Source organism: Mytilus californianus, unplaced genomic scaffold (assembly GCF_021869535.1).
Source record: "Mytilus californianus isolate M0D057914Y unplaced genomic scaffold, xbMytCali1.0.p SCAF_14, whole genome shotgun sequence".
NCBI classification, from domain to species: domain Eukaryota; kingdom Metazoa; phylum Mollusca; class Bivalvia; order Mytilida; family Mytilidae; genus Mytilus; species Mytilus californianus.
The window spans coordinates 24,507,599-24,651,777 of record NW_026262626.1 but is presented as its reverse complement, the minus strand read 5'-3'; the positions used below and the strand labels follow the sequence as shown (position 1 = coordinate 24,651,777).

General features: G+C 31.3%; 1 protein-coding gene and 1 long non-coding RNA gene across 2 annotated transcripts; both read right to left on the bottom strand.

The window, feature by feature from the left end:
* Window positions 1-29,431: 29,431 nt before the first annotated feature.
* LOC127724629 (uncharacterized) lies at window positions 29,432-33,337 on the bottom strand. The gene is made up of 2 exons (XR_007992617.1): window positions 33,099-33,337; window positions 29,432-29,599 (listed from the first exon to the last, which is right to left on the bottom strand). It is a non-coding gene; the product is annotated as an uncharacterized LOC127724629 (long non-coding RNA).
* A 27,755-nt stretch (window positions 33,338-61,092) lies between these two features.
* Window positions 61,093-95,242, bottom strand: LOC127724609 (thrombospondin-1-like). Its single transcript, XM_052231631.1, has 12 exons — window positions 95,178-95,242; window positions 85,302-85,370; window positions 81,131-81,202; window positions 80,459-80,530; window positions 77,017-77,088; window positions 76,346-76,417; window positions 69,895-69,966; window positions 69,469-69,620; window positions 68,400-68,567; window positions 64,126-64,293; window positions 62,273-62,302; window positions 61,093-61,505 (listed from the first exon to the last, which is right to left on the bottom strand). The coding sequence occupies exons 8-12, from the start codon at window positions 69,584-69,586 to the stop codon at window positions 61,423-61,425; spliced, it is 567 nt and encodes a 188-aa protein (XP_052087591.1). The 5' UTR covers window positions 69,587-69,620; window positions 69,895-69,966; window positions 76,346-76,417; window positions 77,017-77,088; window positions 80,459-80,530; window positions 81,131-81,202; window positions 85,302-85,370; window positions 95,178-95,242; the 3' UTR covers window positions 61,093-61,422.
* Between the last annotated feature and the right edge of the window lie 48,937 nt (window positions 95,243-144,179).

The window sequence follows — 144,179 nt, the reverse complement described above, 5'->3', positions numbered from 1 at the left end:
TAGGGTAGAACTGATAGTTATAGTTATAGAGTTGAACTGTGCAAAACTGTGTAAGGGTAGAATTAACCAAAACGTTTCTAAATTATAAAACAAAATGTAGAACTGGCCGACTATGTTACAACAGTCTGTTCTAATGAACAAAGACAAAGAACTGTCCAAAACTGTTACAATGTTCTGTTCTACCAAACAAAAACACAGAACTGCACAAAACTGTTAGAAGTAAAACTATCAGGATTTGTCCTTGGGTTGAACTGTTAAAATCGATTCTGGGTTAGAACAGTTCTAAATGACGTTAATAGGAGCAGATCTCTGATCATGATTAAGAACCGGAGCAATTATCTGGATTTTCTTTTTAATTCATATTTTAGAAAAAAAGAGTTACATCATTGTAGCTATATAGACAAGAATAGACTTCATGACAAAAATCTCTATTTTGTGGATCTTGTATTACTGTACTTTTAGTCTGTTTAGTTTCTCTCTATCTTCTTAATTTTTTTTCAGAAGACAAAAGTGGGTAAAAAAATCCTCATTTGAGGGCAATCACTCCTATGAAGAGTGACAGTCTACTAACTATATTGGTAAAATTTGTCTAGTTGTGTTTATTTATCTATTATAATTTGAATCATATAAGGCATAATGGGAAAAGAAATGTTTCTCTCTAAATATCATAATTTTCATTATAATAGGCAAAAATGAAAAAAATGGTAGAATTTGTCATTTATGGGCAATAACTCCTTGAAGAATTTGTCTAACAGTTTTGAAGTATAAGGATAACTGGTAGAGCTCGTTATTCTGAACATTATTGCTCCTTTCAGATATTCTAAAACGGATAAAAAAATATCAGACAAAACTTGCAGTTTACACTATGTTCTATTTTTAGCCATGTCAGCCATGTTGAGTTGTAGGCGGTGGTAGGCGTTGTCATCGGAAATTTTGTTTTAACTAAATACCCTAATGATGATTGTGGTCAAGTTTGGTTAAATTTGTCTCGGTAGTTTATGAGGAGAAGATTTTTGTAAAAATTTACATTAAATTGTTCAAGATTTACTATAAAGGGCAATAGCTCCTTAAGGGATCTCTATCTATAATACTATTCAAGATAATAACCAAAAACTGCAAAACTGCCTGAAAATTACTAGTTCAGGGGCAGCAACCCAACAACGAGTTATCTGATTCGTCTGAAAATTTCAGGGCAGATAGATCAAAACCTGATGAACATATTTACCCCTTTTTCAGATTAACTCTTAATGCTTTAGTTTCAGAGATATAAGCCAAAAACTGCATTGTACCCCTATGTTCTATTTTTAGCCATGGCGCCAATGTTGATTGGCAGACGGGATCGTTGGACACATTTTTCAAACTAGATACTCCAATAAGGATTGGCCAAGTTTGGTTAAATTTGGCCCAGTAGTTTCAGAGGAGAAAATTTTTGTAAAGGTAAACGGGCGACGATGATGGACGACGACGGACGACGATGACGGACGACGACGGCCGAAGTGATGAGAAAAGCTCATTTTGCCCATAGAGCCAGGTGAGCTAAAAGGAATATCGTGGTTTACGTAAATTCGTGGACCGCTGTTTCAAAAATAAAAATTAAATGTAAGGTCCATATACTTAAATTGGTCGATGTCTGTTTCAACAATAACAACAAAAAAAAAAAAAACAAAACAAAACACAAAATTCATGGAAATTGTTTTGAATTGTCAAAAATCTCGCTTGGTAATTCTAGGTTAAAGTGTTAATGAAAAACTTCTATCATAAGCGTGGACATAGGCAACTAATCATTTGTTTGTTTACTAATTTTTAATTTCTTGTATAAGGCATTCAAAGCCCTATGATGACCGAATATATATATAAGCTATTATATAAAAATGGAAAATAGTAAGAAACGCGCTGCTTACGATATTTGCAGCCCAAGCCGGAACCCAAATCATAAAACAGTGTTACTATTTCATGTATTTATTCAGGTCCCGGCTTGTTAAAAAATGGTATACGTCAGTAAACAAGTAAAAGGCACTATTTATTCTAAATTGTCAGGCATATTCTTTCACTCTTGTAAATTATATTTCGAAAGCAATATCTTTTTGTTCCAGAGTAAACAAAATACAGCCTGAAACGACATTTGATTTGTTTTTTATTTGAAACATAATTTATTTTATTAAATCTCCCTTTAAAAGTTTTTTATGAAACAACATTTTGTCCAGAATTAGGCATACAAAAATGCTTCAACGGCAATATATTTGAATTTTATTTGAAGAGCAATGTGTGTCCTACTTGTATTACCTTATTTAACGTTCATCAATATATTTTGAAAGTAAAAGGTGTAAAAATATTACCTACGGACATTACTGATCAATTGTTTTTTTTTCTATTTACAGTTTCTAATTATCTTTTTCGTTTTTGCTCAAAACACAAAAAGGGTAAAAAAAATTGTCGTTTAAGTGTATTCAAACCTATTTATTATAATTGTGGAAACAATTAACTCATTTGTAGATCTGAGTTTCTTAATCATTTTTTTGCTATAAAAGTGTACATCTGTATGTTATAGTTTTCAAACAATCGTGAAAATAGGAAAAACATTTTTTTTTTAAATAACTAATATAACATGTATAAGGAGTCAGTCGACTGCCGTTTTTGAACATTTGAATTATTTGTAGATCTTGTCTTGCTTGGTTTAATTTGATACTGTTGCATAGTAGAAGATTTTTATAACGACGGACGACGGACGACGTACGCCACGTGATGAGATAAGCTCACTTAGCCTTGTGGTAAAAATACTAATAATATATTCTCTTGGAAATGACAATTTTACAGATGTGTTTATTACAATATATATAGAGATATACATGTAGGATTTGTTTTATGGTCGAACAAGATTTAGGGTAGAATCATATAAACTGTGTAAGGGAAGAACTGTAAAAAAAAATTCTAAAGTAGAACCACGTCTGTCAGAAATTGCTATAACGATGTCAGGAGAACTGGTAGACACACTGTTTAAGAACAGTGCCAATATTTGAGTAGGATCTTTTCACGTTTATCCACCATAAACTAAATTATTAATCATATAAATCATTGTTTACGACATCTCTTTGTATATAGTAATGAGAATGGGAATTTGTTTTATGGTAATTTTCATACTCATATACATTTTTTAATAATAGTAGTATAGTTCATATTTCAAAATGATGTTATTAAATACGTACAGTAAGAATGTCAACACATCTCTTTTGGACTCAGGCAAACTAATCAAAGACAATCCCCATCCACATAAGCATGTCCTGCCAATTTGAAATACATTTATGTTATAGTACAAATTGGAATTCAGTAGGATTCTCCATGTATATAGATTGAAATTCGCAAATCTACTAGTTTAAGGTGGTACCCAACACCTTGACTAATACTAATTTGGCTCGTTTAATTTTCATAAAAATTTGACAAAATGTTTACTTTGACCCTTTGACAAAAATATAAAAATTTCAAATAATTTGAACCAACCACTTTATCAGAAAAATTTCACTGGTTATATAGCAGTTTGACAAACACTAATTTTGATCATTGAGAAGCGTAATATTTCCTTAACAAAACAACGTGATTAAAACGTTTAGCTGATTTTTACAGAGTTATCTCCCTGTAGTGTTAGGTACCACCTTAAATAAGATTTTGAAGTTTTTGTCTCATTGAAATTCCGTACAAATAAAAATTCGTACAAAATCTTGTAGCATTGAGAAAGTCAAGAAAGAATACATAATATAGATATTTTGATAATAAAACACAAGTATAATCAAAACTAGTTTGAATTAAAACAAAAAGAGTCCGTGCCAATTTCCCCAGAATTTATTTCACAGCAGTGGAGTATGCTAATTAAACTTCGTTCACTATTTACTCAAATGCACAAAAAACATGTACTAGTGTAGACGTTAGATTTTAACAGCACTTTGGTGTATTTAAAATAATCTGTGTAGAATATAAACTAGTATAAATCAGAATTCTAATTTCTTGTAACACTTATTTAAATTCAAATTTGCACCTGAAGGATCCTTTAGCTTACTACATTTTAATTTTTATGAAAACATATATGAATAAACGCATCATATTTATAACAGGCTCACCGTTTTGTACGCCAGACGCTAGTTTCATCACAACGTTCTTACATATATGTCTTGTTAATATATATTTTTATCAAAGATTGTTCATTGAATTTAAACATGGAAGTCCAAACATAGACTATGATTGGAAATTTTGTCCCCTTTTTTGGCAAAATGGAAAAGGTGTGTGTATTAATTATTTAAAAAAAAAACCAACATACGTATATTTGGACCAACAAGAATAACATATGTATGTCCCAGCTATTCAACTTACTAAACCGGTTGAAATTAACTTATCAAGTGAGATTTGGAATTCATATATGCCAAAAAGAATCTTGCCTGGTCAACAATAATACATTGTTCAAAGTTTAGAAATTATTTGTAACAACATAACCACTAATTTCAACAGTAAAACGAAATGAAAAAAAAAACCATTGTCCGATAAAAGACATAAGTGTCCGATTTTTCATATGCTTCAGAATTTTAGTCTGACCGTGACATTTGATAAATATTGACATTGTTGCATGGTTGATCTTGCGTGTTACACGTACACATACTTATGTCATTAAAGTTTATATAACACTCGTAAACAGCAATACACGAAAGTAGTCCTGCAGTGGGCAGAGCTTTAAAGCGATAACTGTATAGTATACAAATACAGACTAGCGATATCTGTTGAGCTGTTAATCTATGCTACGATATCCAATTGCAGGATAAATTTATTCTTAATAATGCGAAACATTAAAAATTCGCGACAAATAAAATCATGTTTATTGTATGTGTGCTAAATAACAACAAAAAAGCAGTTTCAGGTCTGTAATTTGACACCAACATAATTTTTCATACACATTGATGTATTATGATAACATACAACAAATGTGATAAATTATCATTGTGAATGGTTGATTTTTCAAAACTAGAATTTCAGACAATTTTCAGTAATAGGAATAATACCAGTAATTCATAGCCCCATTGCTTTACATATTAAATTCCGCAACTCCAAGTATGTATAGCTGTATTGCCTTAAGTTCAAATAAAGTCATTGCAAGTCTTTATCTTTTTTTTTGATTTTTTGCTTACTAGAGCGCACTGGTTCCCAGAAACTAAGTAGTACGAACCCATGTACTTCTGATCTTGGCAACTGGGCAAATATGGCCTCCTATCTTAAATTCATATATATTTTTTAAATATTGAAAATAAAATTTCAACGATCCCATGTCCTGTGATAAACTGTTTTTACGTGTTTAACCCAAATTACACAGAAGTTAACATATTGAGGAAGTTGCAGCTATGCATAAGAGCTCTTTGGTTTAAAATATGTACTACTTTCTTGTATTTTCTTTCTGGGTGTGCAGAATTATTGGTTCTATAAATTTACCCATATAGATCAATATGCGAATTCATTTCAAGAAGGCGGTAATGGTAGCATATTCCCTCATTTATCTGCTGATATTGTAAACTTCATGTACAAAACTAGTGCACAATAGAAATAAGAAGCTGAGGTATGAGTGCCAATGAGACAACTCTCCATCCAAGTCACAATGTGTAAAAAGTAAACAGTTCTAATGTTTGTTTTTTAATATTGGCTCTTTGTTCTTTATTATGATCAAGGGCCTCACATTGAGGTAGATTAGATAAATTTTTACATCTTTTTGCGCAGAAATTGTAGGGGTAAACAATAGATTGTGACAACAGTATATTAACGATTTTCAGATCAAAATGATAAACAAAACTATTCAAATTGCATGAACCCCAAAGGAGCGTGACTGTGTGCGTCGACAAAGCAAAGCTTCTATGCTTGGACTATCTGCATCACAAAGCCACGCTCAGCCAACATGTCATAATTGCAAAAACAACACAATTGGTAAAACAATTTACTAAAGAATGTTTATGACATACAGTATAAAAAACATATATGTACACTACTTACTCCAGGATATTATTTGTCAAAAATAAGGACTAGACACACATGTATATCTAGTGAATAATAACGCATCAAAATGCATACAGATTTAAAACTATATGATTTTTTTTAATCGTACACGTAACCCGATGTGTGCGGTGTACATGCTGTAGAAGAATGAAGAAAAATTGTCAAGAGTAACAATTTCTCTTTATTTACTACATTGGCAAAAGGAGGGTAAGGACAAAATAAAACAAAATATGAGGATATAAATAAGTTAATTGAATGTGAATTAAGGGTCATGCTATTTGTAAACAGATATTTGATACCTCGGCCAGAAGTTGGTTATAATTAGGTTGTTTAAATTTGTCGAACATTTATTAAATAATGAGTTTCACATAAAAAATAACATATTTGTACCGCAAAAAGACGACTTGACAATAATTGGGATCCATCAGTTACAATTATGTTAAACATACATCATAAAATATAGCACAACTGACTTAACATTCAATTTATAAAAATGTTAATCAATCCATTTATTTTTCTTAATGTAAGTTATAATGCTTTCATAGTTTATTTCAAAACAAAAGTTTTTCTATTGTCAAACAGTTAAGATTACTAACCAAAATACTTCGAGATCAAGGAGGTTGTCTGCTCTGGTTATATTTTCATAATCTTCCCCGCAACTGAATTCTGTTTCGTTTACTGAAATTGAACATATTCCAAACCGCTCACATGTAAGATTATTAGACCGTACAAGTAGCAACACCTCAAAAACTAATAATATAGTGAGATGGTTCATAGTTTTATCAGCATGTCTGCAAATAAAATATAGGTATTCACATAATCATTGTATGTGGTTATTCTAGAATGTCGAATACCTTCGTTTATATATTTGAAGGAACTCTGAAAGATCATGAGAAAAGTTTCTGCTTTATAGAGTTATGAGGAAGAACGACTAAAATAGATACCGGATTGATTTTACTATTACCAACATAAATGTGTTTAATCGATATAATGTATCGGTGTCCTGACTCACAAGCCACATGCTTTTATGGATTTTAAGACAACATGTCGCCTTTGAGTTTTAAATGTTATACTGACACGATTTAGTCAGTAAAAAGCATATCATTGTTAATAAAGTTCTTCAACCAGTTTCGGTGTATATTAATCTTGTGAATAAAACAGTGTCAAAATATATGAATAACATTTGTCAGTCCTCCGATACATTTCTAGGAATATGATTGGTTAAAAGTGACCTCATGGAGACCCTGTATATTTCAATTGGGATAAGTAGGTTGTGATTTATTTTAATACATGGTTAGTAGTGGTATTACATTCTTATAAAAACAACACGGCGTTGAGGTGTTTCAACCGGACGACAGATGAAAAAATAGATGATAAATAATTAAAATAGATTCATAAAGCACATTAGAAGCTAACTTATAGTTATTATTGGCATCTCGTTTTGTAAATATCAATTGAGTAGGTTCTTTATATTAAAGACGTGATCACTTTGGTAATTATATATAAGCCACTAGTCTAAATAAAGGCAACAGTAGTATACCGCTATTCAATAGTAAAAAAAAAAACGCATACAAAATAATACGATATATACTAGGTCACTAGCAAACTGTCTTACTTACAAGATTACACAGAAAACAGAAAACATTTATTTATTTTCGTTTTTGTAAAAACAAAAACAATACGATTTAAATTTATTAGAACAAACAAAATTGCCATACACTTCTTTTTCTATATTCATTATATTATGGATTCAAAAGTAATTTTCCCATTATTATTCGAAAGACGTAACTATATCGTAGTATATTCTTTACACAATGCAAAACTAGAATTATTTACAATCTTTTAATATATTGGTAGTTTACCACCTAACATTTCTCTGTACATGCTGTATAAGGAAAAACTGATTTCCTACACTATGAGTTGTTTTCTTATGAACTATTTTCCTACTTTATTCAAAAAACAAAATAACTTATCTCAAACTGATATGGTACATATAAAAACAAGAAGATGTGGTATGATTTCCTCCAGTAAACATGATATGAAAACAAGGTATCAATTGTCGAAATTAATATCATAATGGAAAATGTCAACCACCAAAATATTACAGATGCTTTCACCTATACATTAAAACTCAGAAATTTCTCGGAAAAAAAATCTATTACTATTGATTTATACTTTCTTTCGGAAATAGAAATGATACAAATTTTATTATTTTTAAAATTATGTTTATATTTGCTGTTTGATTATAGAAAGGGTTATGGTTAAACACTTTGTGCGCTATGTTATTCATAAGCAGGAGGAAATATCGTAATATTTCATATGTATATACAGAATCCAAGGTCAAGAAAAATGTACGATTTTAAATTGTCCTCTTGCCTAACACGTGTTTATTGAACTTTTTTTGTAACCTTCAATATGTGCTCTTAAGGCGGTCTTTTAGGAGACAAAAAAAAATCAAATTTATAGTTTTTGGTAGTCTTTTGGTGCCTGTCTCACCGACAAATACACCATATCTACTTTAATTATATATTGACCTTCAACACGTTTGGTTAGGTAGTGGTCAACCGGACAAATTTATAAGATAAACATGATGCAGTTACAATCTAAGGGACATGATTTATTTACTTTGATGTTTGAGTAAATTAAAGACGTTGTTTATGTCTTTTGAAAAGGTACTGCCGCACTCTTGTAAATAACCCCTTTGAAATACCAGTTAATGACCAATTTGAGGTCAAACGTTGTCCGATTACCCCTAAAATGCTTCCCGTTCTACCGTAATTTGCAGAATCTACGTATAAACGTAATGGATTAAATGTCTTTATTCACTGTCTTGAATATACAAAAACATATTTTCCACTGTACACTTTTATGAATCTTATTACCTACACTGTATTAACTCCACAGAAAAAGCATATAAACATTTAATCAATCACAATAAGCTTTATAAAATACAGTTGGGTGAAGACCAAGCATATCATAAAGTAAACACACGTTAACTCCGCGTGCACATATTTCATTTGTTAACTCAACTTTCGCGTTTGCCAGTAAACCTGCGTTTACTACAATTGCGTTAATGCGGTCAAAATGGAAATGTCTTATGTCTACTCGAGTAAACGCGCGTTTACTCTGAGTCCATTCAGTCAGTAGTAAACGTGCGTTTACTATAGATTCAACATCTTTACCTGTACGTGCACTTAGAATACCATGCGTTTACTATTCCTGTTAACTATTTGTGAAAGATATAAATATACCTTTGTCTGGCTTATTTATATTTTGCAAACGATAAATAAATAAAGTATCGCTAAAAAAATATATTTTCAGAAATTATTGGATAAGTTAATTCTGTAAAACTTAAAAAAAAGGAAGTTTTATATGTTAACAACAATATTCATTACGGTAGATTTAACGAGGCAATGTTTCAAGACTTGAAATAAAACTGACGACATAATTGATCTATGAAACTTTGTTTTCAGACAATACACTTATTTCAAAATATTTGCCGTAGTTCATGGTTTCAGAATTTAAAAATGATTTAGTTAATCGACATTTATATATTCGAGATGTAGAATCATGTCAATTTTATTAAACCTGTTCATCTCTGTAAACATAAGGAATTATTTTTATGAAGAAAAAAAAATCGTTGAAATAATTCCTTCCCTTTTATGTCACACAATCCATCCTAAGGTATAAAAAAGAAAATTAATCCTTAGAAGAACAATTATATAAAAAAAAATATTTGGCATTTTAATTGATAACCATACAACTAACCGTAAACTTAAAGAGCTTTCAATTTGTGTAAAAATGTCCTGAATTGTGTACCAAAAGAACAGAATTCTAATACTGTAGCATAATATTTTTGCCAAAGTTAAAATACTGACCTTTATATTGATACGACAACAAATTTAATTTAATTTCTTCACTTTCATGTCAAACAATCCATTCTGAGGCAAAAAAAAAAAAAAAAAAAAAAAAAAAACCTCAAATATGAGGCTTCTACAAGAATTTTAATAGAAAAAAGAAATATTGTCACTTTTTTATTGTTATCGACATAAATATAAGTAACCGTATACTTACAGAGCTTTCAATTTTCGTAAAACTATTCATCCTTAGGGACAAAAAGAACAGAAATTTAATGCCGTTGTATAATATTCTCACAAAATGGAAAATATAAGCACTTTTTTTTTATTCGACAAAAAATTTTGCAATTATAAACATGAATTTCTTCACTTTTATGTCTAACAATCCATCCTGAGGTATAAATAGTACTCAATTATCAGGCCAGTAGTAGAATATTAATAATAAAAAAAGAATTATTGTCACTTTTAATTGTTATTGACATACATATTAGTAACCGTAGACCTATAGAGCTCTGAATTTGTGTAAAACTATTCATCTTTAGGGACAAAAAGAACAGAATTTTAATGTCGTTGTATAATATTCTTACAAAATGGAAAATATTGGCACCTTTTTTTTATATGCGACAACAAATTTTTCCATTTTGAACTCGGCTTTCTGCACTTTTATGTTTATCAATTCATTCTGAGTTATAAAAAGTACTCAATTATCAGGCCACTACAAGTATATTAACAAACAAAAAAAAAGGAAAAATTGTCACTTTTAATTGTTATCGATATAAATAAAAGAAACCGAAGACTTAAGGAGCTCTCCATATGTTTAAAACTATTCATCCTTAGGGAAAATAGAACAGAAATTTAATGCCGTTATATATAATTCTCACAAAATGGAAAATTTTTGCACTTTTTTTTTATGCGACAACAAATTGTGCAATCATAAACTTACATTTCCTCACTTTTATTTCTAACAATCCATCCTGAGGTATAAAAAGTGCTAAATTATCAGGCCATTACTAGAATATTAATAAAAATAAAGAAATATAACTTTTAATTGTTATCGATTTAAATATTAGTAACCGTAGACATATAAAGCTTCCAATTTGTGTAAAACTATTCAACCTTAGGGACAAAAAGAACAAACCAATTTTAATGATGTTGTATAATATTCTAACAAAATGGAAAACGTTGGCACATTTCTTATGTGACAACAATTTTTTTTCAATTTTAAACTTAGATTACTTCACTTTTATGTCTAACAATCCATCCTGAGGTATAAACAGTACTCAATTATCAGGCCAGTAGTAGAATATTAATATAAAAATATAAAAAAGAAATTTAGCTTACCTCTGTAAATATATAATGACGTTATCTTTCTTTCTTGAAATAGTCACTATAACCTAGTAATGTGTTTAAAAATATAGCAGCATGCTAAGATAGTGTTGATATACGTCAACAACTACACAACAAAATTTAAGCATTATGTTTTCTGTATATTATTACGGAAATCGTGCATAAATTATAAGGCAGTAATAAATCTTTATTGTAATGACAACGCTTGTGTCTGTTAAAGCTGAAAAAAAATATTGTCAAAATAAAGAATCAATCTATACAAAGAAATAATTTAATGCGACGTGCTTTTTTTTCTTTTTTGTGTCCCCGTAACCACGTACACATGTATACTCCAAACGATATAAATTCTTCAATTAAAGTTGAAATCCAAGCAGTAATAAGACAATCTGATCAAAACAGTATTAAAAAGTCATAAAAACATTTTATCATTTCGAAAATAACATTCGTTTTGATTGTTGTGAAAGTTTAAATTCAAACCTTTTTGTCACTTTCATTTACAAGCATCGCAGCTGCAATAGAATGTGTGACTTCTCTGTAGAGCAAACTAGTTAAGATAATCAAAGCATACCAATAGGGAATCATAATAACCTGAAGAAAAACACCCAGCACGATGGCCACTAAAATAGACAAATGAAAATCCACCAAAACCTTACACCGAAAACTTAAGACTGTTAAACCAAGAACCGCAATACACCTTCGTGATTTCATGTGACCAGAAAGATCAGCACCTCATGACATGATAAAATAATTCCGTTCGTTACATGATATTGCTAATCTTTTAACAAAATTTTCTGAAATATGACATTAATGTTTAGATAAAATTTGTTTATGTCGACTTCAGATATTCTTGTAAAGAAATAACAATATTTGAAAACAACCGGAACGAATGCTTTCTTAAAATATGAAGGATGTCTGCCTAAATATTTTAATATTTGATAAATGAAAACAACGCTATGGAGTGTCAGAAATGTTTTTCCATATTTAAATTTGTCATGGTCGACGCTCACACTAAACAACAAATGAACGCCAATGACACAACTATACAGCCTAACTGCTTGATATCTGAATTTGCTTCTAGAAATTGACAACGAGAGTCGTATGGTGATAGTAACTAAAAATGCACGACAAGGAATTAATTCAAATTTTTATGTGTTATTGCATGTTTGGTACACTAACCCCCTAGCCTTAGTACCTTAGTTCGAAAACTTTTAACTCTTGTCTAGAAGACAGTGTTACATTTGCAAACTTTCATCTTCAATAACTTGTACTGATTGTTTTTATAGTTTTATATATTTAAGGGATAGACAAAACACATACAGCATTCCGCCATTTTATGATGTTTATGATCGGATAAGTTTCAATAACTGACTAAAAAAGAAGTAACACGACGTGTGTCACTGGTAAAGCTAAAATAGTAATCTTCTGGAGAATACACATAGAAGTTAACCCACGGTTTTTGACAGAGACCTGCTGAACAATCTTTATTTTTTTGTGTTATATTGTCTTTTGTTTATTCTTTTATAATCTTAAATTGCTTCTTCGATATCTTCCCCTATTCTTTATGATGTAATGTGATTTCTTCAAATTCAATTGAAGATGAGATACATTTTCTTATGAAATATCCAGTATGATCAACAGTGATAAGTTGTGTCAAAATGTTAAAAATAATAATATATGATATAATGTATTCAAACGTCATATAATCAGCTGCTTTATTGTTCTTTACAACTGTCTATTTATAATCATGTGCCTGACATTTTCTAAGACGCTGATCAATAGTTGAATAAAGTATTCATATTTGTCCGGGTGCTCGCTTTCCGTAAAACACATTGAAAACTAGCCAACACGTTACAGTTGCGAAACACCTTCACACAAAAAAAAAAATATTACTAAGTAATTATATTTTACTTAAATTAAGTATTCTTTTTTATCACTCATTACTAGGAATTACTTACCAATTGGCCGTTTCATAATCTAAAGGACTATGGGTAATTTCATTGTTCGTACCCCAAAATGAAAATAACGTCACGTCATTGGTCGAATTTCCATTGTTTAGGACGTTTTTAACCAATCACGACGTTTTGGTGTACACTTCTGAAAATATTACCCAGAATGCATTAGATTCTGAAACGGCGAATTACTCAGTATTACTAGCAATTACTTATATTTTACTAGATATGAAAATAGTTACTTGAAACAAGTATTTGTTTTACTGCAAATGTGTGTCTTTTAAAAAAATTACTTAAATTAAAACAAATACTAATAATGATTTTACTCACTTGAGTAAATGAATTACTTAGTCCTTATTTAAGTAATAACTTACTGTTTTTAGTAAAAATAAATTACTTAGATTAAGTTATATAACTTCTCATATTTATGTTTTTATTTATACTAAAATGTAGTATGAAAGTTACTGGAATTACTTCTGATAACTTGAATATAAAACTTGTTATTACTAAGTAGGTTTAGGCACTACATAATGTTGTTTGCTTGCATAAGGCTTATTATATATAATAATAAATGCTTCCTATGAAATCTGACTCCATAATTTAACAATTTCAACATATGTAGGTTTCACAGTCTGAAAATTGCATGAATTTGGATAACTATTATAGCAATTTTCTTTAAACAGGCTATCATTTCAACTTGGAATTATTTAATTATGGAATTTGCATAATTTCTTGTGCTTGAAAGTTTTTATAAATTGCATGTTTATTCTGTATTTTAATGTTCTGTATGGTGGACAACACTTTCTACTACAAAGAAGATAGCATATTTGCAATAGAATGTACTGTGCCGCGCACAACACTATCTATACAAAATACATTGTATGGAAAGTGTTATGCAATGCTTACAAAATTATAATGCAGAATTAACATGGAATTCATTAAAAATTTCAAGCACAAGAAATTAATTATGCAAATTCCATAATTAAAAATAATTCCAAATTGAAATAATAGCCTGTTTTTAGATATTACTTTGAAACGCTTAAAACAATTGTTTTGAATTACTAAGTATCATAATTACTTGTCATTACTTAAAATATTTTCATATCAAAATATCTTCAAATTATCATTATTAATTTTTGATATAATTTTTATAATGTTAACTTACATGACTTAGTCTTACTAAAATTAATAATTAAATATTTATTATAAATGTACAAAATTGTATCATATTTCCTGTATTTATTATTAAGCAGTTTTTGATTTGAGACTGAAATCAGAATTAAGGTTTCATTTGACTTTGGTAAGCTATTTTTGAAAATTGGCTGAACTCATTCAGATTTATATTTTCGAAAAGAATTACTTACTTTAATTAAAAGAATTACTTACTTTTATTAAAGGAATTACTTACTATAATTAAAAGAAATACTTAATGTGTATTCAATGAATTACTTACTATAATAAAAAGAATTACTTAATATATAAGAAAAAAATTACTTAGTATTTATTAAAAGAATTACTTAAGATACATCGAAAAATTACTTACATTTAATTACTAGGTAATTACTTACAATTACTTAGCAGTACTAGCAATTACTAATTTTTTGACAAACATTTTTACTTGTTTTTTTACTTGATATGAGTAAAATGAATACTTGTTTTAAGTAAATTCAAGTAATTTATTTTTTTGAGTGTTAATGGTGTATTCTACAATGTTCCCGATCGCTCATTTACAATCACGGTTTATGTTATTTTTACAACCCACACGTGCAATATTGGGGACTCTACATGCAGTATCTGTCCTCAATCTATCAAAAGTTTAATTCTGTTAAGTATTAATAAATTTGACTGCATTTAAAAAAGCTTCAAGTTATGGTTTCAATTAAACTTCACCATCAAAAGAAAGAAAATAAACAAATAGGGAAAGAAAAATCGTCCCTTTTGTCGTAAATGTTTATGTAGAGTTTCTCATTTGAAACTAATATATCTAAATCAAGGGAAGGACAGTTGTTGCTGTTAATATTCAATGTATTCCAAGATTCTTTTTGTACGTTTCAGCAATATATTTAGATGATTCTTCATTATTTAACAAACAAATATTATCAAGATAACGGTAAATTTTGTTGAATAAATCAATTTAATGGAATTTAGACGGGTCTTTACTTAGTGTTGGCCATACAATGTGATTCATACCAGTACAGAATCAAGTAAGTTATGAAAGGGACGCACTTGGTGCCCATAGAAATATCTACAACCTGTCGATAAAATATGCAACGTCATCAGTTGAAATTTTGGAGCGTTATTATCAGCGGTTTTCCTAGGGTGTGACAATCTGTTTTAATAGCCATATATCACTGACGTTGCTTTCGTATTTACCTATATCGTCACGCTCCAAAATTTCACCTGATGACGCTGCATACTTTACCAGAACAATGTGCGGAGCAGTAATGTGAGACCTTTGGAGAATAACATTGGTTGACATGTAGTTGCTAGGGACGCCTTGTAGGTCAAACTGTCGTATACGTTATAATATAACCCTACTCCTGCCCATCATTGAAATGAGATGATTATATTTAGTTTGATACATTTTAAGATGATAAAATAGATCCAGATCGTGACGTTTGTATACTTTGATATATGTACATTGATTTGCATACGATATCTTTATGGGATGTCGTCTTCAGATACATATCTTGAACAACATACCGAGAAACGTTCAATTTACGTTTTAAATATAAAATTAGATTTTACATTTTTTCTTGTTTGGTATATAAACCTATAACCATGTGAATTCTTATCGCAAAATAAACAACAATGTACAATAAGTGTCTTACTATTGCGCACTCGGGTAGACAACATTGTTATTGAACAAGTAACTGCAACAGGGATAATTACTCAAACAACAGCCAAGACAGTGAGTATGTGATACAATTAGTAAATGCAAATTTTCTTCTTTCAATGATTTCTGTCCAAAACATGAAAAGTTGAAGTTCAGGAGCATAACGTACATTTGTGGTTACACTTTATAAATATGATTGTTTTGTCTCCAGGGGTATCACTAGCCGAGTAGTTTGCATTTTGGTTTTGACATGGAATATTATTGATATTTTTTATTTCTATTAATTTCATGTATAGATTGTTTAAGCCGTATTTTGTAATACCTTACGAAATTTTCAGGTTTTTGAATCTGTACAACTTCGTATTTGAATTGGCCTTTCAATGTTTTTAATTCGAGTATTTGTGGACAAAACATGTCTGATACACTTAATTTAGGTCTGCCGGTGTTTTTCAAAAGTTTCTTTTTATTGCAAACTACCCACTCGTTATGCTTCGGGAAAAAAAAATATTTTTCAGTGTTCTTTCCATCACAGGTAGTTAGTTCTTCCATGTACAATATTAACAAAATCTGAAAAGTTTGCACAACCTCAACAAGCCCATGAAAACAAGTTCAGTGACCAATACTTTTTTTTTTAAATTCTTGTAAAAGCATGATACAAAAAAAACAATCGATTCTAATTTATACTCTTGATGTGCCTAAATAAAATAAAAAATATTTCTCTTTTGAACATCCCCATTAATTCTTCCTTTCCTACCATTGCACAAAGGAGGAACAAAGTCAAGAAACTTATATATTTCAATGTGTTTCCTATTAAACTTTTTTTCATTACAATTTAAAATGTACAACTAGACCTAAAAATTTCATCTGTAAGATATTCTTATCACATTGCAAAAAGAATACAACTTTTCATTGAACTTAGTACTATTTTTTACACACTGCAATTCAAAGCATCAAATTAAATCGATTGAATAATTATGTAATTAACAACAGACTAAGAACTCCTTTAAAGATTAATGGAACAGATTTCATATTATGCTTCGATTGATACTTGATCTTATATTCTGTCAATCCTGATCCAGACGAATGTTTGCCAATGTGGTATTAATACAAACGTGAGTATATGCACTGTGTAGCCTTATCCAAAGGAATTAGAAAAAAACTATGATTATGCAAGTTCTACATGTAAATTATTTTATTCAATATTGATGACGAATTAATTGTGTTGCTTCAATTCTGTGTGAAGTTAAACCGGTTTTGACAAGTTTCATTTATTTTTTTGCTTGCAATTTTTAGCCGTTTGTTATTTTCCTTACATCATTATAGAAACAGATTCTTCCACTTTACTCGGTTGAGTAAAATATCATTCCTATGTCTATGAAATAATTTTTAAAATTTGGAAAATGCTCGTTTATTAAATGCGTATTTTAAGATAAAAATTTAAAATTTCTCGAGTGAATAAATATCGTTATCATCGTGGTGGTTATTTAGAACATATAATCAATCTTTTTCTTCACGTAATAATGTTATCATTTTATGAATATTATTTTAATCTTGCTTAAATAATCATATCATAAGAAGTATAACTATAACTACGAATTAACTTTTTAAAGGATACACTGACCCACAATACTTTGAATATGTTAGAGTTAATAGGTACCATTGCGAGTGAGAATGAATATAATAAGTATTCTACGTTCATATCTGTAGATATGGGTGTTTTCATACCATGAAGTACCCCTTTTTCTCTGAAGCTAAGCCTAAGGGTGTTCAGGGTTTTGAAGGGTGTTAAAGAACTAACATCTACGGATATGAAATAATATCACGTTAAAATCTGTCTCGGGCGATTTTAAAGGAAATTCGGACAATAATAATAAAGTGAAAGCTCGGTTTTTGTATTGTCCTCATGTTATTCACACACGTATTATTGGAAATTGGAAATTTGACGTATTTTTTCACGGAGTGTAGTACGCCTTTGGTAGAACCCTGTAGGTCTTTGAACATCCAGAGACTCCGTGCCTGGAATCAATCAAATTTGGCTTTTTATCTCATAGACCGGATGACATCAACGTGGGTAATTAGCATACCTAGGTTAGTAGTCCCGTTCAGTGATGACGTGGTAGCCAAGTGATGCATTCATGTTAATGAATGTTTATGATCGGCATTATAGGATAAAATCGTTAGTGCATTCCATAAATTACATTGCATTACAGACATCATGATAATATACGAAATAGAATTTTTCACTGGGAACAACCACGAAACTAAGAAAATGCAACACCCAGGGTTATTACTTTTTTAACAACTGTTATTCTAAGCCGGGGACAATGCTCAACATCAACTCGATTATCAAATTTTAATATAATGATAAACGAGCCTCTGGCGAGTCTATTATTACCATTTAAACTAAATAACGAAATTTCATATCAAGCTATATCCATTTTCCCGAGTTGTCAAACTAATTTCTCTTTTTGCCAACATTTTTCTTTGTGTTAATTTAAAAATTCCGTGAATCGTTGATCTAGTATTTTGCACATACTAGTATGTCGTCATATGTCCTGATATGACTTTAAATTAACATTAGAACAAATATTTGTAGGCTTCAGAAGAATCTTACATTTGACAAAAAGAAGATTTTTTAGGTAAAAAAGGTTTGTGGTTTGGATATTATTGAAGAAATCACATATGTTGGTTTACAAAATGTACATCTTCTCAACCTTTGAAAGTCATTAATGATCTAACGAACAGCGTAAGGAAATGTAGTTATCATGATGCTAGATTAACCAATCAAATTAACCCAGTTTTTGTTTACACATCGTGCAGTGTGATACGAGAAATATCTCATTATCCAAGAAATAGATACTGTAACAGGCCACAACCATAAGAGAAATTCTATTAATATTTGTTTTACAATGAATTACCATGATTTCCTAGTGAAATGAAAACCAATGTTAATAAATGTGATTAATTTCACTTAACTGACGTCATACAACTTTGGATGATGCAAAGACGTTGCATCGAAACAATATACAACGAGTTAAAGTGATATAAATGTAGTTTCTTTCATTTTCGAATTTATTTTCCTTTAATAATCCATGGTACTGAATTAAAATGTTGGAAAAAATTCAACATGTGACCAAACAACACATGTTCTAAACTCATAAACTACTCGCATACCTGATTTTAATGTGTTGTTTGGTCACTCGTGGAATATGTGTTTTATATTCGAATTCTTACATTAGTTATTCTGTGATTATCATGTCGGACAAGGGTTATTTTAACGAACATTCTATGATAGAGTTCTATTTGCAGTTTTATCAATGTCCAAAAAGCTGATAGGACACCTACATATGCACGGAAGGACAGGTTGATTCTTATATCCCCCATCTCTGTATGCGGGGAGTTCAATAGAATATCATGTTTAATATATTATGAGTTAAAAATGAAAACGGACTTTGCTTAGACAATCTTGAATAACACGGTAATAAAATATGAATTGTTCATAAATTTCCCATAAATAATACATTAATTGGTCATACATATCCTAAATATAATACATCAATTGGTAATAAATTTCACAAAGATAAAACATGTATTGGTAACAAATATCGCCAAGATTATTGTTCAAATGATCATACATTTCTCAGAGACAGTATATCAAAGGGTAATATATTTTTCGATAAGATTTAAATGTCTGATAATATTGCGATTTTTTTCTATTAATCTCTTCCTGTTGAAGCATTTATTGACTCATTCAAATCAAAGTCAGATTTAACAAATTAGGTAGAACACATTAAACATTGTGAGACATCAACAGTTCATAGAATGAATGGCATATTTCGACATATGTCCAGTTTTATTCCTAAACATTTTAAACCGTCTTGAAGTATATATGTTAGGTATTTACGTTGTTATTCATCTTAATTACGTGTTATAGCGTTCTTTTTATTTTGTCTTTGTATCTTTTTATCCTTCACTGTTCAATGTTTGGTAAATTTGGTGTAGCTCCCGCCATAGTGTTAATGTGCCATGATCATTTCTTTGTATTCTTGTTTTTCATTTTTGTTAATTTACTTTGTCTTAAGATATGTCCACAGACCACATTAGCTTTCTTTGTTGACATAGTTGTTTGTTTTAAGAGTGAATAGTTCTATAACATGATGTTGACTGCTGTAACTTTTTTTTGGCATTTTTATCTATAATGTCTGTCCGTTTTACTCAAACATGGGTGTCAATATAATGCATTTTTTGCAACTGTCATAAATGTTAGAGGTTAAGCCAGCTATAAACCAGGTTTAATCTACCATTTTCTACATAAAGAAATGCCTGTACCAAGTCAGGAATACGACAATTTAATGTGTTTTAACCTTTGATATTACAATTTCATGCATTTGTTAAGGAACTTTCCGTTTTGAATTTTCCTTGAAGTTTGGTATCTCTGTTATTTTACTTTTTACAACTCCCGTTTGGTAATTACACTCTTAAATAAATAGGTATTAACCAGTTGGCAATGTATAAAAAATAATGTATATATTTGAATAGTCTAATGTAGGTTCATCTATATAAAGAAGATGTCAGGACATGAACCGACTAATGGACAACAAGCTACGGAAAATGAAGGCATTCATGAAACTACATTAACAACTACCATGCCTGAGGCCACGGAAGTCGCACCGACCTTAGTCGAAAACGTAAGTGACATCATATGTACAAAGCAGCCTTTAAATCTATTTCAACCCAAGACCGGATGTGCATGTATTTTCACATAAACGGTATATAACGTTAGTAAATCCATAAAAGGTTGGAAGTTATTTCACATGTAAAGAATTGTATATCCTTGTTTGTAGTGTAGATATCTTATGCAATGAGTTTAATTTGCCATGTTAAAATTCTATTTTTTTTTATAATAGCCCGCAGTCATGATTATAATTGTTTCGAGGAAATGCAGCCAACATTAAGCGAGAATTTTCACTGAAACCGGTGAAATGAGCAGTATTTAACTTGAAATTAAGTTGTTTTGTATCATGTTTAATTTAATGAACGAGTACGCGTATGGATCTTGTGCCACGAATTAATAATTTTTTTCATATTAATATAGGCTGATTTCCGTTGAAATCGGACGATAAATTCGGCAATGCACCGACTTCAGACGTAAACGTATATGACATCAAATGTATTGTTCAACCTTGAATAATATTTCCACCTTAGGACGGATGTATCGTCATTACAAAACTAAATATTACTATGCATATAAAATATATCCTATAATATTTTTTCTCCTTAGTTTTATTATAATATTAATACAGGCTGATATCCAGTTAAACTCTGATAAAGATAATAGAGATTTAATTCTTTAGTAGATTAGATAAAAGAGAGGCAAAAAAAGCCAAAGTGATATTAAAACTTATAAATCGAAAACAAACTAAAAGTTTCATTGCAAAATATGTCAAACAACAAAAACACAAACAGCAGTACACAAAACACAACATTTAATACTAATGGAGACTGAGCAAAAACAACCCTACTAAAAAAATTGACATCTCCCAGGTAAGAAAAGGGTAAGCTTATTTGAAGACCCTACTTTGACCTATGATGGTTTACTTTTACAAATTGTGACTTGGATGGAGAGTTGTATCTTTGGCACCCATACCACATCTTCTTATTTCTATATATGATGAGAAAAAATTAAAATCCAAGAAATGTTACCTCTTTTTTTTTATTATTTTATCTTTTTCATTTACAAATAATTTTGTGAATGCAAATGTACATGTATTCATTATAAAGAACAAAAATCATTATTGAAAGTTTATCTATATAACATTTATTGAATTATGCCTATGGTTACAGTAAAATGAATTCGAAGAAAGAATTTTCTATATTGTTTTCGTTGTTTGTCATCCCATTCTTTTTTATAAGCATATGCTCATGTATATAAACAAATTTGTATGGAACGCCACAGCTATCTTATGTGGAACTCTGATATTACGTTATGTTGTTTTATTATTACTTGATGATATTTTGTCTTTACGTTATATGGTTTTGACATTTCGTAATGAGGTTTTATATAACTCAATATGAAATAGTCATTACTTGATAATATTTCGATATTACACATATGGTTTCGTATTGACTTGATATAGTTTTGTCATTACTTAATATGGTTTTGTCATTACTCGATGTGGTTTCACCATTATTTAGATTAACTAGAACTTTAATTCTAATAATGGCTTAATTCTAACTCGAAATCGAAAACTTACTCAAAGTTAAACTCGAACAGTAACCCGAACTTAAATTTGAACTCTAACTCGATGGATAGCTACACTCATCCAAGGCACATAAAAAAAGGAAATCTACTTAAAAATAGAACATTTTTCCCGAATTGGTCACGTGGTTTTACCTCATCAAGAATGTCAGGACCACATCAAATACTGAACAAACACATCATGTAGTGTTAAATCGTCAAATTTTAAAACATCATTACGTAATGTTAAAGCCATATAAAAGAATTGGCAAATTATCATTCCGAAAAAACAAAACCACATCGTGTAATGAAACGACTGCATTACGTTAAGTCACATACACATCAAGTAATGGTAAAAGCATATTGCCTAATGACACAACCACATTAAATAATGGTGAAACCACATCGAGTAATGACAAAACCATATTAAGTAATGATCACTATATCAAGTCAATACGAAAGAATATCGTGTAATATCGAAATATCATTCAGTAATAACTATTCAATATTGAGTTTTTTCAAAACATCATTACGTAATGTCAAAACCATATAACGTAAAGGCAAAATATCATCAAGCTATAATAAAACAATATAATGTAAGATCAGAGTTCCACATAAGACTGCTGTGGCGTTCCATAAATTTGGCTCATAGTGCTTTTATTATTATAGCATTTTTAAATTCAGAGACAATAAAATGTATAGGTACATGTATGACTTCAATAAGTACATGAAGGTTCAAGATAAATAACAATAAATTTGTTTCTCATTTAAATGATGCTTATTTTGTCAATTCTTCTACATACACATGTCAGATATTCTTATTTAAGAAAAAACATCACGAAGAGAAACTCTTTTTTTTCACTCGTGGTTTCTCAAAGCCTGGACTGTTAATATGTAGCAGGTAGTCATCCGACCTTCTCACAACTGTTGTTGGTTGGGATTTTTTTGTGGGGAAGGGGGGTAAAACTTCTGAAACTATCATCTTAGGGGGGTCATTGTCTGGTTTTTAAGATTGATGGTTTATGTTTGTGTGGTGGTGTGGTTGGGGGTGTTGCCAAAAAAGTATTTTATTAGAAACATTTTGAACCGACCTCCTCAGATGATAAATAATGACAATTCCCTTAATCACTATAAAAACAAACAAATGAGAAATATAACATATATCTGTTTCTATTAAAATTCACTAGAACACACCTGCGAAATCGCGGGTATTTAAAGCTTGGTTGAAAGTATGTAAACTGTTGTAGGATAAATTTTTGTAAAAGATTTTATGTCTGGAAAATTTCAGAAAAAGTCATAGGTACTTGGAGGCAGGACAATTATTCTAAGCCCTCTCCCTTTTTTCCAAAGTCCGTTATTTTTTTGTTTTCTGTTAAATTCCATGATATTTGCGTTTCTGTATACTATGAAAATACGTATATTAAAAATAAAGTGTATTTGCTATTAACTATCAATTCCAAGTTTCTTCTCCACGGCGATCACTGCTATATTGACTTAAAAATAATTGTCCTGTCCCCGAGTAATTATGAAAATCATGTTGAAATGTTTAAAACCGGAAGTCTTGTCTATGACTTAAAAGTCGGTCTGATGACGGAAACAATACCCGGACGTTTTTCTCCCAAAATAACCCAAACTGAATAATCATAAGAATGGATGACAAATGCGACTATGCATGGTACCTATAGGACACAGAGGTATGATGATTAATTTATTGCGGAAGGAAGAGAAGCGACACACCAAATGAGGTCTACTCGTTTAATAGTATAGATACCCTTTTATTTGTCAGTAATTTACAAAGGAAATACATAAGAGATACAGTTACAATGGTATTTCGGGGTTCGCCCTTTGTATAAACTGACAAATTTTTATGCAATTTCTTGTTACCGTTCCTACAACGAATGATAAAAAACTTATGCCATAGAGAGCGATGTATAATGTCCCTCGATGAAAAATAGTGAAACAATGCAAAATTTTAAGACAACCATTTTGTCTATATAAAAAAAACAAGCAAAAAAATAAATAAAATAGTATGATGGAGAATAATAAACGTTAACCACTAAATAACAGTCTTGTTGTTATAAGAAAAACTTGAAATTTTATATGCACATTACAGTGTTTAACATGTTTGCTATCGTTCAACACTTCATACAATTGTTATCTGCGATAAATGATGTAGATTATTTATTATATCTAAACAAGAGAAACATGGTCGAATGAACATTTATTTTTTGAATACTAACTTTGTCTTATAGCGCTTTTTTTTTCTTCTAGATCAAAGATTTTGAGCGATTATATGAACTTTTAAAAGAAAAAAGAAAGAAATATTTCCATTTTAAAGTTAAAAGAAAAAAACTGTTAACGTGTTGCAGTTACTATCATCACTTCGTTCTCCTCGAAGTAATTGAACCGAAAACAGAAGAACAAAATAAAGAGACAATTAGAGTCATTGTTGCTCACTATACATCATCGAAAGAAATTTTTACAAATAACAGTAAATTTGGAATAGGTAAATTCATAAGTGAAACCATAGAAGTAAAAAACCAAATTAATGCACGCAATGAACTTTTTGATTACAAATCAGGTGCACTTTATCTTGTCAATCCACCAATCTCTACAGCTGACCACACTATACGTGAAAGACTTTATACGCAATTAGGGGAGCGAATTTACGACTTTGGAGCCAACAATTGTGAACATGCAGTAAATTACATACTAACTGGAGAGTCTGAAAGTAATGGCGCAAAGTCAAGACCAAGATGTGCTGATTTGGTTTCAGCTGCATTTGGTGAATTGAAGGAAGTTGGACTCAAAGTAGCAATGATGATAGCAATTGTCAGTTCTTTGGCAGGTTCTCTTACACGATATTCTTATGTAAGATTATTAATAGCAGGCGTAGCTGCCCGGAGTTCAAATATTGGAGTCAACGAAACTTGTTCAAACCTGTTAGGCGACAATATCATATACGAAGCAAAAGTCGTGCTTGACAAACATAGTGAAATACCCCGTTTTTCAGAAATAATTTCATCAGAAAATATCATAACTGACATAAAAGCATCATTAAATAATCCATTCCTATGCATAATTGCAGAATTACTGGCCATGGAAGCAATACAAAAGACCTTCTGGTTATCGATATGTATGTCAGTATCAGTTGAAACAATGTTCCTAATCAAAAGAATATTCTTTGTATATAAACCTCTTTTTGAAATTTATAAAAGAAACAAGTCAAAGAAATGCCTTTTTCGAATGATATTTGTAAGAATAGTTGCAGGTTATTTGTCAATCCCCATTGGTATTTTAGGTGGATCGGTAGGGCAAGCCTTTATGTCCCCTCCATCTTTATACTTTTTTATTTTTGCATTTTTTGCGACTATAATTACACGATATGTACTGACAATAGTGGCTAGTTTCATGTATGACTGTTTTTACTGTTGTTTTTGCGAATGTTGCTGTAGGAATTGTTATAATAGTTTCTATAGGCGTTGTAAAAAAATGTGTTGTGACTGCTGTTGTATCTACTGCTGTTCAAACACGGATATATATATAGAAAAAAGCGATCTGGAAAACGGCTGCTCCTTAAGTTGTTGTTGTGTTTGTGAAACTGAAGTAGAAAGTTTGAACATTAATGATGGCTGTAATCAACCCGATGACACGCCCTCTTGTAAGGGTCGTGATGTAAAACAACTTGTATGCTATAGTGCTGCTGCTTTATGTTACTCATTTTGTATTGCAGGTATAATTGTTGCACTTTATTATTTTTTAGACTGATATTTTATGGAAATGGAACAGATTGTTGTGTGTAAATTGCGAAATATTCTTTTTTATTTCATTTCGGTACATAGAACTAAGAAAGGGAATTCTCGAAATTTCTTTTTTTAAAATAAATAACCTCGTTTGGAACATTGAAACATTAACAAGTACCTTAAAAAAAGAATGACAATTCCTAGTGAAAAAGAATGAATATAAGTTAGAAAAAAAAAGTTGACAATGTCATCTTAACGTCCAAGAAAATGTTCGTGAATTTATTTTAAAACAAAATTGTGACATTTTTGGAGTACTTATTCCTAATATTACAACATTCATTTAAACCAATGGGAAATGTTTTGTGAAAAGGAATACAGTAAAAAAGAACACAAATTAAAATTAAAAAAAAACCAGCTGAAGCAAATAATCCTAAAAATCGACAAAATATAAATGAACGATACATGTATGCAACGTCCATTTATATAGTGTATTTAAATGATTTCAATATATTGACAGATTATGTGCAGGAAGACATGTGGATACGTTCATATCAGCGACCTTAACAAATTATATTTATCATTTATCTGTTCCTCTGATATCTTTCGCCCCTCTTTTTACAAACATGTCAAATGTCTTTGTGATCTAGGATAAACGTATCATAGATACCAGAATTAAAAATTTTACAATCTGACGCGTGTTTCGTCTACAAAAGACTTTATCATTGACGCTCGAATCTAAAATGTTAAAAATGCCATATATGTGCATTTATTGTGTAGAGCATTCTGGGAATCCAATGACAATACCTTCAATCAATTGTAAGAAGGTAATTTAAATATTTTCAAGCAGAGTTTAAAATATATTTTTCGACTGTAGATTACATTTATGATTTGAGCCATTTAATTAGACTGTAAGTGTAAATATCGTTCAATTTACAATTTTCAAAATTAAAACTTTCTCATTGTGTTTGTATGTGACGTCATTTACAACATCTTGACAACAGCAGTTGTTGTAAATGTGAAATGTCAGAGAAGTGATCAGATTTCTTTTCCATTTGAAACAATTTTTTTTTTTATCTGACTAAGATAACAAGATATCTAATTGCAATAAATATAGCAATTCCCTTTTATCCAGCTTATGAAAAAGGATACATTCATCTAGTTTTCTACGTGCTGAAATTTTTTTCGTTCCCTGAAAATTCATCATATCAGTATTGCAAAATAGATAATAATTTATTCAAATATTTTATTATCAGAAACTTTTGAACCTTTAATATCAGCGGGTATAATTTAAAGAACAAGGCACACTTTTTTAATTAATGTTTAATATTTTATTTTAAAAAAACTTGAATTCCATGATTTCATATCAGATTTTTAGAATTTGATATGAGTTTCTTATTAAGATGTTTGGTGAAAAAAGATAAAGTTTAAAGAACGAAACTTGTTATATTAAAGTCTGGTAGAGCATTTTGATCAGAAAGTCGAGGGAGATTTCCTCAATCATTTTGTTAACGTTGATTGGAACATAAATTATGTATAATATATTGTACAAATATTTTCGTTATTTTGTGATTCTCAAGTAATTATCATGATTATATTTTGTTTTATGACAGTATGTATTGTATCTGTAAAATATATAATCAGAATAAATTTGTTTTAAAAGTTTATAATTAGTAAATACATGTTAGTCAAAATTGCTACAATCACGACAGCTGCTAGTTTGCAGGAAGCTCAATATATATAAATTAATATTAAAATGAGTAGTTTGACAAGACAGGCAATGAGACAATCTAAGTCAGAGACCAAATGACGTAGAAATAAGCAAATATAGGGTACCATACGGTCTTTTCAAAATAAAAAAACCTATACCGCATAACAAGCTAAAAGCAGTTCCGAAATGAAAAATATAAATCAATTAAGGTGGGAATGTTAACGGCCTGATTATCATACAAAACAATGAACGAAAAGCATATATTATATACAGAAACAAACGACTGCCAATGATTTAAAGGCTCCTGACAGGCATATATAGATTATATAAGAGTTAAATTTGTTCGGGGAGTCTAACTTTTTTATGTCAAAAAGTAAACATACTGCATAACAAGACTTCCTTTTATTGATCAACTATTTTATAGAACCCTTTTTGTACGTAATTAAAAGTATTCGTTTTTTACGATGCTCACAACTTAGTTGCACCTCTCAATTTTGATAGGTTTTTATTTTGATCTATAAAGTTTTCTATATAATGTTTTTTTGTTGCAAGTAGACATTTTTTTGTCTTTATTTTTTACTATGGTGCGTCTATCCTCTCATAACCAGCATTTGTTTTAAATCGATTCAATTGCCCACACTTTCTTTTTATTTTTATTGATCTGTATTTTCTTAATGGATTGATGGGATTTGAATATGGAAATCTACTGCTTCCTCCAATAGTACCATTATCAGCTAATACAAGTGGAATTACCATGATATTATAAAATTTCATAATTTTATCAAAATTGAGTAACAAATTTGAGTTGTCTTTCTTAGATGCTGCTTGCAAAATCGGACATGGACGATAACATCTTTTGTCTTAACAGAAAGTTAAAGTAAGACAACCCATTATTATAAATAGTCAAAATCTAAAATAAAATTTGCATAAGAAGCTTTCGTTTTTCAATGTTGCTTATGTTCCTTCATTTTAGAATTTGTTGATGTTTTTCGAAATACAAATGGATTGTATCGATATTTCAATCTTTCTCTTCGAAAATATGTTTAATAAATTTGTTTGATGAATGTTCTATTGGCCTTATTGGTGGAATCTTAATGGTAGTGAAGCAGAAAAAAAACAGCAACCAATTTGGTTTAATTTTGTCAAAATAAGCAAAGAAACATGCAAGTGAATAATTCGACTTCATTGAATACGTATTCATGTGACCTTCAATTTAACCCAATAGTTAAAGATTGGTTACGCATGTATAAATGGTGGTCAGCCATTAAATGGAAAAGATTATCAACATTGAAAGTGAAACAACGGTAAACCATTTCGTTGACTGATTCGATCCACAAAAACTTCATTCTTATACAGGTAAAAATGAAAATTAACTTGTTATACATGGTACCAAACAGACATAGAAAAATCCAATAGCACGAGGTCGCTAGTTATTTATATTTATGTTTATGTTTAATCGGGTTATATGACAATCGGCAGTCTTCGGTGGTCATCTCGAAAGATAACTAGATAGCGTCTAGACTAAAATGAACACGAAATTCTGATATATATATTATCGAGTACATGCAGTGTTAACTGTTTATTTCAGACTTCTTGTAATTTGAATATACGTTTTGGTGTGTTATAAATCAAGTATAAATGAAATCGGTGAACATGAATTTGACAGCTAGTGCCCCTTTAATAGACCATAGGAAAAATACAGTTTAGATAAGATAATAAGACAACAAAGACAATCTTAAATGCTATCATTGTATTGAATTCCAAAAGTAAATTACAGTATATTTGTGTACGTAATAAGGCCATGTTCATCAATAGATATTGAATCATAAATTGTTCAATTGTTGTTTAATTCTCCTGTATTTCTTCACGACTTTTATATTCTTCTTACTTGACACCTCTATTTCTGAAACAACAATTTATATTTTACTAATACGCTACACTATGAAATATCCTAATTGAGTTATCGTAAGTGATAATAAAATCAAGGGGATACAATCCAATTTGACAAATGTCCTTAGGATAAACAATATGGCGATGTCGATAATGAATCGATGTTTTAACAGGTAACAGTATATGCCTGAGAAATGTTGGGTTGTGCCCGTGTGTACTAAAAGCGGAGATGACATGTTGACTGTTTACCTAAAATGACGGAGGGAATTGATACATACTACCCAAAGAGAGTCAAGCAAATAAACTCAGCATAGATACCAGGATTAAAAATTTCATATTTGAGCCAGACGCGCGTTTCGTCTACAAAAGACTCATCATCGACACTCGAATAAAAAAATATCAAAAAGGCCAAGCAAATACCGTGCTACAGGTGTAATGATACAAACTGAGAGAAATTGCTTATAAGATATTCATATATTCGTTACATAATTATTCATGTGTTTCTTACTTAAACATATTTTAAAATGTCAATTGTCTTTGAAATTCTTGTAATGTTCATGTTTAATGGGATTATAGAAAAAACCGCAGAATTCATGGGAACATAAATACACGTCGTACTTTTTTTATATGAAGCTTTTTTTAATCATTAATTTCGTTTCATCTAGTTAAGTTGTTTTTTGGTCTTTCTCGAAAATGTTCTTGTTCTTTAATCGGTAACATAAAAACTTTCAATATGATAACGCGTATATAGGAAACACACTTTTTGTTTTGATCTGTTTCCAAATCAGATAACGGGAAAGACATTCGAAATTCATTTTTATTTCCAAACAGATTTCAAGAAGATTCAATTTGTAATAATTAAAAATCAAAACAGTCATGATTAAAAAAATACTATTCATGGTATATTTAAAACAAGTTCATTTTAATGGCAGTTGAAAAAAGCTACTTAGTCCTCTTATTTTATATATAATATCATTGATCATGTTGATGGCATATTTTTTATATATGGCTTTTAAATTTATGCACGATACTTTTTAGACCCAACAAGAGTTAGATCTAGACCTATTTTATATTTATTATTGTTAAGGACCATATAGTGATAAGTATATGCCTCTACAATTATTGTGTCGTTGTGAGTTTTTTTCAAGGTAATATAAGTCACAACTAGTTCGCTATGCCCATGTCTGTTGTGACGTTTTTGATTTTAATGAACGTAATCTATGTATTACTGGTAAATTATTAAGCCAGGGATATCGTTACTAAAATCTACTTAAAACCTTTACTAAATTCTTCCATATATAAATAGATTTAGTTTTGAAGTTTGGTTGTACCTGCGAGTACTCTTAGATCAGTACTTAGTGACTTTTTGTTGTTGGTGTATACAAATACCCGGCCACGTCCACTCTGCTTTTGTTAGATGTATTTCTATTTGTATCCATCTGATAAGTTAAGTCTTCTTCAACAGATTTTTATAGTTCGTTGTTATGTTGTACTGTTACACCACTGTCCCAGGTTAGGGAGATGGTTGGGATCGCGCTAACATGTTTAACCCCGCAACATTCTGTATGTATGTGCCTGTCCCAAGCCATGAGCCTGTAATTCAGTGATTGTCGTTTGTTGATATGTTACATATTTGTTTTTCGTTCATTTTTTGTACATAAATTAGGCCGTTAGTTTTCTCGTTTGAATTGTTTTACATTTGTCATTTCGGGGCCTTTTATAGCTGACTTTGCGGTATGGGCTTTGCTCATTGTTGAAGGCCGTACGGTGACCAATAGTTATTAATTTCTGTGTCATTTGGTCTCTTGTGGAGAGTTGTCCCATTGGCAATCATACCACATTTTCTTTTTTATAATAACTAATCTGTTTTAATCATATGTTCTGTCTCACGAGATATTGCGTATATCGTTCAAACAGATAGTCATGGTTAAATTGTTATCTTGACCACACAAACACACTATCTTAATCAAACAAATCGTATGATACCGAATTCTGTGTGCATACGACCCGAGTTCCGAAAATGTTTTTTTTAATTCTTTTTAGGTACGCTATCTTTTATCATAAAAAGCGCAGTTTTGAAACAAAATTACGAAAAACAAAAAGAGTGTTTATATATTTTACAGTAAAATATAAACAAGTCTAAATTGAAAACAACGTTCAAACTTATGATTGCGTTGGATAAAAACCGCATTTTTTATACGTGTGCATGCAAAACAAATTTCTTGTTAGAAGGGTCTAAATACAGTACAAACAACATTTTCCAAAAGACCAAAAAAGTGAAAAAGCATATTTTAACAAAACGCATTTGTTTTACAGTAAATTATATATACATATACACTACAAAAGAGAATTGCAATCCAATTTTTCAGCATTTATTTAATCAAAGAGTGCAAAAAATCATGATAAATGCCGATACTCTGACTTCTGAGGGAGAGGTAAAAATATATTATTGGACTTGACTGTTTAAAATATCATGAATTGGTGTGTTTATCTTTATCATATTCACTAGAATATTCTAAGCGTCTACTTCGTTCAAATTATTTCTATTTCGATAGAATTCTGAAAACACACTGACAATAATGACCACATTTATATAATTTAATGATTTACACCTTTACTTGTGTCTACACCTTTAAGCAGTAGTTGAATTAACCAAAAATCGTGAAAAAAATGAAATCGATTATAAATGAATTTTTGATTGATGCAAAAACATTTTTCATCTTGTCTAGATTTGTTTTTGATCTTAGCGTTAAAAGTATCGTACTTTATACCAGTGACCAGTCTAGGATTGTTAAAAAATAAAGGGAAAAATTCTTTGATCGATGAAATATTGTATTCCTAGTTTTTCAATACACTATATAGCACCCGTGCGTTTTTCTTCATGAAAAAAAGTCTACTTTAAATTATTCCATAAAAGTTACACAGAAATTCATTTATTTTAAAAATAAAAGACTATTTCCATAATCTATGTATTTTGTTATTAAGCAATATTGATTAATTGGCGATTAACGCCACATTTAGCAGTATTGTGTTATTTTGCTGCGGTCAGTTTTTATTGGTGGAGGAAGCCGGAGTGCATGAAAAAAAACCCTCCGAACTTTGGTAGGAAAACTGACAATACTAATCAATTAAGATTTAAGTCACGTGCACCTGTTGCGTCCGTGATTCGACAAGGTAGACCATGCGACCTCCGAGTCCCCTGTAATTCAGGAAAACGATATTATATTCAGAGTGTGTTAATTGAGAGATTTATTGACGATTTTTATTCACCAATAATTTATTTATCAACAAATTTTCTTTTCTGCATTCCCCCCATTTAATATCCCCACCCTGTATCGTAGTCATACACATATCGTAACAAAGTGACATATATAATTTACTTTAGATTTTATAACACCAGGTTTACATATTTGTCGATACTCATCAAACAATAGTTTATAATGATAACATCACAACTTTTCTCTTAGAAACGAGTTCAAATAAGTTTACATCTTAACAAAGTTAGATCTTACCTTATCATTTCCTGACAACATTTTTCCAACTTCGCCAATTGCTTTAAATGGATTAGTTACAACATTTCCAACTAAATTTCCTGGATAACTCCCTACTGCTTTCGCTGCATTCTTTTCGTCAGCAGAATCTGAGACAGCAGTAAAAGGGGCAGCTACGACACCTGCAGCTGCTGCTACTGGTACCCAAATGGGGGAAGTAATGACTGTGAAAAACGTTTTAACACCCGAGTTACTGTCAGAAATTTGTTTGTCAATCTGCAAAGATAATGATATGCGCAACGATATTCATATGCAAAAAATGTCAATATTTGACTATCAAACACTAGTTCAACCTTCACCTTAAGTTAGAAGTTTTAATGTAAACAATATTATCAGGTATCGGATTAACGTGCATAAACACCCTTCTTATACTTTTGATAAAATTTACAACTCTGCAGTATATAGATTCTCTGTGAGATGAGAGAACAACATGGTAAAAAACAAGTCAATGATCATATTGTTACATTTTTTTTGTATTTTACTTTAAGCAGTAGAAGATTCTTTTGGCGAAAGTGAGAAAAATATTGTATGTACTCCTACAAATCTTTAATACATTTTAGTATCATCTTCTGGTGTACCATGTTGTCAAGTTTACAGACTAATGCTTTGAAGACACAATAAATCACTTTTGATAGATTTACGATTACTTATGTAAGGAGACTTCACATAAATAATATTCAGCAAAACAAAATACCCTATCTGATAGACATACACAGAAAAACCTTTTTAACGATTACTACTAGTTCATTATGGCAAGGCTGTCTTGAATTTGATGGAATGTGGTCTTCGTTTTATTGTATTTTGGATGTTACAAATGTCTTATTATTTTGTTCGCCATACAAAAGGAAAATTATTAAATGATTTAATATATTATTCAAAGAAGAGCATGATATTTTGTTGAAATATCTGCTGGTCAACTTAGAAACTCGAAAGTACAGTTTTTTGTTATGCAACAAAACACATGGATATTAAGGATGTTTGCTCCTCTTTTTTTAATTTTTTTGCCAGATATTTAAAATTCTCTGGTTTTATCCATGTAGTGTCATTATTAATTTTTCCCCGCTAACCCCTACATTTCTATTCAAAATTTTATAACATTTAGTTTAAGAAGCAATATTCAATATTTGAAAGTCTTATAAAATCCTTGTTACTTTTTTCCTATTTTTATGTGAAAAAGGGTGCCAATGTCAAATGTATGAAAAGTCTATAGAGAAATATTTCGCGCCAACTTGTCAATGACTTATATCTCGAGAACAAGCATTGTTCTGCCTTTATAGTTCCTTTATTTATACACTATCAACTCATAGCAGTATTTTAAAAAAAGTGTTGTTCTTTACACAGAGTAGCGATCATTCTGATGAGGAATATACGGATGAAAAAAAAAACCCTCGAAGTGTCAATCATCGGCGGTCCTCGTTCTGAATTCTTATTGGATGATGTTTCATGGATTTTTCATGTAGACATCAGAAGGTTTGATAACATAGTTTTTTGTAAGAAATTGGCATTTTGTGAATAATCTTGAAACCATCGATCTTTCTGATACATGTATATTTACTGAGGGATGTCGATATCCGGTCTATAAACACACCACAAAGGAATTCCTTGAGTGAATAAAGGACCACGACATTTTCTTTTAACGGAAACAAGTCGTTTTATACGATTTTTTTAATTATTTTTGTTTAATACTTTGTTTTTAACCGGTATTTAGTAAATCTATACTCAATTTTCTAGTTCTTTTTGCTTTTCAAATGTTTCTGTCTACTTGGAATATTTCATATTTTGAGATCTATATCAAATCATTAAAACTCGTCTCGAATGCGGGAAGTTGTTGGTTCATTTTCCGGTCTAGTGAACCCAATCATATCATTGATATTTACTGCGTCTACCCTTAGCTGGCGTCATTCAGGTGAAGAGCAAACAATGGTTGCCTCGATGTCAGATGAGTCTACGTAAAGTGACCTGTATACCAGTATACTGTTACTTTTAAAAACTGGCCGAGCGCTCTTGATCTTGTACAAAGCAAGTATAATTTCCAAGTTCAAAATGACAGTAAATACACCACGCAATTGAGCCGATATCGTTACATTAATTTCAAATTCAATTTTTCAAAATAAAAAGCGCGTCATATTAACACCGTTCGACTTCTTAAGAGAAAGATAAGATTCAGACTTGTTTGAACAGCAAAATAATATATAACGTAACTTCGTACTATTTAGATAGATTTTGATTATATAATGATTTATAACAACATAATTCGGCATAGGATGTTCTATTATAATTGTACAAATACTGTCCTTTTAATGGAGTCTAACACTTCTCTGTATCTGGGTATGAATGTCCGGGGGTTTAACATATTAAGTGTTTCATCAATTTAATATAAAACTCGACGTAAAAAACAGAATTGTTTAGTACCCAGTTTCAAGACGAATTTAAAGTTGACTAGTTTAAATTAGATATGATATATTTGATGTACGTGCAACACATATGATCCTGGACAATAGACTCGACAGTAAGACACTTATCTTTTCCCGAATGTGACATAATCCATATAGAGTTTAATTTTTTTTTTTAAATAACACAAAACAAGTAAGATCACTAAAATACCGAACTCCGCGGAATTTCGAAACGGAAAGTCCCTGATCACAAAGTGTTGATACGGTATGGTTAAATTATACACATGTACTATTAGGCATGCCAATTATTTTGTTGCAATGGGGAAATTTCTTACTTCACAAAAAAATTGTACATTATGTTTTACAGCTGTTCATTTTTAAGATGGTTATTTAAAATCAATACTCGCATATTTTTAGTGTCACATTTTTTTTCTCAAACTACTTCTTCATTCATAACTGAGAGTTATTATTTTTTTTCTTTCAGGCATGTTGTAGAAAGTATAAAACTATTAATTTTGGGTATTTCAAAGATTTGACTTTCAAACAACATTTTGTTGTGACTTTGAATTTCCATTTCAAAACAATTCTGAGGTTGACTTTACGACAGGTTTAATTGATAATAATAAGACTTCCATGATAAATTGGTATTGGCTTTAAAAAAACCCTAATATGAAGTAATGTTACAATGTATTACTTTTCTTATTGTAAGGAGGCCTTTCAGCGAAATGAGTACCTATAACAGAATAACCACTTAATCTGTAACTGTATCGATTGTGTCTTTCCTCGAAGTGTGATACATGTATGTGAATGAGTGTTGACACCCTGACACCCGAGTTCGTTATATATCGTCATTTCTTTTTTACCTTGAAAATAACTGTCATATTCCTGACTCTGTACAGGCATTTTTTTATGTAGAAAACGGTGGATTAAACCTGGTGTTATAGCTCACTAAACCTCTCACTTGTATGACAGTCGCATACATTTCCATTATATCGACAAGAATGCGTGACACAATAGGTAAAAATGTCAACAATCGAGGTACTGTAGTTATCATTGTGTTAATCACTATAAAAACAAATAACTATTTCAGCAACAAAAAAACGGTATTTGAACACCCTATGGACGAAGGACATAAGAAAAAATGAAAAGAAAAGTAAAGTTTTGAAATATACAGACAAATAAAAACAACACTATAACAGATAATTAAGATGTTAAATGACGTCAGTTCCTAGAGTCTATACTTCAAGAACATCATGTATCACTTGTGAAGTTCATACGTAATATTTATCAACAAGGTCTCTTGGTATCTTCCGAAGAACTTTTTTTGAAAAAAGACGAGACGTTCCTTGACATAACCCTGGTTCATTAACTTTCTACTCAAACACTGGTGACGTTTTATAAAGTCTGAGTAGCACCTGGAATTCTCTTGAATACCGAATAAGTTTGAAAATGTATATCCCATGGAAGATGCACGATTATCTTAGAATTCCTTTGAGATAAAAAATGCTGAGGTATATTTTTTACGTCTAAGAAATCAAACAGGAAAACAAGATCTTAAATCTTCTATTTGTAAATTTTGGAGTATATTTTGGGTTTTTTTTTTTTATCTTCTTTGTTACTTTATGGACAAATGACGATATAGTCATATCGATAAATCTGGTGTGCTTATTTTGCTGTTTGTTACAATGAAAATAAAATGAAAGCGCTGGTGAACCTAAAAAGGTGCCAGATGTCGTCGAAATATATAACTGATTGTCTTATGGTTGTGGTGTTTTATCTTTTTCTTGCAGGAATAAATATTTCTCATATCACACTATACGGAGTGTGGTACGAAAAAAAGATACGAAAATCTGCGTTAATTTGATTGCCCTATCTAGCCTCATAAGACACAATATACCGGCATTTCCATTGGCTATTCGTTAGGTCATTGGTGACTTTCAAAGGTTAAGACGATGTATGTTTCGTCCATGGCAACAAACATCTGTGAATTCTTCAATAATATACAAAACCCTCACACTTTTCACCCAACAATCTTCTTTTTGTCAACTGTTATTACATTCTAAAGAGTATAGGAGTTTTAAAATGTCTAATGTTAAAGTTCGGCAACAGAAAAGGACATATGACATCATACTGGCATGTGCAATAGACTACACCAACGATTCGCGGAATTTTTAGTTTAACACAATGAGGCTGTTGACCATAAGAGAAATAGGTTTAACAACTTGTGAAAATTGGATATCGCTTAAAATCAACTCTCGTTATTTAATTCAAATAGTAATAATAAATTCGCTGAAGGCTCGTTTATTATACTATTGATATTAAATAACTCGAGTTAATAAAAAGCGATATCCAATTCTCACTCGTTATAAAACCTATAATTATTATATCATATAAAGTGTTTTAATTGTCAGAAAAAAATGTTCCAAAAGGTCTAAACCACCAACTGAAAAATAAATGATTTAAGTTTAGTTGTATACGTGAAAGCCGTATGTCTGACAAACATTATACTTCATATTAATTGTAACGGTCTATTAAAGTTCAAGTACAAAAATAATGTATCGTGAAATAACTTTTAGGTTTTGATCGGATTGAATATCAATGCATATCCTTTTCCGACAATGAGGACAGACTGAATTGCGCTTCAATCAATGAAAAAGGACGAAATAAAAGTATCTTGATGATCCTACTCATGAATGAACCGGATATACTCTACTGTTATGATATTCTAATGATGTGATCAGTTTATATTTGGACACAGGAAGCAAGACTAAATATATATTCAATAAAGTAACTAACTATGTAAAAATAATTTCAAGAGAGGGGCGAACGATACCAGAGGGACAGTCAAACTCATAGATCGAAAATAAACTGACAACGCCATGGCACAAAATGAAAAAGACAAACAGACAAATAATAGTACACAAGACACAACATAGAAAACTAAAGACTTAGCAACACGAACCCCACCAAAAACCGGGGGTGATCTCCGGTGTTCCGGAAGGGCAAGCAGATCCTGCTCCACATGTAGCGCCCGTAGTGTTGCTCATGTTATTACACACCCGGTAAATAGTCTAATTCGGTAGATCACATTCATGAAAAAGGAAAGGGATAATAGTTACGACGTAAGGAACATATCCGATATCATCTGTGAAACGATTATTCCATAACGGTCAACTAACTCGTGATGGCGTCCGTAAAATTTACAAAGGGATGATTTCAACTTCACCATTTGGAACTCTTGGTTTAATAGCTTCCATGTGAGCAGCAATCCTCTATCAATGAAATCATGATAAGAAATACAAGCCCGGGAATATCGTATCAATTGGGAGATATATACTCCGTATGCAGGCGCTGCTGGAATGTTGCTACATAGAAATGGAAAGTTCACAATTGGGAAACTGAAATCATCTCTTTTGTCTTAAAGTTTTGTTTTCAACCGACCTTCATTGTCAATTTCTAGATGTAAGTCAAGATATGAGGCAGACTTAACTGTATCTGTCAACTGTGTAGGAAATATTGTGTTAATTATACATTTCATTTTACTTGGAGTTCCGGTATTGTTAAATCGCACTTCCTTGAATTGTTGTTTGATAAATTTCATCCAGTAGCAAATATATGAATTTGGATGACAAATAAATATAAAAAACAAATTAATGAACAAATGAAAGTATTATAAAAGAGCTAAGTTTTAACTAGATTTTCAATTGATTAACTATATAAATCATCGTTTACGCATGATAACTTAAACAATGAAAAGAAGTTAAAAGGGTGTTATACGCAGTTTTTAACAGGGACGTAGGTAATCGTTCTTGAAGTGCTTCTGGGGCGTGGCTTATCAGTTTTACAGGTCTTAACCAAGTACTGAATTACTTTGAATGAACAGATGGGACTATAATTAAAACGAATGCATTTTGTTTAGAATAGATAGAGTCAAACTGAAATATGAACAACACCAATCACTATTATCTTTATCAAAGTGATTAAATACCTTTTTTGGCCTGATTACTACTGCAATAATTATGGGCAAGGAAGTCGCTACAGAGGAAAAGGTTAGTGACACTATCTTCAATTTCAAGTATTAAAAATGAAATAGAACGATGTATGAATATATTGAAATGTAAAATTGTATTGGAGATTTTTAATGCAAGGATTTTATCACTGCAATATATGTCAGTATTTATTTTTATTGCCCTTTATATTATTTCAGTTAAAACCACACAAAAGAATTAATAGAAAATGTAATATCAAACATATACAAGATATGTCTATCTAACAAAATCTATTTAGGCATAGAACACTCGACATTTGTGTAAACTGTTATACACTTAGGATTAGGATTACGATTACATTTTACAGGTAGCATTTAAATCTTGGGTCGTCTCGAAGTGTATACATAAACCGTCGTTCCAAAACAAAGCATAGCTCCTAAAATGTTTTTTTCTATAGTTGAACTACGGGGTTATTTAAAATATCTGAAGTAATTTGTAAACATTGAATTATTTTATACAATAACCAGGTTGAACATGCTGTAAATCTAAGGATTATGATTATTTATACATGAGACATGAAAAAAAAAAATTGTCGTTGTCTAGGGACTAAAAATGTTAAATTAATTTCAGCTATTCTTAGTCTCCGTGTTGAAGACCGTACTTTGACCTATAATGGTTTAGTTTTACAAATGGTGAATGGAGAGTTGTCTCATTGTCACTCATACCACATCTTCTTATATCTATTCAGTGTTAAAAAAGGGTGATAAACTAAGATGCATGTTGATAACTTCTAATGTTTATGCTTAGACATACATTTTACAGGGGGGGGGGGGGGGGGGGGAGTGTTTGTTCGAAAATTATTCCTTTGATTAAAAGTGATAAAAGTGCAAAGGTATATCGGGAGAAGATTGTTAAGAATTGTAACATTACTCACTATCTCAATCGATTAGGGAGCAGTTACGGATAATAAAGTGTTATCGTGAAAACGAATGACATTAATGTTTCAAAAGACTCCGCTTCAGCGGATTTAATAATTATATTGAGCAACTTGCTGATCGCATTTTCCCGTGATTTTCAAGTGCACCGTTTGTAGAGACCCCACTGAATGAAACATTTGCTGACTTGCTATATAATACTAAAATAATGAAGGTCCAATTTTTGTAGTATTACATACAGAGAGGTATTCTGGGGTCAATTTCTAAGTCGTAAGTTTTTTTGTGGAACCAGCTCTGATTCTCGGAGAGAGGTATTGTTCGTTGCTTCTTTGGTGGACTTCAAAATAAAGAAGACATCCAATATTGAAACCTTATACAAGACAAAAGATTTTTCGAAACCCAGAAAATGTAGAGAAAGTATAGAAAATTAAATAGTCTTATCTAACACTATATAAAGAAAAGGTTGAACTCGCCATCAGAAAATTTTAAAAAGTACAAAGTTATCCATTACAACGATTCGAATTTGCTGTGACCATAATTTGCGCTGCATTATTTTGTCGTCTTAAAATAACCAAAAGAAACATTTGGTTTTACTATGCATCTCTATTGTTGTTGTCTTCTTTTTTATATATTTTGAGATGACCCCTTGTTTTTTGTCAACTGTAATCGTAAGTCGAATTGTAATCCTAGGAATAGAGCTAGTTTTCGCTAATGTCTATCAGGCGTTAAAATTTGAAGTAAATGTAAATCAAATTGGCAAGTATCAGTGGATTACTCGAGAAAAGCAAAATAGTTTTAACGAAAATTTAACTATCTTTTTTGTTCAATGTTGTATGTTATTCATGTTTTTGTTATCCTTTTATATAAAGTAAATTATCGTCATCAGGTATAGAATATGGCAGTGTTTACCTTCTATACTTACCCTGAGTACAGAAAAACCTGTGCACATTAAAAGCATGACTGGACCTTAATTCATAAACGTAATATGCGGATGAGTTTAATAAAATTCAAAATTTGTTTGATTTTAAGATCTTTTCCTTAATCTACAAAAGACGCTAAAATAAACAAACACGTGAATTCCACCTGATACGGTCCACTTAGTTACACAGGTTAAATTATGTAGATCGTTTGTCCATGTCAATCAATACAGTTCACTACAGTATTTTAATGAGGGAACTTCTCAAAGATATTTCCAGGCTTAGTTTATCATTGCTCCTTGTATGAAAACCAAATACGCATAGAAGTCACAAAAAAATATTTTTTTCTAAAAGAAATAATAGTGAGAGAAAAGACGGAATATTTATAAATAAGTGTGAAAACACAATATTTATACGATTCCACAGAAATTGAATGGGAACTAATGCAGTATTTCTATAAATTGACATAAGGATGATAACATACATAAATATTCAAAATCAACCAACTTAAATTAACCTAACAAAAATAAAACCAAAACAGGGATTCTAGTACATTTTTATAATAGTTGCTACCAGAAACAGAGACGGATTCATTGAACGACAGGGGGTCTTCCCTTTATGGAGCTTCATATAATGTTATTTCATATACTTTCTACATGTCCCACTGCAAACTTTGCATACTTTGCCCCCCCCCCCCCCCCCCCCCCCCTTCTTTAAAATCTTGGATTAGCATCTGAGGTGTCACAATCGTCGTGTAGCTATGAAATGAATTCGACTAATAAGTCTTATTCAATTATATCATGTTAATAGGAAAATAGACGTTAACAAAAGTCTTCAATCGCTAATATATGCGATTGCTAACCACTCTATTGATGAAGCCGATCAATGGAATCAAAATATTTAATAAAATAAAAATAATTTTTATTAAAAATTATATATCTGAGCAATACTATGACGACAATATTATTACAGACAACAAAGTCACAACCATATACCGTTTAAAAAAGTGAAGTACAAAATATGTCTAAAACAATAACAAAAAACTATCTACATGTACTTACCAACCTACAATATTTTTCACATGTATCCGAATATTACTTACTGCTGTGAAAGATATAGTAACCGTTGTAATACTCAAATTTGATTCATTATGTTTTAATAAGTCCCTTCTATGATAACATGTTTAAATGTTTAGCAGAGGACATTTTACGTTATCTGTGATCTAAGAGATCTCTGATAGCACAAACTAACAGAGATGCATCGATCCATTAGATGGAGCAAACTACGATCGATATAACTATTTTCAGTAAGAGAATTAAATTAAATAGGATATAATGTATTGATATTTATAGATTATCGTTGGTTATCTCAACGAGATTGATTTTCTCGCTTGAGCCGGCCCGGTCAAAGTGAGAAAAGCAATCGAGTTGAGATGACCAATGATAATCTGTTTGTCGCCATTTTACCTATGACGACGTTGTTAATTTCATTGACGACAAGCACGTGCGCCCTTAGTTCCTAATTTTTCATATCACTCTACTGTGCTGAGAAAGGAAATTACCAGTAAGTAAGATCAAAGGAAAATTTTGTAAAAAAGCGATAATCTATTTTAAAATTGAAAATGGAAATGGAAATGGGGAATGTGTCAAAGAGACAACAACCCGACCAAAGAGCAGAAAACAGCCAAAGGCCATCAATGGGTCTTAAATACAGCGAAAAAATCCCGCATCCGGAGTCGTGTTTTAGCTGGCCCCTAAACAAAAATGTGTACTAGTTCAGTGATATTGGACATAATACTAAACTCCGAAATATATAAATGAACTAAAATTAAAAATCATACAAGTGTTACAAAGGCTGTTACAAAGGCCAGAGGCTCCTGACTTGGGACATCCGCAAAAATGCGGCGGCGTTAAGCATGATTTTTGAGATCTCAACCCTCCCCCTATACCTCTAGCCAATGTTGAAAAAACGATCACACAGCAATACGCACAGTAAAACTCAAATTAAAAGAATTCCGAGTCCGATTTCAGAATAGTTAACAAAAGAAACTAAACAAAATGACAATGATACAAAAATAACAAAGGACTTCTAGCAGGTACTGACATGTCAGCTCCAGACCTCAATTAAACTGATTGAAAGATTATGTCTTCATCAAATGAATATTTTAATCTTCTCTAGGGCTTACAATATAATTCGTTTATTTTTAAACACCCAAACGACAGTCATTAGTTATTGAGAATAAAATTTACCAAAAGATGTATATATATAATGAAGTGTCTATGACATTTTAAGACTTTGCATTAAATCCATAAGATGTTGATACTTTAATAGCTGTTAGTAACTACTGCCACGTCCGGTCTGTTTTTGTGTGACTCTTTCTGATTTGTATCGATGTGATGAGTTTATCTCTTTTTAACTGATTTTAATAGTTTGTTCATATGATGTGTTGTGACACAAATGTCCCATGTTAAAGAGAGAGTTTGTGCGCGCAAACATGTTTAACCCCGTTACATTCTGTAAAAGCCTATCTCAAATAAGGAACATTTAATTCACTGGTTGTCGTGTGTTGCTGTATATCATATTTGATGTTCGTTAATAGTTTTGTTCTTAAATTAGGCTGCTAGTTTTTTCGTTTGAATTGTCATTTCGGGGCCTTTGATAGCTGACAATGTGGTATAGATTTTTCTCATTGTTGACAGCTGTACGGTGACCTATAATTGTAAACATTAATGTCATTTCTTTTTGTTGGAGAGTTGACTCATTTTGCAGTCATACCACATATTCTTAATTTTGTATTGACAGTATGCACGACTAAAGTAACTTCATACATATGGCATGCATAACTCAGAATTGATATGAAAATTAAGAGATTAGGTATGATTGACGATGAGACAACTATCTTTCCACCGAAGTTAAAATGGTGAACCTTAGATAAATTTTAGGGGACCATACCACCTTCAACAACAAGAAAATCAAATACCGTATAGTCATATATAGAATGCCCCAACATGAACACTGAATAGCAATTCAAATGAGAAAACTAACGACCAGATTTATACAATATACAATTAACCTTGATATGAATAGATTTACAATCGACTTTGTGATAGGTAATGCGTATTTTAAGGTCTTATAACACACCGAGGGGTGTAAGGATTGATCAAGTGGACAACTTACTACGAGGTGTTCAAGATAAAAAATTAAACATTAAAATTCCTGTTGGTAACAACACACGAATTAAATGTTTGATAACTCTGTATTTTGCATTTTAATAATGGTAAATAGTGACCTGTCGCAGGTTATAATTTCATACCTTGAAGTTCATTTTATTTAAACTTGGTATCGTCAAAAGAATGACCTTTCTTTCTACAAGGAAACAATTATTTATAGACCTTTTAAGGTATATAAATACTTGGTAGTGCAGTTAAGTCAGTATAATACATATTATCATTGCAAAAATATACTCGTTTTTTAATGCTTCTTGATTAACAAGTAAGAGAATTGATACTATTAGTGGAACATCGATCGAATAATGGCATGTATTGATGTTTTATAATAACCGCTGTATTTGCTAATTCTAGTTTAACTGATTGTTTTGTTCCCATTATTATAAAATCATTTTTCATTCGGTACTTTCACTTCTGACTTTTTTTGGAATTAGCTAACGATTCCATAGCAGAATCAGAACCATTGTTTGAAGGCAAGGGGACAACATGGCGGACAAAGTAGGAAAATAAAAAATAAACTTTCAAAATATCGAGGTGAACTCAGATACTGTGGAAGGGAAAGAACTTCCTGCTGTTCAATCATCACTGGTAATGTTTCTTCTGAGATTATATTGATGAGTCATAACTGTTAATACCAATTATACATGCAATAATAGCTATATATTAGTCAAATTAATTGGACTGGAAGTTCATTGTTTTCTTTCTTTATATTTGTAGGTAAAATTATACGGCAGCCATACATAATAACCGATTAAAACGAGTGCAAACTGATGGAGGAGAAGGCAACTGTGTTAGTCATTGGTGACTTTAGTGTGGGTAAAAGCACATTAATACAATATCATCGAGCAGGAAATTTTTGTGATACAATAGTTACAACCATAGGCATCGAACTCAGTACTGTTACTCTTGCCATAAATGACAAAAGTGTAAAAATCTAAGTGCAAGACTGTCCTGGTTTGACAAAAGATTGCCTTAAAAATGAGTACGTTTATTCTTTTAAAACTTTCAATGTAAGAAACATGGCATGGTGATATTTGCAGCTCCATTTTGACTGAAACCGATTGTTCTTCTCTTCATGTATACTGTAAGTAAAAACAAGATTGCCTAAAAGGCAACAGTAGTATACAGCTGTTTAAATTTCATCAATCGATTCCGAAAAAAAAATCCTATTACAAACTAAAACCGAGGAAAACACATCAGCTACAGGAGGAAAACAACAGAACAGCAGAAACACTGGGCTGCAAGAAAAAACCAAACGCCAACATACATAGAGACTATTTGATAACAACTGCCATATTCCTGACTTGGTACAGGACAATTCAAAAAAAAAATGGTGGGTTATATGGCATTGTAAAAAAATTAGACAATAAACGGTTACTAAAAATCCAGAAAAATTGTAAGGTTTTTACTAATGCAAATTTCTGATACATATAAAAATTGTATGTACGCATCATAAATCTCGCATGTTGGTCCATTCTTAAAAAATTCACAATAATGAATAAACGCAATATTTCTGAATTACCAGTACTAGCAGCTAATACTCATTGGAAGTTGATTATACATTATGTATTTTTTTGTGTTTGAAAGAAAAAATCTTATTCTAAATCTGCTTCGTTGTACCTATATATACTGAGCAAAAAAAAGTTTAGCAACACCTTTTTTTTTCGGTTCTGCCAAAACATATATTTAAACATCATTGCTATAATCTTATGTTTAACTGTAATTTTGGACAGTCGCACTTTCATCCTGGTGACTGATTTTGCGCCATTAAGCCTTGCACGTGTAATCGATGTTTTGCCTTCTTTACCAGTACTTTTAAAACGAAATTTGAAATTGATTTTTCACTGACGTCCAGAGACACACCATTGGTAAGAAAAAACACACAATAGTTTAAAAATTTTGCAGTGGGCGTCGACCAGGCCTCCCCGAAAATGACCGCCAGAGAGCTATTGGGATGGTTGATGCCGGAATGAGTGTTGCTGACGTCGCGGCTGGATTTAATGTGCACACATTCATTCCGGCCACACGATTAGTGCTTAGACTAAGGGCAGCTACTAGAGCGCGTGTCTCGGAAGACCACATAAAGGGATGGAGCTAACACCCAACCATTAACATCAAAGGCTAGTCTTGACAAATCGCCATTTACGCTGGCTTAACAGGAAATGGAGAACAGTGATGTTTAAAGATGAATTCCGCTTTACATTAAAGTTCGCCGATGGTCGCACACTGGTATGGCGTCGGAACAATGAACGACATCAAGCAAGCACTGTGATGCAGAAGGATCGGTTCGGTTGTGGCAGTTTAACTGTTTGGGGAGGAATCCATTATGGTGGTAAAACAAATTTAGTGATCGTTCGTGGAACATTGAATGCCAGGATATATTGTGATAACATCTTGATATTCGTTGTTCTCTCCTTCTTTGCACAGCATAATTATAATGAATTCCATTTCAACAGGACAATGCAAGACCACATACTGCTCGCCTGACGATGAATCTGTTCTAAACAAACAACATTAACGTTCTTGATTGGCCAAGTCGATCCCTAGACCTCAATCCGATCGAACATGTTTGGGATCTGTTTAATCGAGGCATCCGCAAAAATTACGGTGATTACCAAAATTTACATGAACTTAAAAATGCACTGATTAGAAGATGGAATGCAATTTCACAACGGCAAATTCTGAATGGATTGCAAAAACGCTGCCAATCCGTCATCGATGCACGTGGAGCATAGACGAGATATTGACTTTGAATATCACTATACTAATTTTCACATTTTGACCCTACTGCTTTCCATACAAAGACATTCCTAATGAATGTGAGTGATAAACATTTATGGTGCGTCTGACTTGTCATAATTCCATTTTGTTATTATTAAAATCATATGATGTTAGGTTTTTGTAATAAAATAAAATTTCATAATTTTGTTGCTAAACTTTTTTGGCTCAGTATATGTCTCCCCCTAAATATTTTATTCAAACTGTCAAACATTACATTGACATCTTTTCTGAGTCAGTAAAACATACCGATTTTGTTTGGCTAGAAAGGTGCGTAAATTCCACAGTGCTCTGCGGATAGTTTAAGGCAACAATAGCTAACCGATGTAAAAATCGATTAAACAGTAACAAATCAAGGTTACAAATCAAGGTAACAAACACAAACGGAGAGAATCACATGAACTGCTGCTATCTTGGCATTGTCAGTAACACACAGAACAGAAAACCATGATGCTATTTAAACAAATAGTACCGCGACAAAACTGCTCAGAAGAAAAAAATATAAACTTATCTAACACCAAAGGCATATGCTTCCAAAAACTAGCGCTACCATGAAACATAAACCACTAAACCAGCAAAACACATGATATGAGATGTAAAATGTTCATTTTTAGAATATAAAGAGATATGACCACTGTGAAAGTACTTGAAAAATAAAGTATAGACATTTTTTTCAGAAGATTAGTGATTCCCCAGTAAGCGAAAGGTGCAGTCATTGTGTTTGTTTATGACAAGACACATACGAAAAGCTTTCATCGGATAAAAGACATAAAGCACATTGTCGACCATAATGTTGGTTCGCCTAAGAAGTATTTTCTTGTTGGAAATAAATGTGACGACACAAACAATATGAAAATAAAAACTGAAGAAGGTCAAATTAGATGTACTGAATTAAAAATGGATTTTTTTATTGAGACCTCGGCAAAAAATGGTTCAAATGTGAATGAACTGTTTTGTCAGGTAGCATCGCTCTTAGATAACACTAATGCCATACATGAAAGAGAGGATAACAAGGGGTGGTTTACACGTATGCGGGAAAGGTATCATTGCCTTTTTGAATTTTAAAAATTCGAAAACTACCGATTTCCTTACTTCATCATGACGACAGTAGTCAAAATTCTGTAGGTGATATACCTGTGAACCTGAAAACTTTATGAATTACATGTATACTATTTATTTAAACAATTCTAATTGTAATGCATTTAAAAATAGAATAGGGAGATTATGTTTATATTCGTATCATTTTCTTTCGACTGTACCCTGAGTTTTAATAGTTTTGAACAAATATCATTGGTCGTTCAGTTTTAGGAAAACATGTCAGGACACTCAATATTTGCCTTTCATAAATTTTAACTTTGCATGGTTGCTCAGCTAAATGTCAATAAACTTTATCGTAAATATCTAGAGGGGAAACGTTTTAAAATATGAGTGTTTTATATGACTATGGGAACAAGCCAATTGTCGTAACAATTCTGTCCTTTTTTTGTTAGAAGAGGAAATTGGAAAGATTGTGAAACCACGTTTTTAACTGTGGCCCCGACAAATAACATTAGATTAGAAAGCAAAAAAACTGGAAAATGACATCAAATCAATATTTATATTTAAATCAACTATTAAAAAATGTATGATAACTATACAAAACATTGTTGTCACTTTTGGCTTGTTTGGTTCAATTCTATCAAAAGTTAAAAAATTGATAAATAATGGTATGCTTACAAAAAAGTAAAATCACAAAAATACTGAACTCCGAGGAAAATTCAAAACAGAAAGTCCTTAATCAAATATCAAAATCAAAAGCTCAAACACATCAAACGAATGGATAACAACTGTCATATTCCTGACTTGGTACAGGCATTTTCGTATGTAGAAAATGGTGGATTGAACCTGGTTTTATAGCTAGCTAAACCTCACACTCACAATTTCACAAAACAATGTTTATAAAAAAATATTTTGAGAAATATTTCCTTCTTTAGTCAATTTAAATTATCAAAAAAAAATGAATTATTAAATTATTAAATTCAAATTTGTTATTGATCTATGATCTTAATAATGCTTGAAATTCAAATGAACATTTATTTTCACTTGTACACATTATTGGCAAAAAATACTAAACTCCTCGGTAATTTAGAAAAAAAGAAATCCACAAAAACTGACAAAACTGACTAAATCAACCAATGGAAAGCATAGAAAACAACTGTCATGTCCCTGATTTTGAACAGGTATTTTTGGAAGATAATTTTGGACAAAATTTAGTTTTATTTCTAGCCAAATAACCAACTTGCATGAATTTTGTGTATAGTTCCGATATAGTGACAAAATTGGATTAACAACACAAACATGCATAATAGGTTGATTCGACTTCAATTAAGATTCAGCATTCTAGCCTATTTTTAAAAAACAGAGCTCTTATCAGATTATTTCGGTCTTCCAATCCCTTTGAAATTAGAAATGCATTTTGACTAAACTGAAATGATTGTTGAGTTTTCCCAAAGCAAGCATAATGTGTAATGAAACTGAATAATAACTACTGTCTCTCTGACGTTTTCAACACATTTTGTTACATCTCATATATATGCATAGGTTTGAACGTTGTTTTCAATTTAAACTTGTTTATATATGTATATTGTATATAGGTACGTCTGAAACAATGATAACTCTTCGACATATTTTAGGCTTAAAATACATTTGGTATATATAGTTCGTCTAAATATCAGCCTAACAATGTTAGAGCTGTAAATTTGCGGAAGCAAACTTTTTGTCCTTCCCTGGACGGGATTCGAACTCCTGCATATAATATGTTTCTTTATCTTATTAGCATGGCCTGTTATCTATTTCCTGCATGAAAAGAGATACTTATCGTATCACACTGCATGGAGTGTGATACAAAAAAGTGATTAAAAAATCTGCGTTAATTTGATTAGCTTTTCCAGTAGCACATGTAGCACACGATGATATTACGGCATTTGAATTGGCTATATGTTAGGTCATTGATGGCTTTCAAATGTTAAGACGATGTTCATTTCGTCCGTGTGATAAAGTTTGGCAACAGAAAAGGACATATGACATCATACTGGCATGGGCAATAGACTACACCAACGATTCGCGGAATTTTCAATTTACACATTGAGAGTGTTGACCATCAGAGAAATAGATTTAACAACTTGTGAAAATAGGATATCGCTTGATATCAACTGTCGTTATTTAATTTAAATAGTAATAATAATCTCTCCTAATCTCGTTTATTATTATATTGAAATTGAATAACTCGAGATGATATAAAGCGATATCACTTTCTCACTCGATATAAAACCTGTAAATATATATCGTATTGATAAAATTCTTCATTATAGGAAAATATATTAATCAATTAAAAATTTCAATATTGCCTGATCATGCATATATTATTTAGTTTTTACAAGTATCGTCATCTTTTTTTAAAAATCTTTAGGTGAAATGTGAATTATTGTAAATAAGAGTTAGATGTTAAGTACGTAACGTCATTCTACAACTTTACAAACCTGTTCGTGCTTTTTCCATTGTTATCCAAAGCAAACTAATTATCTAAGATACCTGGAACGATCTCATTTCATAAAGGATCTCTTTTGTTTACTTATTGTACCTCAAACTTTCTACGAATTACTATTTAAAACGGTTTAAATATGATTTTAAATAAGGGAAAACATTAGTTTATTCCTCATGGTACAAAGGGTTTTTATTAAATCTAAAAGGTTAATACTCATTCTCTGTAACCACTTAAACTTTTTCGGCACACATAGTCACCGATCTTTCTGAAAATTGGCTGATATGTATATCCTATTAGCCTAGTCAGAAAAATAATGCCAACCGATATATATATTGGTTGGTTACCATGGTAACAGCGGAGAAAGTTGGGAATTTTGAGAAAAATACAATATTTGGTGTAGTGTTGTGAAATTATGCGGCTACATCTATTAAAAAGAAACACAAAAACAATTAATTTCAGCCTTGTTTTTATCAAAAATCAAAAAAAGTTATGGGGAATCTACCTAGAAACATCTGAAATTAATTTCTAAAAAATGGTCATTGTGCAATATTCCTCACAATACGAATTATCTCCCTTTGACGGGTTATTCTAATGACTGGACCAAAACGAAAATGCCAATAACTTTTTTATTTCTTAAAAATTTTGTCAAATTTGAATTGCTATAAATTTAGTCCATTTAATACATAAATATAAGAAAAAATATAGAAAACTTTTAAATCTTCATGAAACGTGACCTGACCAACGCTGACAATGACAGGACCAAATGAAAATGCTCATTACTTTTTTATTTCTTAAAGGATTTATGTTAAATTTGAAATATAATAAAATATGATCATTTAATATATAACTATATGAAAAAATATAGAAAAAAATATTAAACTGAAATTCCGAAAAATTCCGCAAAAGTGACCCTTCTAACGTTGACAATGACCTGACCAACAACAGCAATGACCTAACCGATGAAAATTTCTGTGTTATTTTATATCATTAAAAAAGGGGGGAAAATATACGTTTTTGGGGAAAAAAAAACTTGACCTGACCAACGTTGACTGTGTCCTGACCGTTGTACTACCTAATACTTATTTATATCTTATAGGATTTGCTTAAAATTTATATAAAAAAACCCATTAAGATTGAATGGTAAAGTCTTTATCAAATAATATAAAAAACTGGGAAAAACAGTTTAGGGTACTGTGACGGGCACCAGGTTATTTAAACTTTTTATGGTATTGAGTAGTATATTGTATTTTACTGTGTTGTAAATTATGTTGTATATTACCGGTTATAATTTGACACGTTTGATCACAAATATAGAGTAACACACAAAAGGTGTGAAGTAGGCCAAAAATACATGTAAGTTGATAAATCAAATATAATTGTTTTTTAATATTTTCATAACAGTAAATAATTATTTCCACGTACATCTTAAGGCATGCCCGAGCCTTGTGTAGGATATCTTGGTAGTTTTAAATATTTTCATAAAAAAAATAAACATTTCGCGGACTACTTGAGGTACGATATCTTGGTAGTTTAAAATATTTTAATAAAATATAAGTAAACATATTCAACGACTTAACTTGAGGTATGCCAAATGTTCTTGAAAGTCAATACATTTATCGTTTGCTAATATGTTTGAAAAGCATTTTATATTTTCTTATTTGATGAAATTAATTTGATGAAATTAATGGTTCAATCTAAGTGTTTCTATAAATTTGATGCAAAGCCTATTGCATATAAATAGGTATAAAGTAATTTTTCCTGGCCATGATAACGGTCAGAATATGGGACAGAAAGTCACAGACAAAAAGTCCAGGACAAAAAGTCACATGTAATATATGTTTTAAACATTGAGTCCTGTTTAAAAGTAAAATCTAATTTTTTTTTGTTAAAAGAAAGACAATATTCTAATTTTGAGAAACATCTTTCTGTAATGGGCTTTCAGCATGTTCAGTGAAAATCAAGTTATATGTACATGTATATAATTCTTTTAAAGTTACCCTTTCACGGTAAAGAGTAATCATAATTTATGGTAATATTTTTTAATTTGCTGCTAAAAATCCATAAAGATAATTGTTATTTTCTCAAATTTCAATAATCCAATGCCTAATACTAATGTTAAGATAGTGCTACCACAGGCGGATCCAGGGGCCCTGAGGGCCTGTCCCTCCTTATTTATTTGAAATATTTGGTTGATTTCATATGGAATCACTGAAGCATAAATGTAGCGGGCCATCACTTGAGGCATTCAGTGGGTCCCCTTATATGAAAATTGTCCAGATGGTATATTTCCCCCCACTGCTCGTTTTAAGACCCGCAGCCACCATCTGACAGATTTTCCGCGAGTCCTCGTAGGGAAACAAATCTTTTTGGAAAATCTCGAAAATTCCTCCCCGGCCAGATAGGCAAACAAGAAATGTGTCGGATGGATAGCAGGGACCATCGGGTCAACGGCCACAGTGACAGTACCCGCCCTTGTTGGTTACGCCCTTTGTTTGCTAAAGAACCTTTGTGTTAACTCTTTTAGGGGCACCCAAGTTGACCTATTGAAATTTCTGTCCTTGTCCAATAGATCCCGGTTTCCAGTTATATTTCAAATTGTCCACCTTCATCCCAGCCTACCCATATTGCCGGACCTTTTTGAAATTGTCTACTTTTTCAACTTCACCACACCTATATTGATTATTTTCATTTGTGATAAGTATTTATTTCTGTGCCTCACACAAACAATTTTAAGCTTGGCCTTTCTTGAACTGTCAATGTTCTGATTGTATCATCTTAATCTTATGTATAAATAGTTAGTAGATAAAATTCAAAACTGTCAACACCAAGTGGCACTTTGATCTTTAATCTTCACTACAGCATTTGAATACTAGTTGATGGACTGACTTGTAAAAGCCATCATTCTTTGACACTGCATTAAATTGAAAACTTACAGAAGAGAGTTTTTGTATGAGAGATTTAGTCTATTTTCAAGCGTTTTCCAAGTTTATGCATATACATGTAATTTGTTGTTTCTATAGCAACACTATCACTTATGATGCCTGGAATATTTTTAATATTTCTCAAATACAAGAAAACCTGCTTATGTAAGCAAAACTGTATACATTCATTGTTATATGTATCGAAGTTCATTAAAACGCATTTGTAAAAATTAGTACTTATCCGTATTTTTGCAAATGAACTACTTGTTTCCATGATAACACATTCAATGTCAAATATTGTACATTGAATATGTAATTTTTTAAATGATTTTATTTATTTTTTTCTAGATTGAGTAATTGTTTTTCTTGTATATTTTTCATGATCATGAAAACAGACTGAAATTTCTTTATAATCAGCACTTTTATCCAGAATAGAGAAATTGTGTTTGTCTCCTTCAAGTGGTAACACCATTATCGAAATACTATACTAGCAAAATCATTTATATATACACATGTGTGTATACAGTGAAACTTAATAAGTGTTTTAGTTTTCCTACTTTTGTGCACATTTAAGAAACTAACTGAAACTTTTTTCAAAATTGTTTTAAACTTGTGTATCAAAATGAAATTGTTTCCATAGCAACAGAGTTAAAACTATAATACTGTTATATATGAATATGTTTAAAATTTTGATGATTACAATAATTTCTACATATTGTGTATTTATTTTTTTTCTGACTGCAGAATTAGGTTTTAAAACATTTTTTTTTCAAAATTTTCAAAAAAAAAAATTTCTAAAAAAATGAAAACTAAGCATTTTGTATCCATGGTAACAAAATATTGAGACATACTTCCCCATTACTTTTTCGCATCATTGATAAGATAAGACTATGATATTTATGAATTCATGGTTGACTTTAACTCAGGTGTCCGCAAACAATTATGGTGAGCATTCAAAAATGACCTCAAAAGGGTATTTTTTACCTAATGCAAACCACATAAAAAGGGGGTATATGTGATTATGATTGAAATGGAATATGAAAATATCAGTTATTAAATTAAATTTATAAAATGCATATATTTAATGAAATCATAAAACAATATTCATTCTCTTAATTATTTATTATGAAAAATTATGTTGAAAATAGCCTTTTTTAGCTTAAAATCATAGATATTCAGAAGAGGTAAAACCGGTCATCGGTTGCTATGGCAACCGATGTGCTTAGCAACCAAAATTTTTCCATTTTCTGTTTGTTTCATCAAGACTAGTAAGTGCGTGAAGTTTGAAGAAAATCCATGACCATGCGTGCCACACTCCCTATATAAGAGTTTAAATTGTTACAGAGAACCAGTATTAACAAACAAATGATTCACACAATAAACCGGTAAGCATTTCATCTTATCAGTTGCATTTTTCCGCTCTTTTTAAGTTCATTATGTAACTCAACTGACATTATCAATATGTTTATTATGTAACAGAGCATGCATTTTTGATTTATTTGTGAATAATGTGTTTAACTTTACAAGGAGATGGATTAACATAAGCACTTGTTGCTTGTTTCTAAAACCTATTTGTAAATGTGTATATAGAATGTACTTGTATAATTTATAATAAAATATTGTTTACACCAAACTTGTAAATCTTGTGTAGGTCTTTAAGTTGGTGTTCTATTTACTAAAAGTAAATCGTGCATGACTAATAAGACACATCCTCCTTGAATCAGGGGTCCAAAATAGGATCGGGGGGAAAACGGCAAATGAAATACCACAATTTACAAATTCAGAGAAGCAAAGTGCTTTTACACGAAATGTTTTAGTTGATTTAATATCTCCGGCCAATAATCAAACGGTATTTGTGTAGAAATACAAACATTTCCGAAACCTGGAAATTCTGGCTGCAATATGATTTATTTACAAAATAAGTCCATATCTCATTTCTATAGTGCTCGTTATTGATTGTAAATACAATGTCTTTTTATTTATGACATTCGCAACCGTTCAGGAAAAAAGGTTGCTAATAGCTTGACTTAAGATTTTGATCATGGGTCAACTTTATTCTATCACGACATACGTTTTACCTCTTAACAAAGTGTTGCTCTAAAATTGTTATCATTTGCTTGACCCATTTTGCATCTTGTCGGTAATACATGCCTCTGGGCATCAAAGGAGCATTTAATTGATCAGCATCATTTCGTGATGTATATTTATTAGTCTTAAGTTTTCAATTTTGATATATTTTATTTTCATTTATATACTATTTTTTAAGCGTAAGTTTTAGCTTTTCATTCCCTATTTTATCTTTGCATTTAATTTTTTTTAACATTAAATAAGTGCAAAATGTAAACGTAGTTCACATCAGGGGTTTCATGGTATCCTATCAAATCCAACTAGGAGGAAGGGAGTAGAACAAAAAAAATCTTCATTGAGTGGCGATAACTCATATACTGAAGCGTACAACGACAACAGGTTCGTCTAGGTGACAACATATGCTGTTTAAATTTTGTATTATATCTGGGATTATAGTTGTTATAAAAACAAAAATAGTTATCTAAATGTTCAAGGAAAGACAAAATTTTAAAAGTTCTTGTCTGTATTTCTTCAGCTAAAGTATATAATAAAAAGATCATTGCATTTCATTTTTCATATCAGACCCTTTATCGGCCCTCGTTCATGATATCAGTACTTGAGCCTGCGGCTCTAGGACTAATATCATGACCAAGGGCCGATAAAAGGTCTGATATGAAAAATGACGTGCAGTAATCTATACATATAAAAAAAGTCACGTTTAATTGGATCATTCTAAGAAAAAGTAAAATATTTGTCTGCATTCAAAATGCTTGCAATGTGCATTGCATTAGTAATGTTAGAACAACTTTCTTGACAATAAGAAAAAACTCGATCGTTCAGGTCTTGATAATCTGCAGGAGAAATAGTAATATTACGTTCTTTTTTCATCAAAATATAGTTTAGTATTTCCACTGTTCCTCTTTATTCAATTTTACTGCATTATTACAATAGTACATTTCCATCCAACTATTTGTTTTTATTTGAGCGCTACTAATGAGTTGATTATGGAAAAAACACGCTTCTAGCGTGCCAATTAATAAGCATGATATTTTGACTGGTGTTTCCATTTTGATAGCATATTTTTTTCATGTTCAAACGATAAAAGATATACCATAATTATAGTTTCCCTATAATTTCGTTATCAATTTTACTTACTTGCAACAAAGTAACATTATTTTTGTTTTATATTTTCTCCTTAAAAATGATCAAATCACTGAAATTTTATAAAGATCCGTATTGATTGTTGATGTATGTAGTGATAACATGGTTAATAATCACGCATATATTGCATACAAAATATTAACCGGGATTACCAAATGTATTTGACAGTAAAAAGACCGTAAAAGCTACGAACAACTGACTTATGAACAAAGAAAACACATCCCAAAAACCATTATCAACAAACCCGGACTTAGTTAAGAAAATTGTTTCCTTACAGAAACCACATATCGCCTTCAAAGACTATAGCCTGTAGATTGAAAAGTAAAGAACTGCAGGGTCAATTAATCAACTTAATAACAATTTGTTTTAAACAGGTTAAATTTAAAAGAACACGTTATTAAGAAATCATGGTATAAATGTCATTAATACGTCAAAAAATTATATAGTAGCTTTGGTTGCAACTTCAGCATTAGTTGAAAGTCCATTTAGAAACTCTTTGCATCATTCGGTAAAAGACTTAGTAATAAGTTTAGGGTTTATATTGAACCTACAGGCAGCATATAACCTACTGGAGCAGACAAATTCTGAATTAAACTGTGACTAAAGACAACTCGGACCAAGACAACTAGGACCAAATCAAAAGAAAACTCGCATCAACTTTAAAGAAAACTCTCATCATTTGTAAAATCACGATCTGTGAGTTTGACTGTCCCTCTGGTATCTTTCGCCCTTCTTTTGAACACAAATCTGACCAGTTTGAAACATCGGTTTGGCCCATATAAGGACGGTTCTATTCGTGTTCAAAGTCTTCTCGGACAAGTTTGAAATACTGGTTTGGACATTTAAGGACTCTTGTCAGATTTAAAGACAACTGAGACATACATTTTGATAATATGTTGACGATATTATACCACTTCTGATTTATTTATTGGTGACATTAAATCGGATTCACAAAAACAAAAGAATCGATCCAAACATAACATTCTCCAGTTGTAGGTTGAATATTCCGCCTGTTACCCGCTTGATCAACCGTGCGAAACCTAAATTATGTTTATGAAATCTTAATTTGTTTTTGTCTTGAATATCTATACAACATTTGCAACATTGATGCCAATCAATCTTGATTTATGAAATGGTATTATGAATAAACTGAATGCAAATATTCTAGCTGCAACCCTTATGAAGATTTCTGTAATGTGTAAACACATATGAAAGATATATTGCACTGTAAGTGTTTAATTTCTAATTGTCAACCCTTTTTGCTGTAATATAGTTATTTACATGGTGTATGTTTTTCTCTGATCCTATGTAACAGCATGATGTTGTATTGTTGTAAAAAGTAAAATACCGTACTCGAAGGAAAATTCAAAACGGAACGTCCCTTATCCAATGGCAATATCAAAAGCTCACATCAAACTCATGGAAATCACTATTTATCGCCATACATAAGGTATAATATTGTTATTATGTCTTTGTATGGTTTTTTTTATCGGTTTTAATATTGATTTGTTATCAATAAATTAAAACACGACTAAATATTATTGAAAAAAAACACCTATAAACATTCACGGTCCTACATTCTTTCGATACTCATATTTTGTTGATGAACAAAATCATTTTTATATCTTATTGTTGATCATGTTGAATGTTCGAAATTGGTAGTACATTGGCTAGAGGTATAGGGGAGGGCTGAGATCTCACAAAACATGTTTAAACCCGCCGCATTTATTCGCCTGTCCCAAGTCAGGAGCCTTTGGCCTTTGTTAGTCTTGTGTGTTTTTTTATTTTAGTTCATTTATATGTTTTGGAGTTTAGTATGTCGTCCATTTTCACTGAACTAGTACACAATTTTATTTGTGGGCCAGCTGAGGACCACCTCCGGGTGCGGGATTTTCTCGCTGCGTTGAAGACCCATTGGTGGCCTTCGGCTGTTGTCTGCTCTTTGGTCGGGTTGTTGTCTCTTTGACATATTCCCCATTTTCATTCTCAATTTTAGTACTATCAGATCTGTACCTTTCTGTCTTTTGTGATATTGTTAGTTGTGTTTGTGGTTTGTATCGACATAAAGAGTTTAACCTTATTCGACTGATTTTGTGTTGTTCTTTTGTTGTGCTGTTGCACAATTGTCATTGGTTAGAGGAGGTTTGACGCACAGCAAACGTTTTTATTCCACCAAATTCATACAGATTTAAAAGTACTCAGATTGGGATATATCTGAATAAACGGAGTTTTTAACAGTTTCTGTGTCTATGATGACCATGGCGAAAAACGCATTCACCTCATTCAAGTTGGAATAAAGGATACAACATATACATTTAGGTCTGCCTTAATATTGACTTCTTGACAAACAAAGTGACTTAACGTCAAAGAGATGCTTTAAGCTTCTAAATTGTTAACTTTCCATTTCTATGTTGCAACATTCAAACAGCGCCTGCATATGGATTATATATCTCCTAATTTGCACGATATTAAAGAGCTTTATTTCTATTAGTATTTTCTGGATAGAGGGTTGCTGCTTAGAAGGAAGGTAGTAAAGCAAGAGTTCTGTATGATGACGTTGAAGTCATCCATTTGAAAAATTTGGATGCCATCACTTTGTGGAATTATCTGTTTCACAGATGACGACGGGTATGTTCCAGTTGTAAGTATAAGCACAAGCAAGTCCGTTTTTCCTCGAATGTGACCAAAACAACTAGATTTATCACCGGGTTTGTACTTAAAAAGCAACACGACGAGTGCAAAATGTGTATCAAGATCTGCTTGGCATTACAGAGTATGTGAGGTGACTCCGGGTTTTAGTGGGGGTCGTGTTGCTCATTCGTTAGTTTTCTATTTTTTTGCTTTGTATACTGTTGTTTGTCTTTTACTTATTTTTTTTTGTGCCATTGCATTGTCAGCTCGTTTTCGACTTGACTGCGTGTTTGGTATCATTCGCCTCACTTTTATTTATACAGTTATACTTTGATGAGTTTTGAAACGATAATTGAAATTTATGAAGATTTGATATGATTAACTACCATTTGCTCAAGCGCTACCGGTGAACGATTAGTTCCGAATGGTATAATCAGCTTAGAATTCTGTGCTGTAGTATTGACATAATTGACGACACACCATTCTTAAATATATAATATATAGAAATACAAGTCTCTTTTTTGATACATGTACAGCTTCAAATAGACAGCAACCAAACGACGTAACTATAAAAGACACCTACAGGTACGCTTACCAACTTCAACGACCGACAATCATAAAGTCTATATACCAAATACAACAATTAACCACACTATACTATAACATGCAACATTTCACTGAAATATACTATTATACGAAACAATTTACCCTACTACACTATAATAGCTGTTTTCATAACACAGCATAATTAAGATGAAATAAAGTTGATGCTAAAAGAAAATGGACAAACAGTTTCCTTTATTGTAAAAAAAACGGAAGTGTAATTTTTGTTGAAAATGTCTTTTTTTTAAGCGGTTTTCTGGATTTAACTTATTGAAGAATGATCAAAGCCACAAATTTGAAAGCCAAGGATGTATAGATAACGAAACGTGCGAAGAACTAAACGGACCTGAACAAATAACAAATCCTTCAGAATTGAGTTTGTGTGAAAAATTAAAACCTTAACTTTAAAGATTTATTTTCAATTTCATAATAATAATATCAATCAACGGTAAATTTAAGAAATGAATACTATTAATTATGACAGTACTTAGGCTCTGTCTACTGAGCTGAGGATATCCTCAAGAAATCGACCTAGGGCTAGAAAAGTAAGATAACACATTAAAAATTGTATGCATTCGAAGCCCTTAACTTCGGAAAATGCCTACACCAAGTCATGGATATGGCAAGTTTTTTTTTACTTGTTCCGATTAGTTGATTGATAGCGTTTGATTTTTTCAGTGTTTATGGACTTCCGTTTTTTTTTTTTTTTTGCTTTGGAGTTTGATATTTTTGTTACGTGATATATCTATACCAGGAATGGTAAAAACCAAATATCTGTTGGTTCGTATATGGCAGAAATAATACACAAAGTTGAAATCAATATTTATTAACAAATAAAAATGAAATCAAATTCTTTACTTCTGATTTTCCAAAAAAACATATTCATACAGATTGGTTGATGGTTTATATAGAAACATATTGATCTGCAATTTTTAAATTCAAATTATAACTCAGTCTGATATTGAACTAACCCAAAAATTGTTAAAAGAGAAAGAAGAAAGGTAATATATCCATAACAAATGATTAACATTCAGAAATGAAACATAGATTAAAGATAAAATTCCTCTTAATTTATTTGAGAAATAGTTATTCCTTTGTCCTGCATCTTCCTTTAGTTACAAGACAAACATGCAGTACACGTTATTTGTTGTGTGTTGCTGCTCTTCTATTCAGTTGTCTATTCTGATATCTTTTCCTTTTACTTGCTTTCATTTTCTTTGATTCTACAATACAAAAAGGATAATCAGACACATAACTTTCATTGTTGTATGCAAATGTCAATTTGAATATGGTACTTTTAATATTTGATTTTAATGTTATCAAACATGTTTACAAAAGCTATATTAAAGTTTTGTCTTAGCTATACTAAGGAATTAAGTTAAAAAATAATTTAAATTTGCAAGAGCATGGCAAAGGAGAACTTAAGCATGTTAAATCCCATTATCAAAATTGATTTAAAAAAACCTTAATACTGTGTTGGTTAAATGATATTTGAAATGTCACAAAAACCGACACGTTCCCGTTGTTTCAAAACTAATATCTCTAATAGACGATATTTCTCTACATATACATACACATATTTCCATATATCATATAAATCATTCAAATGTAATCCCTTAATCTATCATGTCGAGTTGTTTACTGAATTAAGATAATAATATTTTTACATTTTCAAATACATGAATCGATTGAGAATTCAAATCATGGTAACAAACACAACAAAGGTGTCGAAAAACTCCATAATACGAAGATTTAGATATGTCACATCATAACGAATATAAGTATTAAGTTAGAGGAAATGTGACCAAAAATTCCTGGAAATATATATCGACAAAATTTTTTAACTTTATTGGGGACGATGAATAGACGAATCGAAGGATAGGATGAAAAGACCGGACACATTGTACTTGCAGTCGTAGTGTGAGCATAAAATTACAGCGCTTCATTACATAAAATGGGAAGCAAAAAATTAGATGTGCGTATCATTTACCTGCTTTCTTTCCTGATTCTTTACATGATTCTGTAAATACAATAATAAACATTCAATGCAAGTGGCCAGCTTGATTAAATTAATTCAAATAGTATCACAAAAAATTACATGATAAGAATTAATTGTTTTTGTCAAGTTTACATCTTCTTTTCAGTATATATTTTTCTCTTCTGGCAAAGTCAATTAGTCTGCTCGTCACATTAGACATTCATGTAAGACTATTACTCATGACATCGATTAAGAATATTTTTTTTCGAATTTGATATTTATATATCCTTTAATCCATTAGTAATGCTTTGAAGGGAAAGTAAATTAAAGGTAATTACCAATGCGCCTTTTGTTTATGTTAATTACTCCTCGTATTGAGCAAGTACAATAAAACTAAGTAGCTCGAATATCAATGTACAGAAATATTCCTGACAAAATTACTATTATAATGAATAATAAAACATATGTGTATTATTCCGCAAATAAAACCCGTGACATTTACATTTTGTTATAATTGCATTAGATATTGGTACACAACTGTAAGAGGTTTGGCAGAAGGCTGAGCATTCCAAAACATTTTAAACAACGACACACTCTTTAATTGCCTTTTAAAAATCAGGAGTCTGCAACAAAATGGTTGATGTGTTTGCTCGTCTACAATATATGTTTTTATTCATTTGTTTGGCACACATCAGGCAAATTGTTTCCTGTTTTACTCGTTTCATATTTTGTTACATCCGGGACTAACAATACGATATAAATTGTTTCATTATTGAAGGTCTTATGTTGTCACGACATAAAGTAAAGATTCAGTATGAGTATTTCTCATTGTTGAGGGCTGTATGCTGTCATGTCCTACATTTACAATACAGTATCAGTATTTCTCATAGTTGAAACCCGTACGGTGACCTTTAGTTTGTTACATCCTCGTAATTTTGTCTCTGGTTGTTAGTTATCACACAGTTATCGACAACATCTATTAATTTTTTATATAACAATGAAAATTTTAATTCATTTAACAACATGGTCCTTCATCTATGCCTTCAGTTGAAGCAAGTGTTTCCTAACGTGTGGTATGATCAATTACCTACTGATATGTACAAATAAGAAGCTGTTCATTAAACACAATATTAGGGATTTAAAACATAGGATAAAGATCAAGAATCATGCTAAATTTCATTCAGTAAAATTTACCCAATAATTGCCACCCTGAATTTAAATGTGATTGTTTTATCGCTCTATCTTCTTTAAGGATGTTCGATACTCCTGTTTTTGACTTTTTTTTTTCAGATATTCAGAATCATCTAGTATTATCTATGTAGTACCTTTAAGAATTTTGTCGGCTAACCCCCACTTTCTTTTCATAATTTCATTACATATAGTTCAAAAAGCCATTTTTGAAAATCTTATAAAATCCTTGTTATTTTTTTATAGTTTTTGAAAGAATTAGGGTCTCAATGTTAAATGTATGAAAAATCCAGAGAGAATTGTTTCCCGCTAACTTGTCAATTGCTAATACCTAAAAAAAAAAAACAAGAACATGGACCTTTCATTTTTTTTCTCTGCTTCCTAAGTTCCAATTCTTTATATACTATCAATTTAAAAAGTCTTCCATTCTCAATTTTATTTTAAAAATCTGGTAATATTTAAACAGAGGGGCGAACATACTAAATGAGTCAATATCATCAACATTTAAAACACTTAAATGTTCAAGGAATTAATCCTTACAAATAATTTAAAAAAACAAGCTACCAAATTGATTTGCGGTTAATACAACAAATATTTAGAGCAAACAATGGTTTATCGATGTTCGAACGTCATAAATCAAGATTAGTAATACTTTCTTGCTTTATATGTTAAGTTACCTGGACAAACGCCTAAGCTACAAATCACAGAGAGTGTGCTGGAACCAATACAATCTTGTCCATTGTTAGAAATTGGTGGGCTATCACAACGTCTATTTCTATATCTAATGCCATTACCACATGTGACAGAACATGGTCCAGTCGACCAGGAGCCCCACTGACCATCAACTTTAACAGATCAAACTTTATTTGAATTAGTTTTTAAAGTTTATATACATAATTGATATTTGACAGCATTATTGTTTTCAAAACTTTTATCTTTTTAGGCTTATGACTATATCGATTAATTAGAAAAAAGGTAAGTGCGATTTCCGTTGAACCAATTGTAAATTCCAAACACACAATTACGTTAATAAAACGTATCTCTATTATTAAATTGGCTGTGTGTAACTTAGCAGTGTCTGTTTTTTGTCACAAAAAGATTTCAATATAGATACAGCTTTTCATCAGATGCCATATGATATGAAATGTTATACAAGCTCAGCTGTTCATTCAATTGGATAGAGAAAAGAAAATATAACCATCCCAAAATTAACTAATTAAACTTATATGAACGATTTCTAAGCAAAATTGCAAAAAGTAATTGGCGCTTGCTGTTAGAATTAAAGGATATCGATATGGGTTTTTGGGGTTAAAAGTCTTGTTCGCAAAAGACCTTTGTCTCAATGGCACTCATACCACATCTTCTTATTTATTTTGAGAGATTAAGCTGTGTTATTTAAAAAACAAATGGTTTTTTGTTCATAATATAAAAAAGAAGATGTGGTATGATTGCCAATCAGACAACTCTGCACAAGAGACCAAATGACACAGAAATTAAAAACTATAGGTCTCCATACGGCCTTCAACAATGAGCAAAGCCCATACCGCATAGTCGGCTATAAAAGGCCCCGAAATGACAAATGTAAAACCATTCAAACGAGAAAACTAACAGCCTAATTAATGTACAAAAAAATGAACGAAAAACAAATATGTAACAAACGACAACCACTGAATAACAGGCTCCTGACTTGGGACAGGCACATACATACGGAATGTGGCGGGGTTAAACATGTTAGCGGGATCCCAACCATCCCACTAACCTGGGACAGTGGTTTAACAGTACAACTTAAGAACGTACTATAAAAACCAGTTGAATAAGGCTTAACTCATCAGATGGATACATTTAGAAATACATCTAACAAAAATGCAGAGTTGACGTGGCCGGGTACTTGTACATCCCAACAACAAAAAGACACTAAGTACAGATCTGAGAGTACTCGCAGTTACTGACCGCTAGTTTAAAGCCAAAAACAACTAATAAAAAAAATCATGCACCTAAGACTAAATTATCAATCAGTACACATCCAACATCCAATGGATTTAGTTTAAAGCGTCATAAACAGTCAGAGAAAAAAACATGACCTTGTGCAATGCCAAGATACAGGTATCGACGGATTGTAGATCCATGAAAGTGCATATGTATATAACAATAATATTTAGTTTGCTTTTAATTTACTGATAACAAAATCAATATTTATACCAATAAAAACAATATTCAAAGATCTAATTACAGTGTTGAATTGGTAACCTTTTAGAATAAGTTTATTTAAAGAATCGATAAGTTTACCAGGATCGTTTCTCAATGTCAGGGCACAGTAAACAACATCTCCGGAAAAATGAGGATGTGTTATCCCGTTTGAAATAAGTTTTCTACAGGTACAATCAAACTTCAAAACCAAATCTTTATATTTATGGAAGAATTTACTAAAGGTTTTAAGTAAAAGAGGGACGAAAGATACCAGAGGGACAGTCAAACTCATAGATTGAAAATAAACTGACAACGCCATGGCTAAAAATTTGTGGTCACGAAATTCCTGTCTTAATAATTCACCAGTAATACATAGATTACATTCATCAAAATCTTCCACTATTTTCATATATTTTATTACAAAAGTTTATGATAAGTTATTTGATAGTAGTTAAGGAACTAGTTAAAAGCACTGAAAGATTAGTTGTAGAACACTTACTAGCTTCCGAGATGAAACGATATTTTTGTGTAGTGTAGGTAACCAATACATAGTAGGGACCTTCAAATGTTCAGAAGAGGCCTTAAGCTGTGATGTGGTTATGATATGTTTGTTTACTATATGACTCTTTGTGGAGCACACGGACTTGAATGTAGACGAATTTAAAATTTCGTTCTTAAGAACGTCCGTGTAGTATTTACGGCATACCAACACCAAGTTAAGCAAAGTTAGCATAAGTTTAGCAAATCTTTAAACAAAAAATACAAATGAATCGTGAGAAATCTTTTACATTTTAAGTGTAATTGATGGAGGTTTTTCTACTAATCTATTTGACATAATATTCGTTATTTGCATTATCCGTTAAACACGCATCTACCCAGTAAGTTACAAATGTCTTCACAATGACCAGTAGATTTACTTTTTTCAGTGTATAATTGGTTTAAACCTACTGCAGTCCAAAAAAAGTAAATCACAACTTTTTTCGTTTGATATTTGACTACATGAAGTATATGACATAGGGAGGTTGACTTAACTTCGTTTATGGTGTGAATATTAGTCTTAATTGTTTCTTTATGAACATTTAGTATCGACAAAACAAATACTGCTCAATTTTGTTTAGTGAGTACATCATTGACACATTTGTCTACGTGCCTGCGTTGATTTGGTGATTGTTAACATACAAATAATCAAATAAAGTATTAGTATGTTTAAAACGATTTATCCTGCAATCAGCCAACTATTGTACAAATAACAGGTACACAAATAAATTTTTGCTTTATTTGTATTGTTACAAATAAAGTCTCCTGTTACCCCGCTTCCATGTTGAGCAAGCGGTAATGTTGGTATTTCTTTTTGCGTAACAGTTCATTTTGGGGTCCTCTTCGCGGTTTGCGTTTAAACTATGTCAATTTCTTTGAAAAATTAGACAGTGATTTAGATTTTTACAACTAAAGGTTTAAGTGTTGGATGTAAATTTCAGGATAAAACATATATGTACATTGTCGAAAATATAAGATTTATTTGTACTCGATACGAAACAGGAGAAAAGCTCGGCGAGCGTCGCTTTTCGTCCTGTTTCTAAAGCTCATACAAATAAATTTTATATTTTCCGACAATGTACATATATTGTATGTATACCTTATTTTTATAAAATTGTTTGTGGTCACGATATTGATTTGACAACAACATAGATTATGACGGGTAAATTCTACAGTAAAGCAGTTCATAAATAAGTGAGACCACATCTTGAATTTCGGAATATATTGGCATGCAATTTCTTATATTCACAAATAAATTTGCAGATTTCTCACCTGAAATTATATCTTATGTCAAGCTTTATTTGTTCTGAAGCTTACAGAGAGCCAACAATTGTCTGACATTTGCGTTTAACGCCGGATTATATGTTAATTGCACGTTTAAATGGAAATAACTGTATTGTATTTTATGTGACTGCGTAATATATGTTTAACTGGTGCGGATATCACTTTGCTTACCTCTATTGCGTTAGATTACTTAAATTGCAACAGAAAAAATATGTTTCATCTTGGCAAACCTAATACAATACAGTTATCTCCTAAACAGTTCTCCCCTATTAACATCGGTATCCAGTTCAACTCCGTACTAAGCTTTTAAATATAAATGACACTTTATGAATGTCTTGTCTTCAGAACGTTTTTCTTAGTCAATTATCCCCCGGAACACTCAATTAAACCAACATTTAATATGATACAAAGCAGTCCGTTAATTAGTCAGATTCATGAATGTTGTACCATGCTCAAAACGAAGATCCTTAATTACAAATAAAGGCAACAGTAGTATACCGCTGTTCAAAAGTCATACATCGATTGAGAGAAAACAAATCCGGGTTACATACTAAAACCGAGGGAAACACATCAACTATAAGAGGAAAACAACGAAATAACGGAACACAGTAGTGCAACAAAAAACAAACAACAATGCAACATTCATAGAAACAAACTATGGTGGGTTGAACCTGGTTTTGTGCCTAGTCAAACCTCCGCGCTTTATGGCAATGTTAAATATACCGCTAAAATGATAACATTACATGACGGGAACAGAGTACAAATAAATCCAAAAACAGCAAAGACAGAGAAATACATAAATAAATAAAATAATAGTACATAAACCTTTTTTATTTTTGTTTTTCTTCCTCGTTTTTTAGTCTCTCTGTCTTACCAATAAATCGGATACATGATTAGGTACACATGTATGGATTTTATTTTAGAATCCCGTATTTACAAATACCTGGACAATCATTTAAGCTGCATTTTATTGATTCTTCACTAGACCCTTCACAATCATTTCCACCGGCGGAAGGTAATGGGCTGTCACAAGTTCGAATTCTGGATAGAATACCGTTTCCACATGTGACGGAACATGTTGAGTTCACCCAAGAGCTCCATCCGCTATCAACTTTCAAATATAAACATTTTTTAAAGGATTTCTTAATTCTTATAATGAATAACAAAAAAAAAAAATCTTTACAATTGTTACGTTGATTATCGTCATGTTTCTAAAATAACTTTTCTAAAAAAAGGTATGTCTTAAATGTCAGTGCTTGCAATTGTAATCTTTGAATAGTTATTTTTACTCAGATGATGCAAAAGTGTTATGAGTGATATCAAAGAATGTTTTTATACATATAATATAGATGAACATATACATATATATCGTTATACCATTATAGATTCGGGCGAAAATCCTCCTGTAAATGATGGTATTAGATATCTTTAATATTGTTTAAGAACAGAAAAAGAAATAATATAGTTCAAAGCACTTAATTTTTCTCTCCCTCGTGATAGCTGCTTTTTCTTGTAAATGTGGAAACATATTTAATCAATTTCAGGTGGTATGGTACTTCTTTCATCACACTAGACAATTTATGACGTAGTTTTGTGTTTAAAGTTTTACTTATAGATTCAAAATGTGAATAATATATATTTGTGTATTTTTGAAAATCTGCATATATAAGAATTGAATGATGTGTTTTGAAAATTTACACGAAAGAAGAAAGCAAGTGATCATCATTTTTAGCAATAAGCGCTTGCGTGCTTGCATATTTGCATAGTGAAATGTCACTTGAATTTTTTTGTGTATAAAGACAATAACAACATTCAATACTATATCAAATTAACCACTGAAATCATTTACAATTATTATAGTAATTGTTTGATATCATCACGTAATTTACAGGAAATAGTACAGTTATAAATCGAATATAACGTAAAAAGTATACTGTAATGACGCGTGTGTGTCCTCTACCGGCACAACTATGGAGTCAATTACTCTTTAAATAAAACAACTTAATACTTACTTGGACACTTTGATACATTAAAACTGTTGATGTCAATGGTTGAGTTTAAATCAGTACAAGTGCCGTCAGATTCCGTAATATTGTTTTGATTTAGTCGCCATTCAAAAAAATCAGCCATTGTACAGCATATCAATGGGTTACCACGAAGATACCTACAACACGTAATTTTGAATATCTAAAAATATATTTTCTTTTGTCACCTTAACATGTGTTTCCTTTCAGACTTTCAATGAAATCAGTTTTAGAATACAGCTTGTGAACACAAATAAAATGACTAACCTGATTGAAACGATAGATACAGAACAAAATAATATTGAATGCAAAAAAAAATTTGAGTGAACTTAAAAATCAAGTTAATGTATTTAAAAAAGTATCTTTGGGAAAAAATCAAGTAATATCATAATTTCATATGGCAATGGTACTCACAATTCAATAAGATCTGTCACTTTGTCAAATATATTAGCGGATACCGTTGTCAAATTATTATTATCTATAGCACTGAAATGTTAAGATCACCAACATTCAAACAAAAGCATAAAATTCAACAACAGAAAATAATATGATATGCAATGCCATTTTAACCAGATGCGGTTTAAACAGTCGTTAACATACATCAACGAGAACACGTCAATAAGTGATCGTTTTAAATAAATTTTACTTTTAAATAAGTTATCATATTTATGATGCTTATAAATGTAAGTAGTTTGATAAAGCACAGTTAGTTTTATCCTCTGCTATTATTTCAACACAAAATGGAAGTTATATCACAATGATATGTAGGATTATATAAAAAAAAAAAAGCTACAAAATGCACACGTCAAGATGCACATCGTATTGGTTATCGTACTATGACCGCTATGACCTATATATCAGTTTTCCGTGGTACTTGATGCTTACGATTTTGAGCTTTCTTCGTGCCAGTTCAGTACTATTTTCATTTATAAATCGCATTTTTTTACTATCAAATTACTAGACATTCTCATTTTCTATAAGTGAACAACCGTGATACAAAATGAGACGTTAGAAGCGTTATTAAATAATCTTATTTTAAAGTTTTCTTTTCGTATAACACACCTTCCCTGTGATATTCATTTTTTTTTATCTTAATGCGGGAGTTAAACGATAAACTTTTTGTGTGGAAGTTTAAAAATTAAATGTGCTTTCTGAGAATCGAAGAATTGTCGATGTGTTTAATAACTGTTAACCATATATATATACGTTCAGGTAGAGAGTCGTCTCCTTGGCAATCATACCATATCTTCTGCTGTCTATATCTTGCAGAATAAAACAATATTATTGGCCACCAGTGTTTTCGATTGTTAATAAGGGTACCCACAAATGATCAATTTCAAAAAATTATTTGAACAAAAAATGTAACGTTGAGTTTCATCAACACTGGACCATATTCCCTGCATTGTGAAAATATTAGAACCATTAAACAAGATAAAAAAGTCGGAAATTTGCTCTTGAATCTTCTAGTATAGAATGTCCTTGCGTCGTTCCGATTATATACACCACCCTAATTGTAAACTGTTTGCAAGTTGCTATGTTTTATTTATTCCTTATTTTTCAATGAAATTGTGTTAAACTGTATATACAGATGGGGGTATGTATGATCAAAGTGTCGTGTCAACGCATTATTCGAAATAATTGGCTTAATATCATCTCATTTGGGATTTTCAGAACTTACACGAGAATAAACAAATCTAAAGGAGCAATGTGACGGATCTGATTTTTATCAGATAGTGATTTGTTCCAAACATTTTGAATAAAATCTGTACGAAAAGAATGACCTTATCATATACGTACAATTTTACAATTTGGAATGATAAATGCCTCTCATTAATCTATTTTGTCGATCGAAAAGGTCAACATTTGTAATATCTTTACTTCCATAATTGCATGTAGCGATAAATTACTTATACTTGAAGCAATGACTGAGGATCAGAGAACGCACCATCTTCTATACTAGAAATTTTGTTGGAGCTTAAAGTTCTGCCAAAAAAAATTAAATATCATTTGTGCATAAACTCAGTGCTTTGGGCAATTCAAATTAGAAGAATAGACATTTGTAAAGTCAATCTTTAAGAAACTGGATTGTTTGGAAGTGGTACCGTAACTTATTTTTAAGGGTTAGAAACTAGTAGCAATAATAGTATACCGATGAGCAAACCCCGTGAATCCATTCAGAAAGTACAAATCAATGCATAAGCAACTACTGAACAGCAAGGAGAGAGACAGGTGACACTGACAATGGCTCTTGCTATGCATTAATCACCTCCAATGTTAATCTAAAAATTCGTGATGGTGACCGTAAAAACTAGTGTAGTGTCAACGTCGGGTTCGGTTATCCGCTCATTATAACTCATCCCAACTGTCATAGATTTGAGTTTGATGTCGTCCTTCTGTGCCGATATTAACAAAACCCGTCAATGGCATTTATGAAACAATTCTTTGCTTGAGTATGGTTGATAAACATCTTGAACCAAAGAAAATGGTTTATCTTTATTGCAATGAAAAACAACTGATTCTTGATATAATTAATGTCACAAAACACATTAACATAACAATATATGCGGAGACTAGCGGACAAAAAATGCCTAAAACGTCTATTTAAATTTTAAATGAAACTTAGATGTTATTTTCAAACAAGAAAAGAGTCAATGGTCACGCGTTGTACGTATTTAATCTGTCCAAAGGTGGTAAAATAAAACAAAAAAAATATTAGTTTGTTCTATTAAGCTTTAGTTAAGATCTTGCAAGAAATGTAAGCATACATTTTCTATAAGTGTTACTTTCCATATATTTTCATTTCCAAGGGGCCTAAATCTTGCCCAAAAAATGTTTGATGAACTCTCCCGACACATTTCTGATATCAACTGTTGATATCAAATTCTTAATAATGCTTTAACAAATGTATAACCGACCGTGCGAAGGCTGTATAGCCAATCAAGCTCGTTAAAAAACTCCCATCATCATCATCATCATCATCAACAACAAATGTATATTGTGAGAACCTTTATTGTACAATTGTCTATATAAATATGTTTTTCATTTTCTACATACGAAAATGCCTGTACCAAGCCAGGAATATAACAGTTGTAATCCATTCGTTTGATGTGTTTAAACTTTTGATTTTGCCAATTGTTTAGGGACTTTCCGTTTAGAATTTTCCTCGGAGTTCGGTATTTTTGTTATTTTACTTTTTTCAAGGGGCGTTACTCTTTTAGGAATAGTTGATCCGCACTAATTTTCATAGTTGTGCTAGACATGTAGGATATAAATGTTTGATAGAAATTACATAAAGGAAAATATTTCCTGCACAATCAATTGGCCAGCGTTGATTTTCGAACACGTTCAACACATTTTTGATATCAATCTTTAATATCAAATTCTTAATAATCCTTTAACAAATGTAGATGTGAGAGCCATTTTGTACAATTATCAATATAAATATGTTTTTCATTTTCTACATAAGAAAATTCCTGTAACAAGTCAGGAATATGACAGTTGTAATCCATTCTTTTGAGCTTTTGATTTTGCCATTTGTTTAGGGACTTTCCGTTTAGAATTTTCCTCGGAGTTCGGTATTTTTGTTATTTTACTTTTTTCAAGGGGCGTTACTCTTTTAGGAATAGTTGATCCGCACTAATTTTCATAGTTGTGCTAGACATGTAGGATATAAATGTTTGATAGAAATTACATAAATATCTGGCAAGAATTATACACTTGAGTGTGTATACAAAACAATTTTCTATAAAATTTTACATCCCAAAGGGACATATTTCCTGCACAATCAATTGGCCAGCGTTGATTTTCGAACACGTTCAAGACATGTTTGATATCAATCTTTAATATCAAATTCTTAATAATCCTTCTACAAATGTAGATGTGAGAGCCATTATTGTACAATTATCAATATAAATATGTTTTTCATTTTCTACATAAGAAAATTCCTGTAACAAGTCAGGAATATGACAGTTGTAATCCATTCGTTTGAGCTTTTGATTTTGCCATTTGTTTAGGGACTTTCCGTTTAGAATTTTCCTCGGAGTTCGGTATTTTTGTTATTCTACTTTTTTCAAGGGGCGTTGCTCTTTTAGGAATAGTTGATCCGCAATAATTTTCATAGTTGTGCTAGACATGTAGGATATAAATGTTTGATAGAAATTACATAAATATCTGGCAAGAATTGTACACTTGAGAGTGTTTACAAAACAATTTTTTATAATATGTTACATCTCTAAGGAACTAATTTCCTGTACAATCTATTGGCCAGCGATGATTTTCGAACTCGTTCAAGACATTGCTGATATATCTTTCAATTATGTGTCAATATCAATTTCATAACAATCCTACAAAAACACAAGCGTGAGAGCGCTGAAATGCAATTGTCCATAGAGTTTTAATTTGCAATGGGCATAACTTCTTTGAAAATAGCTGTTGAGCACTAATTTTCGAACTCACTCAAAATATTGGTGATATACACTTTATACACGAATCTCATCATAATCTGACTAGAGTTGTTAATGTAATACCACTTACAAAATAAAATGAACGGATCCTAGAATGACTCCCCGCGTCGCGATACACTGTGGTCACTTATTTAATTTAAATTAATCCAATAAGGAACTTGAATATTATATTTCTAAATGTAATCATATTACTCAATTTTTAATGTCAGAAACGACGAATTTGTTCCAATTGTCGTTACCACAATAACGTTTTCCTCGAATATGACCTGTCGAATTAGACTTATCACCGGGTTTGTACTTACATGAGCGAAACGACGAGTGTCACATGTGAAACAGGATAAGCTCACCCTTCCGGACCACCTCAAATCTCAGCCAGTCTTTGGTGGGGCACGTGTTGCTTAGTCTTTGACTTTCTATGTTTTGTTTTGTACATTGTTGTATGTTTTTTATCGTTTATTGGTGTTTTTTGTCATCACATTGTCACTTATTTTAATATGCAATGGGATCTTTCAATCAATTTGCAGGAACATCTATGGTACATATGCCTTAAAGAAGTACCATATATAGATCTAGTGACAAAAACAAAAAACAAACAAAAATTCAACACATTGGAAATCGGTCCAAAATCAAAGTTGAACATCTTTAATATATATAAAATGTCTGTGAAATATTAGATTTATGTTGATTGAAAACATGAGTATGAGTCACGCATTGTATAAACACGTTGTTCTGTCTTTCGGATAGATTAATAGACAGGCGGAGACAACTAGGTACTAGATATGCTCTCCTATATCCATCCAATATCTTATAAAATATTTACATCCTTAATTGCAACAATTTGTTAGCAACAGATGACCTTTTCAAAAATACAATGACGGATATTCTCAAAAATGAAAAACATAAAATAATCAACCATTGATTAAGTCTTTCAGACATCGAAGGACGGAAATGTGCTATCAAAGAACGTTGGGATGGACAAAACCATTGCATAAAAATCTGTCCGATATCCAATGCATTATAACTTCGTGATTACATTCACAACGGAACAAATACGATTTTGCATTCTTACGTAAATACAATGACTGAAGCGATGTTAGTCCTGATAATAATCATTATGACATTGTGAAATACCAAGGTACCAAATAATAGCAAACTTGTTCCGTTTAACAAATATTTTAAACATTACTAGAACACACCCGCGACATCGCTGGTCCGTAACTGAATTAAAGTATGCCTGCCTTATTTCTAGCCTGGATTTTAGTATTTGTATTGTCATCTTATAAAGTAAGGCTGATTGTTAGTTGCAAAGTATGCTCCGTTTTCAAAAGCTTTGTGTTTGAACCCGTCTTGGTTTTCTTACCAAAATAAACTTACTATAAACTAAAATTATTTTTTAACTAAAAACAACCAAAATAAATATTGGTATTGCGGTGGAAGAAAACAGACTTGTTAAATAATGTACTGTAGTATAACATATACATGTATATAAAACAACTGCACTGTAAGAATTCCAGGTTATCCTGATAGAGGAGTGGTTAACAGAAGGTAACAGGTAACGGAAACTACATGTGACCCATACTATTGGTATCGGTATCAGATTCGACCCGGAACCTGTTAATTGTTGGTAATATTAATTATGTGGAAAACAAAAGGGCCTAATATAGTGTAATTTTTAAACAACACCTTGTCCTATATAATTTATATATAAAGTTGAATTCTTTGATTCGTCGTTTTTACGTCATGCAGGATAAATAATTGGACCTCGTTATTTTAGTAGCATAGATGTGTATATAACACAACTAAATTATGAATGCATATAAGCCTTCCGATTCATCATGACATAAATCATCATTATTTAGGCTAAATATTGCACACTTGCAGCGTATTTCTATTTATTAAACAATGTTGAAGTTTGAAAAATTTAATGTGCTATCTAAATATAAGAATCCCAGACTTGTTTTTTAGGTCACCCAGTAATGTTATATTCAATAAACGTTAAACATTAAATTGAACGGTGAATTTCATCAAGACTTTGAACCCTCACCCTTGGAAATGTGAAATTATTACTATTAGTATAGATTTTTTATACACTTGATTGCAAACATCCATCAAGTAGGTATGGGTTCAAGTTTTCTTTATATTTCAATGAAATTTTGCTAAACTGTTTATACATGTTGTATTATTTTTTTTTGGGAGGGGGGATAGGGGGAGGGATATGTGTAATCAAAGTGTCAACGTATTATTCGAAATAATTGCCTGATTAAAAATTTTAATTGAAAGTTGTCTTAGTATTATCACATTTTGGATTTTTAGAATTTCTCTTATAAATCTATTTTATCGATCGAAAAGGTTAGCATTTTTAATTTCTACTTCCATATTTGCTGTTTATAATAAGAACTTACAGTACAGCCAAAAACTGAAGACCAGTGAACGCATCATCTTCTATACTAGAAATTTCGTTGAGGCTGATATCTCTGCAAACAAATATGTTGATATCAGTTGTGAATACATTTAGTGCTTTGGGCTATTGAGAATAATAGAATAGACATTTGTAAAATAAATCTTTAAAGAACTAAATTGTTTGGGTGTGGTACCGTAGCTTATTTGTAAGTGTTGGAAACTGGTAGAAACAATAGTATACCAATTATCACTTGAATTCATTAAGAAAGTATGGTTTTATTTATTCCTTATATTTTAAAGAAATTGTGGTAAACTGCATATACAGTTGGGGTATGTATGATCAAAGTGTCGTGTCAACGCATTATTTGAAATAATTGGCTGATTAAAATTTGTTTTAAAAGTTGTCCTGATATCATCTCATTTGGGATTATCAGAACTTACAGGATGATAAACAAAGCTAAATGAGCAATGTGACGGATCTGATTTTTATCAGATAGTGATTTGTTCCTAACACTTTGAATAATATCTGACGGAAAGAATTACCCTATCATATAAATACAATTCAACAATTTGGAATGATAAATGTCTCTTATAAATCTATTTTGTCGATCGAAAAGGTTAGCATTTGTAATATCTTAACTTCCATATTTGCATGTAACGATAAAGTACTTACAATATACGCAAATACTGAAGACCAGAGAACGCACCATCTTCTATACTAGAAATTTTGTTGGAGCTTAAAGATCTGCAAAAAATATTTAAATATCATTTGTGCATACATTAAGTCCTTTGGGCAATTAAAATCAAAAGAATAGACACTTGTAAAGTCAATTTTTAAAGAATTGGATCGTTTAGGTGTGGTACCCTAACTTATTTTAAGTGTTAGGAACTAGTAGCAACAAAGGTATACCGATGAGCAAACTCCAGGCATCCATTGAGAAAGTACAAATCAATGTAAAAAGCAACTATTGAAAAGCGAGGAGAGAGACAGGTTGCACTGACATTGGCTCTTGCCATGCATTAATCGGGTCGGGTTCGGTTATCCGCTCATAATAACTCTGTTTGAGCAGTATTTTTGTATAGAGCACACCCCTGCTAATGAGATGAAGATGTAATGTCAACATGCACAATCGTAATGTATTAGTTGATATATGTAAACGCCTACGCGATGCGGGAGAAATCATTTACTGTCGGGAAATGGAAAGTTAATGATTGGAATGTTGAAATCATCCCAGCTGTCATAGATTTGAGTTTGATGTAGTCCTTCTGTGTCGATATTAACCAAACCCGTCAATGGGATTGATGAAACAATGCTTTGCTTGAGTATGGATAATAAACGACTTAAACCAAAAAAATTGTTTATCTTTATTGCAATGAAAAAAAGCTGATTATTGATATAATTAATATCACAAAAAACATTTACATAACAATATATGCGGAGACTAGCAGACAACGAATGCATAAAACGTCTATCACAATAAGGAATTATAAAAGAAACCTAGATGTTATTTTCAAACAAAGTTTTAGTGCTCACGCATTGTACGTTTTTGATCTGTACAAAGGCAGTAAAATGAAAGAAATCACTTTGTTCTATCAAGCTTTATTTAAGATCTTACAAAAATTGTAAGCATACATTTTCTATCAGTGTTACTTTCCATATATTTCCATTTCCAAGGGCCTAACTCTTACCAAACAAAAATGTTTGTTGTACTTTCCTGAGACATTGCTGACCTTAACCTTTATATAAAATTCTTAATAATCCTCCAACAAATGCAAGTGTGAGAGCGCTTATTGTGCAGTTTTATATATAAATATTTTCAAGGGACATTACTCCTTTAGGAATAGTTGATCCGCGCTGATTTTCATAATTGTGCTAGATATGTGTGATATAAATATTTGATACAAATTACATAAATATCTGGCAAGAATTGTACACTTGAGAGTGCTTATAAAACAATTTTCTGTAAAATTTTAAATCTCTAATGAAGATATTTCCTGTACAATCAATTGGCCAGTGTTGATTTTTGAACTCGTTCAAGACATTGCTGATATAACCTTCAATCATGTGTCAATATAAATTTGATAACAATCCTACAAGAAACACAAGCGTGAGAGCGCTGAAATGCAACTTTCCATAAAGATTAAATTGCAAGGAGCATAACTTCTTTGAAAACAGCTGTTGAGCACTGGTTTTCAAATTTGCCCGAAGATATTGGTAATTTAAACTTTATATATGAATTTTATCATAATCTGACAAGAATTGCATGCGTAAAAGGCGCTTACAAGATCAGACGGACATATGACCGGTATTTCGATGTTCACCGCATCGCGATACGTGGTGGCCACTTGTTTAATTCAAATCAATCCAATAAGGAACTTGAATATTATTATTCTAAATATAATCATTCTGCACAATTTTGAATGTCCTTGACGACGGATTTGTTCCAATTGTCGTTACCACAATCACGTTTTTTTTTCCTTGTATATGACCTGTCGAATTAGACTTATCACCGGGTTTGTACTTACATGAGCGAAACGACGAGTGTCACATGTGGAACAGGATAAGCTCACCCTTACGGACCACCTCAAATCTCAGCCAGTCTTTGGTGGGGCACGTGTTGCTCCGTCTTTGACTTTCTATGTTTTGTTTTATACATTGTTGTTTGTTTTTTTTATCGTTTATTGGTGTTTTTTGTCATCACATTGTCATTTATTTTAATATGCAATGGACTCTTTTAATAAATTTGCAGAAAAATCTATGGTACATATGCCTTAAAGAAGTACCATATATGGATCTAGTGACAAGAAAACATAAATTCAACACATTGAAAATCGGTCTAAAATCAAAGTTGAACATCTTTAATATGTGTGAAATGTCTGTGAAATATTAGACTTATGTTGATTGAAAACATGAGTATGAGTCATGCATTGTATAAACACGTTGTTCTGTCTTTCGGATAAATAGATAGACAGACAGAGACAACTAGGTATAAGATATGCTTTCCTTATTGAAATATGATAGGTTTAAGTGTTGTATTTTCAATATAAGAGTTCATCAGGACAAATAAACATCACATTTAAAACATATTCTTGTATTGACCTTTAATTTGATAAACAGATAAAAAAATGCATCATACCTTTAAAGGATTTTTACAAATAAAATGGAATAATATTATATCCTTCCAATATCTTATAAAACATTTACATCCTTCATTGCAACTATTTGTTAGCTCAGGTGACCTTATCAAAAATACAATGACTACGGATATTCTCAAAAATGAAAAACATAAAAAAATCAGCCATTGATAAAGTCCTTCCGACATCGAAGGACGAAAATATTATATAAAAGGACGTTGGGATGGACAAAACCATTGCATAAATATATGTCCTATATCCGATGGATAATAACTGCGGGATAACATTCACAACGGAACAAATACGATTTTGAGTTCTTACGATGTAAGTCCTGATAATAATTATTATGACATTGTGAAATACCAAGGTACCAAATAATAGCAAATTTGCTCCGATAAACAAAATTCGTGATGACATAAATCATTAATTTTGTTGGCTAGATATTGCACACTTGTAGTATTTCTATTTATTAAACAATGTGGAAATTTGAAAAATTTAATGCGCTATCTGAAAATCCTAGAATATTTTTTTAGGTCACCCAGTAATGTTATATTCGATGAACGTAAAACATTAAATGGACCCCATCAAGACTTAGAACCCCTACCCCTGGAAATGTGAAAATATAACTACTAGTATAGAATTTCCTTGCGTTATTCAAAATTAATACACTTGATTGTAAACATTCTTCAAGTAGGTATGGTTTTAAGTTTTCTTAATTTTTCAAAAAAAAATTTCTTTAACTGTTTATACATTTTTTTTTTGGTTTTTTTTTTTGAAAAGGGGGGGGGGGGGGGCATGTGTAATCAAATTGTCAACGTTTTATTCGAAATAATTGCCTATTTAAAAATTTGAATTGAAAGTTGTCTTAGTATCATCACTTGAATTTTCAGCATTTCTCTTATTAATCTATTTTGTTGATTGAAAAGGTTAGCATTTTCAATTTTTACTGCAATGTTTGCTGTTTGTAATAAAGAACTTACAATGAATATAAAGACTGAAGACCAGAAAACGCATCATCTTCTATATTAGAAATTTCGTTGAGGCTGATATCTCTGCAAAAAAAATATGTTGATATCAGTTGTGAATACATTCAGTGCTTTGGGCAATTCAGGATTATAGAATAGACATTTGTAAAATAAATCTTTAAAGAACTAAATTGTTTAGGTGTGGTACCGTAACTTATTTGAAAGTCTTGGAAACTGGTAGCAACAATAGTATACCAAGTATCACTTGAATTCATTAAGAAAGTATGGTTTTATTTATTCCTTATATTTTAAAGAAATTGTGTTAAACTGCATATACAGTTGGGGTATGTATGATCAAAGTGTCGTGTCAACGCATTATTTGAAATAATTGGCTGATTAAAATATGTTTTAAAAGTTGTCTTGATATCATCTCATTTGGGATTTTCAGAACTTACAGGAGGATAAACAAAGCTAAATGAGCAATGTGACGGATCTGATTTTTATCAGTTAGTGATTTGATCCTAACATTTTGAATAATATCTGACGGAAAGAATTACCCTATCATATAAATACAATTCAACAATTTGGAATGATAAATATCTCTTATTAATCTATTTTGTCGATCGAAAAGGTTAGCATTTGTAATATCTTTACTTCCATATTTGCATGTAACGATAAAGTACTTACAATATACGCAAATACTGAAGATCAGAGAACGCACCATTATCTATACTAGAAATTTTGTTGGAGCTTAAAGTTCTGCAAAAAATATTTAAATATCATTTGTGCATACATTAAGTCCTTTGGGCAATTAAAATCAAAAGAATAGACTCTTGTAAAGTCAATTTTTAAAGAATTGGATTTTTTATGTGTGGTACCCTAACTTTTTTTAAGTGTAAGGAACTAGTAGCAACAAAGGTATACCGATGAGCAAACCCCATGAATCCATTGAGAAAGTACAAATCAATGTAAAAAGCAACTATTGAAAAGCGAGGAGAGAGACAGGTTGCACTGACATTGGCTCTTCCCATGCATTAATCACTTGAATTCATTAAGAAAGTACAAATCTATGTACAAAGCACAAACTGAAAAGCAAGGAGAGAGACAGGTTGCACTGACAATTTCTCTTGCTATGCATTAATGAACTCCAATGTAAATCACCCAATTCGTGTTGGTGACCGTAAAAACTTGTGTAGTGTCGACGTCGGTTTCGGTTATCCGCTCATAATAACTCTGTTTGAGCAGTATTTTTGTATGGAGTAAACTCCTGTCTCATATATGTTATGATGGTATGATACTAAAGCCCTAACGGGAAGGATTGTGCCTGATATTCATATGATGAAGACATAATCTTTCAATCAGTTTAATTGAAGTCTGGAGCTGGCATGTCAGTTAACTGCTAGTAGTCTGTTGTTATTTATGTATTATTGTCATTTTGTTTATTTTCTTTGGTTACATCTTCTGACATCAGACTCGGACTTCTCTTGAACTGAATTTTAATGTGCGTATTGTTATGCGTTTACTTTTCTACATTGGCTAGAGGTATAGGGGGAGGGTTGAGATCTCATAAACATGTTTAACCCCGCCGCATTTTTGCGCCTGTCCCAAGTCAGGAGCCTCTAGCCTTTGTTAGTCTTGTATTATTTTTAATTTTAGTTTCTTGTGTACAATTTGGAGTTTAGTATGGCATTCATTATCACTGAACTAGTATATATATTTGTTTAGGGGCCAGCTGAAGGACGCCTCCGGGTGCGGGAATTTCTCGCTGCATTGAAGACCTGTTGGTGGCCTTCTGCTGTTGTCTGTTCTGTGGTCGGTTTGTTGTCTCTTTGACACATTCCCCATTTCCATTCTCAATTTTATGATAATTTAATGTTAACAAGCACCTGCGTAATGTATTCTTTGAGATATGTAAACGCTACACGATGTGGCAGAGGGTATTTACTGCCGGGAAATGGAAAGTTAACGATTGGAATATTGAAATTATCCCATTTGTCATGAATTCTAGTTTGATGTCATCCATCTGTGCTGATGTTGACAAAACCCGTCAATGTCATTAATGAAACAATGCTTTGCTTGAGTATGGTTAATAAACATTTTAAACCAAAGATATTGGTTTATCTTTATTGCTATGAAAAACATCTGACTCTTGATGTAATTAATTTGACAAAACACAACAATATCTGCGGAGACTATAGCTAGCTGACAAAAATTGCCTAAAACGTATGTCACAATTAGGAATTATAGAAGATACATGTACCCAGATGTTATTTTTCAAACAAAAAGTAAAATAACAAAAATACAAAACTCTGGGAAAAATTTAAAACGGAAATTCACTTATCAAACGGCAAAATCAAATGCTCAAACACATCAAACAAACGGAAAACAAATTGTCATATTCCTGACTTGGTACAGGTATTTCCTCATGTAGAAAATGGTAGATTAAACCTGTTTTATAGAAAGACAATGCTGATGTCAACCTTTGATATAAAATGTATAATTATCCTTCAAGAAATGTAGACGTGAGAGCGCTTATTGTGCAGTTTTATATATAAATATGTTTTTCAAGGGCATTACTCTTTTTCAGAATAGTTGATCCGCAATGAATTTCAAAATTGAGCTAGACATGTCTTACATAAATGTTTGATACAAACACATAAATAAATGGCAAGAATTGTACACTTGAGAGTGCTTATAAAGCAGTTTTCTATAAAATTTTATTTTGCTAAGGAACATAATATTTTCTGTAAAATATTGATTAGAGCTGATTTTCGAACTCGTTCAAGATATTGCTAATATCTTTCAACCATGTGTTAATATAGATTTTATAAAAATCCTACGAGATATGCAAGCGTGAGACCGCTGAAATGCAACTTTCCATTAAATTTGTATTTGCAAGGGACATTACCTCTTGGACAATAGCTGTTGAGCACTGATTTTCGAACTTGATCGAGATATTGTTAATATAAACATATTTAATGTTTACTTATTCAGGGTTATATCTGGTCTATATACCAGCTTTGATAAGTGTTTGGTATTACTCTAAATTTTCATTTTTTCGAACTATGAACATTAAAATTATTTATTTTGAAAAAATATTTCCTTTCTCCTTTTAAACTGTATACCTAACAACAAAATTATTTTTATTTACATGTGTATGATATTATTGTAAATGGCGGATTTTTGTTTAAGGTTATTGTTGTTTTTCTGAAATTGTTTAACATTTCACAGCGGTATAATACTGTTACTTTAATTATTCATCCCTTATTTTATTGATTTTGTATTTACATTGTATCATTGATCAGATTTATTCGTTCAGTGTATGTTCAGTTGTGTTAATATATGTCTTTTGATTGAGTTAAGCCATTTCAATTGATATTTTATAGTTTGTCTTTCTATTTTGTGATGTTACACTATTGTTTCAGATAAGGGTGAAGGTTTGATATCATTAAAACGTTAAAACCCGCTGAAATTGTTTGCTCCTGTTCTAAGTCAGGAATCTGATGTTCAATAGTTGTCGTTTGTTGATGTGGTTCATAAGTGTTTTTCGTTTCTCGTTTTTTATATAGATTAGACCGTTGGTTTTCCCGTTTGAATGGTTTTACACTAGTAATTTGTTGGGCCCTTTATAGCTTGCTGTGAGGTGTGAGCCAAGGCTCCGTGTTGAAGACCGTACTTTGACCTATAATGGTTCACTTTATAAATGGTGACTTGGATGGAGAGTTGACTCATTGGCACTCATGCCACACCTTCTTATATCTATATATGAATTTTATCATAATCTGACAAGAATTGTATGCGTAAAAAGCGCTTACAAGACCAGACGGACAGATGACCGGTATTTCGATGTCCCCCGCATATATTTTTGCATGTCTTTTGATCCTTTATCAGTGTTTTTTGTCATGGCGTTGCCATTTATTTTAACATGTAAATTTGAATGTCCTTTTGATCTTTATGGTTTAAATGAAAGATTGTGGGAGGAAATCCTTACGGGTTACATATAAAAAAAAATGCAAGAAACCTTTATATCACTCAATGGCAAAAGTAGCTATTTTTATTTAAAAAAACCTTTAAAAAATTTTCCAATCTATATATGAAATGGACTCTTTCGATCAATTTGCAGAAAAAAACTATAATACATATGCCTCAAAGAAGTACCATTTATAGATCTAATGAGAAAAAATACTAAATTCAAAACATTGAAAACGGTCCAAAATCAAAATTGAACATCTTTGATGTGTGTGAAATGTCTGTGAAATATTAGACTTATGTTGATAGAAAACACAAGTATAAGTCACGCATTGTATAAACACGTTATTCTGTATGTCAGATAGATTGATAGACAGACGGAGACAACTGCTTTCTAGATATGCTCTTTGAAATATGATAGGTTTAAAATGTTGCATTTCTAACATAAGAGTTCATCAGGACAAATAAACATCACATAAATAACATATTCTCGTATTGATCTTTAATTGTTATTCAGATAAAAAATGCATCATACCTTTCGATGATTTTCGCAAATAAAATGGAATAGTATTATATCCATCTAATATATATCTAGATATGCTCTGCAATATCCATCCAATATCTTATAAAATATTCACATTTTTAATATCAACAATTTGTAAGCAACAGTTGACTTTTTCATAAATATAATGACTACGGATATTCTCAAAGTTGAAAAACATTTAAAAAAAATCAACCATTAACCAAGTCCTTCCGACATCGAAGGGCTAAAAATGATATAAAAGGACGTTTGGATGGACAGTACAATACAACAAAAGTCTGTCCTAAGTCCATTTCGTGATTACCTTCATAACGGAACAAATACGATTTTGAGTTCTTATGTACTTACAAGAACCGAAGCAATGTAAGTCCTGATAATTTGTCACCTATTGAATCAATTTTATTGCCTGATAGAAATCTGAAAATGGAGAACAATTCTTAAAGCAGACATATTGATCAATAAATAACGATTATTATGACATTGTTAAATACCAAGATAACAAAATAATAGCAAAACTTGCTATGTAAAACAAAGATTCTAAACACTACTGTAAATTCAGAAATTATTGCGATGTTTTTATTATTGCGAAAAATTCGACAGGGTTATAATCGCAATAATTTAAACTCGCATTTGAAATTTTTTATATGAATTAAACAGGATTTTTCTCAATATCGCAAAAATTAAAATCGAATTTTAGTCTAATGACATAATCGCAATAATAAATGCACGCAATAATTTCTGAATTTACAGTACTTGTATATAACACAACTAAATTAAGAATGCATTAGAACCTTAAAATTCGTCATGCCATAAATCATCATTTAGGCTAGATATTGCACACTTGCTGCGTAACTCTATTTTTTCAACAATATGGAAGTTTGGGAAATTTAATGTGCTACCAAATAATCGTATCGTAAGGTGTTCTTCTCGTATAACAAATCCTCCCTGGGATATTAGAAATAAATAAATTTCTTTATTTTGATGCGGCATTTTTTTTTGGGGGGGAGGGGTGTTTGAGGGGGTGTATTATATGTCAAACGTATTATTCGAAATAACTGGCTGATTAAAATGATTAAGAAGCTGTCTTAATCTCATTTTGTTTTTATTTGCAAAATTTCTCTCATTAATCTATCTCTAAAAGGTAAGCATTTTAAATATTTACTTCCATACTTTCACTTTGTCATAAAATACTTACAAAGACAAAACATAAACATAATTTGTATATGACACATTTTAATTACGGATAAAATGCACACTTGCTGCGTATCGCTATTTATCAACTAGTGTATTTAAAAATGTCATCATATAAAACTCTCGAGGACCTCATTAATCGCTTTCGTCGCATTATCCTTGCATTGTGCATACAAATGTTATGATTGATAGATTGATTGGTGATGTCTTTACGCCGCAACAGCACAACCAGGCTATATCGAGGCGAGAGCCAATTCAAACAAATTAACAAAAGACGGTTTTAATAAATCTGACAAAATGTCTTTCAATTTACTACAACTTTAATACAAACGAATGATTGATTGATTGGTGATTGCTTTACGTCGCATCAGCACAACAATATCGCGGCGAGAGGTATTTCAAAAATTTATAATAAAAGACAGTTTTAAAAAGCAGACAAAAAGTCTTTCAATTAACTTAAACTTTAGTTTAAAACGAAATTACTTATTTCCAAATGAAATACAACCATAAGAAAGATTATGGTACTACATCGTGCAGTGGCGAATCCAGAAAGTTAAAAAAAAGGGGGGGGCACTGACTGCTTAAGAGGGGGTCCGCTCCAGTCATGCTTCAGTGATTCCCTAAATAATCAACCAAATGTTTCCCACAAAAGGGGGGCTGGCACCCTGTCCCCCTAAATCCGCCTCTGTCGTGACATTCATAGCTTATTGTACTACATAATTATATGAAAGAGCTCATGGTTCTGAATCATGATATCAAAAGTGTATGGTACTGCATCATCATTAGAAAGAGTTCATTGTTCTAAATCATGATATTCGTAGCGTATGGTTCTACATCATTACATTGAAGAGATCGTGGTTCTTAAAGAGAGGCGAAAGATACCAAAGGGACATTTAAACTCATAAGTCGAACAATCACAAAATAGAAAAAACACCAACAGACAAACAACAGCACATAAAACACAACATAGAAAACTAAAAACTAGAAATCACGAACCCCACAAAAAAACTGGGGGTGAATTTCAAAATCTTCTGGTTTTAAATCATATCATTCAAAATCTTGAGGTTCTACATCATCATATCAAAAAGTTTTATATATTTCGACATCATGAAATTAAAAAAAAAACAAAAAACTATAGTTTTAAATCATTATATTAAAGAGCTAATGCATGTTATAGTTCTATATCCTGACATTAAAAGGCTTACACTTCTTGATTTTCATTATATTCGAAGGCTGATGGTTCTTCATTATGATATTCAAAAGCTTGTGGTCTAGGATCATGATATGCAAAAGCAAATAGTTCTATATCATTATATCAAAAAGGCTTCTTAAAGTCTACCCTCTCGGTCTTAATGATAATATCATGGGAATTGGTAATATATCAAGAACCGATTCTGTTAACATTTTGGATATAGTTTCTAAACTTGTTTGTAAAAACCGTTCTCATGGTCGTAGAAAAAATCGCAATCAAAGAAAATTTCGGACCAATCATACCAATATTTCGGACCTAATTTCTATTTAAAAAAACAACGGCAGACATTATCTGTTAACAAAGCTCTGTTCATTACCGGTTAATAAGTTAAATAAAATTTTAGAGGATTGCAACACAATTTCATATAGCAGTCCTAAGTATGAAATCGTTCAAATTATAATGGCATATTGTTATTCTAAACTGTTTCCCAAAATTGATCGCCTTGAAGATCATAAAAAACAGTTTATTAAAATAAAGTATGTCAATAAAGGTTCTGATTTTGTAAATATTGCCGGTATTTTTAACGACCATTCTGTTAAAGAACAAATTCCGGGATATTTTGATAATACTGAGCTCCCTCTTATTTGTTTAATTTACAAGAAATCTACCCGGAAATTTGTGTTTAATTATAGCCAATTGTGTAAAGATGTTAATATCAGTGAAAATACACCTACTTCATGTAATTGCAGTAATTCCGAATACATTTATGGACCCATTTCCCATGTTATAACAGGAGATCTTAACATCGTTCAAGACCGAGAGTTAAAATCATTCCTCAGTAAAGGACCTAAATATCGTCCCCCGTCAATTATTAATTGGAATGAGTGTCGTAATATCATCCACGACTCACTCCATACTTACTGTTTGAAATGGATAAAACGGGAAAAAGCTGACAAAAAATCTTTGGACTCTTTTTTTAATTCAGTAATGAACATAGTTGATATACGTATTCAACATTTTAAAGAACATTTTACTCTTAACAATAACCACAATAAACCTATTTCTCGTATCAAACATAAACTAAAAGAACTAGCCAAGGAATTTGTTTTTGTCCCGGCCGAAAAAGCTGCCAATAATATTATTATTGTTTGACGTAAATTTTACATTGAGGTTCTGAAAAAAGAAATCACCAATTCACCAACATTCCAACTGACTCCATTTTCAGAAAACGACATCTGTAACAAACATAAACTTTTAGCTACCGCTTTACAAGCAGAACCAAATACAATGAAAGTCCCAACTATGTATTGGCTTCCGAAGCTACACAAAACACCTTACAAATATAGATTCATTTCGTCTTCAAGCCATTGTTCCACTACTAATTGTCTATTCTTCTTACCAGTACACTTGGTACAATCAAAAACCTGATAATAAATTGTTCAAATAAGGCCTTCGAAAATAGTGGAATTAATTACTTTTGGAGTGTCAAGAACTCGTTGGAAGTACTTGATAAATTACATGCATATATTGGTGATTTTGAATCTGTTCAAAGTTTTGATTTTTCTACCCTATATACCACATTGCCTCACATTCTCATTAAGAAAAAATTCAAACACCTAATTAAATGGGCATTTAAAATGTCAGAATGTGAATATATATGTTCAAACTCTTTTAGGTCATTTTTTAGTAGCAATAAACAAAAAAACTATGTCAATTGGACATGCTTTGATACTATATATGCCCTTGAATTTTTACTAGATAACATTTTTGTTCGCCTTGGAGATTCCGTATATCGTCAGGTTATCGGAATTCCAATGGGGACTAACTGTGCACCACTTATTGCGGACCTTTTTTTGTATTGCTATGAGTTACAATTTATGACAAAAATCAGCAAAGACCCATCGAAACAACATCTGATACACAAATTTAATAATACTTTTAGATATTTGGATGATATTTTGGCTCTCAATAATGACGACTTCAGTATGTATACTAAAGAAATTTATCCTGTTGAACTTACTTTAAACAAAGCTAATACTAACAATGACCACTGCCCTTTCCTCGATCTTGATATCTATATCATTAATGGAAAGCTTAATACTAAAATATATGATAAAAGAGATGATTTTTCATTTCCTATCGTTAATTATCCATTTTTAGATGGTGACGTTCCCTTGTCACCATCTTACGGTGTTTATATATCTCAACTTGTACAATTCGCCCGTGTATGTAATAATGTTTTAGATTTTAACGAGAGAAATTTATGTATTACTGAAAAATTATTACACCAGGGTTTTCGATATCACAAACTAGTCAAAACATTTAGTAAATTTTATCATCGGTATAAGGACATCATTCGTAAATATAGCTCAACATGCAGACTTCTTATACGTTCAGGTATTTCACATCCAATTTTTTATGGAAACATTCTTTATAAAGCACAAAAATGTCAGTATTCACCTCTGAAGCTAACAAAACGTTTAAATAGACTTATTAAGAAGGGATATAGCTACGATACTGTTGTCCGGTCATTAAAGATTGCATATTTTGGCGTTAATATTGATTCACTTATAGGGTCTTTGCATCGGTACTAAACACATTTATTTAAAAACCAGTTGTTGGCATGACACGGGTTATGTTCTTCACATATGTGGTATGATGGTATGATACTAAACCCCTAACGGGAAGGATTGTGCCTGATATTCATATGATGAAGACATAATCTTTCAATCAGTTTAATTGAAGTCTGGAGCTGGCATGTCAGTTAACTGCTAGTAGTCTGTTGTTATTTATGTATTATTGTCAGTTTGTTTATTTTCTTTGGTAACATCTTACATCTTCTGACATCAGACTCGGACTTCTCTTGAACTGAATTTTAATGTGCGTATTGTTATGCGTTTACTTTTCTACATTGGCTAGAGGTATAGGGGGAGGGTTGAGATCTCACAAACATGTTTAACCCCGCCGCATTTTTGCGCCTGTCCCAAGTCAGGAGCCTCTAGCCTTTGTTAGTCTTGTATTATTTTTAATTTTAGTTTCTTGTGTACAATTTGGAGTTTAGTATGGCGTTCATTATCACTGAACTAGTATATATATATTTGTTTAGGGGCCAGCTGAAGGACGCCACCGGGTGCGGGAATTTCTCGCTGCATTGAAGACCTGTTGGTGACCTTCTGCTGTTGTCTGTTCTGTGGTCGGGTTGTTGTCTCTTTGACACATTCCCCATTTCCATTCTCAATTTTATTCCTAAGCCTGATATTGCAAAGGTTAAGGAGTTTATGATTATACATCAAGAAATTTTAAGCCTGGGGTTCTAAATCATGATATTTAAGAGCTTAAGGTTCTAAGTCAAGAACTTGAAGAAATTATGGTTCTATATCATGATATTCTAAGCATGAGGTTCTTAATCATAGTATTCAAGAGCTTGAGTTCATAAATCAAAAACTTGAAGAGATTATGATTCTAAATCATAATATTCAAAACCTTATGGTACTAAATCATAATATTGAAGGGCATACGGTTCTAAATCATGATATTCATATATATGGTTTTACCTCATTATATTTAAAGTCTTATAAGAACTGTTTTTATTATGATTCTACCTCATTAAACAACATCATGATATTTAAGAGCTTATGTTTATAAATCATAATTTTGAAGAGTTTATGGATCTAAATCATGACAATTAAGAGGTTGTGGTCTAAACATGAAATTTAAGAGCTTATAGTTCACAATCATGATATTCAAGAGATTATGGTTCTATATCAGGAAATTTTAAGCTTGGTGTTCTAAATCATAATATTTAAGAAATGATTGTTTTAAATAATGATATTCAAAACCTTATGGTACTAGATCATAATATTTAAGGGTTTATGGTTCTATATCATGATATTCTAAGCATGAGGTTCTAAATCATGATATTTAAGAACTTAAGGTTCTAAATCAAGAACTTGAAGAGATTATGGTTCTTAATCATGATATTAAAGAGTATATGGTTCCATATAATGATATTCTAAGCTTGAGGTTCTAAATCATGATATTTAAGAGCTTGAGGTTCTGAACCAAGTGTTTGTAGAGATTATGGTTCTAAATCAAGAGCTTGTAGAGATTATGGTTCTTAATCATGATATTTAAGAGTTTATGGTTATAAATAATGATATTCTAAGCTTGAGGTTCTAAAATATGATAATTAAGAGCTTGATGTTCTAAATCAAGAACTTGAAGAGATTATGGTTCTTAAACATAATATTTGAAACCTTATGGTACTAAATCATAATATTGAAGAGCATATGGTTCTAAATCATGATATTCAAACGTTTATGGTTTTAAATCATAATATCAAAAATCTTACAGAAACTGTTTCATATTATGATATTCTTAGTTTATGATTCTACCTCATTGAACAAAATCATGATATTAAAGAGCTTATGTTTATAAATCATGATATTGAAGAGCGTACGGATCTAAATCATGACAATAAAGAGTTGTGGTCTAAACATGATATTGAAGAGCTTATAGTTCACAATTATGTTTTTTTAAAGAGCTTATGGTTCTAAATAATGATATTCAAAAGTTTATCAATTATTATTATTGTTTAACAGTGAACATGCTACATGTACCCAGATTTTTTTTTTTTTATCCAACCTTCTTATGAAATCAGAATCATTATCAAAATTAAACAAATAGTTTCTTAATTTTGTACTGCATTTTATGAAAACATCTTTTGCGTCGTAAAATTACGGATTTTCAAAAAAAGACTTAAAATCAAATTTCAATATTGATTTGAATTATAGAGACATGGTAAAAGATAAACGCATCTGGGATCAGCAAAGTCATGATTATAATCAATTGAAAGATTCGGACCTAACCTTTGGCGATTAAAACATAATTTAAAGCCAATGAGCTCAAAACAAAGTTGATAAAAGTAAACACGATTTGAAAAAGCAAATTTAACAATATGAATATACAAACATACGGCAATACTTACAAGTCTGTTGTTTTTGTAGGAATATTACTTGGTATTTGTTTTAAGTTTGGGTTCCTACAAGTAATTACTGTTCCTATGCAGTCACACATTATTAGTCCGGGTTCGGTGCATTTCACAGTGTAAACTTCTTTTAAAAAACTGAGGATCAAAACCGCTATCGTCTTAAACAACATGGTTCCAATTTTCATGTCGGATCTGTTTTGAATGTTACTGGATAAAAACAATGAAACTGTTTGAAAAATCTGCAAATTAAAATTTTTTAGACATGCTAGAGAAATGTCAATTTTAACAAGACAGACCGGGAACTATTTTGATTAAAATTTGGGATGAATAAATTCTTGAATACTTGTAGACCTATATGTCAAACATCAACCTTAAAACAATCAAAATCATCATAAGTCCTATTTGGCATACAGGGTTTGGAACCATGTTTTTTTTGTTAATAATTTTTAAATTTATCAACAAATGAATTAACAAATGATTCTTATAAATTCTGACAATAATGATGCACTGAATACTGGATACTGATAATACCCTCTTGCCCTAGCAGTATACTAACAGGATCATTTACCCGGTGCTACAAAAGGAACATGCTACTTCTTACATTAATTGAGTTTGAATCATACTTTTCTGGATTGATAATCATTAGAAATGGTCAACCCCAAAAAGTATACTATCTGCATGATATCAATTTACCTTTTGTTAAACAAAACATAGCTGATGAAAAACAAAAGGAAATGACTGATGAATGTGAACTTTTTATCACATTAAAAACTTCAGTTAGGACATATCTCTAATAAATTATGGTTTCTTGGCCAAAAGCTTGCAATCATGGTTAAAAAAAATGCGGTCTTCCCATAAAAATAATATGCAATAAGATAAACGGATATTTAAAAGTCCTGTATGGGAACTTAAGCTATCGACACAGAGGTGATGCTCCCACAGGCATGAAGCATTGTAGAATAATTTAAAAATAAATGTATTTAACTCTTATAAGTCTCTTATTTCTAATATCCATTGCCTTGGGTTTTTGCAAATATGGCTTGGTCAATCCAATATCTTACCCTGTCGACAAACCCGATCTCGGCTTCTTTTAGAGTTTATGTGATTCCCTCAATTTTTTTCGTTGAATGTAGCTTGCATATGGATTTTGAAATTTCAAAATTGGTAAGCTACAGTGTCCTCTAATTTCAAATCGCACTTACAAAAGCAACCAGGACAGTTTATGAAGGCATGTGGGACCCACTGTAAAGACAAAAGACAACTTTCGAGTTCGTTGTATTTCCGTCAAAAACTTTACTTTTAGTGAACAAACATTATTGATAGTTTATCCTGCATAATAACGATCACGAAGACGCTTGATCATCTTTAATAGTGCTGGGATACAGGCAATCCCCTCTATCTGGTGAATGACATCATAAAGGCGCGCATAATTGACGAACTTTTCCGGTGAAGGACATAACTCGAAAGTAGTCTATTCGTTTGTGATGAAAAGAAGGACTAAGATTTAATGTTAAATTCCAAAATAAAAGCAAAAAGTTCTGCATTTACACATACAAAACAATTATCATTGATAATTTATTATAAACTGTATGCTTTATCAATGATATTTTGTATTGTCACTTAAAATATTTACTTTTGTTCAGTACATGCAAAGTGAACGGAACACGTGAATGTTGTGCTAAAAATAATAATAATAAAGTAACAATAAGGGGGAAATCTTAATTGTTTGAAGCTTTATCTAAATCTTTTGAGGAAAAAAACTATCTGTAATAAAACGGAACCGAGAGTTGGAACATATGAAACGAATATTCAAACTGATAAGTGAAAGACACACTGAAATCGCCATGGCTAAACACGTAAGACGACGAATCGACTAACAACAGTCTACCAAACCCATAATAGGAAACTAAAGACCGAGCAACACGAACCCCATCACAAGAAACTTTGATCTCTGATTCACCGGGAGAAGACTTCATTACAAAACTATTTTGGTTTAACCGCATTGCTTAATTTATGCAATTGATCAAACTAAATGCTGAACACCAACTAAAAGGAAATACCTGTGTAGTAATAATTCAATTGATTAATACCAGCTAATTCAACATGTTTTACTTGTTAACACTAACATAAAAGAGAAGGATCTTCAGTTTTTAGAATGAGTTTGAATAACATCTTTTTAGGCATTCAGTAACCTCTTTATAATTTATAAATATATTTGGTCTATTTTCTACTGTCCCATTGATTTTACAATGAGTTAAAATAAATTAAAGAACTCAGATGTTTGAAAGCGAGTAAATGAATACATGTATGATGACAATGCTTTATAAATTGAGACAAAATAAGAAAATAGTTTTTGTTCCATGTTCATAACTAAATATCGATTGACCCAAGTAATGATAAATTTAACAGAAAATGGTAAAGTACATGGTATAAACATACGAGCCTGGTGCATTTGCGAAACCAATATAATGTTCATAGTCTGACGTACAAATATTGTCAGGGAAGAATGCAATCTAATTCTTAGCATTTCTTAATTTAAAGGTGAAAATATTTTTACTGTGAGAACAAAATTATCCGACAAGAAAGTGTAAACAATGCAAGAACAAAATCGAAAAAACAATGCGATGTCAACACCTTCGGCAATGTTTGACACACGAAAAAAGTAAACTACCATTACAGACAACATAGACATGACAGACAAGACTCAACTATTCAGAATATCAGAAATGAAAATAACAAAACACTTCGAATGTGACCCCACAAATCACAATTCAAAAAGCAATAACAAATTGAGTACTTGTATAATCAAGTATGTATTGTTGAAATATAAGGAAACAATTTCTTTACTTACCTTCCACTAAGTTCCCAAAGCAACTGATTCAAACAATCTAATCTTTGCAGTAAATGAAGCTGGTTATAATGCTATACTTGTATATATATACCTTAACAATAGCATTTTGTTTGTAAAATTTGCGTATGAGGAATAAGGAAGCTATAGTCAATCTATTTTGATTGGCTTGCTACGAAACATTTTTCAGACAAGGAAGAACGTTTTGCATAATTAAACACGATAACCAAACAACAAGATGAAAATAGAAATATTTTAGCAACAGATGTCAAATCACACTGCTGAAGGAAATAATCGTGTATGTACTATTCATGTATTGATAATCAATGATGAAAATAAGTGTATGTACTGTTCATGTATTGATAATCAATGATGAAGATAAGTGTATGTACTACATGTATTCATGTATTGATAATCAATGATGAAAATAAATAAATCATTCGCCAAACTGGAATTGCTGCTGTCAAAGTAACAAAATCACGATATCTCAAAGATAAAGTTGCGACATAAAGAATTGGTAAATCATGGACTAATTGGATAAAAACTCGATATGAATGAGTTTTTTGGGATGTTTGTAGAAGAAAATTTCGAATTTTCATATTATGATATGATAATTTGAGAATATTTATTAAATGTACGGACCAGTCTTTCATATGTTTTTGATGAGGAGACCTGAGGGGAAAATGTTACTACTGATCATTTGGAGGTGAGAAAAGTTAACTCGAGAAATGACATGGTTAAAACAAGAGAACACAGAAAAATGTTTCAAGTGAAGTGATTGTTTGGAAAGCTCTTATAGTAGCATATATTGTGGAGCCCATGGATAATAAAAATCTGGATATCATACCATGCTCAAATGGAGTGGCTATATTGGTTTACGCCTGTCTGTCTATCTGTGAATCCTTCAGTCCATCCGTCTGTTCAATACTATTTCGCTTATCAACTTAATCAAATTAATGTTTGTCGAATACTTGTCATACACTAACAAATAATAACCATTATTGAAATTGTCGTCGCATTATTCTCAGGAACTATAATAAAGGTTTTGTTAAAATTGCCCTAGTGGAATCAAGCTAATTGTGAAATTCAATAACGTGTTCTGCATTTGTGCATCAGTAACTCATCAACCTCATGTCTGTCGAATTCTATAGAGGGATTATCACGATTGCTTCATAGGTCACAGGTTCAACTTGTTTATTTTACAACCCAATTCAGATTCTAAATGTAAAAGTCCGATAATATCAAAATAGATTTTTAAAACAAAATTAGCAATTTTTTCAAAGCTGTTTTAGAATGAAAATATATATAATATGAATGCAAGAAAAGACAAATATAAACTTTTCGACGTAACTTGTACATATTCTACACTCAACGTAAGAATCAGACGTATGATGTATTCCCATCTCTAATGGTTGAATGTGGTATAGAAATGTGATCCTTCTTGAACTTCTCCTGTTTCGGCATTTAAATCTAGCTAGCTTTTCTAAATCGTTCGTTTAGCTCTTTGGAATATAAAAATGCGCAGCAACTTCTGGTTGGAATCTCGTTGTTCAATCCGGTTCTTCGTTAAGATTGATTTCCTTACTCTAAAAGAACTTTTGCCAAAAAACCTTGAGTGGACTTTAAGAAGCATATTAGAAAGCATAATGTCTGGCATATCCAACAAATGTCCAGTGAAAGTTCAAATTTCTGGCTTTCCATCCCAGTGTTGGTAAAACCATATTATGTTTGAATTGTTAATTTGTTTTCATTCTGTGTAAGCGTGAAATAACTGACACTTTAAAAAGCAAGATGTGAATAGTCCTGTTTTGGCAAATTAATTGTAAAATGTTTACAAATCTATAATGCCTTCTCATGTTTAAATAGGGTTGAATGTTGTATAGAAATGTGGTCCTCTTTTAACTTCTCCTATTCCGGCAGTTAAACCCTTGCTAAATCGTTCGTTCAGTTCTATGGAATGTAAACATGCGCATCTCTATCCGTTTGAAAAATTGTTTTTTTGAATCCGGTGCTTCGTCTAGTAAACTATCTATTTGATGAATTGTTAATTTGTTTTCGATCTGTATATGTATGAACTAACTGCCACTGAAAAAGCAAGATGTGAATAGTCACGTTCGGCAAACAGATCTGTACAAATTTTAAAATGTTAACAAATGTATGATGACCTGTAAAACAAAATCAAGATTCACAGGGTATAATATCTTACACCCCACTTTTAAACAAGCCAGTCTATTCATTTATCATATATGAAGCTATAACGCCCCCCTCCCCTCTAAATCCGCCTCTGATCTTATTGATTCACACTGTATTAGAAATCATACTTTGACCTATGAATATTCCTTTTTCGTATTACATGTACATGTTTCACGGTTTCGTGCTCTCTTCGTGTCAGTTCTTAACTTTTTACATCTGTATACATACATTTTACTCTATCAAATGATCAAATGACCAAATATTCTGATTCGTGCATAATTTTAAAAGATTTGATGATAAAAGCATGAAACTTTGCACAATTGTAGATATATAGTTGATAGTTAATTTAAGCTATGGACCCACTTTGAAAATTCCAATATGGCGACTATTTTCAAGATATCTGCCAATAAGTCCAAATTCCACAACTATGTATAAACTAAAACAAATAATATCCAAACCAAAACTAAAACAAATAATATCCAAACCAAGTCTTTTAAAAGTTTATAAAATGTAATGCAACGTTTCTAGTAAGTCCTTACGTTATGTCAGACTTTTCAATTTGTTTTTCAAAATGGCGGAAAATTTCAAAATGACCTCCAAAAATTGAAAATGAACAAAACTAAGACAAGGCTTTGTTGTCATTTATTTCTTCGATCGAATTGTACATTGCAGTTTATACGATGTTCTAAGGATGACGATTCCATGATACATGGATGCTGCTCAATTTGATCAAAGATCCCATAAATTGAAACATTCGAACGTTTTTAGGATAAAAAGTCAAATCACAAAATTACTCAACTCCGAGGAAAATTCAAAAACGAAAGTCCCTAATCAAATGGCAAAATCAAAAGCTCAAACACATCAAACGAATGGATAACAACTGTCATATTCCTGACGTGGTACAGGCATTTTCTTTTGAAGAAAATGGTGGATTGAACCTGGTTTTAAAGCTAGCTAAACCTCTCACTTATATGACAGTCGCATCAAATTCCATTATATTGACAACGATGCGTGAACAAAACAAACAGACCCACTAGATAAAAATGTCAAAAATAGCGGTACAGCAGTCAACATTGTGTTATCATCTTAATCACTATAAAAACAAACAAATGTAACAAAGAAGCACAAAGAGGCATACATCAAATTTAACATCCTCATTTTGCTTTTTTATTATACTATTTTATTTATCTATGTAAAATCCACCCATAAAGAATGGAAGGTTTTAAGTACTGGCGTTGAATCGCGCGTTTGACGTTACACAGGTAGATATAAAATAATTTTGTCGTTCAAAGTATGACGGGATACATAAGTACAGAGTCACGTCAAATGGATATCACAAAAAACAGACTTAACAGTAAAAGATTTGTTAATAAATAAAATAATTTTGTCGTTCAAAGTATGACGGGATACAGAAGTACAGAGTCACGTCAAATGGATCTCACAAAAAACAGACTTAACAGTAAAAGTAATATTAATAAAGACAAATAAGAGAATACTTTAACACGTTATTAAGATGATACACAACGTCAGTACGCAGAATCTATACTTCAAGACCATCGTGTATTATTTGTGAAGTTGATACGGAATATTTATCAATAAGGTCTTTGTACCTTCCAATGAACTTTTTTTAGAAAATGGACGAGACGTTCTTTGACATACCCCTGGTTCATCAACTTTCTGCTCAGACACTGGTGACGTTTTACAAAGTCTGAGTAGGAGTTGCAAGCTCTTGAATACCGAAAAAGTTGGGAAATGTATATCCCATATACAGGTGAAGTTGGTATATTGCTATTAAGGTGGAGGAAATTGATAATTTCAAAATTAAAATCGTCTCGTTTGTCATAAATTATGGTACTGAGATGACTGTGTATGTCAAATTCGAGGTATAAGTCTAAAAATGAGGCGGAGGAAGCCGTGTCTGTTGTTTCTTTAATTTCTAGTTCTGGGGGATATATAAGTTTGGCTTCGAGTGATATAAATACAGTACGTTGAACTACATATTTAATAGCAATACCCAGCATTATGGGTACATTCCATTCTAACAGTTTGTAAATAAACAATAGCTAAATCAAGTATGCAGACCCGGACGAGTCTTATAAATTGGAGTATTGTTACATCCTTTCTTCTTTAAATAAAAATTAAATTGAACTTTAAATTTTTACTTGACTAGAAACACTGAACTTGGACTAGTGAATTAAAAATGCATAACTTGCATAATAAAAAAACATACACTGTAAATGATAATATCAATTAATACTGAAAAGTTACTGTTCAATATTTTAAAGTCTGCAAAAGATTTGATACTGTTTCGGCTAAAATTCGTAATACTGTTCATGTAAATATTGCGCACACATTCAAAAATAGCATTTAATAAAACTAAACTAATTATGCACACTAGACAGAATCTAAATGATTCTCTGAGAGAAACACACGGGTATTATTCTGCCCCAACCGCACAGTGTGTTCTCAACTACTACTATGTAAAATTTACAACGGAACCATTTGGAGAACACCAGGGGATTATTATGCCCCACGGAAACACAAGTGTTATGTCGACTAACTCACAAAATCATTGAATTTTGATGGTCTTTTGATTTGTCTTCCTGATCTTGTCCTTGTAGTTGTGTTATTGTCCAATGTGTTTTGTAGCGGTCTTTGTTGCGGAATTGTGGTTATTGTTGCAATTCTCTTGTTGTTCAACATGATCAAATTGTTCATCGTCCTCGAATTCATTTGATTCTGAATTGAATTGTTCCTTTTCACATGTTTTGTTGTTTTCGCTCGTTTTATGCAATTGTCTCCTATTTCTTCTGAATGTTTTTCCTTTAATGTTCATTTCATATGATCGTTCGTTTACTTTCTGATTAACTGTTCCTTTCTCCCATGTCTTTTCATATTTGTTTGCCGGTTCCACTCTCACAACGTCTCCTTCTTTTAAAGATGATAGTTCCTTTGCTCCTTGATTGTAATAACGAGTCTTTATTTAGAGTATTGAATTTCCTTTTGTACATTCTGTCCTTCTATTTTCGGTTTAAGTCAACTTTCTTTTGTGGGTATTAGTGTTTTTGTTCTTCAGTTCATCAATCGTTGAGCAGGACTAGTTTAAAATCCTTGAGTTGGTGTATTTCGAAAGTCTAGTATGGCTAAATTAGGATCTGATTGTGCATGTTTTCCTTTCCTCATTAACCATTTGGCGGTTTGGACAGCATGTTCTACTTTCCCATTACTTTGTGGATAATAGGATGATGATGTGTCATGGCTAAAATCCCATTCTTTGGCAAAATTCCTGAATTCAACACAATTAAACTGAGGTCAATTGTCAGAAAAACAAGTGTCTGGTATGCCATATCTAGTAATTATATATAAACTGTGCTCGTAATTTATGAATGACTGTTGTTGCTAGAGTGTTTTCTAGGTAGTCGATCTCCCAGAAATTTGAGAAATAGTCTACAGTTATCAGGTAATTTCGTGTTTCAAATGTCATCAAGTCAATACCGACTTTTGTCCATGGTCTTTAAGGGACTTCATGTGAATTTAATGGTTCTTTACTTTGTTTCCGTTCATACGTGCGGCATGTTTCACATCTTAAATGAAATCTTTCACTTTTGAATTCAATCCTGGCCAGTAGAGGCTTTCGCGTGCTCTTCTTAAGCATCCTTCAACTCCAATGTGAGAAGAGTGTATTCTGCGGATCATATCGGATCTTAAGGACTTTGGTATTATTACCCTTTCACCTTTAAAAATTAGTCCATTTTGAAGTATATATTTATCTCGTGTGACACATCACATTTTATGTCTGGCCATCCTGATTGTATAACGTGTTTGAGCTTTTGTAGTTGTGTGTCAGTTTCTGTGTGTTGTTGGATTTCTTTGAGCCTTTCTTCTGATATTGCAAGATCTTTTATCATGTTTATTGCTTCTATTTCTTCACTTTCTGACTCGGTATGCTTATCCTTGATATATGCTCTGCTTAGTGTATCTGCGAGATACATCTCTTTTCCTGGTTTGTATACTAGCTGTATATTGTAATTCTGTAGTTGTAACATCATTCTTTGTAGTATCTTTGGTGCACAATGTAGAGGCTTCTTCAAAATTGACTCTAATGGTTTGTGATCTGATGTAACATACACATTGCTGCCATATGTAAATTGGTGGAATTTTTGTAGGCCAAAAACTACAGATAAAAGTTCTTTCTCAATTTGTGCATATCGAGTCTCTGTGTCAGTGAGTGCACGACTAGCATACGCTATCGGTTGGTTTGCCTGCAATATTGCCGCTCCAAGACCTGTTTCAGATGCATCGCTTTGTAGTGTAAGCTCCATGTTTGGATCATAGTATTTCAAAACAGGTTCACTGGTTACTAGTGTCTTTATCTCATTTAAAGCTTTGTCATGATTATCTAATTAGCAGAATTCTGAATCTTTAAGTGTAAATTTTCGGAGTGGTTCGCAAGTATGGCTTAGCTTTGGTGGAAATTTGCTCAAGTATGTTACAAATCCTACGAATCTCCGAAATCCTGAAACATCAGTGGGCTTAGGTACTAGTACTTCGCATACTTTTTCTGGATCCATTTTCAGACCTTTATTGGTTATCAAGTGACCAATAAATTTTACTTCTTTCATCTTCAATTTGAGTTTGTCTTTATTCAATTTAAGATTTCTTTCCCTGCATCTTTCCATTAGCAATCAGAATTTTCTGTCATGGTCTTTAATAGCTTCTTCTTTGACAAAAAGGCAAAACAAGTATTTTTTGCAATAAAATCCTGTACTAAATCATTAAATAATCTACCTATAAAAGTAGCAAATAATCTTTTTGATTCTTTAGTAAAACCAATTATGACCTATAATTCAGAAGTAGCATATTTGGATACATATATTTCTTTTCATAGAGCCAAAAACAGAGCCTTATCTCCAGGAAAACAAATTAATCAACTTGATTTTACAGACAAAACCCCTATTGAAAATATGCATCTTAAATTTTTTAAATCTACTCTAGGAATAAGAAAAAATGCATCCAATTTAGGAGCAAGAGTTGAATTAGGAAGATTGCCTAAACATTATTCAATTATTCAAACACAAACCCTTTTATGTTTAGCTAGACTATATAATAATAATATTAATCCATTGATAAAGGAAGCTTTTTCTCTAGCACGGTCTCTAGATTTGACGGGAACTTATTCATGGTATACATATGCAAAAAATATTGTTGAAGAGACTTATATTGACCTTAATATTCTTTCTACTTGTAAGGACATAAAAGATGTAAATAAAATGAAAAAAGATATAAAGTTAAAAATGATAAATAGATATGAAGATTTAATTGAAACTAAATTCGAAAACATTGATGATAAAAGTAAATTTTATCTATATAAAAAACTTAAAAAAGATTGCAAACTAGAATCTTATCTAAATATATCTAATTTTCAGATAAGGAGATTGATCACCAAATTTAGACTAAGTGATCACTCCCTCTTAATTGAAAAGGGGAGATATTTTAAAATCCGAAGAGAGGAACGACTTTGTCATAAATGTAAAATACTAGAAGATGAGAAACATTTTTTACTCTATTGTGATTATAATAAAATACTAAGAAATGCCTTTTTTGAACACATATGTACTGAAAATTAGAACTTTAATAATTTAAATGAAGAAGAAAAAATTCATTATTTACTAAATCTACCAACGCCTTTACAAACAAATAAGTTAAGATCCTTCTTGAAAAAGTCATTAGAACTGAGGGCAGGGGACTCTTAACAGCTTGTTTGTTTTTATAAATTTTGATGCTGTTTTTATTGTGTATGTTTGATATGTATGTATATATGTTTATCGTGTTAATACATGTTGGTCACAAACTGTAAAGTTTATAAGACAATAAAATATTTGATTTGATTAATGGAACCCAATCAGAAAAGTTCGGATTGTTAATGAAAAGAACATCATCAATATATCTGAAAGTGAAATTAAATAACCTGGCTTCTTTGATCTTCTTGTTTTTGACAAGTGTCTGAAGGAACTCCGATTCATATGAAAATAAGAAGAGGTCGGCAAGGAGAGGCGCACAGTTTGTTCCCATAGGAATGCCGCATTTCAAACGTTCATATTCAGCCAAGTTTTAGATAATCAACATATACCAAAGGTTTTGACATGTTTTAAATTTTGTGATTCTAAGGGTTAGAAAAGAAACATTTATAGATAGTCTATTATATGATATATGCGTAATTACTGGATATGACGCATCATTCTATTAAACCAAGATCACCAAAGCAGGTTTCACTTGTAGATCAGGAACTGCTGACCCTATTTCAGCACCTGAGATAATCTCCGAATTTAAGTGGGGTTTATGCTACTCAATTTTTAGATTTTTGTGTAATGATCCACTGACTGCTGTTAGTCTTTATTTGTGTTTATTATCCATGTTGTTATCTGTTTTTGTTTTACTAATGATTGTTGAGTTTTTAAGTATCTTCTTCGTCTTTTTTATCAAAGTGTCTTGACAACAAAATATTTTCACAGCAGTTTTCATAAATTTTTTTAAGGACAGTCGATTTAGTCTTTGCTCCACTCACATCAACATTTTAAACAGCACCGTACATAAAATCATTGTCCTCCTGCATTTTTATCCATCGTTACATCCGTTTTCTGCCTGTCACGCCATTTCATTAGCTCTTTACAAAATGCTGATACCTTTGTGATAAATGTCCAACCACTTTTTCCTCGAAGTAGTGCTCTGGGTAGAAGGCCAAAACATTCCCCAACCTAAAGATTTCCTATGCTTTGATAATTTTGCCTGTTTGCATTTAAGGATGTACTTAGGTGAGGTTTTGGAATAAGTGTCAAATGTTCGGACTCCTCAGTGTTTTCCATACGATACAAGGTAAAATATTTTGCCCCATAACACCTATTTATCTTTTAACATAAGACTTAATAGCTCATAAATGGTTATTTGACAAAATTTAAGCAGATTCTTGATTTTCTTTCTTTTGATTTGAGACCAAAATAATACCAATGCAAATATAAGGTAAAAGTCCGAGTCAGCCTTTTACCGCCATATTTTATAAATCAAATATCTCGAAAGGGAGCTCCATGACCTATCAATATTTTTAGCTTATTTTGATCCTTAACTAATACTCTTCCAGCTTAAAGTATCAATTTTGTATTCTAGATTTATTTAATTTTACCTTAGATCACCTAAGTACATCCTTAAACACCGTTCCTGTTGAAAAGCGCTTCGGACGCATGAAATTATTAAACGTGTTGTTTTCAATGGTTTGTAGAACATCATATAGTTTACCTGATCACTTTAGACTATTTCAAAGGTAGATTGAAACTTGTTAATAACTATTATAGCCATTTCTCGACAAGACACAATATTTATATGCTGTAATTGTGCGCGATTGGTGGTCAATCTGCTTACCTAACCTACTGCTTTTACAAGTGTGTAATTCTACTCATGGGCTCGATCTAAACTTACCATTTTCAAATTCCGTTTGCATCACTTGAACTATATAGTGAAAAGACATAATATTGTGCACGAGAACTAGAAACAATAAATTGAATGGAAAAATGTAAAGAACCAAATGAATAATCAGTACAACAAAAACTTCTACACCCAGAAGAAACATTATTTTAATGATCTCACATCAAAATGTCCAGTTCAATCTTTAAGATTACAGACCGAGTGTGGTAAAGTAGACTCTCAATTTCCTTCTAAGTACTTCATTCTTTCAATTCTACATAATACTCACCAGGGTCTCGTTCCTCAGGAAAAATTATGTCAGGATCTTTTCATGCATAAGAATGAGAAGTACACCTACTGTAACCTCATGGAAATGTCTCGTTCATGATGCATGAGCGCCTCTAAAATAAGAATCTGCTGTTTATGAAGTACTATATTTCCTTGACTGAACACTTGTTCAACAACTGTTTTCCAGTCAATCACATAAGGTTCTCAACGATGCCTAAAATAAAACTACTCTTTGTTCTACTAGAAATATGTTAACCTAGTTCCACAGTTCCGATTTTGCAAAAGCAAAAAAAATCGATTGATCACAAGTGATAATGGATGCATGTCTCGGAAAAAAATTAACACATTGCTGGAATGTATTCATGGATTGTGGAATCGTTGTGACAAATTTGATCTCTTCCTAACACATTGGTCAATGCTGACTGATATATAAAGGTGGATGACCATTTGTCTTGGCTCTACATGCGTAGAATAATGCCCAGAAATACTTAATGTTTTCATTAACATCTGCTTCAAGCCATCTGTTTTATCATTTTGTTATCTTATCTTTACCATGTAAGGATAATAGACTAGTTATACCAGATTGGCATTTACTTCTGGTTAGACAATTGACAGAGTGCATGTCCATCAACGGTCATAATAAGATACAAGTATGAAACACATGGTTGTATTTGGTTTGTGTTAAGGATATATCTTATTCTATAGTAATATACATACTAAGTTCTAAGTTATAGTAATGATACATACAGTTGTGCTGGCGGATAACATATTGGTTAAAATAACAGAGAATATAAAGGAAATGCATATATTTCACAGCATAAGGTTATGACGAATTTGCCAAATTAAGAAAATGCTGAAATATTGAAATTGTCGTACTATGTACATTTTTGTAACGAATCTTCAGCCGTAGTTGAACTTTTATTGTTGTCAATATTGTCCAAGGCTGCTGTGGTAAAACCACCAGAATTGGCGGAAGAAGCCACATATTCAATGCGGAATGTTTAGTAGATGGATTCTTCAAGTTCTGCAGATAAATGGATAATTGTATTATACATAAACGAAAAACGTAAACTGTACAATTTTTCATTTAGTACCTCCTTTCCTGGTCCTAGCATCCAGTAGAATAGTTATAAACAATTAGAGATGGTTTTAGTTCAGTTCAATGTTATTTTAAAGAAGAATAAAACAGTAGTAACTTCGAAATTGATAGCGTCGTATTTGCCACAATGGAATAACTCGATTGCATCTGAATATTTGGCCGAACGATTATCAACTAATGTTTTTAATGACTTTGGAAAAGATTTTTGCCTACATTATGTCTTTTTTAACTACCTGCATGTGCAGCTTTTTCACATATCGTTAATTGTCATATACACAGATGTTTATGGTTGTCTGTTTCATTGCAACACTAAAATAATCATTAAACAGAAAAAGCAAGCACCTGCCTTGTCAATGGCATGGCAAACCTGAGAATACTGCATTTTTTAAAGATAATAACTATGTCCTCTTCCACTTGATTATGAAGAAAACTGTTTGAGTCGAGAAGTATACATTCTGTTTGGCTTTAGTATATAAATGTGGCATACACTTGGTTTAATACATGTTATAGGCCACTTAGCTTTACTGAAGGTACGTTAAAACAAAACATTTTGTAACCTTATATAAATGATATTTGTTGATTTTGATATCTTATGGAAAAAAACACCATATAGAAATTTCTTGGGTCAATAGCTAATAATACTTGAAGCGCCCATCACTATTACCATGCCTAATTTGAACTTACATTTGACCTTATATAAGTGATATATGCTGATTTTGATATTTTATAGCGGCCATCTTGGAAGAAGCCGCCATATTGAAATTGCAAGGTGGGTCCATACTTAATAGTGTTTGAAATCCCCAGAACTACTATCATGCAAAATTTGGTGCTTTTATCATCAAACCAACCATTGTGTTACTGATCTGCAGGACTACTACAGAATAATAGGACTTTAAAAAATGTTGAAAAAATGATCTGCTTTTCTGCGATAAAAATGTCATGAAAAAAAAAGGAAAAAACATAGCATCCCCTATATAATAAAGTTGCTACAATAAATTACAAATTGACTTCTATTTTTCACACACCGTTCATTTGTGTCTTATTTCATACCGTTACAGCAATATTCTTATTGTAACTGAATAATGATTTATATCAATATTAATTAGTAAGTTTGATAACAGCTAATTCAACATGTTTTACTTGTGAACACTATAACATACAATAGAAGGCTCTTCAGTTTTTAGAACTAGTTTGACTACCAACGTTTTAGGCATTCATAGACCTATTTATAAATATATTTGGTCCATTTCTACTGTCACAATATTGATTGTACAATGAGTTAAAACAAATGAAGGAACTTAGAAATTTGAAAGATGATAGTATCTTTGATAACACTCAGAAGTTTAATAGTGAGACGCATATCTGAAGTTATACTTGAAAAACAAAACTGCGGTCATTGACTCTTAAGAGAGGTAGAACAACGAAAAACAGTAAACTAATACATGTATGATGACAATGCTTTATAAAATAATACAAAATAAGAAATATAATGTGTTGTTTCATGTCATTAACTAAATATCGATTGAGGCAAGTAATGATAAGCTTAACAAAAGTGTTGACCGTAAAGTACATGGTATAAACATATGAATCTGGTGCATTTGATAAACCAATATAATGTTCATAGTCTGATGTACAAATATTGTCAAGGAAGAATGCAATCTAACTCTTGGCATTTCTTAATTTAAAGATGAACATATTTTTTGCTGTAAGAACAAAATTATCCGAAAAACAAGTGTAAACAATGCAAGAACAAAATCGAAAAAACAATGCGATGTCAACACCTTTGACACACGCAAAAAGCAAACTACCATTACAGACAAAACAGACAAGACACAAATATTCAACATTTTCCGATTTTATTCCGTTGTGCTTGTTGATGTGTCCAATAAAATCACCTCAGGGACTAACAGTCGACCAGCAGAGGCATCAATCCAGTGGTAGTAATAACATTAACGGTACCAATTTTTCTGTACCAGAGATGCGCATTTCGACAATAACAAATTTCGAAAAATGTACTGCAATTGAATTATTGTCCCCCGTACACTAATTCTTCTATAGTTTCCCATATGCAGTGACCTTAACTACGAGACCTCTCGTGTGAACTTCGGCAACTGCACAGCGCAAGTGCTAGGGGGACACCGTGATGAAAGAATTAAAGAAACGTGCACTCAGAGGTAAATAGTAATAAATTGAACAAATAAAGGCAACAGTAGTATACCGGTGTTCAAAAGTCATAAATGGATTGAGAGAAAACAAATCCGGGTTACAAACTAAAACCGAGGGAAACACATCAACTATAAGAGGAAAACAAAGGAACAACAGGAACACTGAAGTGCAACAAAAACAAACGCCAACATACACAGAAACGAACTATTTGATAACAACTGCCTTATTCCTGACTTTGTACAGGAGATTTTAGGAAAAAAATGGTGGGTTGAACCTGGTTTTATGGCTAGCCAAACCTCCCGCTTATATGACAATGCTAAAAAGTATCGCAAAAATGACAACACTACGTGACAAAAATACAGCACAAACACACGCAAGAACACTCTTCACAGAGAAACGCACAAACAAATAATATAATAGTCGACACAATATACATACCGCAGAACAACAACGAACATCTTCCATCAACGACAGACACCACAGGAAATCACAAACAGTGACGCACTTACATAACGAACATGCAATCTCTAACTTTATACAATTATTTTCACAATACCAGTCCAAACAATTTTCATGACAATGATAGTATTGAAAGGCTATTTTATATTTATTTGAACTACAAACGATAAGACATAACACATTATCTAAACGAAACGTAACAGAAACATCAAAAATAAATGCATGAATGTTGGATGTACAAAATACCGAGACACGTCGTATAGCAATGCAAATTCATACTCGGTATAACAGTCAAATTCGGGAATAGGTCACGTTCGGTACTTAGCAGACAGACGACATAGATGTTAAACCACAATCTAAGACGTGGTAAAAATGTTTTTAGCTAGTTTAGACACAGACACATCGTATAGATCAACCAATTCGTGATTGTGTCAATAAAATTTACGGAGTGTCATTTTTAATCTTTCCTCCTTATAACTCTGTTGGAGCAGTTTCTGCGTAAGGAGCACACACTCTTGTATATGAACTCAGTATAGTGTGAACATGCACGAGCATAACGTATCAATTGAGATATGTAAACACCATACGACGGATCAGAGGGTATGTTACTGCTGAGAAATGGGAAATTGATAATTGGGAAGTTGAAATCATCCCGTATGTCATAGATTTTAGCGTGAAGTCGTCCACCTGGAGGAAAATATCAAGGTATGAAGTAGTTCTTCTTGTACTAGTAGTATCCTTAATTTCAAGTTCACTGGGATATATGAGATGCAAATACTGACTGCAATATGGGTTATTCAGTGATAGGACATCATCAATATATTTGAAAGTAAAATTAAAGAATTTTGCAAGGTGATTTTTCTTTTTGTCTTTTAGAAGGTTCAGAATAAACGTTTAATTACCAAATAGATTTAAGCGTTTCTATTGTCTATTGTGAAATTTCCATTTCTATGTTGCAATATTCCAAAAGTGCCTGCGTATAGAGAATACAGTTGGGTGCAGACCAAGCATTACATGTAAACGGGCGGAAAAGTTAACGCGGCGTTTACTCGCGTGCACTTCAAGTAAACGCCGCGTTAACTGTGCGTTAACTCGGAAATTTCAGTAGACATAAAAAGTAAACGGGCGTTTACTTTCGCGTTTACCTTCGCGTTAACGCAAAATCGGCGCGTCTTCTAATTTTGTAAAGAGTAAACTGGCGTTTACTTTCACGTTTACTTCCGCGTTAACGTGAAAAAGGCGCGTCTTCTAATTTCGTCAAAAGTAAACGCACGTTTACTATTTGTAGTAAACGCGCGTTAACGCAAATTGTCATCGTATCCTGGATACACTGACCTTAAATATCAAATGATAAAGTATATCAAAATTAAATGACCAACTGTTCATTTTCGATTGACATTAACAGTTAATTAATAATGTAATAACACCTCTTAAATTAATTGAAAATTGATCATATTAAATTTCTTTTTTCTGCACAAACAAACAGTTCAAGCATGTCCTTCTTTTATTCAAATAATTAAATAATCACCAAAATCCAGCATTTTTCACATCTCAGACTGTCCGACTCAGGATGACTCGTTTAACAAAATTAATTGACCTCATTAACCAAAAATGACCATATCTGCACTTCATCAAGTAAATATATATAGCTGCACAGTAATTCAGTTATATTTTTAGGTCAGGAGGGACTGTATAATACAAATGACAGCAATATTGGAAAACATTGACTAAAAAATTTGGTTCGCATCATTTTATAGTGCCAGCATGTCCTGTTTTTATTCAAAATATTGTATCGTAAACAAATATCAGTAGTTTTCATACCTCAGACTGACTCGTATAACAAAATTACTTGTCCGCATCAACCAAAACTGACCTAATTTGCTCAGTTATATTTTTATGTAAGGATGGATTGTACAAAACAAATGATAGCAATATTGGACCACAATGACTACAAAATTTTGTTCGCATGAATTGAGAGAGCCAAAATGTCCTGTTTTTATTCAAAATATTGAATCGTAAACAAATATCAGTAGTTTTCATACCTCAGACTGATTCGTATAACAAAATTACTTGTCCGCATCAACCAAAACTGACCTAATTTTCTCCTTTTTATGTTAATCTTATAGTTGCATAGTAAATCAGTTATATTTTTATGTAAGGATGGATTGTTTAAAACAAATGATAGCAACATTTGACCACAATGACTACAAAATTTTGTTCGCATCAATTGAGAAAGCCAAAATGTCATGTTTTTATTCAAAATATTGAATCGTAAACAAATATCAGTACCGGTAGTTTTCATACCTCAGACTGACTCGTATAACAAAATTATTTTTCAGCATCAACCAAAACTGACCTAATTTGCTCTTTTTTATGTAAATCTTATAGTCGCATAATAAATAGTAATATTTTTATATCAGTATGGATTGTATAATACAAATGACAGCAATATTGGAAAACAATAACTAAAAAATTTGCTTCGCATCAATTTATAGTGCCAGCATGTCCTCTTTTTATTCAAAATATCTAATCGTAAACAAATATCAGTAGTGTTTATACCTCAGACTGACTCTTATAACAAAATTATTTGTCTGCATCAACCAAAACTGATAATATTTGCACTTTATCAAGTCAATCTATATAGCTGCACAGTAATTCAGTTATATTTTTAGGTCAGAAGGGACTGTACAATACAAATTACAGAAATATTGGACCACAATGACTAAAAAATTTGGTTCGCATCAATTTATAGTGCCAGCATGTCCTCTTTTTATTCAAAATATCTAATCGTGAACAAAAATCAGTAGTTTTTATACCTCAGACTAACTCGTATAACAAAATTATTTGTCTGCATCAACCAAAACTGACCTAACTTGCTATTTTTATGTAAATCTTATAATCGCATAGTAAATAGTAATATTTTTATATCAGTATGGATTGTTTTAAACAAATGACAGCCATATTGGAAAACAATAACTAAAAAATTTGGTTCGCATCAATTTATTGTGCCAGCATGTCCTCTTTTTATTCAAAATATCTAATCGTGAACAAATATCAGTAGTTTTCATACCTCAGACTGACTCATATAACAAAATTACTTGTCCGCATCAACCAACACTGACCTTATTTGCTCTTTTTTATGTAAATCTTATAATCGCATAGTAAATCAGTTATATTTTTATGTAAGGATACATTGTACAAAACAAATGATAGCAATATTAGACCACAATGACTGCAAAATTATGTTCGCATCAATTGAGAAAGCCAAAATGTCCTGTTTTTATTCAAAATTTTGAATTGTAAACAAATATCAGTAGTTTTCATACCTCAGACTGACTCGTATAACAAAATAATTTTTCCGCATCAACCAAAACTGACCTAATTTGCTCTTTTTTATGTAAATCTTATAATCGCATACCAAATCAGTAATATTTTCATATCAGTATGGATTGTATAAAACAAATGACAGCAATATTGGAAAACAATAACTAAAAAATTTGATTCGCATCAATTTATAGTGCCAGCATGTCCTCTTTTTATTCAAAATATCTAATCGTAAACAAATATCAGTAGTTTTTATACCTCAGACTGACTTTTATAACAAAATTATTTGTCTGCATCAACCAAAACTGATAATATTTGCACTTTATCAAGTCAATCTATATAGCTGCACAGTAATTCAGTTATATTTTTAGGTCAGGAGGGACTGTATAATACAAATTAAAGAAATATTGGACCACAATGACTAACAAATTTGGTTTGCATCAATTTATAGTGCCAGCATGTCCTCTTTTTATTCAAAATATCTAATCGTGAACAAATATCAGTAGTTTTTATACCTCAGACTGACTTGTATAACAAAATTACTTGTCCACATCAACCAAAACTGACCTAATTTGCTCTTTTTTATATTAATCTTATAGTTGCATAGTAAATCAGTTATATTTTTATGTAAGGATGGATTGTATAAAACAAATGTCAGCAATATTGGACCACAATGTCTTCAAAATTTTGTTCGCATCAATTGATCATGAGAGTGCCAAAATGTCCTGTTTTTATTCAAAATATTGTATCGTAAACAAATATCAGTAGTTTTCATACCCCAGACTGACTCGTATAACAAAATTACTTGTCCGCAACAACCAAAACTGACCTAATTTGCTCAGTTATATTTTTATGTAAGGATGGATTGTACAAAACAAATGATAGCAATATTGGACCACAATGACTACAAAATTTTGTTCGCATGAATTGAGAGAGCCAAAATGTCCTGTTTTTATTCAAAATATTGAATCGTAAACAATTATCAGTAGTTTTCATACCTCAGACTGACTCGTATAACAAAATTACTTGTCCGCATCAACCAAAACTGACCTAATTTTCTCCTTTTTATGTTAATCTTATAGTTGCATAGTAAATCAGTTATATTTTTATGTAAGGATGGATTGTTTAAAACAAATGATAGCAATATTTGACCACAATGACTACAAAATTTTGTTCGCATCAATTGAGAAAGCCAAAATGTCCTGTTTTTATTCAAAATATTGAATCGTAAACAAATATCAGTACCGGTAGTTTTCGTACCTCAGACTGACTCGTATAACAAAATTATTTTTCAGCATCAACCAAAACTGACCTAATTTGCTCTTTTTTATGTAAATCTTATAGTCGCATACTAAATAGTAATATTTTTATATCAGTATGGATTGTATAATACAAATGACAGCAATATTGGAAAACAATAACTAAAAAATTTGGTTCGCATCAATTTATAGTGCCAGCATGTCCTCTTTTTATTCAAAATATCTAATCGTAAACAAATATCAGTAGTTTTTATACCTCAGACTGACTCTTATAACAAAATTATTTGTCTGCATCAACCAAAACTGACGATATTTGCTCTTTATCAAGTCAATCTATATAGCTGCACAGTAATTCAGTTATATTTTTATGTCAGAAGGGACTGTAAATACAAATTACAGAAATATTGGACCACAATGACTAAAAACTTTGGTTCGCATCAATTTATAGTGCCAGCATGTCCTCTTTTTATTCAAAATATCTAATCGTGAACAAATATCAGTAGTTTTTATAAATCAGACTAACTCGTATAACAAAATTATTTGTCTGCATCAACCAAAACTGACCTAATTTGCTATTTTTTATGTAAATTTTATAATCGCATAGTAAATAGTAATATTTTTATATCAGTATGGATTGTTTTAAACAAATGACAGCAATATTGGAAAACAAAAACTAAAAAATTTGGTTCGCATCAATTTATTGTGCCAGCATGTCCTCTTTTTATTCAAAATATCTAATCGTCAACAAATATCAGTAGTTTTTATACCACAGACTGACTCTTATAACAAAATTATTTGTCTGCATCAACCAAAACTGACGATATTTGCTCTTTATCAAGTCAATCTATATAGCTGCACAGTAATTCAGTTATATTTTTAGGTCAGAAGGGACTGTATAATACAAATTACAGAAATATTGGACCACAATGACTAAAAAATTTGGTTCGCATCAATTTATAGTGCCAGCATGTCCTCTTTTTATTCTAAATATCTAATCGTGAACAAATATCAGTAGTTTTTATACCTCAGACTAACTCGTATAACAAAATTATTTGTCTGCATCAACCAAAACTGACCTAATTTGCTATTTTTTATGTATATCTTATAATCGCATAGTAAATAGTAATATTTTTATATCAGTATGGATTGTTTTAAACAAATGACAGCAATATTGGAAAACAATAACTAAAAAATTTGGTTCGCATCAATTTATTCTGCCAGCATGTCCTCTTTTTATTCAAAATATCTAATCGTAAACAAATATCAGTAGTTTTTATACCTCAGACTGACTCTTATAACAAAATTATTTGTCTGCATCAACCAAAACTGACCATATTTGCACTTTACCAAGTCAATCTATATAGCTGCACAGTAATTCAGTTATATTTTTAGGTCAGGAGGGACTGTATAATACAAATTACAGAAATATTGGACCACAATGACTAAAACATTTGTATAGCATCAATTTATAGTGCCAGCATGTCCTCTTTTTATTTAAAATATCTAATCGTGAACAAATATCAGTAGTTTTTATACCTCAGACTAACTCGTATAACAAAATTATTTGTCTGCATCAACCAAAACTGACCTAATTTGCTCTTTTTTATGTAAATCTTATAATCGCATAGTAAATCAGTTATATTTTTATGTAAGGATGGATTGTATAAAACAAATGATAGCAATATTTGACCACAATGACTACAAAATTTTGTTCGCATCAATTGAGAGTGCCAAAATGTCTTGTTTTTATTCAAAATATTGAATCTTAAACAAATATCAGTAGTTTTCATACCTCAGACTGACTCGTATAACAAAATTACTTGTCCGCATCAACCAAAACTGACCTAATTTGCTCTTTTTTATGTAAATCTTATAGTTGCATAGTAAATCAGTTATATTTCTATGTAAGGATGGATTGTATAAAACAAATGATAGCAATATTGGACCACAATGACTACAAAATGTTGTTCACATCAATTGAGAGTGCCAAAATGTCCTGTTTTTATTCAAAATACTGAATCGTAAACATAGTTTTCATACCTCAGACTGACTTGTATAACACAGTTTTTTAAAGAAGGACTGTATAATACAAATGACAGCGATATTGGAAAACAATGAATAAAAAATTTGGTTCGCATCAATTTATAGTGCCAGCATGTTCTATTTTTATTCAAAATATTGAATTGTAAACTAATATCAGTAGTTTTCATACCTCAGACTGACTTGTATAACAAACTTATTTGTCTGCATCAACCAAAACTGACCATATTTGCACCTTATTATGTAAATCTTATAGTCGCATACTAAATCAGTAATATATTTATATCAGGATGGATTGTATAATACAAATGACAGCAATATTGGAAAACAATGACTAAAAAATTTGGTTCGCATCAATTTATAGTGCCAGCATGTCTTGTTTTTATTCAAAATATTGAATTGGAAGGAAATATCAGTAGTTTTCATACTTCAGACTGACTCGTATAAGAAAATAATTGGTCCGCATCAACCAAAACTGATTATATTTGCACTATATCATGCTAATCTATATAGCTGCATAGTAAACTAGTTATATTTTTAGGTCAGGAGGAACTGTATAAAACAAATGACAGTAATATTAGAAAACAATGACTACACAATTTTGTTCGCATCAAGTTATAGTGCCAGCATGTCGTCTTTTTATTCAAAATATTGAATCGTAAACAAATATCAGTATCGGTAGTTTTCATACCTCAGACTGACTCGTATAACAAAATTATTTTTCAGCATCAACCAAAACTGACCTAATTTGCTCTTTTTTATGTAAATCTTATAATCGCATAGTAAATCAGTTATATTTTTATGTCAGGATGGATTGTATAAAACAAAGGATAGCAATATTGGACCACAATGACTACAAAATTTTGTTCGCATCAATTGAGAGTGCCAAAATGTCTTGTTTTTATTCAAAATATTGAATCTTAAACAAATATCAGTAGTTTTCATACCTCAGACTGACTCGTATAACAAAATTACTTGTCCGCATCAACCAAAACTGACCTAATTTGCTCTTTTTTATGTAAATCTTATAGTTGCATAGTAAATCAGTTATATTTGTATGTAAGGATGGATTGTATAAAACAAATGATAGCAATATTGGACCACAATGACTACAAAACTTTAATCGCATGAATTGAGAAAGCCAAAATGTCCTGTTTTTATACAAAATTTTGAATCGTAAACAAATATCAGTAGTTTTCATACCTCGGACTGACTCGTATAACAAAATTACTTGTCAGCATCAATCAAAACTGACCTAATTTGCTCTTTTTTATGTAAATCTTATAGTTGCATAGTAAATCAGTTATATTTTTATGTACAGTACTGTAAGGATGGATTGTAAAAAACAAATGATAGCAATATTGGACCACAATGACTACAAAATGTTGTACGCATCAATTGAGAAAGCCAAAATGTCCTATTTTTATTCAAAATACTGAATTGTAAACAAATATCAGTAGTTTTCACACCTCAGACTGACTCGTATAACACAGTTTTTCAAAGAGGGACTGTATAATACAAATGACAGCAATATTGGAAAACAATGACTAAAAAATTTGGTTCGCATCAATTTATAGTGCCAGCATGTCCTATTTTTATTCAAAATATTGAATTGTAAACTAATATCAGTAGTTTTCATACCTCAGACTGACTCGTATAACAAACTTATTTGTCTGCATCAACCAAAACTGACCATATTTGCACCTTATTATGTAAATCTTATAATCGCATACTAAATCAGTAATATTTTTATATCAGGATGGATTGTATAATACAAATGACAGCAATATTGGAAAACAATGACTAAACAATTTGGTTCGCATCAATTTATAGTGCCAGCATGTCCTGTTTTTATTCAAAATATTGAATCGTAAGGAAATATCAGTAGTTTTCATACTTCAGACTGACTCGTATAAGAAAATAATTGGTCCGCATCAACCAAAACTGACTATATTTGCACTATATCATGCTAATCTATATAGCTGCATAGTAAACTAGTTATATTTTTAGGTCATGAGGAACTGTATAAAACAAATGACAGTAATATTAGAAAACAATGACTACACAATTTTGTTCCCATCAAGTTATAGTGCCAGCATGTCGTCTTTTTATTCAAAATATTGAATCGTAAACAAATTTTAGTGTTTTCATACCTTAGACTGACTCATATATCAAAATTATTTGTCCGCTTCAACCAAAACTGACCATATTTGCACTTTATTATGGAAATCTTTATAGTTGCATAATGAACTGTCACTCAAGTCAGTAGTTCGGGATGGTTTGTATTTAAAACAAAAATATAATATTTAACGGCATGATCCAACACTGACATGACTGATTAAAGTAATTTATAATGAAAAGTACGAGTTGACATTTATCCAAAGTATGAGAAGTTCTCTTCTAGGAAAAGTGTACTGTTAATATATTATGGCGGTTGATTGGTTTCGTTTGTAGCCTAACGTCCAGGGGCAAATATTTTTTTTCATGTTCAGAACGAGTATATTTTTCGGACGTCCCAGATATCATTTATAATTGTTATGGATAAGTCTGTCTAAATTGACGAGATGGTACAAATGTACATACTTATACAACACCTGATCAATATCCCTATATATATATACACTGTACAATTTTCGATCGAACATTTGGCAAAACAGAATCTTAAATCATGTAAATCCAAGGCAAACAAGGTGAATTACGATTTAAAAATCCATGTATTAAATGCATAGAGTTATATTTAGGAAGAGACTGTTAAAAATGGGGAAGGAAGCAACGTAAACCATGATGTCTATATCCCATCATATACAAATATTTTTCCGATGTGTTGGATAACCTTTCTATTTGCCTCGATATTTGTAAATGTAACTTTTGAAAAGAAAATATAGAAAATCTGCTACTCGGGAAAATTATTGGAACTGATTTTTTGTAATTAATAAAAGCTAATATTTCGAATTAAAAGTGTTTTTGAATTGTTCTGGTTTGAAACACTTGTACATAAAATATTAAGATACAAATCGTTTTAATTAAAAATAAATGTACAAATGAACACGAAGTTTATTTCTTAATTTACACAATCAGTTAACGCGAAAAGTAAACGCGCGTTTACTTTCAAGTGCACGTAGAAATACACTTGTGAAATTTGTAGTAAACGCCCGTTTACTTTTAAGTGCACGTAATAATAAACTTGTGAAATCCGAAGTAAACGCCCGTTTACTACTGACTAAACGGACACATAGTAAACGCCCGTTTACTCGGGTAGACATTAGAAATTTCCATTTTGACCGCGTTAACGTAATTATAGTAAACGTGCGTTTACTAGTAAACGCGAAAATTGAAGTTAACTAAAGAAATATGTGCACGCGGCGTTAACTTGCGTTTACTTTATGTAATGCTTGGTCTGCACCCAACTGTATATCTGCCAGTCGATAGACTATTTCAAATCTTCCATTTCCTATCATTATGATTTCCTTAATTTAGGGTTGCAAGATTCAAAGGTTCTTAGTTGTAAAATAATTTTCATGCATTAAAAAGGTGTAAGTGTGTGTAGGAATTGGTTGTTATTGTAAACTATTAAAAAAGAACTCACAATTAAGATAATATACCATATTCAGTATCGTTTTTATTGTTTTTCAAATTATATCCATGTAAGATACGACTGATGACCATAGTTGAGATGGAAATGAGTCCCCTATTCCAACCCTCCTCAACCTCTTGGCAATGAAAGGTTGTCAAATGCAAAGCAAGATATATTACTATAACAGCCGCTGACTGTACTTCTGGTTAAGCGGTTACAAATTGCTACGGTTATAATTATTAAAATCTTAACACATTGTGACACAAAAAAAACTTATTTTAAATCCTTAAACAAGCCCGAGAATATGAAGAAAAGTCACGAAACATGAAATCGAAATTGCACGAATTATCTGTGTTACTATTATTGGCAATTGAAGACAACAGGAAATGTTCTAGCTACAGAATTATAAAAAACAGATATTACAAAACGTTCGAGTTTGGGCAACACTAATTTTATCTATTTTACTGTTGTAATAATCGGATATAATTAATGATTGTGTAAAAGTCCATTGCTTTCAAATTTGAAAACTTTGCTGGAAAGCTAATTTACTTCCTAAAGAGAGATATTAAAGAGCATTTCACTGACAACAACATCGACCTTAGAGTTACACCATGTAAAACTGGTGTGTTTTATTAGAGAAAAACACAAAATCTTCATGTTGATAATTTTAAGTATCTGATGTATCTCGGAAACATATAACATGTTTAATGTATTTGTAATGCTTAATTACTTTTTTGGTTACTATTTATACTGCAACTAGTTGTGTTAATTTCCTAAATATAGTAACAAAGCTATATTGTGTATAATGTCAATTTCATCATGGATCACCTTTTCCACACTCAGGGGTTCATTAAGGTATGAAAAAAGTTTGAAATTTGTGTTAAAATTTAAATAGCTATGGCAGTATAAAAACAATATTAGGTCAATGTCAGAAAAATATATATTTTTTTTTGTATTCGGCACAAAACTGGGGAACGGCTCGGTAAACCTCGCTCTTCCCCATTATCTTAGCCTCATACAAAAAACTTTATATTTTCTGACATTGACCTAATATTGTATATTTATCTGGTAAATTAAAGATAATCTAATTAGCAAAATGTTCCATTGTCCTTTTATTGAAACGCCCTATTCGTGTCACACTTGTTTACCTTATGTTTATTTGGGATCGCTTGCGTTTGTTCCATGTTATGATGTTATTATCATTCAACCCAAACAAAAATACCTCATAAACAATTCCAAATTGGAAATGATCGGCCTATTATTAAGCTATATACAATCATACAAAATATCGATTTATTTGTTTACCCCACGTCATTAAGATAGGCACTGCTATGTGCAGTAAAGGATGAACGAACAATGAAAGTAAAATTAACATGTGCGTTAGCAAATGCAACACTAACTTAGCGCACTTGAAATATAACAATAGTAAGGTATGGTAACTATAGGTCACCGTACGGCCTCCAACAATGAACATAGTTAGTCATAAAAGTTTATTTCACCTGTTATTAATTTCGTTGTTCTGTTTGGTAATAATTTGTTGCCATATCTGTGCATGTCAGTGCTATGTAATGAATGAAATAGATAATCAGACTTCTCTAGGTTTAGAAGATTACAAATTAAGTGCTTTATAACTTTGAGCTTAGGTAGCATTATTACAAATTGCCACAATGAGTGACATAAAATATTCAAATTAAAATTGCTTATCAAATAACACAAATAAACAAAATAAAAAGTATAAAAAGATCACAAGATTGACTGATTTATTAAAGTTTAAACAAAATTCAGGGGTGAATGTCTTTTACACATTCAGGACAAGAACACATTGAAAAATGAATTATAAAAACGTTTATGAAAAATTGATCTACTGGGTGAAATGCAAGAACGTCTAATTGTTACGAAGAGAAAACGGCATAATGGATAGGGTCAGTATTTTAACCACATACGGGCCCATCGTACAGTTGATGCAAGAGTTCAGTAACGTGCACCATGGCATTTATTCACCACGTTCCAGGGTTACCATTTCTGACCATATGTCTATTTTTATATTTATTAACACATTCTACAAAGTCAATCGGATGCCCCCGTACCATCTACTAATTGTCAGAATGGAGAAGCTGGTAAAATGTTTCTACCTTACTAACCTTGGTCGACAAGCGTCCATTATCCCTCACTAAAGTGTCGTTGTGTTCATTTGACTGTGTGGATGTATACATATAGATTCTACCACTGCATCGAGTGTGATACGATATTTATCCACTCGAGACAGTTAAATTTTCAAATTTAAAACGCGAGGCTCGCCGAGCGTTTTGAATAATTAAAATTTAACTGTCGAGAGTGGATAAATATCGTATTACACGAGATTTGGTGGTGGAATCTGTTTCTCTAATGATTTTCAAACAATACGCAGGCAAATTTATTCCTTCTTTCAAATGATCTGCTAAAAGATGTGTTCTTTCTATGTGACGTCATCAGGCATGGTCACCTTTTTTCATGCCGTCACAATAGGAAAGCAAGAAAATTCGACGTCATAATCGGATTTTAACCAATGAAGAACTGAGATCAAACGAACCACACGTTGATTAATTTTTTTTCATACAATGGGTGCAGAAAGGGATAAATTGACGAAGAATTAGAGAAATATACATAAATGAATGTATTTCGTAATAAACAATATAATTAATCATATCAGTAGTAACCTAATTGGATGTATCACATGTGTATCAAAATTCAGTTTTCCTTCAGGATGACCTTTGTTAATTATATAATAGAATTGAGACTGGAAACGGGGAATGTGTCAAAGATACAACTACCGACCAAAGAGCATAAAACAGCCGAAGGCCACAAATGGGTCTTCAACACAGCGAAAAAATCCCGCACCCGGAGGCGGGCTTCAGCTGGTCCCTGAAAAATGTAAACCAGTCCAGCGAAAATGTCAAGATCTGTTCTAATTGTATTATCTAATTGTTTGATTTTTGTATATCAAACTTGTAGATTGCTTTTTTTCTGTCATATTTTCATTCGAATGATCTCTTTTGTCGTTTTTTGTATATTCAAACGTCTCTTAATAAAAACAAGAGCATAACCGATATGGGCAACCAAAGACAGGAGGAAGATAAACAGCTTTACAGTAAAATAGATGAAAAGACAAAGTTAAAACGACTTAGCAACACGAACTCTAACAATAATCTATATGAATTCGGGTTCTCTGGGAGGGTATGAAGTTCCATCTCTAAAATAGACGTTTATGACCGATGAAACGGACGCAAGATAGCTGATTAATGAATGTCTCTTGCCCAAACCGAAGACATCGCTAAATGTATAACTTACTGGTGTATGTGTATAAAGGGCCGATTTAATTTCCGTGATCTAATGTAAATTGACATACATAAGTTTTGCCTTGAGGTATAGAACCACTAATTCAGGCCCGGTCGGAAAGAACATACAAGAAAGTAGTACATATTGTAAACAAAATAACTCTTACGCATAGCTGTATCTTTGTCAATAGTTGGAATATTTGGGTAGTTTTAGTATCAAATGAAAGCTTGGGGACTTGGGATCACTGTAGAACCCTTATTGAAAGTTTTATTTGAATAATAAAGAAGTATATGAAATTTTAATAGGAGGGCTCATTTGGCCTGTTGTTCAGATCAGAAGTTCCTGTTTTTGTACTATCAAACTTCCGGGAACCAGTACGCTCTAATATGCAATTAAAGGTATGTTGATTTTTTCAGCACAAGTCAGGATAAGGTACAATTTTGACATGAAATAACTGCCACTTTATTTGAACTTAAGACAAAGTAGCCATTAATGCTTGAATTTGCAGAATTTAACATAGAAAGCAATGGGGCTATGAATTAGTGGTTTTATACCTTGAGGGTTACGTATTCATTTCTTTATACTGTAGTATTACTAAATGATATATCATGCAAATTAGATACATTGGATTTATTATTATTCGTTAGGTATCATTTTTCGAGGATTTCATTGGTAGAGATAAACCACGAACTTGAATGTTCAAAGAATTTTTCAAATAGGCTTGTATGCAAACTTTGGCTTAACCACGAAATCAAGTATTCAATAACATAAACAGTACCATTTTATCCTGCACCAGATGCGAATTTCGTCAATAAATGTCTTTTTAGTGATGCTCGAGGCAAACATATTCGAATATGTAAAACTTATTAAAAAATAGAAGAGCTTATAAAACGAAAAACGAAAAAAAAAATAAAGCCAAAGCCGAGCAAGAAATCAGAGCTTTGCAAGAGGGAGATTCCTTCATTTAAAATAATTTCAAAATTTTGTAACAACCAAGGACTAACATGACTAAGTTCGGTAAGGGTCATTGTTGGCCCCGAATATAAAAGTTCATTGTTTGAATGTAAAAAAAAATGTTTCAAGAGGACAGAAAGACACATAAGAAAGGGAAATAAATATTTTTCGTGTATCTTTTGTTATAAAGCCTTTATATTTTCAATTAAAAGAGTTCAAAATTAGAGGTTTTAATGAAAACTGACAAAATCGTCTGGATTTCTTCCAAATTTAGGCATAGGAAACATAGAGCGCAGGCTTTGACAAATAAAATATTCAAATCAGATATATTAATTGTTACAATAAACAATCTGTTAAAAGAACGCATGCGCTCTATGTTTCCAGTCCAAAAAAAACAATGGAAATTAAACTACTTTGTTCAATTTTTGTGAAAAACCAATATGTATGCATTTTGAGACGTCATGAAAATAACGTTAATACGTAAATTTCAACAAATAAGGTATATTTCCTACCTAGTCAATGTTTTAACTATGATTCATTGTAATATTTGTCAATAAATCATAATTTGAAGTTTAAGCTAGAAATAGGGGCAATTTTAGGGCATTATAAGTACTACCCCTTTAAATAACACAATACCCATATATTTATGCCAGTACCGAAGTACTGGTGTTTGGGCTGGTGATACCCTCGGAGACTAACAGTACACCAGTAGAGGTTCGAACCAGTGGTAGTAATAACATTAGCGATACCAATGTTGCAGCAATGATTAAAAAATTAACAGCTGATAAACCCCTCCCCCCTTCCCTCCCCCCCCCCTCCCCCAAAAAAAATATTATAGCCAAAGCCGGGCAAGGAATCAGAGCTTTGCATGAGAGAGGCATTCTTTGCCAAATCACTAATAATATTTGAAACCCCCTTATAAATCAAATGAACACCCACTTTTCTAATTTGAACCAGGCTGTCTCAAACTCTAAACTTAAAACTATTTAAGGGCAAAATAAGGATATTAATTTTGTCTGATGTTGTGGACTGTATAAATCAATCCTTGGAGTTGGCAAAATGAGGACTTCATTGATCATTTATCTAGTATATACTTATACACTTATTAACTTAACTCGTTCAGAACTTGTGTTGTATGTTTCTTATGTATATGTTATGTTTGCATTTTAACCCATCAGTGTTTTACTTTTTGCAATAAAGTTTTTTATTTTACTTAATTTCAAATAATTTCAAAAATTTTCTTACAGCAATTTAAAAAACACAATATCCCTATTTTCATTCAAGTTAATACAATATTTCTTCAACCCACGAAAATTGGTACCCACGAAAATAAATAAACCCACAGTAAATTATAAAGATTAAAAGCTAATGACTGGATTAAAATTTCTAGAAAGAGGAAATGTGTTGATAATTGGTAACTCCATTGTGGACTAAAACACTTAGATCAAATATCAACAGACAGGAAATGATACAATGATACAACGATTCAATCAACACACCAATATGAGTACAGTCTGCTGAAAATTTGAAAAAAACCTTGAACTACTCTTTAGGCTGAAAACTGGGTTGGCACAAACTATGAGAAAGTTAACAATGTTGATTAATGCAAATTAGTGTAATATGAATGTCATTTTGATAACCGTCTCTCTATTTTATCTAAAACGATTACTGTTTTAAATTTGTCAGCTCTGCAGATAGACTTAAAAGTAAAATCATAAACTCTACAGATTCGAAAGGTTTTGGTATGCCCGATTCTTTCCAATGCAAGTAATATGTTGATATACGTAAATCCTGGTATTTATGATGAGTTAATTGATTATTTTGTTAATCGAAACAATCGTACTATGAATTTCACTTATTCAATGGTTATATTTTCCTATAATTTATTTTTAACTAAAACAAAAAAAATAGATAAACCTCGTTTTTATAGTCAAAGTCGTACCTGCGTTCCTGATGAAGGTAAATCCAGAAAAGCGCGCAAGACGCATTAAATTTACTTGACATGATTTATAATAAACATTTCTAAAATTGTCCGTTTCTAAATTTTCTAATTATAAAGAAACTGAGATTTCAACTCCCCCAGGCAAAGTTGACCTTAGATGGATTTGGCTATTTTTTAGGTACTTTTTGGTCATTTATCTCTTCACCTGTTTCGGTTTTAATACATCCTCGCTTTCAAATATTCGGCTTTGAGCGTTCCTGATGAAGGAAAATATAGAAAAGCGCTTCGGACGCATTACATTTATAACGTGTTGTTTTTATTTTTTTGCTAGGGTTGAAGTGTTCTTCAGGATAAAATTTGATTAAGAACCCTCCGATATGAACGCCAAGGACGTAAGTGTCTGATGTTATTAGATCAAACGAGACCACATAATGAACAAAATAAAAGTTAGTTAAAACTTGCTTGAGATATAACAAATGACAATTTACTAGAGATGCATTTTGAACATCGAATCAAACTGCTATTATAGACTAGAACTTCAATGAGAAAAAATAACACTAATATAATAAAAGAAAAGTAAAGAACTTACTTGACTTTTGTAATTTTGGAAAATATAGCAATCAAAACATATAAAATAGGACCAATTTGTGATCACATTAGAATTATATTAATAGCATTTGTTTTGTGCTTTCAAAATGTGTAGTTATTATTTTTGCTCATGAGAAGACATATGGAGACAGCTGTGAATCGAATAAATAAGATAAAACAAATAGTGGACGATTGAATGAATCGTCGCAAGGGTAATATTCCTTTAGGAAAAAATGTGAATAGATAACTTAAGAGAATTATACACTGGGGAAGATCAAAATAGATGATTTGTTCATTTCAAACCTAGGAAAGGGAAGCTACACGTGTTAGCGAACTCTTTCATGAAGCAGTAGCTCGCTAAAACGTGGGTTTTTAATTGGATAAACTGTAGAGTTACCAAGACAAAAATCAGATGAACGTAAGAATACCAAAGAATACTGCAAATGTTAATTATGAATTAAAATTTATATTCTGTAACTTCTTGATGAAACACAGACTGTCATTTGCATCAAATTAGAATACAAAAAATTTCCGTGGCAGACTTTGGTAATGGTATACAATAAGAATATTTTGGAAAACTTCTATATAGCTACATGTATGGCTTAGCTTTTTTCATACTTCCTTGATAACAAGCTGAATAAATAAGTTTGGCTGTACCTGTAGAAAACTTGTTTTAAACGGAATAGCACATCCTAAATTTTACGGTGATGTTGTTAACCGAGCCCGGAAATTTAGATACGATCCGGGTTAACTTATCAATCCTTTAAATAAACTTGTTCTAAAAGGTTACGAATTCAACGTTGTAATTAAATCTTTGAATATTGTTTTTATTGGTATAAAAATTGATTTTGTTATCATTACATTAAAACCATACTAAATATTATTGCTATACAAATATGTACTTTCATGGTACTACATTAATTTGGCACTGCACAATGTCATGTTTTTCTCTGACTTTTAATGACGTCTTTACACTAAATCGATTGGATGTTTGATGTGTACTGATTGATATTTAAGTCTTAGATATTTGATTTTTTTAATTAGTTCTTATTGGCTTTGAACTAGCTGTCAGTAACTGCGAGTACTCTCAGATCTGTACTTTTTTATTGTTACGGACGAGAGATGGATAAATGCCACGTCCGGTCTGTGTTTTTTTGTTTAATATTTTTTCTGCTTTGTATCGATCTGATGAGTTAAGTCGTTTTCAGCAGATTTTTATAGTTTGTTCTTATGTTGTGCTGTTACACCAATGTCCCAGGTTAGGGGAGAGTTGAGCGCTCACAAACATGTTTAAACCCAGCCACATTCTTTACAGTGTTATTTCATTCACAAAATTATGTATCAATGTGTTTTGCTGTCGTTAGCAATACGACAAGAACTGATTATATACCCCAAGGATCAAAGTATCTCGCGTTATAGTGAGATTCGTGTTGGTTTGTGCTTTTTCTGCATTTTTCGTTTATAGATTGGCTTTTCATTTGATATTATTTCAGTCATTATTGATAAGGGTTTGCAATAAACTGTTGACCTTTATCAGATGATAAACGCATAGCATCGAGCTAAACATTAGAAGAATAAAGATATGCAAACTGCAAAGAGGTCAACCTTTATAGTTTATCAGCTGAGTAATTTGGAAACTCATCATATCGGAAGCAACATTCGGGCTATACTACCAATAATATAGTTTAATGTACGTTATATCGTAATTTAGAAGAGATTCTAAAACAATTTTGATTCATATATGCACTGATATATTATGTGGAGATCCTGTATATATCTACGTAATAGAACTGTATGTTAACATAGACACTTAGACGTAACTGGAATATCATGTAATTTAATGGTTTTTCCTTTTTCTGAATTCATTCCTTTTATCTTCACTGCCGCTTTTCGGAACAAATCATGGACATTTGTGCCGTTTATTGCTGATGTTTCAAGAAATAAATCCATATCTAACTCTGCACATCGGGTCAAGCCTTCCTCAGCAGTAACTTGTTCTATGCTCGTCATATCACATTTATTTCCAACAAGAAAATTAAGTAAACGACGACTGACTAGCTCATTAACAATTTGTCTCAAATAAGTAATCTGCTCAAAGCTTTCCCGGTGAGTTTTGTCGTATATAAACATGATGACTGCACAATTTTGAAACTCTGAGAATACATTTGCTCTAAAAAAAAAAGAACGAATTATAAGATAAATCGTATGATAAAAATGTAAATTTCTAATCTACAAAAACTATCTTTATGTATGAAAGTTATATAATACCATAACATGAGCCGCGTCGGATAGAAATCGACCTTATGCAATTCGACGTCAGACCGAGTAACGTTAAGATAAAGTTTCGCATCGTTTTCATGCATGTAGTAATTGACGTTATAAAAATAGCTTATGTCGGTTTCATACAAAACTACGTTTTTTCAAAAAAATATTGTGGGGACACTTTTGGTCGGATTTTAATGTACTTGGAACCAATAGAAGCAGAATTGTCACAATTATATTTGTTTATTTGGTTAGATTTTTGTTGTAAAACGTTTTAAATTTTTGGTAATATAACCAGTACTGTTTTTGTTCAGAAATTTCTTATGTATTTCAACGAATTAAATTGTAAAAAACTGTGATACATGTTCATAGCATGAGAAAACAAAAATAATGGACGACAAAACTATGACAAATTAAACTAGTATACTTTAGACGATTCCGCGTCTTTTAACTCCCTATTTGTGAAAATCCAACATAAATTACCTTCAAAATATTTTTTTGAAAAAGTGGGGTTTTATATAAAATTTGTAAAAACTAAACTTTTGGTCATGCACTGTTTATATAATGTTAAACTCTCGGGGAAACCTTACAACTTTAATCTGATTAAATCGGGCCTATGTCTATCGTGTTACATACATATACATGATATAGGTCAAAACTAGTATATTATTTCTGATAAGTTAAGTAAAAAATGCCGATAATCTTTCACGGAAACCGCCTTATCCGGTCCGACATGAACATTTTCATATTATCTGGGAACCGTCACCTGCCCGTGTCGCGTGTCGTCTGCTATAGGGAAAACGGTACTATTTATTCTGCCATAGGCGACAATACTAACATTTTCTAAATTTACCACTTTTTATAATAAAAACCCGGATAAAACAGTTATGTGTAGTGTTAGTACTTTATTATTCTGTTTTAAAAATTGAAGCCAAATAGTATCATGACCAACTTCCAGCGGAACTTGTTAATGTTAGCCATGCCCACCGTCATTTTACACCAAATTTATGAAATTTTTGAAGTCTTTTCGAATAATTCTCTAGAAAATATTTCAATAGGTTTCAAAATTTATATTGTAAATATTCACGCTGCAGTCATTCATAGATAAATTAAAAAAATATATTGTACCCTAACATCCAATCACAGCGCTCCAAAGTTGACTTCCTTCACCTGCCTTGGGTACACAAAAGGCCAACCTAATGCTGGGAAAATATAATAGTACCGTTTTCCCTATACTGTGACATAAAGATATAAAGAATTCTTATGACACCATTAATGCAATACTGGGTTATTGTGAAAACCTTGGCTATATAAAATACTTGTATGTTCCCATTACTTAAAGAAACATGGATCATTTAATGTCCCCACCCCTACATGCTGGTTTACCTCTTTCTCTACTTCTTTCAGATAAGGCTTAATAAACAACCTGTATCCAAGCATATCTTATCTTATTTAAAAAGAATAATAAACAGTTCCATTTAAACAGATAAAAATGACAGTTCCATTCAATGTGTATTCATTTTATCCAAAATTTACAACATAGGCACAAACTCAAGATTTTTCATACTAATCTCCATTCCATGCTTTAGTATATGCCATATTGTGGTTCAAAATATCAGAGCTTGTTATAAAATCCATTTTTCTGTCTTGAGATGATGAAAACAAAGATATAAAACACTTTAAACATTAAATATGCAAAATACTCAGCTGTAAAGTTGCCTTTGTTGCCTGTATTAATCTCTGAAAAAGCTGAATTATGTCCCTTGGGAGTATTAATTTCCAACAAAAGTCATTTCAAATAGTAGAAAATGAAAAATTATATATGCCTGATATAATAAAAGATAGAAACTACAAAATGAAGCACTACTGAAATATTTGCTGCATGAATTGCCAAGAATGTGACCAATTCTTTACACAGGAGAGTATAAATTCTATCTAAATTTAGCCTCAAGTGGGCCTCTTTTTTTCTTAGATGGACAATTTTAACACTGAAAATGCTACTAGTATGACCAAATATTGCCTTACTCCATAAACAGTACAAACTTAACCAGACAAGTTCCCATTTTAATAGATTATGCCTACAGAAATACCCAAGTGATACATTTAGGGAATTACACAGCAAAAAAGGCAAATATTTCAGTTAAAAATATTTGTCGCAACTTGAATTCTGGTGTTTCCAATTGAATTAATCATTGCGAAAGGTGAAAACAAATACAAAAGAACTATAGTTTGGTGCATTTTATACAATATAGTTAATATTGAAATCCTAGAATAAAGTTTAATATCAGTACTCATCAATTTGACTTATTATGATGACTCAGCACTTTTCTCAACACAGTATTGTTCTCAGTGAAAAAATTCTATTCTTTGTGATAAAAATCAAATGTAGTAATCAAAAGCTTCAAAATAGTATACTTTAACTGAAGTCTGATTGATCTTGATTTCCCTTGCTATCTTCAGTATACTGTGACATAAAGATATAAAGAATTCTTATGACACCATTAATGCAATACTGGGTTATTGTGAAAACCTTGGCTATATAAAATACTTGTATGTTCCCATTACTTAAAGAAACATGGATCATTTAATGTCCCCACCCCTACATGCTGGTTTACCTCTTTCTCTACTTCTTTCAGATAAGGCTTAATAAACAACCTGTATCCAAGCATATCTTATCTTATTTAAAAAGAATAATAAACAGTTCCATTTAAACAGATAAAAATGACAGTTCCATTCAATGTGTATTCATTTTATCCAAAATTTACAACATAGGCACAAACTCAAGATTTTTCATACTAATCTCCATTCCATGCTTTAGTATATGCCATATTGTGGTTCAAAATATCAGAGCTTGTTATAAAATCCATTTTTCTGTCTTGAGATGATGAAAACAAAGATATTAAACACTTTAAACATTAAATATGCAAAATACTCAGCTGTAAAGTTGCCTTTGTTGCCTGTATTAATCTCTGAAAAAGCTGAATTATGTCCCTTGGGAGTATTAATTTCCAACAAAAGTCATTTCAAATAGTAGAAAATGAAAAATTATATATGCCTGATATAATAAAAGATAGAAACTACAAAATGAAGCACTACTGAAATATTTGCTGCATGAATTGCCAAGAATGTGACCAATTCTTTACACAGGAGAGTATAAATTCTATCTAAATTTAGCCTCAAGTGGGCCTCTTTTTTTCTCAGATGGACAATTTTAACACTGAAAATGCTACTAGTATGACCAAATATTGCCTTACTCCATAAACAGTACAAACTTAACCAGACAAGTTCCCATTTTAATAGATTATGCCTACAGAAATACCCAAGTGATACATTTAGGGAATTACACAGCAAAAAAGGCAAATATTTCAGTTAAAAATATTTGTCGCAACTTGAATTCTGGTGTTTCCAATTGAATTAATCATTGCGAAAGGTGAAAACAAATACAAAAGAACTATAGTTTGGTGCATTTTATACAATATAGTTAATATTGAAATCCTAGAATAAAGTTTAATATCAGTACTCATCAATTTGACTTATTATGATGACTCAGCACTTTTCTCAACACAGTATTGTTCTCAGTGAAAAAATTCTATTCTTTGTGATAAAAATCAAATGTACTAATCAAAAGCTTCAAAATAGTATACTTTAACTGAAGTCTGATTGATCTTGATTTCCCTTGCTATCTTCAGTATAGGGAAAACGGTACTATTTATTCTGCCATAGGCGACAATACTAACATTTTCTAAATTTACCACTTTTTATAATAAAAACCCGGATAAAACAGTTATGTGTAGTGTTAGTACTTTATTATTCTGTTTTAAAAATTAAAGCCAAATAGTATCATGACCAACTTCCAACGGAGCTTGTTAATGTTATCCATGCCCACCGTCATTTTACACCAAATTTATGAAATTTTTGAAGTCTTTTCGAATAATTCTCTAGAAAATATTTCAATAGGTTTCAAAATTTATATTGTAAATATACACCCTGCAGTTATTCATAGATAAATAAAAAAAATATATTGTACCCTAACATCCAATCACAGCGCTCCAAAGTTGACTTCCTTCACCTGCCTTGGGTATACAAAAGGCCAACCTAATGCTGGGAAAATATAATAGTACCGTTTTCCCTATACTGTGACATAAAGATATAAAGAATTCTTATGACACCATTAATGCAATACTGGGTTATTGTGAAAACCTTGGCTATATAAAATACTTGTATGTTCCCATTACTTAAAGAAACATGGATCATTTAATGTCCCCACCCCTACATGCTGGTTTACCTCTTTCTCTACTTCTTTCAGATAAGGCTTAATAAACAACCTGTATCCAATCATATCTTATCTTATTTAAAAAGAATAATAAACAGCTCCATTTAAACAGATAAAAATGACAGTTCCATTCAATGTGTATTCATTTTATCCAAAATTTACAACATAGGCACAAACTCAAGATTTTTCATACTAATCTCCATTCCATGCTTTAGTATATGCCATATTGTGGTTCAAAATATCAGAGCTTGTTATAAAATCCATTTTTCTGTCTTGAGATGATGAAAACAAAGATATTAAACACTTTAAACAATAAATATGCAAAATACTCAGCTGTAAAGTTGCCTTTGTTGCCTGTATTAATCTGTGAAAAAGCTGAATTATGTCCCTTGGGAGTATTAATTTCCAACAAAAGTCATTTCAAATAGTAGAAAATGAAAAATTATATATGCCTGATATAATAAAAGATAGAAACTACAAAATGAAGCACTACTGAAATATTTGCTGCATGAATTGCCAAGAATGTGACCAATTCTTTACACAGGAGAGTATAAATTCTATCTAAATTTAGCCTCAAGTGGGCCTCTTTTTTTCTTAGATGGACAATTTTAACACTGAAAATGCTACTAGTATGACCAAATATTGCCTTACTCCATAAACAGTACAAACTTAACCAGACAAGTTCCCATTTTAATAGATTATGCCTACAGAAATACCCAAGTGATACATTTAGGGAATTACACAGCAAAAAAGGCAAATATTTCAGTTAAAAATATTTGTCGCAACTTGAATTCTGGTGTTTCCAATTGAATTAATCATTGCGAAAGGTGAAAACAAATACAAAAGAACTATAGTTTGGTGCATTTTATACAATATAGTTAATATTGAAATCCTAGAATAAAGTTTAATATCAGTACTCATCAATTTGACTTATTATGATGACTCAGCACTTTTCTCAACACAGTATTGTTCTCAGTGAAAAAATTCTATTCTTTGTGATAAAAATCAAATGTAGTAATCAAAAGCTTCAAAATAGTATACTTTAACTGAAGTCTGATTGATCTTGATTTCCCTTGCTATCTTCAGTATACTGTGACATAAAGATATAAAGAATTCTTATGACACCATTAATGCAATACTGGGTTATTGTGAAAACCTTGGCTATATAAAATACTTGTATGTTCCCATTACTTAAAGAAACATGGATCATTTAATGTCCCCACCCCTACATGCTGGTTTACCTCTTTCTCTACTTCTTTCAGATAAGGCTTAATAAACAACCTGTATCCAAGCATATCTTATCTTATTTAAAAAGAATAATAAACAGTTCCATTTAAACAGATAAAAATGACAGTTCCATTCAATGTGTATTCATTTTATCCAAAATTTACAACATAGGCACAAACTCAAGATTTTTCATACTAATCTCCATTCCATGCTTTAGTATATGCCATATTGTGGTTCAAAATATCAGAGCTTGTTATAAAATCCATTTTTCTGTCTTGAGATGATGAAAACAAAGATATTAAACACTTTAAACATTAAATATGCAAAATACTCAGCTGTAAAGTTGCCTTTGTTGCCTGTATTAATCTCTGAAAAAGCTGAATTATGTCCCTTGGGAGTATTAATTTCCAACAAAAGTCATTTCAAATAGTAGAAAATGAAAAATTATATATGCCTGATATAATAAAAGATAGAAACTACAAAATGAAGCACTACTGAAATATTTGCTGCATGAATTGCCAAGAATGTGACCAATTCTTTACACAGGAGAGTATAAATTCTATCTAAATTTAGCCTCAAGTGGGCCTCTTTTTTTCTCAGATGGACAATTTTAACACTGAAAATGCTACTAGTATGACCAAATATTGCCTTACTCCATAAACAGTACAAACTTAACCAGACAAGTTCCCATTTTAATAGATTATGCCTACAGAAATACCCAAGTGATACATTTAGGGAATTACACAGCAAAAAAGGCAAATATTTCAGTTAAAAATATTTGTCGCAACGTGAATTCTGGTGTTTCCAATTGAATTAATCATTGCGAAAGGTGAAAACAAATACAAAAGAACTATAGTTTGGTGCATTTTATACAATATAGTTAATATTGAAATCCTAGAATAAAGTTTAATATCAGTACTCATCAATTTGACTTATTATGATGACTCAGCACTTTTCTCAACACAGTATTGTTCTCAGTGAAAAAATTCTATTCTTTGTGATAAAAATCAAATGTACTAATCAAAAGCTTCAAAATAGTATACTTTAACTGAAGTCTGATTGATCTTGATTTCCCTTGCTATCTTCAGTATAGGGAAAACGGTACTATTTATTCTGCCATAGGCGACAATACTAACATTTTCTAAATTTACCACTTTTTATAATAAAAACCCGGATAAAACAGTTATGTGTAGTGTTAGTACTTTATTATTCTGTTTTAAAAATTGAAGCCAAATAGTATCATGACCAAGTTCCAACGGAGCTTGTTAATGTTATCCATGCCCACCGTCATTTTACACCAAATTTATGAAATTTTTGAAGTCTTTTCGAATAATTCTCTAGAAAATATTTCAATAGGTTTCAAAATTTATATTGTAAATAAACACCCTGCAGTTATTCATAGATAAATAAAAAAAATATATTGTACCCTAACATCCAATCACAGCGCTCCAAAGTTGACTTCCTTCACCTGCCTTGGGTACACAAAAGGCCAACCTAATGCTGGGAAAATATAATAGTACCGTTTTCCCTATACTGTGACATAAAGATATAAAGAATTCTTATGACACCATTAATGCAATACTGGGTTATTGTGAAAACCTTGGCTATATAAAATACTTGTATGTTCCCATTACTTAAAGAAACATGGATCATTTAATGTCCCCACCCCTACATGCTGGTTTACCTCTATCTCTACTTCTTTCAGATAAGGCTTAATAAACAACCTGTATCCAAGCATATCTTATCTTATTTAAAAAGAATAATAAACAGTTCCATTTAAACAGATAAAAATGACAGTTCCATTCAATGTGTATTCATTTTATCCAAAATTTACAACATAGGCACAAACTCAAGATTTTTCATACTAATCTCCATTCCATGCTTTAGTATATGCCATATTGTGGTTCAAAATTTCAGAGCTTGTTATAAAATCCATTTTTCTGTCTTGAGATGATGAAAACAAAGATATTAAACACTTTAAACATTAAATATGCAAAATACTCAGCTGTAAAGTTGCCTTTGTTGCCTGTATTAATCTGTGAAAAAGCTGAATTATGTCCCTTGGGAGTATTAATTTCCAACAAAAGTCATTTCAAATAGTACAAAATGAAAAATTATATATGCCTGATATAATAAAAGATAGAAACTACAAAATGAAGCACTACTGAAATATTTGCTGCATGAATTGCCAAGAATGTGACCAATTCTTTACACAGGAGAGTATAAATTCTATCTAAATTTAGCCTCAAGTGGGCCTCTTGTTTTTTTAGATGGCGATTTTAACACTGAAAATGCTACTAGTATCACCAAATATTGCCTTTCTCCATAAACAGTACAAACTTAACCAGACAAGTTCCCATTTTTATAGATTGTGCCTACAGAAATACCCAAGTGATACATTTAGGGAATTACACAGCAAAAAAGGCAAATATTTCAGTTAAAAATATTTGTCGCAACTTGAATTCTGGTGTTTCCAATTGAATTAATCATTGCGAAAGGTGAAAACAAATACAAAAGAACTATAGTTTGGTGCATTTTATACAATATAGTTAATATTGAAATCCTAGAATAAAGTTTTATATCAGTACTCATCAATTTGACTTATTATGATGACTCAGCACTTTTCTCAACACAGTATTGTTCTCAGTGAAAAAAATCTATTCTTTGTGATAAAAATCAAATGTACTAATCAAAAGCTTCAAAATAGTATACTTTAACTGAAGTCTGATTGATCTTGATTTCCCTTGCTATCTTCAGTATACTGTGACATAAAGATATAAAGAATTCTTATGACACCATTAATGCAATACTGGGTTATTGTGAAAACCTTGGCTATATAAAATACTTGTATGTTCCCATTACTTAAAGAAACATGGATCATTTAATGTCCCCACCCCTACATGCTGGTTTACCTCTTTCTCTACTTCTTTCAGATAAGGCCTAATAAACAACCTGTATCCAATCATATCTTATCTTATTTAAAAAGAATAATAAACAGTTCCATTTAAACAGATAAAAATGACAGTTCCATTCAATGTGTATTCATTTTATCCAAAATTTACAACATAGGCACAAACTCAAGATTTTTCATACTAATCTCCATTCCATGCTTTAGTATATGCCATATTGTGGTTCAAAATATCAGAGCTTGTTATAAAATCCGTTTTTCTGTCTTGAGATGATGAAAACAAAGATATTAAACACTTTAGACATTAAATATGCAAAATACTCAGCTGTAAAGTTGCCTTTGTTGCCTGTATTAATCTGTGAAAAAGCTGAATTATGTCCCTTGGGAGTATTAATTTCCAACAAAAGTCATTTCAAATAGTAGAAAATGATAAATTATATATGCCTGATATAATAAAAGATAGAAACTACAAAATGAAGCACTACTGAAATATTTGCTGCATGAATTGCCAAGAATGTGACCAATTCTTTACACAGGAGAGTATAAATTCTATCTAAATTTAGCCTCAAGTGGGCCTCTTTTTTTCTTAGATGGACAATTTTAACACTGAAAATGCTACTAGTATGACCAAATATTGCCTTACTCCATAAACAGTACAAACTTAACCAGACAAGTTCCCATTTTAATAGATTATGCCTACAGAAATACCCAAGTGATACATTTAGGGAATTACACAGCAAAAAAGGCAAATATTTCAGTTAAAAATATTTGTCGCAACTTGAATTCTGGTGTTTCCAATTGAATTAATCATTGCGAAAGGTGAAAACAAATACAAAAGAACTATAGTTTGGTGCATTTTATACAATATAGTTAATATTGAAATCCTAGAATAAAGTTTAATATCAGTACTCATCAATTTGACTTATTATGATGACTCAGCACTTTTCTCAACACAGTATTGTTCTCAGTGAAAAAATTATATTCTTTGTGATAAAAATCAAATGTACTAATCAAAAGCTTCAAAATAGTATACTTTAACTGAAGTCTGATTGATCTTGATTTCCCTTGCTATCTTCAGTATAGGGAAAACGGTACTATTTATTCTGCCATAGGCGACAATACTAACATTTTCTAAATTTACCACTTTTTATAATAAAAACCCGGATAAAACAGTTATGTGTAGTGTTAGTACTTTATTATTCTGTTTTAAAAATTGAAGCCAAATAGTATCATGACCAACTTCCAACGGAGCTTGTTAATGTTATCCATGCCCACCGTCATTTTACACCAAATTTATGAAATTTTTGAAGTCTTTTCGAATAATTCTCTAGAAAATATTTCAATAGGTTTCAAAATTTATATTGTAAATATACACCCTGCAGTTATTCATAGATAAATAAAAAAAATATATTGTACCCTAACATCCAATCACAGCGCTCCAAAGTTGACTTCCTTCACCTGCCTTGGGTATACAAAAGGCCAACCTAATGCTGGGAAAATATAATAGTACCGTTTTCCCTATACTGTGACATAAAGATATAAAGAATTCTTATGACACCATTAATGCAATACTGGGTTATTGTGAAAACCTTGGCTATATAAAATACTTGTATGTTCCCATTACTTAAAGAAACATGGATCATTTAATGTCCCCACCCCTACATGCTGGTTTACCTCTTTCTCTACTTCTTTCAGATAAGGCTTAATAAACAACCTGTATCCAATCATATCTTATCTTATTTAAAAAGAATAATAAACAGCTCCATTTAAACAGATAAAAATGACAGTTCCATTCAATGTGTATTCATTTTATCCAAAATTTACAACATAGGCACAAACTCAAGATTTTTCATACTAATCTCCATTCCATGCTTTAGTATATGCCATATTGTGGTTCAAAATATCAGAGCTTGTTATAAAATCCATTTTTCTGTCTTGAGATGATGAAAACAAAGATATTAAACACTTTAAACAATAAATATGCAAAATACTCAGCTGTAAAGTTGCCTTTGTTGCCTGTATTAATCTGTGAAAAAGCTGAATTATGTCCCTTGGGAGTATTAATTTCCAACAAAAGTCATTTCAAATAGTAGAAAATGAAAAATTATATATGCCTGATATAATAAAAGATAGAAACTACAAAATGAAGCACTACTGAAATATTTGCTGCATGAATTGCCAAGAATGTGACCAATTCTTTACACAGGAGAGTATAAATTCTATCTAAATTTAGCCTCAAGTGGGCCTCTTTTTTTCTTAGATGGACAATTTTAACACTGAAAATGCTACTAGTATGACCAAATATTGCCTTACTCCATAAACAGTACAAACTTAACCAGACAAGTTCCCATTTTAATAGATTATGCCTACAGAAATACCCAAGTGATACATTTAGGGAATTACACAGCAAAAAAGGCAAATATTTCAGTTAAAAATATTTGTCACAACTTGAATTCTGGTGTTTCCAATTGAATTAATCATTGCGAAAGGTGAAAACAAATACAAAAGAACTATAGTTTGGTGCATTTTATACAATATAGTTAATATTGAAATCCTAGAATAAAGTTTAATATCAGTACTCATCAATTTGACTTATTATGATGACTCAGCACTTTTCTCAACACAGTATTGTTCTCAGTGAAAAAATTCTATTCTTTGTGATAAAAATCAAATGTAGTAATCAAAAGCTTCAAAATAGTATACTTTAACTGAAGTCTGATTGATCTTGATTTCCCTTGCTATCTTCAGTATACTGTGACATAAAGATATAAAGAATTCTTATGACACCATTAATGCAATACTGGGTTATTGTGAAAACCTTGGCTATATAAAATACTTGTATGTTCCCATTACTTAAAGAAACATGGATCATTTAATGTCCCCACCCCTACATGCTGGTTTACCTCTTTCTCTACTTCTTTCAGATAAGGCTTAATAAACAACCTGTATCCAAGCATATCTTATCTTATTTAAAAAGAATAATAAACAGTTCCATTTAAACAGATAAAAATGACAGTTCCATTCAATGTGTATTCATTTTATCCAAAATTTACAACATAGGCACAAACTCAAGATTTTTCATACTAATCTCCATTCCATGCTTTAGTATATGCCATATTGTGGTTCAAAATATCAGAGCTTGTTATAAAATCCATTTTTCTGTCTTGAGATGATGAAAACAAAGATATTAAACACTTTAAACAATAAATATGCAAAATACTCAGCTGTAAAGTTGCCTTTGTTGCCTGTATTAATCTGTGAAAAAGCTGAATTATGTCCCTTGGGAGTATTAATTTCCAACAAAAGTCATTTCAAATAGTAGAAAATGAAAAATTATATATGCCTGATATAATAAAAGATAGAAACTACAAAATGAAGCACTACTGAAATATTTGCTGCATGAATTGCCAAGAATGTGACCAATTCTTTACACAGGAGAGTATAAATTCTATCTAAATTTAGCCTCAAGTGGGCCTCTTTTTTTCTTAGATGGACAATTTTAACACTGAAAATGCTACTAGTATGACCAAATATTGCCTTACTCCATAAACAGTACAAACTTAACCAGACAAGTTCCCATTTTAATAGATTATGCCTACAGAAATACCCAAGTGATACATTTAGGGAATTACACAGCAAAAAAGGCAAATATTTCAGTTAAAAATATTTGTCGCAACTTGAATTCTGGTGTTTCCAATTGAATTAATCATTGCGAAAGGTGAAAACAAATACAAAAGAACTATAGTTTGGTGCATTTTATACAATATAGTTAATATTGAAATCCTAGAATAAAGTTTAATATCAGTACTCATCAATTTGACTTATTATGATGACTCAGCACTTTTCTCAACACAGTATTGTTCTCAGTGAAAACATTCTATTCTTTGTGATAAAAATCAAATGTACTAATCAAAAGCTTCAAAATAGTATACTTTAACTGAAGTCTGATTGATCTTGATTTCCCTTGCTATCTTCAGTATACTGTGACATAAAGATATAAAGAATTCTTATGACACCATTAATGCAATACTGGGTTATTGTGAAAACCTTGGCTATATAAAATACTTGTATGTTCCCATTACTTAAAGAAACATGGATCATTTAATGTCCCCACCCCTACATGCTGGTTTACCTCTTTCTCTACTTCTTTCAGATAAGGCTTAATAAACAACCTGTATCCAATCATATCTTATCTTATTTAAAAAGAATAATAAACAGTTCCATTTAAACAGATAAAAATGACAGTTCCATTCAATGTGTATTCATTTTATCCAAAATTTACAACATAGGCACAAACTCAAGATTTTTCATACTAATCTCCATTCCATGCTTTAGTATATGCCATATTGTGGTTCAAAATATCAGAGCTTGTTATAAAATCCATTTTTCTGTCTTGAGATGATGAAAACAAAGATATTAAACACTTTAAACATTAAATATGCAAAATACTCAGCTGTAAAGTTGCCTTTGTTGCCTGTATTAATCTGTGAAAAAGCTGAATTATGTCCCTTGGGAGTATTAATTTCCAACAAAAGTCATTTCAAATAGTACAAAATGAAAAATTATATATGCCTGATATAATAAAAGATAGAAACTACAAAATGAAGCACTACTGAAATATTTGCTGCATGAAAAGCCAAGAATGTGACCAATTCTTTACACAGGAGAGTATAAATTCTATCTAAATTTAGCCTCAAGTGGGCCTCTTTTTTTCTTAGATGGACAATTTTAACACTGAAAATGCTACTAGTATGACCAAATATTGCCTTACTCCATAAACAGTACAAACTTAACCAGACAAGTTCCCATTTTAATAGATTATGCCTACAGAAATACCCAAGTGATACATTTAGGGAATTACACAGCAAAAAAGGCAAATATTTCAGTTAAAAATATTTGTCGCAACTTGAATTCTGGTGTTTCCAATTGAATTAATCATTGCGAAAGGTGAAAACAAATACAAAAGAACTATAGTTTGGTGCATTTTATACAATATAGTTAATATTGAAATCCTAGAATAAAGTTTAATATCAGTACTCATCAATTTGACTTATTATGATGACTCAGCACTTTTCTCAACACAGTATTGTTCTCAGTGAAAAAATTCTATTCTTTGTGATAAAAATCAAATGTACTAATCAAAAGCTTCAAAATAGTATACTTTAACTGAAGTCTGATTGATCTTGATTTCCCTTGCTATCTTCAGTATACTGTGACATAAAGATATAAAGAATTCTTATGACACCATTAATGCAATACTGGGTTATTGTGAAAACCTTGGCTATATAAAATACTTGTATGTTCCCATTACTTAAAGAAACATGGATCATTGAAAGTCCCCACCCCTACATGCTGGTTTACCTCTTTCTCTACTTCTTTCAGATAAGGCTTAATAAACAACCTGTATCCAATCATATCTTATCTTATTTAAAAAGAATAATAAACAGTTCCATTTAAACAGATAAAAATGACAGTTCCATTCAATGTGTATTCATTTTATCCAAAATTTACAACATAGGCACAAACTCAAGATTTTTCATACTTATCTCCATTCCATGCTTTAGTATATGCCATATTGTGGTTCAAAATATCAGAGCTTGTTATAAAATCCATTTTTCTGTCTTGAGATGATGAAAACAAAGATATTAAACACTTTAAACATTAAATATGCAAAATACTCAGCTGTAAAGTTGCCTTTGTTGCCTGTATTAATCTGTGAAAAAGCTGAATTATGTCCCTTGGGAGTATTAATTTCCAACAAAAGTCATTTCAAATAGTAGAAAATGAAAAACTATATATGCCTGATATAATAAAAGATAGAAACTACAAAATGAAGCACTACTGAAATATTTGCTGCATGAATTGCCAAGAATGTGACCAATTCTTTACACAGGAGAGTATAAATTCTATCTAAATTTAGCCTCAAGTGGGCCTCTTTTTTTCTAAGATGGACAATTTTAACACTGAAAATGCTACTAGTATGACCAAATATTGCCTTACTCCATAAACAGTACAAACTTAACCAGACAAGTTCCCATTTTAATAGATTATGCCTACAGAAATACCCAAGTGATACATTTAGGGAATTACACAGCAAAAAAGGCAAATATTTCAGTTAAAAATATTTGTCGCAACTTGAATTCTGGTGTTTCCAATTGAATTAATCATTGCGAAAGGTGAAAACAAATACAAAAGAACTATAGTTTGGTGCATTTTATACAATATAGTTAATATTGAAATCCTAGAATAAAGTTTAATATCAGTACTCATCAATTTGACTTATTATGATGACTCAGCACTTTTCTCAACACAGTATTGTTCTCAGTGAAAAAATTCTATTCTTTGTGATAAAAATCAAATGTACTAATCAAAAGCTTCAAAATAGTATACTTTAACTGAAGTCTGATTGATCTTGATTTCCCTTGCTATCTTCAGTATAGGGAAAACGGTACTATTTATTCTGCCATAGGCGACAATACAAACAATTTTCTAAATTTACCACTTTTTATAATAAAAACCCGGATAAAACAGTTATGTGTAGTGTTAGTACTTTATTATTCTGTTTTAAAAATTGAAGCCAAATAGTATCATGACCAACTTCCAACGGAGCTTGTTAATGTTATCCATGCCCACCGTCATTTTACACCAAATTTATGAATTTTTTGAAGTCTTTTCGAATAATTCTCTAGAAAATATTTCAATAGGTTTCAAAATTTATATTGTAAATATACACCCTGCAGTTATTCATAGATAAATAAAAAAAATATATTGTACCCTAACATCCAATCACAGCGCTCCAAAGTTGACTTCCTTCACCTGCCTTGGGTATACAAAAGGCCAACCTAATGCTGGGAAAATATAATAGTACCGTTTTCCCTATACTGTGACATAAAGATATAAAGAATTCTTATGACACCATTAATGCAATACTGGGTTATTGTGAAAACCTTGGCTATATAAAATACTTGTATGTTCCCATTACTTAAAGAAACATGGATCATTTAATGTCCCCACCCCTACATGCTGGTTTACCTCTTTCTCTACTTCTTTCAGATAAGGCTTAATAAACAACCTGTATCCAATCATATCTTATCTTATTTAAAAAGAATAATAAACAGTTCCATTTAAACAGATAAAAATGACAGTTCCATTCAATGTGTATTCATTTTATCCAAAATTTACAACATAGGCACAAACTCAAGATTTTTCATACTAATCTCCATTCCATGCTTTAGTATATGCCATATTGTGGTTCAAAATATCAGAGCTTGTTATAAAATCCATTTTTCTGTCTTGAGATGATGAAAACAAAGATATTAAACACTTTAAACATTAAATATGCCAAATACTCAGCTGTAAAGTTGCCTTTGTTGCCTGTATTAATCTGTGAAAAAGCTGAATTATGTCCCTTGAGAGTATTAATTTCCAACAAAAGTCATTTCAAATAGTAGAAAATGAAAAACTATATATGCCTGATATAAAAAAAGATAGAAACTACAAAATGAAGCACTACTGAAATATTTGCTGCATGAATTGCCAAGAATGTGACCAATTCTTTACACAGGAGAGTATAAATTCTATCTAAATTTAGCCTCAAGTGGGCCTCTTTTTTTCTTAGATGGACAATTTTAACACTGAAAATGCTACTAGTATGACCAAATATTGCCTTACTCCATAAA

Coding starts and splice junctions, on each gene's coding strand:
- LOC127724609 (XM_052231631.1), bottom strand. CDS start 69,586: ATGGCTGATTTTTTTGAATGGCGACTAAATCAAAACAATATTACGGAA. Junction 68,568..69,468: donor TAATGTATCAAAGTGTCCAA/GTAAGTATTAAG, acceptor TATATTTGAAAG/TTGATAGCGGATGGAGCTCT. Junction 62,303..64,125: donor TAGCTTAGGCGTTTGTCCAG/GTAACTTAACAT, acceptor TTGTATTTACAG/AATCATGTAAAGAATCAGGA.